At 39.5% G+C, this 144179-nt stretch overlaps 7 protein-coding genes, 1 long non-coding RNA gene and 1 other non-coding gene across 20 annotated transcripts; 6 read left to right on the top strand and 3 right to left on the bottom strand.

Moving 5' to 3' along the window:
* The first annotated feature begins 42738 nt into the window (after positions 1 to 42738).
* Positions 42739 to 43365, top strand: LOC121995172 (calphotin-like). The gene has a single exon (XM_042548984.1). The coding sequence runs from the start codon at positions 42739 to 42741 to the stop codon at positions 43363 to 43365; it is 627 nt and encodes a 208-aa protein (XP_042404918.1).
* A 16066-nt stretch (positions 43366 to 59431) lies between these two features.
* On the bottom strand, positions 59432 to 63979 carry LOC121997529 (U1 small nuclear ribonucleoprotein A-like). 2 transcript variants are annotated; one of them, XM_042551989.1, is made up of 5 exons: positions 63796 to 63979; positions 62524 to 62696; positions 61512 to 61605; positions 60762 to 60856; positions 59432 to 59919 (listed from the first exon to the last, which is right to left on the bottom strand). In XM_042551989.1, exons 1-5 carry the CDS (start codon positions 63899 to 63901, stop codon positions 59629 to 59631), a joined length of 759 nt encoding a protein of 252 aa, XP_042407923.1. In that variant the 5' UTR covers positions 63902 to 63979; the 3' UTR covers positions 59432 to 59628. The 2 variants fall into 2 exon arrangements, with proteins under 2 accessions (XP_042407923.1, XP_042407924.1); XM_042551990.1 differs by having other exon boundaries at positions 59432 to 59910.
* Positions 63980 to 64151: 172 nt separating this feature from the next.
* TRNAI-AAU lies at positions 64152 to 64225 on the top strand. The gene has a single exon. It is a non-coding gene; the product is annotated as a tRNA-Ile (tRNA).
* A 181-nt stretch (positions 64226 to 64406) lies between these two features.
* On the top strand, positions 64407 to 71335 carry LOC121997528 (TVP38/TMEM64 family membrane protein slr0305-like). 3 transcript variants are annotated; one of them, XR_006116303.1, is made up of 9 exons: positions 64407 to 65020; positions 65983 to 66044; positions 67581 to 67635; positions 67899 to 67997; positions 68996 to 69082; positions 69466 to 69582; positions 69822 to 70317; positions 70534 to 70564; positions 71002 to 71090. XR_006116303.1 is itself a non-coding variant. In XM_042551987.1 (9 exons), the coding sequence occupies exons 1-9, from the start codon at positions 64925 to 64927 to the stop codon at positions 71172 to 71174; spliced, it is 813 nt and encodes a 270-aa protein (XP_042407921.1). In that variant the 5' UTR covers positions 64407 to 64924; the 3' UTR covers positions 71175 to 71335. The 3 variants fall into 3 exon arrangements, 2 of the variants coding, with proteins under 2 accessions (XP_042407921.1, XP_042407922.1); XM_042551987.1 differs by having other exon boundaries at positions 69822 to 69914; positions 71002 to 71335; XM_042551988.1 differs by lacking the exon at positions 69466 to 69582 and having other exon boundaries at positions 69822 to 69914; positions 71002 to 71335.
* A 270-nt stretch (positions 71336 to 71605) lies between these two features.
* Positions 71606 to 79797, bottom strand: LOC121997527 (nuclear pore complex protein NUP98A-like). 7 transcript variants are annotated; one of them, XM_042551981.1, is made up of 13 exons: positions 79716 to 79791; positions 79488 to 79625; positions 78717 to 78998; positions 77014 to 77583; positions 76576 to 76803; positions 75489 to 76108; positions 75317 to 75404; positions 75166 to 75226; positions 74132 to 74270; positions 73917 to 74033; positions 73616 to 73790; positions 73143 to 73199; positions 71606 to 72484 (listed from the first exon to the last, which is right to left on the bottom strand). In XM_042551981.1, the coding sequence occupies exons 2-13, from the start codon at positions 79504 to 79506 to the stop codon at positions 71805 to 71807; spliced, it is 3036 nt and encodes a 1011-aa protein (XP_042407915.1). In that variant the 5' UTR covers positions 79507 to 79625; positions 79716 to 79791; the 3' UTR covers positions 71606 to 71804. The 7 variants fall into 7 exon arrangements, with proteins under 7 accessions (XP_042407915.1, XP_042407914.1, XP_042407917.1 ...); XM_042551980.1 differs by having other exon boundaries at positions 79488 to 79797; XM_042551983.1 differs by having other exon boundaries at positions 73155 to 73199; positions 79488 to 79797.
* Positions 79798 to 80188: 391 nt separating this feature from the next.
* On the top strand, positions 80189 to 83646 carry LOC121997526 (pentatricopeptide repeat-containing protein At3g06430, chloroplastic-like). The gene is made up of 2 exons (XM_042551979.1): positions 80189 to 80843; positions 82122 to 83646. The coding sequence occupies exons 1-2, from the start codon at positions 80226 to 80228 to the stop codon at positions 83229 to 83231; spliced, it is 1728 nt and encodes a 575-aa protein (XP_042407913.1). The 5' UTR covers positions 80189 to 80225; the 3' UTR covers positions 83232 to 83646.
* Positions 83647 to 85436: 1790 nt separating this feature from the next.
* On the top strand, positions 85437 to 109693 carry LOC121997524. 3 transcript variants are annotated; one of them, XR_006116302.1, is made up of 5 exons: positions 85437 to 85808; positions 85921 to 87354; positions 106017 to 106156; positions 107523 to 107632; positions 107815 to 109693. It is a non-coding gene; the product is annotated as an uncharacterized LOC121997524 (long non-coding RNA). The 3 variants fall into 3 exon arrangements; XR_006116300.1 differs by having other exon boundaries at positions 109267 to 109687; XR_006116301.1 differs by having other exon boundaries at positions 107523 to 109693.
* A 3093-nt stretch (positions 109694 to 112786) lies between these two features.
* On the top strand, positions 112787 to 116565 carry LOC121994318 (gibberellin 2-beta-dioxygenase 2-like). Its single transcript, XM_042548394.1, has 3 exons — positions 112787 to 113197; positions 115440 to 115833; positions 116362 to 116565. Exons 1-3 carry the CDS (start codon positions 112815 to 112817, stop codon positions 116563 to 116565), a joined length of 981 nt encoding a protein of 326 aa, XP_042404328.1. The 5' UTR covers positions 112787 to 112814.
* A 1264-nt stretch (positions 116566 to 117829) lies between these two features.
* LOC121997523 (neutral/alkaline invertase 1, mitochondrial-like) lies at positions 117830 to 121500 on the bottom strand. Its single transcript, XM_042551978.1, has 6 exons — positions 120690 to 121500; positions 120185 to 120350; positions 119889 to 120100; positions 118951 to 119444; positions 118507 to 118555; positions 117830 to 118416 (listed from the first exon to the last, which is right to left on the bottom strand). Exons 1-6 carry the CDS (start codon positions 121338 to 121340, stop codon positions 118090 to 118092), a joined length of 1899 nt encoding a protein of 632 aa, XP_042407912.1. The 5' UTR covers positions 121341 to 121500; the 3' UTR covers positions 117830 to 118089.
* Positions 121501 to 144179: the final 22679 nt, after the last annotated feature.

Raw genomic sequence — 144179 nt, 5'->3', positions numbered from 1 at the left:
GATACTAAGCATATATGGATCATGTTTTTAACATTAACAAATGGATATGCATCCACATCGCTCAATCGAACGGTGATGTGCCACCTACTTTAGTTTCCAATAGCCAATGTTAAAGTAAAGAGATCTAACCATTAGAACGGGCATGTAAAATGGATCGAGACACCAATTGGCCACATTCCTTAGCAACCTTCTTTCGTCTTGGATATGACTACTTGTTTGAGGGATTTGTGGATTTGGCTTCATTATGACAACTTTTTCAGCGATGGAGATTTGTCGCGTTGACTTCTTTTTCCACAAGTTAGGTTGCAACCAACTCTATGGGCCCGTGATCCACTCGCTCCTACCTCCAAGTTCTACCTTTTTTTTCTCAATCATATTGTGGCTCCATTAGATGTAATACCAGAGAAAAAATAGGTTAAGATGGCATGACATGTTCAAATATGAACAATTTCTATGGCTAGGCAAGTTGAATCAACCAGATATGATTGTGTGAAATGTAGAGTGATCCGGTAGTAAGGAAGGGGGGCCCCCCCCTTTAAGTAGAGTCAACGTCACGTGGAGGTTGAAAGGTAAAGGGTCAACCAGGGGTTTGTCCGAGCGGATAAAAATTGGGGCGACCGGCCGAACGTTCCGAATGGAAGCAAAGACACCCCGGCGGGGAGTCAGGGTTCCGACGCTCATGTTGAACAGGGTTGTATGGTCGAGCGGGTAGCCCGCTTGGCCGAAGGCATAAAGTAGTAATACTGCGAACAGTCTCCACAGAGCACACAATCGGGAATCTCCCGAGCGGACTAGCATATACGACCGGCCGGACGTGAGGGGACTGCCGTCCGACCGGACGCTCGGAATGGGGTAAGAAGAGACAAAAGGACAAGGGAACATCTTCTGACAGCGGGTATGTTCAACGACCAGGCCATACGCAGGATCTTACGACAGAGGGTTCCACTGTCCCATCAGAGATGTGCTCGGACTGTAGCAGTATGGTGTCAGGTAAGCTCTTCTGACAAGCCCATACTGAGGTATGGTTAGAGGACACGTATTCGTCTCGGTATATGTGCGTGAGCCTCTTCATAGCTCTATATAAGGAGCCTCACACTTCGCCGGAGGTACGCATTCTCCCGTATTCGAAGCCACTTTCTCGTCTTCCTCTTGTCTAACTTGAGAGTCGGAGGGTCGTCGCTGGGAACCCCTTCCCGGCCCGACTTCCTTGCAGGTTCGTCGGAGATCCACACGACCGGTCGGAGATCTACGCCAGCAATTCGGAGAGCGCCACATGCCCAGCGTCCATCGACTCAGCGTTCGGACAGGATCAATTTGGCGCCGTCTGTGGGAACGCATCTGCATCCGAGCGGAAGCAATGGACGAAGCTGGACGACCGCACTCGGTGATGCTCTCCACAGAGGAGCTCGACGCTCTGATCAAAACAAGAGCAGCTAAGCTTGTGGAACAACAAAGGCAGAAGTCGCAAGCCGAGCGGATTGAGCAGCAAGCAACATCAGCATCAGGGGGCCGAGCGGAAGCACCGCATGCCACGGTTCCATTTCATCGGGCCATATTCCACACGCCTCCTGAAGCCGCAACAGTTAATCGTGATCGAGGATCTTCATCAGATGAAGTGCCAATACGAGACAACAGAAAAGGCAAGACCCCCCGAGCGGACGCCTCCCCCGAGCGGATCAACCGTCAGTTTTCGGAGGCCATCTTGCGGGACCCTCTGCCAAAGCACTATGTGCCCCCGGCGATCGGTGAATACAATGGAACCACCGACTCACGATCACCTGGGTAAGTTCGACAACACAGCCACCCTTCATCAATACACAAATGAAGTAAAGTGCCGGGTGTTCCTTACCACCCTCTTGGGATCGGCGCAACGGTAGTTTCGGAGGCTGCCGGACGGATCCATTACAAGTTTCAAGGAGTTCCGCACGGCCTTCCTCCACCATTTCGCAAGCAGTCAGCGTTATCAGAAGACAAGTGTCAGTCTGTTCGCCATCAAGCAAGAGCCCAGAGAGCCGCTCAGAGCCTATATCCAACGATTCAACCAGGTGGCCATGGATATTCCAACGGCCACCTCAGAAACGATGATGAATGCGTTTACGCAGGGCCTCGTGGATGGTGACTTCTTCCGTTCACTCATTCGGAAGCCGCCCCAAGACTACGATCATATGTTACACCGGGCCAATGAATACATCAACGTGGAAGAAGCCCATGCGGCCAGAAGAAAAGAAGTCTCAACTGACCGGCTACCCCCTGCCGAGCGGAAGGCTGTCACTCGCCAGGAGCCGCCCAGAGGACCGTGGGCCAAAGTAGTCCGCTCTCACCATGCGAGGTCCCAGGTCGTCCAACAAGTAGCTGTCGAACGGCCCAAACCAAAGAAGAAGGTATGGACCCCCATGTTCTGCTCTTTCCATCGGACCGATACGCATAACACAAGAGATTGCCGAAGTCTTCCCTTGATCGCCCACCCCGTGCCCCGGGGTGGCCACCGTCGATCGCCATCATCCGACAGGCGACAACGCCCTCGTGAAGCCGATCGGATGATATCCGACAGGCGGCAGAGACAGACTCCCGAGCGGCATCATACTCCGAGGCGTGAGGACAATCCCCGGAGGTCTAGGGAGCAGCTTAGGTCGTCCGCTCGGGAAGAAGAAAATAGAAGCAACACTTCCCGAGGCGAAATCAACATCATCGCTGGGGGGCCGACCGGAGGCGACTCCAACAGAGCAAGGAAGGCGAGCGTCAGACAGCTTCAGATCCATGCGGTCGGCTGCAACCAAGAACGGGCGAACGGTCCCGAAATCAGTTTCGGGCCCAGGGACTTGGAGGGAGTCGAAGTGCCACATGACGACGCTCTCCTCATCAAAGCGGTAATAGCTAACTATACTATTCACCACGTTTTCATCGATACAGGAAGCTCGGTCAACATCATATTCAAAAAGGCCTTCGACCAACTGCAAATTGATCAGGCCGAGCTGCTGCCCATGACAACCCCCCTCTACAGGTTTACGGGCAATGAAGTTCTGCCGGTCGAACAGGTCCGACTGGCTATTTCGCTGGGAGAGGAGCCGCTCAGAAGGACGCGGACTGCAAACTTCGTCGTTGTCGACTCTCCCTCAGCATACAACATTATCTTGGGGCGACCGGCGCTCAGCGAGTTCCGAGCGGCCGTCTCCACCTTCCACCAGAAAATCAAGTTCCCGGTGGAAGATAAAGTCGGAGAAGTGCGAGGAGACCAGCTGGCAGCTCGGCGATGCTACGTCGAGATGGTCCGAGCTGAAGCCAATTTCGCTCGGAAGGCGCCACGGATCGAGGTAAACGCCATAACCGAAAAACCACCCTCTTTGGTGTATGAAGAAAAGAGGAAGTGCAGATTCACCCAACCCGATCGGAGGCCACCACATTCATTGCGGCCGATCTGGAGACGAGCTAGAAAGAGGAAGTGATTAAATGTCTCCAGAGAAACTGTGATGTCTTCGTTTGGTCAACACATGAGCTGCCCAGAATTTCGCCAAGTATAGCGCAGCACGAGCTCCACGTTCGATCGGACGCTCGGCCGGTGAAGCAAAGGAAGAGGGACTTCAACGCCGAACAAAATGCCATCATCCGAGCGGAGGTTGAGAAGCTCCTGGAGGCCGGCCACATACGCGAGGTCCAGTTCCCGAGCTGGCTGGCGAACGTAGTACTAGTCTCCAAGCCGAACAACAAGTGGAGAGTTTGCATCGATTTCCGGGATCTCAACAAAGCATGCCCAAAGGATTTTTATCCTCTACCCCGGATCGATCAACTGGTGGACTCCACAACTGGCTGCGAGTTGATATGCATGCTCGACGCCTATCAGGGCTACCATCAAGTGTCGCTCACCCGAGAAGATCAAGAGAAGGTTAGCTTCGTTACAGCTGACGGTACTTACTGCTACAATGTGATGCCGTTCAAACTGAAGAACGCGGGAGCAACTTACCAGCGCTTGATGAACAAAGTGTTCAAGGAGCAGATCGGGTGAAATTTGGAAGTGTACGTAGATGATATTCTCATCATGTCCGTCCGATCGGCCGATCTTTTTAAAGACATGGAGGAGACTTTTCGAACGCTGAGGAAGTATGGAGTTAAGCTGAACCCTCAGAAGTGTCTGTTCAGGGCAAAAGGTGGGCGTTTCTTGGGCTATATAGTGACCGAGCGGGGCATCGAGGCAAATCCCAGGAAGGTGAAAGCACTACAAGATATGCCGCCCCCAAGAAATCTGAGGGAAGTACAGTGCTTGACCGGTCGGATAACAGCATTGTCCAGATTCATCTCGAAGACGGCCGATCGGAGTCTCCCGTTTTTCAAAATCTTGAGCAAGGCTACCAAGTTTCATTGGGATGAAGAATGCGATCGGACGTTCGAAGAGCTTAAGACGTACCTGAACTCTCTGCCTGTGCTAGCCAAGCCAGCTGTGGATGAGCCGCTCTGTATTTACTTATCTTCAACCGAGCAGGCCGTAGGCTCGGCATTAGTAAGGACGAGCGGAGAAGAACAACCTGTGTACTTCTTGAGCCATATATTAAAAGACGCTGAATCTCACTACACTGGGCTTGAGAAACTGGCTTTTGCTTTGGTCCTCGCCGCTCGGAGACTTCGTCCTTATTTCTTGGCACATACAATAATCGTCCGGACGAATAGCCCATTGGGAAGAGTGCTGTTGAATCCAGAAGCGTCCGGACGGCTCATGAAATGGACAACGGAGTTGAGCGAATTTGACATTCAGTATCAACCCCGCTTGACGATAAAGGCGCAGTCCTTGGCAGATTTTATCACCGAAGTGCAAAGGCCAGAGCCCGAAGCTATGTGGAAAATATTTGTGGACGGATCGTCCACTCGGCTCGGGAGCGAGATTGACGTGCTATTACTCTCTCCCCAAGAAGAAAGGATGCACTTATCCGTCCGGCTGGATTACAGAGCTACAAATAACGAAGCGGAGTATGAGGCCCTTATAGCCGGCTTACAGGCTGCTCGGCATGTTGGGGCCGGTCGGGTGACGCTCCATTCAGATTCTCAGCTGGCCGCTCAGCAACTCTCGGGTACTTTTGAGATTAACAACGCTCGGCTCAAACTCTACGCTGAAGCCTTCGAAAAGCTCAAGGCCAACTTCAGAGAAGTCATTATCCAGAAGATACCCCGAGCGGAAAACCAGGCAGCAGACGAGTTAGCCAAGCTTGCAAGTTTAATATCACCGGTCGTCATCCAGCAGCCAATTGAACAAGTATCCTTGGTGGCGCATATTGACCGGATGGAGGGCCTCGCATGTCCGAGCGATTGGAGGACAACCATCATAGAGTTTCTGCGCTCGGGTGCGACACCGTCCGATCGGGAAGCTGCCCAGCTGTTGAGGAGGAGAGCCGGACGATTCACACTCATTGGAGATCAACTCTACAAGAAGGCTTTCTCCCGCTCGCTTTTGAAATGTGTGAGCTCGGAAGACGCGGCGTACATCCTCCAAGAAGTGCATCAAGGATCGTGCGGAGGGCATCCGGGCGGACGATCGCTAGCTAAGAAGATCTTGCTGGCCGGATACTTTTGGCCAACCCTGCAAACAGACGTCGCTCGGACCGTCGCGACGTGCCTCTCCTGCCAGAAGTACCACAACTTCTCCCACCGACCGGCAGAGGAGATGAAAGCGTCTACGGTAGCCTGTCCGTTCGATTAGTGGGGAATGGATATCGTGGGTCCATTCCCTATGGCGACTGGTCAACGGAAGTTTCTACTGGTGGCGGTCGACTATTTCTCCAAATGAGTGGAGGCCGAGCCGCTGGCGAAGATCATAGAGCAGATGGTCAAGAAATTTATCTGACAGCATATAATCTGTCGGTTCGACATTCCTCGTCGGCTCGTATCTGATAATGGGCGGTAGTTCGTCGGGAAGCAGCTCGAAGAATGGTGCAAAAGTTATGACATTGAACAACACTTCACTTCCGTGGCATATCCCCAGAGTAACGGCCAAGCGGAAGTAACCAACAGAGAAATACTCAGAATTCTCCGAGCTCGACTTGACCACATAGGGGGAAGTTGGGTGGACGAACTGCCAGGCGTCCTATGGGCCATCCGCACGACTCCAAAAGAGGGAACGGGCGTCACACCGTTCCATTTAGTGTATGGCGGCGAAGCAGTTATCCCGGTTGAAGTCGGCGTCGAGTCCGTCCGGATCCAGAATTATGATGATGATAACGCCGAACGGAGGAACATGGAATTGGAACTGATTGATGAAGAGTGAGCCAAAGCGTCCGTCCGGCTGATGACGTACCGGCAGAGGATGAAGCAGAATTACAACCAGCGCGTGATCCCTAGAGTATTCCAAGTCGGCGACCTAGTGTGGAAGAAAGTAAAGCCGGTCGGCGACGTTGGCAAGCTAGAGGCTCCTTGGGCGGGTCCCTTCAAAGTCATCGAAAAGCTCCGCTCGGGTGCTTATTATTTGGAGGATGAAGACGGACGGCGGCTAGATCGACAATGGAGCGCGAATCATCTCCAGCCGTACCGAGCTGGGTGAAAGGTGCGCTGATGTAATTTTATGTGTTTTGGTCGCCTATGTCCTTGTAATGCAGGAAGCAAAATGATAAAAGATGGCAAATATCTTCGTCGAACGACAGTATTAAAATTAGCCTTAAAGGACGTCGAACTCCGACGTTAAATATCGAGAGTCGAGCCGGCGACTATAAACACTCCGAGCGGAAGACCGTCGAGCTCCAACGTTAAAAATCGAGAGTCGAGCCGGCGACTATAAACCCTCCGAGCTGAAGACCGTCGAGCTCCGACGTTAAATATCGAGAGTCGAGCCAGCGACTATAAACACTCCGAGCGGAAGACCGTTGAGCTCCGACGTTAAAAATCGAGAGTCGAGCCGGCGACTATAAACCATCCGAGCGGAAGACTGTCGAGCTCCGACGTTAAAAATCGAGAGTCGAGCCGGCGACTATAAACCCTCCGAGCGGAAGACCGTCGAGCTCCGACGTTAAAAATCGAGAGTCGAGCCGGCGACTATAAACCCTCCGAGCGGAAGACCGTCGAGCTCCGATGTTAAAAATCGAGAGTCGAGCCGGCGACTATAAACCCTCCGAGCGGAAGACCGTTGAGCTCCGACGTTAAAAATCAAGAGTCACGCCGGCGACTATAAACCCTCCGAGCAGAAGACCATCGAGCTCCGACGTTAAAAATCGAGAGTCGCGCCGGCGACTATAAACCCTCCGAGCGGAAGACCGCCGGAAGAAGACAATAAAGAGGTAAACTTTTTAAGTCATTTGGCCGATCGGTCAAGTAACCAAAAGTACTTTGTGAATGTCCAGCGGAAATCCCGTTTGCAAAACAGGATATATTCAGCTGAGCGGACAAGCTATGCAAAATACTTCGTAAAAATCCCTTCCAAACACAAGAAAGGTGGGATGAAAGGCGAATGAATAACAAGGAGAAGCGAGGGAACCTAAACGGGGGTTGTTGAGCCGAGCGGATGGCACACATATTGATTAGCAAAAGGACAAAGCAAGCAAAAGGATATCATATCGAGCTCCGACGTTAAAAATCGAGAGTCGAGCCGGCGACTATAAACCCTCCGAGCGAAAGACCGTCGAGCTCCGACGTTAAAAATTGAGAGTCGAGCCGGCGACTATAAACCCTCCGAGCGGAATACCGTCGAGCGGCGACGTTAAACACTAGAGTCGGACCGGCGACTATAAACCCCCCGGTTTGAAGACCGTCGAGCGACGACGTTAAATGCTAGAGTCAGACCGGCGACTATAAACCCTCCGGCCGGACGAAGGCAATAAAGAGGACTTGTGAGCAAGTACCCAAAAGTACTCGCCGTCAACACCCTTCGACCGTCTATACTCTCCGATCGACCAAGTACCCAAAAGTACTTCGTCAACATCCAGCGAACAACCTCTTCTGTCGAAACAAGATATATTCATCTGAGCGGACTAGATACGCAAAATACTTCGTAAAAAATCCTTTTCAAACATGAGAAAGGTGTGATAAGAGGCGAGCGGACAGCATGCGTATTGATTAGCGAAAGGAAAAAGCAAGCAAAAGGATAGCATTAAAGAAATTAAGGCCGAGCGACCTAATTACAAAAAGGGATAGTTTTTTTGGCTGAGCGGCCGAATAACATGCAAACTTCTATTCTAAATAATCATAAAGATCCTTCGGGATGGTGCTAAGGAGCGTCTCCTGGTCTTGAGCTGGGATGGTGGTGGAATCGGAAAGTTGGCCTTTGGACTTCAAATATTCTATCGTGGCATTCATGGCAAGTTCAAAGGCCGTGTACATCCGCTCGCAAACTTTCTCCGAAAATTCGGCCGAACGGATGTAATTTTGTCTCAAGGCAGCGACCCGACTTGGTTCGGCCTCCTGATATTCTTTAAGGGCCGCTCGGGAAGCATCGGCGGCCGCTTGATGTTCTTGTAAAGCAGTCTCAAGCTTCGCCACCTCATCCGATCGGGCAATCTTCTCGTTGGCTAGTTGCTCCATCAACTCCTTTACTTTCTGCTCCAAGCCCCGAGCCTCGACATTCTTTTTCTCCAGATCGGAGATAGCCGTGTTTTTCCGAGTGGTGGCTAGGCTTATTTTTTGGTCGAGCGTCTTGACTTGCCGCTCGAGCTCGGCCAAAGTGTGGGCCTGATCGGCCGTCTTCTTCTGCTCGGCCGCTAACAAGTCTTGGGCCTTCTTAAGCTCTTTCTGCAGCTCAGAGTAAGAAGGGCCTTGGGAGCCAGGCGGACTGCCTGCAGCCTTCAGTCTTCTCAATTCTTCGTCCACCATCGCTAGGCGGTTGGATACAACTATCTCCTCTACCCATCTCTGCAATTAATAAGATCATTAAAAGTCAGTCGGAAGGAGTGCGTAAAAAACTTCGGAAGAAAACACTTACCCCAATGGCCTGCTGCATGTGGCTGTCGGCCAAATTGCGGAGTGGAATCATCGCGACGCGCACCCGAGCGTCGGCCCACATTTCGGCTAGAGGCCCCTTCATTGTGATCATGTGCTCGGGCGCGGTTGGTCAATCGGCCTCGGGCAGCAATTCTTCAGTCGGGAGGTGAAGTGAGACCCTGACGGTGCGTCGCCGACCGGGTGTAGTTTGAGCGGAAGCCGGGGAAGGATCGGAAGCCGACGCAGAGAATTGGGACAAAATTGTCGAACGATCTACTCGGCAGGGAGTGGGCGGAAGGGAGCTGACGGGCATGGCCTCCAAGGGGTCCGCCGACGCGTCCAACTGCGATGGGGTCCGATCGGACGAAATCGCCTCGACCTCTGGAGTTTTACCGCGAGCACTGCGGTGGCCCGTTCGGACGGCTGGACCGCGGACGTGGCCGATCGGAGGGGAGTCTCCAATCGGCGCCTCTTTTGTCGGAGAGGCCGCTCTTCTTCCTGAGCGGAGCCTTCCTCTCGGACGGAAGGCTCTTGGCTAACAATTGCTCCCACCGCCGGCTCCGGTAGAGAAGCCTGAGCGGCCGACTCCTTGTGAGTCCCGCTCTCCCCTTCATGCGAGCCGACCGGCTCAATGCCAAGTGCCTCCATCTCTTTTGTAGCCGCGGCCTCGAGCGCCGCTGCCTTCCTCTTCAAAATTCCAGCCATCACCGACTCCATGACAATGTTCGCTGCAAAGGAAAAAGAAGAAAATCAGTTAGCAATTAAGGCGAAAGTACAAGTAAAATTCTTACCGAAGCCGCTCGGGAGGGGGGTTCTGATCGGGCTCAGGCCGAATATGTACATAACCCCTTCCGGAAGGAACTTGTTGATGTCGAACTTTAGGTCGGCTAACATGTTGGCGGCGTGAAGATAGTCTGGCCGGGTCTTGAATCTCTTCAGCTCGGGGGAGGTTGGTGGTCTGATCTGCCATTGGGTTAGGAAGGAGGCCCGCTCGGGAAGGCGAATATAAAAGTAGAATTCTTTCCAATGCTCGGACTGGAACATGTAAGTGCCCAGCTCGGACTGTTTAGGGTAGTAGAAATACCTCCGGTCGAAGGGGAATATTGTGGATTTTAAACAGGACGACAACGCCGCATAAAAGGCGGAAAGTGTTGGGGACCAGGCTTCCGAGCGGAATGCCGAAAAAATTGCAAACTTCAATGATAAAGGGATGAATTGGAAATCGCAGACTGGCTGTGAACTGGTCGCGGAAGACACAAAAAGCTCCGTGCAGCGGTTTGTTCGACCGAGCGGAAGAAGTGGGTAGGATAATTTCAAGGTCGGAGGGGATGTCAAAACTATCTATTAGAATATCGGCGTCGCGCTGATCGAAGCGCGACTCCATGGTGGTGTACCATGGGCCGAGAGCTTGGTCATGAGGTTGGGAGGAGCTAGCCATTGCCCGAGAGGACGAAACCAAAAGAGACGACAAGTAGAGGATAAAAGAAAGAAGATGGCAAACAAAACAGCGGCCAGAGAATCCGAACTAGACAAAAAACACAAGATTAACGGAGAGGAAAGGAAGGAAGAGCCTTACAGAGAAGAAGGAGGATCGAAGGAAGAACGCCGGAGATCGTCGGAGAACAGAAGAATAGGGTCGCCGGAATGCTGAGAGCAAGAAGCTATGGAGCACGCGAGAGCAGAAATGCGACGAAGGAAGAAAGCGAAGCCTTTATAGGGTGGAGCCCGAGCGGCCTCCACCGTCGGATTCAGGTCGCGAGAACCGGAGCACGCATCACACTGTTCATTTCGAACCGCCTCGATCCCGTCAGAACACCACACCGCCGCCGTATAATGATGGCAGCCTCGACACGTGGCATTCGACCACTGGAACACATTTAATGAGTGTGTGCTCGACCTTAATGATGGAGATTGGTGAAAACTTCGAAAAGATACCGAGGAATGTTGGTGTTGACTGGCGTTTTAGCTGCCCTCGTGTGTCCGAGCGGAAGCAAAGATGCATATGGACGCCGCTCGGCACAACTGATGGTCCAGTCAGTCGGACTAATCGCCTCCTTCGACTAGACTTGAAGGGGAGGCAAGTGATCTGGTAGTAAGGAGGGGGGACCCCCCCTTTAAGCAGAGTCAACGCCACGTGGAGGTTGAAAGGTAAAAGGTCAACCAGGGGTTTGTCCGAGCGGATAAAGATTGGGGCGACTGGCCGAACGTTCTGAACGGAAGCAAAGACACCCCGGCGGGGAGTCGGGGTTCCGACGCTCATGTTGAACAGGGTTGTATGGCCGAGCGGGTAGCCCGCTCGGCCGAAGGCATAAAGTAGTAATACTGCGAACAGTCTCCACAGAGCACACAACCGGGAATCTCCCGAGCGGACTAGCACATACGACCGGCCAGACGTGAGGGGACTGCCGACCGGCCGGATGCTCGGAATGGGGTAAGAAGAGACAAAAGGACAAGGGAACATCTTCTGATAGCGGGTATGTTCAACGACCAGACCATACGCAGGATCTTACGACAGAGGGTTCCGCTGTCCCATCAGAGATGTGCTCGGACTGTAGTAGTATGGTGTCAGGTAAGCTCTTCTGACAAGCCCATACTGAGGTATGGTTAGAGGACACGTATTCGCCTCAGTATGTGTGCGTGAACCTCTTCACAGCTCTATATAAGGAGCCTCACACTTCGCCGGAGGTACGCATTCTCCCGTATTCGAAGCCACTTTCTCGTCTTCCTCTTGCCTGACTTGAGCATCGGAGGGTCGTCACCGGGAACCCCTTCCCGGCCCGACTTCCTTGCAAGTTCGCCGGAGATCCACACGACCGGTCAGAGATCTACGTCAGCAATTCGGAGAGCGCCACGTGCCCAGCGCCCATCGACTCAGCGTTCAGACAGGATCATAGAGTATGACCAAATATAATCTTATTTAACATAATTAAACATAATTAAAAGATCTTGATTTTACTGACAACATTTTCTTACCTGATACTTGCTTGCAGGATAAGCTCCAAGTTGCTGATTTTAAGTAGTTAGGACTTGTTTGGTCGTTGGGTGCTCAAAAACATCTATATAATATGTTGATTCTTTCCCTGTAGGTCATTTTTGCAAAACCTGTTGTCATTACTATTTGTGAGTTTCTTGAGGTTGTAATGAGCGGATCCAGAAGAGCACGTGATGGTCAAGGTCAAGATGACGTGACAGTCAAGGTTAAAGGGATGTGACGGTCGAAGTCACGGGGAGGGAGCATCCTTCGCCTAATTTCGTCACTCCCCCAGCGCTAAAACCTATAAAGTCTAACCTACTAGAAGTGCAAATCATACGGAATAAGGCCGATTGACTCTTAAGCCAGTCGAGTGTAAGGGATTTAGTCCTTTATTCTCGAACTAAAAGGATGGCAGGTCCGGCCAGACAAAGGCCGGTGTTGGACCCCGTGGTAGTTTTGATGTGATCAACCAAGTTGGTTAGGTCCTGCGTTGTATTTGATCCCTGTGTCTGAGTGTGCAGGAGCTTAGGAGCACAGGAAGTCGAGCGGAAGACGCAGCTAGCGAGAAGGACGGCACGGGAAGGGAGCCGACGGGCTCAGTGCGTCCGAAGGACGAGAGAGCTACGGAAGAGTACTCCGGTGGGCGTGAAGAGCGTGCGCGGCGTTCGAGGGACATTAAGCCGGGACGGAATGTTGCTCGAGGAGAAGGCCGGGAATTGGGTTCGGGTGAGCCCTATTCCGGTTGGCCGCAATCACCCAAAAGAACGAAGCTTCGGAAGCCAAAGCGAAGAAGAAAAGGAGTCAAAAGAGGCGGGAAATTACTGTAGCAGGAAGTTACTGTAGCAGAAGTTACTGTAGCTTGAAGGCGCCTTAAACAAGCTTGAAGGCGCCTTGAACATGCTTGAAGGCGTATCCGCTGACCGAGCTGGAGGCGCCTTGAACCTTGTTGGAGGCGCCTTGGACCCTCGGGATAGACTTTCCAGGAGCTATAAAAAGGCCCCTGGAGCTAGGAATTCAAGAACAACTCAAGCAATCAATCTGTAATCAATTCCTAGCAACTAAGTGAGCGTTCTAAGTGTAAAAAGACTTCTCCGCCTACAGTGAAGGAGATTCTGTGCTAGTAGAGCTTTTCATCGCCCTGGATTAACAACCTCCTTGGTTGTAACCAGGTTAAATTCTGTTTCTGTTTCTTTTTCTGTCTCCTTAATTTAGTTGTTATTTTATTGATGATTTAAATTCTGAGTTGAAATCCGAGGAGGGTATAGTTTTTATTTTTGTTTTCAGCAATTCACCCCCCTCTTGCCGGCCTCTGCTGCACCTACAAGTGGTATCAGAGCCTGATCGCCTCAGAAGGACTAACCGCCAACTGAAGCACTACGATCAAGACAATGGCCGGCGCGAACATCCATCCCCCGAAGTTCGATGGAGATTTCGCTACATGGAAGCGAAAAATGGAGGTATTCTTCAAAACCGAGTTTGATATCTTACTAACAATGAAATACGATTTTTCAGCTCCTAAAGACAAAGAAGAGTTCCAATGGACGAAGAAGGAGCAGGCGGATTTCGTGGCAAACGGAAAAGCTGAGTTTCACTTGCTCAGCGTTCTTCCGCCCCAAGAGGTAAGTCGGATCGGAAGCTACGACTCTGCAAAAGACCTCTAGGAGAAATTCCTAGAGCTCCACGAAGGCACCTCGAAAGCAAAACTAGCGAGGCGCGACATTCTTCGAACACAACTAACGAATCTCCGAATGAACACCGGCGAGAAGGTAGCGCAACTCCAAGCACGGATCAAGGAGCTGATAACGCAACTAACGAATCTCGGTGAAACGGTAACGAACCGAGACTCCATCCGATACGCGCTCAACGCCTTCCCGAGGACTCCGGAATGGGCGTCCTTAGTAGATGCTTACTACATCTCTAAGGACCTTGAGGTAAGTACCTTAGAAAGTTTGTTTTCTACCTTTGAACTTCACGAGTCTCGGATTGCAGAGCCTAAAGAAGTAGTGAAGTCAAACCTCGACGTCGCCCTACATGCAAGGAGGGACGATCCCGATTCCGAAGCTTCGATCGACGAATCCGAAGCGACATTACTGGTAAGACGGTTTAATAAATTTGTAAATTCTAACAAATTTAGATTGCAGTCGAAAAAGCTCCAGCGAAAGAAAAGGGTGGTTCATTGCTACAATTACAACGAAGAAGGACATATCAAAGATGACTGTCCAAAACTGAAGAGCAAAAGTAAGGAAAGGAGCAAGAAGCCCACTCGACCCAAACACAATCTAAAGGCCACGTGGGATGATTCGTCTTCCTCCGACTCTGAAGTCGAAGAATTCTCGGGACTAGCACTGATGGCCAACCATCAGCTAGAAGAAACGTCCAGCTCAGAAATGAGCATAGATGAAGGGGGAGGAACATCAGAAGGAGAAAGCAATGATGAAGGGGGAGCATCGCAAGATGAGGTAAGTAAGGTACGTTCCCTAAACTCTAAACAGTCTTTTGAGTTTATTAAAGCTTTGTCTAAAGAATTAGATCAATTAGAAAAAAAAAATGAAAATTTAAAATCTGAAAATAAAAATCTAAAATTAGAAATTAAGAAATAATACATGTTTAAATAGATTTCCAAATTCAAAAATTAAAGTTTATGGAAAATTGAACTGGTACATTAGAAATCATCAGGGTCAACTTAGAAGAATACCCAAAAATTATGTACCCCCTAAGTATCTGAATAACCCTGTAGGTAGGAACCTCTATTGGGTTCCAAAATCTGTGCTTAATTAATTTTTCAAAAATTAAAAGATTACAATGAGAAAATTAAACATTGAAATTCTTTATGGAAGCTTTGTCTAAGGAAGTGGTTGTTGCTCCAATAACCAAGAAGGCCTAGTGCCTCGCTACGACCTGGAAGCTAAAATATTGAAAGAAAATGCTTAATTAACTTTCTGAAAAAGCATTAAACAAAAATTAAATAATGCTTTGAAAGTTTTTCAAATGTTTGTTAAAATAAACAAAAATTCCTTAGAAATTTGTTAAAAAATTCTAAACTTAATTTTTTGGGTTTGAAATTTTCTTCTGGAAAATTCTAAAAAATCATTCACTTGACTTAGAAATTTTTTTTGGAACATTTGAACATTTACTTAGGATTTTTTTTGTAAAAAAAAATTGATTTTAACTTAGCAATTTTTTTTCAAAAATCCATTTTTAACTTGGAAAATTTTCAAAAACTTCAATCTTACTTGAAAGTTCTTAAGACCCCATTTTTGCTGTGATCAAAGGGGGAGAGAAAAGTACAAGTTTAGGGGGAGTTAGAAAAAATTTAAAATTTAAAATTCTTTTTCTTGCAATTTTACTAATTGTAAAAATTATACTTAACTTGTTAGTTTAGTAATTTTTTCTTTAAAATTACTATTTATGTCTATTTTAAACCCTAACTTGAACTTGGGTTGATGCACATCAAAAAGGGGGAGATTGTTGGACCCCGTGGTAGTTTTGATGTGATCAACCAAGTTGGTTAGGTCCTGCGTTGTATTTGATCCCTGTGTCTGAGTGTGCAGGAGCTTAGGAGCACAGGAAGTCGAGCGGAAGACGCAGCTAGCGAGAAGGACGGTACGGGAAGGGAGCCGACGGGCTCAGTGCGTCCGAAGGACGAGAGAGCTGCGGAAGAGTACTCCGGTGGGCGTGAAAAGCGTGCGCGGCGTTCGAGGGACGTTAAGCCGGGACGGAAGGCTGCTCGAGGAGTAGGCCGGGAATTGGGTTCGGGTGAGCCCTATTCCGGTTGGCCGCAATCACCCAAAAGAACGAAGCTTCAGAAGCCAAAGCGAAGAAGAAAAGGAGTCAAAAGAGGCTGGAAATTACTGTAGTAGGAAGTTACTGTAGCTTTAAGGCGCCTTAAACAAGCTTGAAGGCGCCCTTGAAGGCGCCTTCAACAGGTCAGTTTTGACCGTTTGCGTGCGGATAAAGTTTTATCCGCTGACCGAGCTGGAGGCGCCTTGAACCTTGTTGGAGGCGCCTTGGACCCTCGGGATAGACTTTCCAGGAGCTATAAAAAGGCCCATGGAGCTAGGAATTCAAGAACAACTCAAGCAATCAATCTGTAATCAATTCCTAGCAACTAAGTGAGCATTCTAAGTGTAAAAAGGCTTCTCCGCCTACAGTGAAGGAGATTTTGCTAGTAGAGCTTTTCATCGCCCTGGATTAACAACCTCCTTGGTTGTAACCAGGTTAAATTCTGTTTCTGTTTCTTTTTCTGTCTCCTTAATTTAGTTGTTATTTTATTGATGATTTAAATTCTGAGTTGAAATCCGAGGAGGGTATAGTTTTTATTTTTGTTTTCAGCAATTCACCCCTCTTGCCGGCCTCCGCTGCACCTACAGCCGGGACTCAAGGCACCTAGCCTGATAAGCTTCTCTATGCATGCCCGATCAGACAAAGGTCGATTGGGATTAAGACACTTAACCTCATAAAGCTCTCTATGCACGACCAACCATAATGCCGGCCGAGCTTAAAGCACTTAGCCTCATAAAGCTCTCTATACACGACCGACCATAATGCAGGCTGGGATTAAAGCACTTAGCCTTATAAAGCTCTTTATACATGATCGGCCATAAGGCTGGGGTTAAGACACTTAGCCTCATAAAATTCTTCATGCACGATCGGCCATAAGGCCGGCCAGGATTAAGGTATTTAGCCTCATAAAGCTCTCTATGCACAACCGGCCATAATGCCGACCTAGATTAAAGCAGCTAACTTTATAAAGATCTCCATGCATTCCCGACCAGAGGAAAGGCCGGGTGGATTTGGGGCACTCGACTTCATATTTCTTCCTAAATGGATTTCCAACACACGCAGTCTATCATATGATTTCTTGAACGGATTTCCAGTATACTCAGTGCATCATATCACTCTTCAAATGGGTTTCTGATAACACTCGATACTTAGCAAGGCAATTCAATGCAAGGACAAGCATAAATACGGTCGGCCTGATCAACCAGCTAAGATATACTCAGTAGGCAACATCTAACAATATTCTAACAACATGTCAGTATAACAACTATGTATCAGAGAATATTTTACTGGAACCTTCTTCAATGAGTATTGTGTCTCTTTTCAGCAGACCACTTATAACAGCATATTTCTTTAATCGCCTTATCAATGACGTAAGACATAAATGACAAAAGAGGCGCACATGTGGGTGAATGGAAGATTTCTCGAATAATTATTGTACACTCTCCATCATCTAACAAACTCTGACATTCTTTGCCACTTCATGATCATAGATGTTGTGAGAGGTGGCATATAAAGGGGGTCCTCTCCATGGGTAAGGTACACAATATCTACATCTCAAACTTATGCTCGTGCGTATTTGCTACTGTTCTTCATTCATCCAATCGGAATTCACACTAACTTAAGCGTCAGAGGGTCTCTAGGGATCCCCCCTAGTTTCTAGGCACTAACGTCCTGTTGGCTCATCTAAGTGTGCATAGGATCTAAAGGAGGCATCTCTCCGAAGCAAAAGGTCTTCTCCCAGTCAACAATCAAGTCATCGTCACCAACGTGTCATCTCTCCAGCTTTCAAACATGATCATATTTGGTGTCATCTACGAAAAACTTCACCTGAATTTAAAACATAAAGATGGAAGAAGTTGGAAGGCTCACTACCGTCACCCTAATGCCAGAAGAACTGGATATGCTCATCAACGTCCGAACACAAAAATTATTGTTGCGACAACAACAAGTAGCCACCGGTGGTACTTTGCCACCACTTAATCCTGGTGCATCAATGATGGCACCCCAGAAGGAAAGGAGAGCTCAAGAGGAAGGTCCGACCGCTGGCTTAGATCCTTATGTTCTGCCAGCCCATTTCCCCCCTACATCTGAATCACTAATCTGACACCCTCGAGCGCTCTTCCGTACATCGCCTGAGCACTTGGGCCAAGAGGATTGCCCCAAGAATCTTCAGGAGAAGCACCTGTACGAGATAGACTCAAAGAAAAAGCCCTAACGGCTGATAGCTACCCTAAGCAAATCAATACCCCATTCTCATGGGGGGGGTGCTAGGAGATATGTTACCTAAGCACTACCAACGTCTTATGATAGGGGAATATGCAGCATCAACTGACTCTGAGGATCACCTCCTCAAATTCAAAAATGCCACCCTACTGCACCAATATACGGACGGTGTGAAATGTCGAGTGTTCCTCACCGCACTTGGAGATTCAGCATAGCAATGGTTCAAGTGTCTGTCGGCCAACTCCATTCGTCATTTCAAGGATTTCCGCAAAGTTTTTCTTCATCACTTTTCTAGTAGTCGACATTACTACAAGACCCCCTTGAGCATCTTTGCGCTCAAGCAAGAGCCCAAGGAGACACTCAGGGTCTATATCAAAAAACTCAATCAGGTGGCTATGGATGTCCCTACAGCCACCATCGAGATCTTGGCGAGTGCCTTTTCCCAATGACTCACCAATAATGATTTTTCCTACGACTTAGCCAAAGAGCTCCAAGGAACTTTGACCAGCTCCTTGACCGAGTGATCGAATTTATTAATGTTGAAGAAAGTGCAGACCACCCGGAAGAAGGAGGCCACCACATCTGTGCCAGATTCAGCTCTCAAGTGTCGGGCGTTACCCACTCCCCCACCAAAAGGACCCCAAGCGAGTCCTCAGCTTCATCAGCACGAACCATGACCTCGGGTCGCGTTGCATGTGGAGGTTGAACAAAGAAGATATCCCGAACCCCCTCAGGAAGCACCACAGTGATGGTGTACATTTCATCAGTTAAACACTCATTGCACTGGGGATTGCTATACCTTGACAAATCGCCAGAACAACAAGCTTAGATACCATCGCCATTCACCATCCCCCAACCACTGACCGTACCAGTGGTCGAATAGTCCACTTAGGATAGAGTATTGGGGCGTTGAGCAGCAAAAAAGAGAGTCTCAAAGGTCGGTAGATCGAACTCAGGCTCCAGCCCAAGCACAATAAGAGCATCCCCCCAGGAGGCAAGAAGAAAATCATAATAATATCGCTCAGGGAAATATTAACATGACCACTGGAGGGTCAATTGATGGGGATTCCAACCGTGAAAGGAAGTCACATGCTCGCAAGTTGGAAATTCATGCAGTCAGGAAAAAGCATAAGTACCCGAAATTAGTTTTGGGCTCAAGGACCTGGAGGGGGTGGAAGTCCCCCATAATGATGCTTTAATAATTAAGGATATTATAGCCAATTATAATATTTCTTGTACTTTTATTGACACAAGTAGTTTAGTCAACATTATTTTTAAGTCAACATTCGAGCAGCTGCAGATAGAGACGAGCGAGCTGCAGCCTATGGTGACACCCTTGTATGGGTTCACTGGTAATGAAGTCTAGTCACTCGGCTAAATAAAGTTTGTTATATCCTTAATGGAGGAGCCCCTAATGGGGACGCACTGATCGACTTTCATAGTCGTTGACGCACCCTCAGCCTATAACATCTTTTTGGGTCGGCCACCCCTAAATGAATTTCGGGTAGTCGTCTCAACCTTATACCAGAAAATAAAATTCCCTGTGGATGACTAGGTAGGCGAGGTCAGAGGGAATCAGCTGGTAGCACACAAGTGCTACATGAAAATATTCAAGACAGAGGGTAATGTCGTCCGAAAGATTTAAAGAATGGAAGTTAACACCCGCCTTGGTATATGAAGAAAAAAAGAAGTGCAAATTTAGCCTGGTCATCCAAAACCCATCACTAAAATAGAGACCGACCAAGCTCCTGAACTAAGGCTGAGTTGGTTAATTGCTTGACGCGTAACAACGATGTCTTTGCCTGGACTTCCAAAGAAGTGACGGGCATAGCACCAATGGTCATGGAGCAAGGCACTCCATGTTAATCCAGATGCCCGTCCGATCAAGTAAAGAAAATGAGATTTTGGGGTCGACCAGAATAAAATTGTTAAAGAGGAGGTGGACAAATTACTGGAGGTAGACTACATTCGAGGTCCAATTCCCAAGTTGGTTAGCCAATGTGGTCCCAGTTTCCAAGCCCAGAAATAAATGGAGGGTCTGCATTGACTTCAGAGATCTCAATAAAACTTGCCCAAAAGATTACTATCCACTGCCTCGTATCGATTAAGTGGTGGACTCCACCTCGGGATGTGAATTTATCTGTATGCTGGATGTGTATCAAGGATATCACTAAATCCCGCTCAAGAAAGAGGACCAAAAAAAGATTAGTTTTATAACTGTTGAAATCACTTATTGTTACAATATTATGTCATTTAGACTAAAAAATACAGGAGCTACCTATCAACGACTCATGAACAAAGCTTTCAGAAAACAAATCGGGCTGAATATGGAGGTATATGTGAGTGATATCCTCATCAAATCCGTCCGAGTTGTAGATCTGTGTGCTAATATAGAAGAAACCTATAAAACTTTAAGGCAGTGTGGGCTCAAACTCAACCCTTGCAAATGCTTATTCAGAGTTAGGAATGGACGCTTCCTTGGTTATATTGTCACAGAGCGGGGAATTGAAATTTAACCCTGCAAGGTGCAAGCTCTCCAAAACATGGCTCCCCCGCACAATCTAAGAGAAGTGCAAAGGCTGACCAAGTGAATCATTGCCTTGTCATATTTCACTTCAAGATCGACCGATCAGAACCTGTCTTTCTTCAAGATTCTTCGTCGAGAGACCAAATTTCAATGGGATGGTGATTGAGACAAGGTGTTTAAAGAGCTAAAAAGTTATTTATCTGCCCTACCCATACTAGCTAAGCCAATAGTGGGTGAAACTTTGTGGGTTTACTTATCAGCTAGTGAGCATACTATTGGGGCAGTATTAGTGAGGTAAGAGGGGAAGGAACAACAACCTGTATATTTCTTTAGATATTTATTAAAAGGAATTGAGTGTCACTATATCACACTTAAGAAATTGGCCTACGTCTTGGTTTCAGTTGCTCGAAGATTGCATCCTTATTTTTTATCCCATCCGATTATTGTGCTAACCAATAGCACTTTGGGCCGGGTGCTGGTTAATCCTGAAGCTTCCAGGAAGTTAATCAAGTGGACCACGGAGCATAGTGAATACAGTATACAATACCAACCCCGGGCGACCATTAAGGCTCAAGCCTTAGTTGATTTCATAACAGAAGTACAAAACTCAGAGCTGGAAGAAACTTGGAAAGTATATGTGGACGAATCATTCACTCGGCAAGACAGTGGAATATGTATTCTCATGGTATCACCCAAGGAAGACTGGATATAGTTATCCGTTCATCTAACTTATAGGGCTACCAATAATGAAGCAGAATATGAAGTATTGATAGTCGGCTTGCAAGCCGCTAGGTATGTGGGAACCACTCGGGTGTTGATTTATTCAAATTCTCAGTTAGTTGTGTAACAATTATTAGGAAACTTTGAAATTAATAATTAGAGTCTCAAATTTTATGCTGAAGCATTTGAGAAGCTTAGAGCCAAATTCCAAGATGTAATCATACAAAAAGTTCCTCGGGCGGAGAATCAGACAATCAATAAGCAAGCTAAATTAGTGTTTGTCATAGTTCCCTAGACTCTGGATAAACCTATGGAACATATCTTACTGGTTGTGCATATTGAATGACAGGCCAAGACAAAATTGTAGAGTGATTGGAGGACACCAATTATTTTATTTCTGCAGCAAGACATTTTGCCAACAGAATGAGAACAAGAACGCCTGCTCAAGAAAAGAGTAGGTCTGTTCACTATGACCGGATATCATCTTTATAAGTGGGCCTTCTTATGTCCTTTACTCAAATACATCAGACTAAGATGACGTGCAATATATTTTACAAGAAGTGTATCAAGGTTCTTGTGGAAGCTATGTGGGCGGTCGGTCTCTCTCTCGAAAAGTATTAGCTGGATATTTTCGGCCCACTTTGTAGGTTGATGCGACCCACTTGGTGAAAACATGCTTATCCTGTCAAAAGCATCAGAATATCCCTACCACCCATGGAGTTGCTAAAGACATCCATTGTTTCTTGTCTATTCGATTAGTGGGATATGAATATAGTGAGAGATTTTTCCTTAGCACACGCTCAGAATAAATTTCTGCTAGTGGCAGTAGATTATTTCTCGAAATGGGTGGAGGTCGAACCACTGGCCAAGATAACTGAGCAAATGATTATCAAATTCCTATGGAAGCATATTATTTGTAGGTTCAAAATTTCATACAAGATGGTTTTAGATAATGGGAGGCAATTCCAAGGAAGAAAAAAAAAATCCTAGAATGGTATTCAGACTATGGTATCACACAAGGCTTCACATCTGTGGCTTACCCGTAAAGTAATGATCAGGCAGAGGTGATGAATAGAGAAATTATTAGAGGGCTCAAAACCAAGTTAGATCATGTTAGAGGAAGTTGGGGGGATGAATTACCCAGTGCATTGTGGGCATATCGTATGACTCCTCGAGAAGCTACAAGTCCCTTTTCATTTGGTTTATGGTGGTGAAGCAATAGTCCCGTTCGAGGTTGGTGTGGAATCTGATCGAAGGCAGTGGCATGACGAAGATAATGATGGTCGGCGCCTTATAGAGCTTGATCTGATCGAAGAAGTCAGAGATAAGGTAGCAGCTAGGCTGATAGTATGTCGCCAAAAAATGAAACAAAATTACAACAAGAGAGTTATCCCCATATTTTTTAGCCCCTGCATCTCTGGGCGGGTTTGTCCCAAACTCCCGAGCCACAGGCCAGATTATAAGTGAGCATGCTCTCTTACCTATAAATTTTTAGCCCCCGAGTCTTCGGACGGGTTTGTCCCAGACTCCCGAGCCATAGACCGAGTTATAAGTGTTAGAGTGTATACTAAAAGTCTAGCTTTTCGTAAACATTATTTTTGAAATAAAGAATCACATGTTGGATCGAGAAGCGCTAAAGGGGGGGGGGGTGAATAGCGCTCATGGCTATTTCGTTTCAGAATCGAAAAACAATCGAGTAACGCAGCGGAAATAATAAAAACAAGCAACACACAAACACAAGCTGTTTACTAGGCTCGGAGCCTTGTGCGACTCCTACTCCAAGGCCCACGTTCGTTGAAAGTTTACTTTGGGCAACACCTACTATTTTGTAAAATAATTACAAATGAAGTACAATTGAATACAGAAAAATATACCGACAATAATAGAAATCGCAGATTCAGAGCTCCAGGTTGTCGGTGTCAAGTCGTAGCTTCGTCGGAAGGTCTCTTTAGCAGCTCGTAGCAGAAGGGTTGCTTGTAATGTGATATCTCTAGCTGCTGGTCGAGACCCTCTTATATAGGGTGTTCAAGGCACCTCCATTAAGCTCCAAGGCACCTCCAACACGCCGAGTCAGCCGTGTGGATCAACGCTGAAGAATTCACCGCTTATCCACTTGAAGGCGCCTCCAAGCACTGGTCCAAGGCGCCTCCAGCTCCATCCGAGGCACCTCCAACACCTCTTCACAGCCATCTCACAGTTTGCACCCGAGGTGCCTCCAAGCTCCATGGAGGCGCCTCGAACACTGTTCATCCGAGGTGTGATCTACTTCATTGTTCCTGCAAAATGTGTTAGTCCCAAACACATACCTTGTAAAACAAAGTTAGCACATAATAGCTATGAATAAGATACTGACAGTTTTCAAACTGTCTGGGTCTGACTTCGGATTTCCCACCGGAAACCCTAGGTCGACCTAACGTCTACTGTTCCCTCTGCGGGGAACGCGTCCTCACCTACTCCTCTCAGGAGAGTTACCTATTGCCAGTGCGATCCTCCAGATTGACTGGACTTTTGTTCAGCGCTCGATGCTTCCGGACTTTCTGCTGGATGCCCTAAGTTTTAAAAAAATATTAGTTTGAAGCACTAAGTTTTAAAAAAATATTTAGTTTGAAACACTAAGTTTTTAGAAAAAATATTTAGTTTGAAAAGAAACTTAGCTATAGTGAAAAGCTTTATAAAAATACTTAGCTAAATTTGAAAAGCTTTAGACAATAATTGTTGTTTTGAAAAATAAAGTTTTTGATAAAACACTTAGCTTTTGAGTAAAACACTCAGCAAATACTTAGTTTTTTTTAACTTTTGCTTAAACCACGAAAAAAAACTTTGTTTGACTCCACTCACTCCCTTAAGTAATGCCAACATAAAGTCTTAGGGTCCTAGAGTCTAAGCAAGTAGATAAAAAACATAAGTTTAACACTAAGAAGTAATTTATCAAATTTTCCATATCACCCAATCTAGGTTAACACGCACGTTCAGCTTATGAGTGAGCGTGAGATGGAGTTTTCTTTGCATTTGATATTTAAAATAAGTTTTGAATTTCAAATAATTTAAAATGATTTTTGAATAATTTTTCAAATGATTTTTAAATAATTTTTCAAATAATTTTTAAATAATTTTTCAAATAATTTTTAAAATGATTTAAAAATAATTTTTAAAATAATTAAAAAAATGATTTTTCAATAATTTTTCAAATAATTTTTAAATGATTTTAAAATAATTTTTCAAATAATTTTTAAAAGTTTTTTAAATAATTTTTCAAATAATTTTTAAAATGATTTTTAAATAAATTTTCAAATAATTTTTAAAAAGATTTTTAAATAATTTTTAAAAAGATTTTTAAATAATTTTTAAAAAGATTTTTAAATAATTTTTCAAATAATTTTTAAAAGTTTTTCAAATAATTTTTAAAATAATTTTTAATAGTTTTTTAAATAATTTTTAAAAAGATTTTAAAATAATTTTTCAGATGATTTTTAAATAATTTTCAAATGATTTTAAAATAATTTTTCAAATGATTTTTAAAATAATTTTTAAATAATTTGACATTATTGACTTATTGGAATTAATTAAATTAATTAGGTTTAGTTGATTTTGACTAAGTTCAACCTAGATCCATCTTACCCGATTCTAAGTTATAAATCAGGTAATCTTAAGTAATTTTGTGAGATGGTTATCTTTAATTTAGGTTATTTCTAATGATTAATTTACATTTGAGTTAAAATTTTTCCAATTAGTCAATTAAATATGTATTTCAAAGATTGACTCCCAGGTTGTGGCGAGGCACTCGACGTTCTTGGGTATGAGATCATCCACCACTTCCTAAACAGAGCCGCTCAAAGAAAATATATATTTAATTTTCCTTTTGAAACCCCTAGGTTTAACTAACAAAGGTAAATTACGTCTAGGTCCTTAAACTATCCTAGTCTAAACATGCTTATTACAAGGAAAGTAAATAAACAATCATCAATCAATTTATTTATTAATTAAGATATATTTTCTATTGGCTCCCCCTGGATCATAGCCTTGATATGGTCTATCAAGGTAGTAGACTTGATCCTTGGGGACCCAATAGTGTCCAAGTCTGATTTGATTAATCAGGTTTGACTTGGGGACTCATGCTTGGACTACTTTTCTATTTGACCGATTTACTAGAGACAGATAGGATTTGTATTTGTGTTTGGCCTTAAATCCAAGTCTGGATTTATTGTAAACGACTCGCTGTTTTCTAAGAATCAGATCCAGATTCTTGGAACCCAAGGTGAATCGTTCCAACGTGTCCTTAAGTTCTTTAATTTGAGTTTTCAAATTAGAATTTTCTTCCTCAAGTTGTTGGACTTGATTTGAACTTCCAATTTGAACTGGCTCAGTCAAAGAACTCGAGTCAGTCGCTTCCTTAAGGGTTGTTACCTCCTTTTGGAGTGACTTGACCCAGACATTGGATTTAGCCAGTTTCTTTAATAAGTACAGAACTAATTTTTGTAAATCGTCAAACTGAGTCTCGGCGAGTAGGGAACTTACAGAGAGATTTCATCCTTCGGAAACGGATACGGATCCGTGGCTTCGCTCGGACTCGGTCTCAGATTCTCTCTCGGTTTCTGACTCATACTCGGACTCAGTTCCCGCCACAGTTGCGAGTACTGGTAGAGCGAGGAAGCTCGTCGATTCTTCTTCGTCGGACTCGGACTCATTTGATGACTCAAACCATGTTGCTGTCAGTGCTTTCTTCATCTTGCTTATTCCTGCAAATAACGTAACACCTTCCTCGACCGAAGTAGTATCAGTCTGCTCATTTAATTTTAATGAATCGTCTATGAAATTGCATTTACTTATGTTTGTATCGAAAATACCTTCGTGTAGCTAGATCAATTTTTGTCACAATTCTTTTGCACTTGAGAAGAGGTCGACGCGGTTCAGCTCCTCATTGGTTAGGTCGCATTGTAGCATGAAAGTTGCTTTGGCATCGACTTCAACTTGTTTCATTATACTAGCGTCCCAGTTGATGCATGAGACGAGTTCTCTAGTGCTATCACGTGGAAGCTTGAGTCCAGTCTGGATAATGATCCACATCTCAACTTATGTCTTGAGATGGTATTCCAACCGATTCTTCCAATAGCCAAAATCCTTGTCGGAAAAGAGTGACGGGTGGACTGTGCTAAAGCCTTCTTGGAAAGCCATTGAAAATCTTGCATATAAATAAAACAAAAAAAATCTGTTCCAAGACTAGCTCTTGGATTAGTAGTGTGGGAGAAAAAATTAAAAATAGTAATTCAGGAATTTCGAGAAAAAATAATAAAATAATAAAAAAATATTATTAAAATAATATAAAAAATATATTACCATAAAATTTTGAAAATACGATATTTCACTAATACGGACCAGTGGTGAAAAGATGACAGTGAATTTTTCGAAATTAATTTTGGAGGGAAAACGAAAGGCGTACCAATTCAGAGCCTAAACGAACGAAAAAGCGACGAAAAAAATGCTCGAACGGTAGTTGTACCAATTCAGAGCAACTCCGCTCTGATACCAATTGTTGGATCGAGAAGCGCTAGAGGGGGGGGGGGTGAATAACGCTCGTGGCTATTTCATTTCGGAATCGGAAAACAATCGAGTAACGCAGCGGAAATAATGAAAACAAGCAACACACAAACACAAGCTGTTTACTTGGTTCGGAGCCTTGTGCGACTCCTACTCCAAGGCCCACGTTCATTGAACGTTTACTTTGGGCAACACCTACTATTTCGTAAAATGATTACAAATGAAGTACAATAGAATACAGAAAAATATACCGACAATAATAGAAATCGCAGATTCAGAGCTCCAGGTTATCGGTGTCAAGTCGTAGCTTCGTCGGAAGGTCTCTTTAGCAGCTCGTAGCAGAAGGGTTGCTTGTAATGTGATATCTCTAGCTGCTGGTCGAGACCCTCTTATATAGGGTGTTCAAGGCACCTCCATTAAGCTCCAAGGCACCTCCAACACGCCGAGTCAGCCGCGTGGATCAACGCTGAAGAATTCACCGCTTATCCACTTGAAGGTGCCTCCATGCCAGTCCAAGGCACCTCCAAGCACTGGTTCAAGGCGCCTCCAGCACCTCTTCGCAGCCATCTCACAGTTTGCACCCGAGGCGCCTCCAAGCTCCATGGAGGCGCCTCAAATACTGTTCATCCGAGGTGTGATTTGCTTCTTTGTTCCTGCAAAATGTGTTAGTCCCAAACACATACCCTGTAAAACAAAGTTAGCATATAATAGCTATGAATAAGATATTGACAGTTTTCAAACTGTCCGGGTCTGACTTCGAATTTTCCATCGGAAATCCTAGGTCTACCCAACACCTACTGTTCCCTCTGCGGGGAACGCATCCTCACCTACTCCTCTCAGGAAAGTTATCTGTTGCCAGTGCGATCCTCCAGATCGACTGGACTTTTGCTCAACGCTCGATGCTTCCGGACTTTCTACTGGACGCCCGCTCCCCGACCCGTCCAGTCTTCCACTTGGTTCGCAATACCAGGACTTTCCACCTATGGTTACCACCCCCTAGGACTTTTGCCTGAAGCCCTCGACCCACCAAGACTTTCCGCATAGGGTTACCACCCCCTATGACCTAGGGTTACCACCCCCTAGGGTTTTCTACATGCCTAACCGCAGCTAGGACTTTTGTCTAAGTACACTTAGGACTTTTCCTGCAATGCTCATTCAACATATTAGAAAACAAAACACCTTAACTTTGAACCTTTTGACATAATGAAAACATAGGTTCGATCGTTGGATGTTTCCCGCACCAACATCACATTGGTCAAATATTTACATTTATGCTAAGTGTAGCTGTTCAATTAATTTATATTGTAGATAACATGGTGTGTGGTGTCACACATAGAAGATCATGTTATCAGTTCTTTATAAATTATAAATAGTTGTTCACGACTAAGATGGATAAGAACAAATCATTGGTATAGTCGTAGTGTAATTTGGTATTTGTTTATCTTGACTATAAAATTACACTAGTACACTATGAGTGTATTGAGTAGGATCATTTGAGGTAGTTTCTTTTTATACTGACTACATAAAAGAACATGACCTCTGTTATTATGGAAGTGTGTGCTCTTAATCCCAATATAACAACAAGCACGTATACTTAGTATTTATTTCTTTAACTTATCAAAGGGTGAGATTTAGCTCGATAAATCAAGAGGCCCGATAAGTTGGGAAATAATATTATTTATATGGTGTATTGTTGGTTATAGAAGTAAAATGTGTCCTAGGAATCTAGGTTGATGATGTCCCCAAGAGGAGCACATAAGAATTGTCATGTAAATCCTGCAGGTGGACTTAGTTCAGCATGACAATAAGGTTACCTGGTACTACTCTTGGAATTAGATATTAATTAAAGTGAGTTGTCAGTAACTCATTCAAATTAGTGGACATTCAATATCTTAAACACAGGGAGACTAACACACTCATGATAAGAAGGAGCCCAAAATGTAATTTGGGATTGGTGTGGTAATTCAATAATAGCTCTTTAGTGATATGAGTTATTATTGATGAACTTGAGTTGGGTGTTCGGGGCGAACACGGGAAGCTCAAGTTCATCGGGAGACCATAACCAATTCTTCCTCTCGGTCCTTATTGTAGCCTCTTATATATAGCCTTATATCCACCCAAAGTCTAGCCTCTTAAGCCCATGCTAGGGGCTGACCCCTATCCTTGCTTGGAGCCCAAGCAAGGGGTCGGCCAAGCCAAGCTTGGTGCTTGAGCTAGGGCTGGCCAAGTCTTGCTTGGTGCCCAAGCAAGGGGTCGGCCAAGTATGAAATGGGAAGAGGGATTTTATTAAAAATAAAATTTTGATAAAATCTTTCCTTTTATGTTTTCATCCACATGATTTTAAAAGAGAGTTTTAAATTTTAAAATATTTCTTTTTATATATTTTCTACAGAGGATTAAAAGAGAGATTATATATCTTTCCTTATTTGTAGTTATCTATAATGTGAAAGAAAGATTTTAATTTTTTTTGACAAAACTTTTCTTTTTGTAACCATGATATAAAAGGAGTTTTATTTTTATCTTTTATAGATATCCATAAAAGGATTTAAAAGAAAGAGATTTTAATTTATAAAACATTCCTTTTATAGCCAACCACAAAAGGGATTTATAAAAGAGAGATTTTAATTTTTGTTTAACATCTTTTCTTGTTTGGTTTTACAAGAGGTGGCCGGCCAATATAGAGTTATTAAAGGAAGTTTTATTTTTGTTATAAAACTTTCCTTTTTTTGATTCACCAAGGAATATAAAAGAGGGGGAGAGGGTGTCTTCATGAGACACACAACCTATTCTATTGTTCCTCTCCTCCATCCTTGGTGGTCGGCCCTATCTCTTCTCCTTCTCTTCTTCCTTGGTGGAGCACTTGGTGGCCGGTAGCTAGGAGGTGAAGAAGTAGAGGAAGGAGGCATTGTTTTCTAGCATCCTTTGGAGCATTGTGGTGGTGGACGAAACTTGGAAGCAAGGAAGGCTTTGGTGGTTTTCTTCTTGGTAGATCGTCACCCACACGACGTCCAAGAAAAGAGGAGGAATACAATAGAAGATCAAGAGATTGTTGCATACAAAGAAAGGTATAACTAGTAGTTTTATTCCGCGTCATACTAGTTTTCTTTGTATGGATTTTGAAATACCAAACACAAGAGGCTTACGATTCTAGGGTTCCAATTTACGATTTGATTTTGTGTTTCTTTTGTTTTTCGATCTTGTGATTTGATTATTCTTAATGGTTAAACCTAGGGTTACTATAAGGAGATTAAATATTGAATTTCGTTGAAAGGCTTTGTCGAGGCAGTGGTCGATGTTCCCATACCCAAGAAGGCCAAGTGCCTTGCCATGTTTAACCTGGGAGCCGATCTTTGAAATAAATATTTAATTGAATTTGTAACATGGGTGGATTTGAATCAATAATGTTAAGTATCGTTTAAGATCCAAGTCTAAACCTCTAAGAACAGATAAGTTAAATTTGGAATCAATAATGTTAAGTTCTGTTTGTAATTCTGAATTTAATTTCTAAAGAACACAATAGGTTGTTAGGAAAGGTTCAGGACTTGTACAAAATATTTGTACAGGGGAACCGGTATGATATTCCCAGTAGCAACCAACAATAAGTGAGTATGCTCTTGTGCCTATAAATTTTTAGCCTCTGCATCTCGGGTAGGTTTGTCCCAGACTCCCGAGCCATAGGTCAGGTTATAAGCGGGCATGCTCTCACGCCTATGAATTTTAAGCCCCCCATGTCTCCGGGCGAGTTTGTCCTAGACTCTCGAGCCACAGGCCAGGTTATAAGCGAGCATGCTCTCGCGCCTATACATTTTAAGCCCCCAGGCTATAGGCTAGGTTATAAGTAAGTGTGTCCTCACACTTACAAATTCTAAGCACTCAAACCTTTGGCTGGGTTATAAGCAAGTATACGCTCTAGATGAATTTTAATTATAAGGATTTCATTATACCGGCCTGATTATTTCGCTCAATGTTAATAGCTCGCCTAGCCTATTATTCAGCCCAGAAATACATTACTAAGAATTCATTCGGAGGGAAGCTCATAAATATCTTACAAGACTATAATCGGCTGGTCTGATTATGCTGCTCGGCGTTAATATCCTGCTCAGCCTATTATTCAGCCCAGAGGTCTCTTATAAGCTTTGATAAGGAGATACATTTGTCTGGCCTGAGTATTCTGTTTGGCAACATTGTCTCAATTGTTTATTATTCAGTCTGACAGACAATTATGAAAATTATTTTTGAAGTCACATCATAAATATATCAAAGGGTTGTAATTGTCCAACCTGGTTATTCCGCTCGACACCATGGTCTCGATCGGTTTATTATTCAGTTCGGATATCCTTTACAATACAGTTCATTGGCTTGGCCTAGTTATTCTATTTGGTGTTGCTACCTCACCTAGTTTCTTATGCAGATTAATAAATATCTCGCAAATGGCATACACTGAATCTATTTTATGGGAAAAGGAAATACTGGTGGTTCTGAAGATATGCAAGAAAATAGGTACGATTTATTAATATTCAGTGTGATCTTGACATTTAATTCTACTCTCTTTGACAACTATACAATTTGAAAACAAAACATGAAAATATTATCATATACTTAGTCGAAATTGCTCACGAGGTCTTTTGGAAGCTCTTTGAGAAGTCGATGATGATCTATGGATTGCCGAGGAGGTTTTGTTGATAGATAACTGCCCTCCCGTAATTGTTGAACGACTCCTCCGGCTGCATGGCTGAGCATCCTTGAGATGCGTTTGATAAATTTTTCATCGAATTTGGGAGAAGCAAGATAGGCTCTTCACCTAGCTTCAAAATGCTCGTCCTCTATGGCCGTGTAAGTTGTTAGTTCAGCTTTTGCAATGTCCTACTCGATCTGCATCGATCTCAACTGGGCTTCTTGCACATCCAATTTCCTCTGTTGCTCCAATATCACTAAGTCGTTGGAGGATAAGTCCTCGACTTGTTCAGAGGGTCCAGGTATATGAGAAAGACTTAGCTCCTCTAGCAAAGCGGTTTTTTGAGCCAAGTCTAAAATGGCTCTGACCCTCATAGTGTTTTCTGCTTGGAGCTTAGATTCACTGGTCTGTAGTAGGATTTCCAATCTTTGCTTCTCCGTCTAGTGATAATCCACTAATTATCGGGATCTTGCCAAGGTCTGTTCCATACCCAAAAGAAGCTCGGCATGAGCTTTAGTCTCTTCTCGCAAGATAGCTATTTTGACACTTGGAGCGAAGGTGATTGCCTCTAACTCCGCTAAACGTTCCTTTAGGACTTTATTAGCTCGCTCCAAGTCTATGACCAGTTGGCCTAAGTGCAACCCAGAAGTGTAAAACTAAAAAAGAATAATGATAAAGTTATAACTCATAAGGATAATTCATAAGGAAGACTTAGTTAGGGGCTTACCGTAGTAGTGTTTCCCACTACACTTTTTACGCGTTTAGCGCTAGTAGTTCCTCACATAAACATCGGGTTGTTAACACATTAACAAGTATACATCAAATGTATATCACCCAACTTCACCTCTATCCACATTGATCATGTCTTTGGTACAATAAATCAATGCTTCAAGTTTAAAACCAATCCGTTAATCATGAGATAGCATCTCCATAGTTTGAATATATTTAATTTCAAGTTGAGCTTGACTTTGTCCAACAACTCAAACAAGAACTTAAACTTTAGTTCTTACCATATTAACGGAAGCTGTAAGTTTTATTGGATCGTAGAAGTCGCTAGAGGGGGGGGGGGGTGGGTGAATAGCGATCAAAAATTTGTTGGAAAGAAAAGTCGAGTATGTGGTAAAAAAGTAAAATCACAATGCTAACACGAACCAGTTTTACTTGGTTCGTAGCCTACGTCGACTCTTACTACAAGGCCCGCACTCGTCAAGTGCTTTCGTTGGACAATCACTAATAGTTCGCAAACATGATTACAATAGTGAGTACAAGAACTATTAAAAGAAAAATTAAAAGAAAAATACCGACAATAATAAGAAAAACTCAAGCCACAGGTTGTTGAAGAGGCTTCGTAGCGTCGCAGGAGCAGAGCACAAAAGAGCAGTTGTTAGAAGTTGTGTATTGATGCTCCGTGGAGGACTTCTTTTATAGGCATGCTCCGGGCGCTCGGATCCCTTCCGGGCGCCCGGACCACCATTTTCCAACAAACGTCTTTCCTGCAAGAAAATGTTAGTTCGAGGTAAAATACAAGTTATACTACCCTACAAAATAAAGGTTAGCATAATTTATAGTCAAATAGAGTAGTAACTAGATTCCATCTCACCGAGATTAGAATCTAGTCACGATCTCAACTTAGATTTCCAAAATGATTCTAAGTTGGATCGACACCTATTGTTCCCTCAAACGGAGAACACGTCCTCACCAAGTCACTCCCCTCCAGTGACTTACCTTAACTTACCTACAGACATCCGGTCAGCTTGTCGACCCGTCTGGACTTCGTACCAACTATCAGGTCAGCCCGTTGACCTAGCTGGACTTCATGCCAGACATCTGGTCTACCCGTCAACTAGTTTGTGTTGGGACTATTGTGTCCGCTAGAGGGGGGTGAATAACGTCTCGTCGCGCGCTTGTCGATTGTGTCTTGATAATGATATGCAGCGGAAATAAAATATAAGAATCACATAACGCTAACAAGTAGATTTACTTGGTATCCACCTCAAGAAGAGGTGACTAATCCAAGGATCCACACGACACGCTCCTCCACTATGAAAACCCTCCTTCTCGGTCGCAGCCGAAGGAGGAGAAGCCTTGTACAAATTCTCACACACATAAATAACTCACACAAGAAGAAGAAATATAAATACAAGTAAAAACACTCTCTTCTTACTTACTTGTTGCTTGTTATTGCCTCTTGAACCTTGAGAGAACACTCTCAAGAGCCTTCAAGAACCGGCGGTGAAAGTCAGAGAAGCTCGTTGAAGATCGCAGAAAAATCGCAGGAAGAAGAACCCAAATTTCTGGCGAAGAAAATGCTCCACCCAGGCTATATACAGTGCCTCTAATCGATTGAAATCAACCCCAATCAATTGCCACATCAGCACCGCTCCATCTCAGCCGTCCATCACCTGCATCCTGTGCAACGGTCGAATCCCAATCGATCAGCTAATCGATTGGGATAGTCTGAATCGATCCATCGATCGATTCAGATGCTTTCTGTGTTCTCGCGATCGCGCGAGAACTCCCAGCTCCAATCGATCGACCGATCGATTGGGAAGGCCTCTATGCTCACGACTCATGCTCCCAATCGATCGACTAATTGATTGGGCTATTTCTTCCTTCGCAGCACACTCCAATCGATCGGCTGATCGATTGCCCAATCGATCGGCTGATCGATTGCCCAATCGATTGACCATCTTGGACTTGACTCAATCTCAAGTCTAAAGTCTCCAACCCAACTCCTGGTCAACCGTGACCTGTTGGGTCTCCATGCCTAGCATTTGGCCACACCCGACCAACCTCGAACTAGCCTTCTAGCCTCCTCCATCAGCCTCGCATCCCTCGGATATCTCCCCATCCTTCATGCCTTGCCTTCAGGAGCTTCCTTCGGTCTCATCCTAGTTGTCGGGTTCTCTTTGCCAAGTTACACTTGGACTTATCTTGCCAAGACCACATGCTTGGACTTACACCCTTTGCCAATATCACACTTGTACTTTCTAATTATCTGGCTCCTCACCAAGACTTTCTCCTTTGCTAAGATCACACTTGAACTTTCCAACTACATGGCTCCTCACCAAGACTTTCTCCTTTGCCAAGATCACACTTGGACTTTCCAACTACATGACTCCTCACCAAGACTTTCTAATTGCCTGGCTCCTCATCAGGGCTTTCCAATTGCCTGATTCATCACCAGGACTTTTTCCTGCCTAGCACCTCACTAGGACTTTCCCGTTGTCTGGCTCCTCACCAGGACTTTCCCCAGCCTAGCTCTTCACTAGGACTTTTCCGTTGCCTGGCTCCTCACCAGGACTTTCTCCTGCCTAGCTCCTCACTAGGACTTTCCAAATGCCTAACATCCAGTTAGGACTTTCCTAGTCAAGTCTCCTGTCAACCTTGACCTACTTGACTTATTCTCATCAACCTGGTCAACCCTTTGACCATCTCCATAACCAGACGATTGCTCCAGCAATCTCCTTATATTGTCAAACATTAAAACTCAAATCCCGACTCAAGCTTGACTCAACTCAAGCTTAGTCAAACTGGTCAAACTTGATGTAGGAAAATTACCCCAACAGTTTGGACTTTGTGCAAGCTATCCGGTCGGCTCATCGACCTAGCTGAGCTTCGTGCCAGACATCTGGTTAGCCCGTCGACCTGTCTGGGCTTTGTGCCAGCTATCTGGTCGTTGTTGGTGCAACATTCCTCAGGTCAAGGTTGACCTGGTTGACCAAGCTTGAGTCTTGGTTTGGATTTCGATGTTTGACAATGCAAGGTTGATTGAAGAAGAGTCAAGTAGGTCAAGGATGACCGGATACTTGACTGGGAAGTCCTAACTGGGATGTTAGGCAGGAGGAAAATCCTGGTGAGTGAAGCCAGGTGAAAGACCTAGTGAGTGAAGCTAGGCAATTGGGAAGTCCTAGTGAGTGAAGCTAGGCAGGAGAAAAATCCTGGTGAGTGAAGCCAGGTGAAAGACCTAGTGAGTGAAGCTAGGCAATTGGGAAAGTCCTGGTGAGTGAAGTCAGGCAAGAGAAATCCAGATGGGTCAAGGTTGACCAGACATCTGGTGAGAGTCCAAGTAGGTCAAAGGAATTGACCGGATACTTGGCACGAGAAAGAAAAGTCCAAGTAGGTCTTAGGGAGTGACCGGATACTTGGCAAGAAGAGAAAAGTCCAAGTGGGTCAAAGGGATTGACCAGACACTTGGTGAGAGAGTCCTAGCTGGTCAAGGGTGACCGGATGCTAGGTCTTATGTACCAACAAGTCATGGTTGACTAGATGTTGGTTTAGGGGGCTTTGGGCTTGGTTTTGGGCAAAAACCAAGATCTGGATTGATCAGCCGATTGATCCAGCAGGTTTGGATTGATCCGTGGATTGATCCAGCAGGTTTGGATCGATCCGTGGATCGATCCACCGATCGATCCAGTGAGTCCCCGCGAACAGAACCCCTTTGGATCGATCGGTGGATCGATCCAGAGGTCCCAATCGATTAGTGGATCGATTGGGACGCTGCTGCTTCGCGCGATAAGCGCTGGATCGATCCGTGGATCGATCCAGAAGTTTTTCCAGAGCACAGAGGCTCTCTGGATCGATCCGTGGATCGATCCAAAGCCTCCCCGATCGATTGGGAGCATTCCAATCGATCGGGATTCGACCGTTAGCGTCGATTTAAGCCGCAGGCATTCATTTCCTTCGGCAGCACTTCACCGATTCATTCCAGATTCATCACAGCTCCTCCCCAGCACTCTCTAAGCTCCTCACCGCCAGTTCTTAAAGGTTCTTGGAGGTTCATCCAAGTCAAGAGGCGAGTTGCAACGAGAAGAAGAAGAAGCTAGGGTTTTTACTGCATCTCTTGTAAGCTTTTGCTTATTCTTTACTACCCTTTCTTCTACTTGTATTGAGAGTCTTGTAGGGCTTCTCCGCCTTCGGAAGTTACCGAAAAGGAGTGTTTATTAGTGGAGGTGTGTGTGTGCGTGGATCCTTGGACTAGTCACCTCTTGTGAGGTGGATACCAAGTAAAATCCTATTGTTAGCATTGTTGTAGTTTGTTTCTTTGTATTCCGCTGCGCATCACTTTGAAGAAACAAGCAACGAAGCACGACGAGCACACGCGAAGCTATTCACCCCCCCTCTAGCTACTTTTCGGTCCTAACAGTCGCAACCTAGCTAGACTTCTCCTGCACACTTAGTAAAAGTGTTAGATCACAATGAAACTAATTTAAGCTACTTTGTCATTCATCAAAACCTGAGTTAGACCGTTAGTGCTAACTGCACCAACAATCTCTCCCTTTTTGATGCAATGACAATCTGGGTTAAGTTAGTAAAAAATATGCAAAAAGTAAATACTTATAAGCAACGACATGATTTTTTAAGTTAATCTTGTTTTATATTTGGTACTTTGTTGCTAACTAACTTAAACCACCTAACCCTCCCCTTTTGACTTTCATCAAAAGAAAACATAGAAATGATAGGTATAAATGGCTAAGTAAAAATGCAATAGAGAATGCAAACTAAAGTCAGATTAACTTAGGGGAGTGTAAAGTAGAAAACAAGGAAAATCTTGAAAATTTTTCTTTAAACTTTTGATATTAGAAATCATTCTTGAAAAATAGCTAAGTTAGAAAGAAAACTTACTAACTTTGTAAGTTAAAATGAAAGTTTTGCAAAATTAACCCAATTTTCAAAATAAGCTTGCAAAATTAAGGTAAATTTAAAAATAACTTTCAATGTAAGTTTATAAATGACAATAAATTTATAAAAGCCAACTTTCAAAAGTAAGATCATAAAAGCTAAATTTATACAATCTAATTTTCAAAACTAAGTTTATAAAATTCAAATTTTTAGAAATAAGTTTATATAAAAGCTGAATTTAAAAAATAAGATTATAAAAGCTACGTTTATAAAATTCAATTTTCAAAACTAAGTTTATAAAATTCAAATTTATCAGAGATGAGTTTATATAAAAGCCAACTTTAAAAAATAAGATTATAAAAGCTATGCTTATAAAATCCAATTTTCAAAACTAAGTTTATAAAATTCAAATTATCATAAATAAGTTTATAAAAGCCGACTTTCAAAAATAAGTTTATAAAATCTAATTTTTAAAGACGAGTCAATTTTTAAAAATAAGTTTGAAAGATTAAAACACTTTTAAAGTTTTGCAAAATGATTTTACCAAATATTTTCAAAGAAGAGAAAAATTTTACTAAGTATGAAAATAATTTGAGTTAATCCTCCCCTAAATCTGACATAAAAAAAACCTCAACTGTCTAACCATTTAGTTACTTAATAACTATCAGAGGATACTAACTTTCACTTAGTTAGTTAGGGTAAATTAATTGTATTGAGTTAGTGTTTGACTAAACTAAATAACTTAACATGATTGATATTTATTTTGTATTTAATGCCCAGACTTATGTCGATGCACTGAAATAAGCATCTTAAGTCCAGATAATCTGTCTATACATCTCACCCCTTTTTAAGTTCAGCAATTTACAAACAAGGTAGTTCTAGTGTGTTGGTGAGATGCTCAAGTTCTAGACCTATAGGAACATGCTTTCTAAGGAAGTGATCTAATCTAAGGATAAAATTGATTTTTAAAATTCTAAAAATGGGAAATCTTGAAAACATAAAAGTTTTATCCTAGACTTTAAGAAAAATATTTTTGAAAACAATTTTGAAATTTAAGAATTCTAGTCTATTAATCAGAACAAGACAAGTCAATATCTAAGATGAAATATAAATAAGTCAATATATAAATACAATAGTCAAGGTAAAGTACATGTAGACAGTAGCAATCTAATCTATCGGGATGATGAGGAGGGTGGTCCAGACCCCAAGAAGCGTAACATCTCTACTACCTCAGTGTGACGAGTTCGGGCATCCTCTCAAGAGCTGGATAGGTCAAGTCAAAGGTCAGAGATCTCCTGTTGCATATCCCATCGCAAGTCAGAGACCTCCTGCTACATCTCCCGTCGTACGTCGGAGACCTCCTGCCGCATACCTCGGTGAAAATTGGTGACCTCCTGGTGGAGACTCGTCATAGATAGCTCGAGTCCGCAACTTGGTCTCCTAGAGTGCGAGGAGCGGGACGAAGTGCTCGGGTTGGAGGCGGTGCTGGGGCAGGAGCGGCCTCGCCGAATAATACGATCATAAACTCATCCTGCCCTGCCTCCTCCTCCTAGGCATCTGGCTCTACATCTGGGTCGAGCTAGTGTTGTGCCCCCTCCGTCAGGATAGGACACCCTCATCATCGGTATGGATACCTCCTAAAGAGAAGTTCCTAGATCCTACGATATCAAACTCAATCAGAACTCAGACATCAGACCTCTAGTGTCACGCCCATGTACCGGTTGTCGATCTCTTCGCACTGTGCTTTGCGGCGTGCGGGCATCTCTGAGGATTCTGACCCCGATTTCCATCTCCAATCATCTTCTCAGGCGCCGTCCTCAGTGGAGATCTTCAAGGTAGTTGAATCCTGATCATCTAGAGTCGCCGGCGAGCGTTCTTTCTGGCGTGATTTTGTTTTTGACGATACTCTATTTTCATAGATTTGGCGGGCGTTCCCTCAGATCTATGATTCTCCTTCCATCAGTGACATTTGGTGGCGTTCCTCTAGCGTTACTGAGTTCCATCCGATGATCATCCGCAATCCACAGCTTCCATTCAGATTCAGAGATTAATGTTTGCAGAATTCCAGATTTTCGGCCATCTATAGGTTCCGGGTTGTTTCTAGCTTGCCAGAGGCATTCCGCCTGTGTTGCTGAGCAATCTTGGAACTGAATTGTTACTGAGGTTCTTCACTGAGGGCCGGAGTTGGGCATTCTCGTCTCCGACCTCTTGTGTGACTGCAAGAGTGTGATGTTTGGTTAGATTGGTTGTGAGATTGGATCGGTTCTTCATTTTATTTCATGCTATTATTATTTTTGTAGCTAGAATAGATTATTTTGGTTTTTGTTATGTTCTTATCACTGCAATCTAGCATTTCTTTGTCTTGTTGAAGTTTAATCCATGATTAGTAGTTATAATTTCATTGATGCAATTTAGTTTAAGTTTTGTTTGAGCTTGGTTAATTGTTAAGTGGTTAAGTTTTAAATTAGGGTTTAAATTTTGTTTTAGATCAGATTTAATTGTGTCTTGTATTTAAGTATGTTGATGGTTTAATCATAGCGTAGGGTGACAATGCGTTGTTGATTGATTGTTGGCACCAAGGAGATTTCATGTATGCATTAGATTAGTTTCTTAATTGTTGTGCTTTTCATTTGTTAGATTTAGATTCAAAGCTAAACCTCCTATTTCTATATTAAACCCCCAAAAATAGGAATAACATACAATCCTAGATTATCATCCTATCGTCGTTTTTGTTGGAGACGACCTGAGTCATTTCTATGCTACATTAGCTAGAAGGGGTTCGGTACTAAATTCTTTTGATCTTGTAACACGACAAAAACGGGATTATCACTACCCCATTTAAGTGACGAAATATTTTATTTATAAATTCTTTTCCTTTTCTTTTTCTTTCCCCCAAACGCCGATCCCGACCTTTCTTCCCTCTCTGCGCCGAACACCTCTTCTTCTTCCCCGACTCCTCTCTCTCTCACATCACCGTTGATCGTCGCGAGCTCACCGCCGACAGAGGTCTTAGTCTCTAGAGTGCCTCACCAACGTCAAGCTCCCTTGGCTACCGATGGCCGATTCTCTCCTCCCTTCCCCTCTCGCAACTTTGCCCTAGATCGCCGACCGTCGTCCTCTGCGTGCCACGGCTCCGACTAGCAAATCTCTCCCTCTTGCTTCACCGCAACGCCGAGAGCACGAGCCGACGACAGGGGTAGATTTCTTGATGTCCTTTCTCTTAATTTTCTTCGATTTGTGCCCTAGCTCTAAGCCTTTACTGTTGTTGCCGGATCACTACAGCTATCGATCTCCTCCCGTGCTCTATTTCCTCATCAGAACAAACACGTCGCTGGATTGCTGTTGCATCGCCTACCTCCCATCACTACTCGCTATCGTGAACAGACCACATCGATGTCCTAACTCCTATGTTCACTGTTCCCGTGAGCAACCAGATTTAAGGTAGGTTATGTTTAAGGATCAGTGATTATTTGGGTTGTTGATGGGTTTTATTATTGATTTCTGGATCTACTTCTTGATCCAGGCAGTGAGGTGATTTCCAGCGACTTCTTCATCTAACAGCAACATATTTAGCTGAGGATCAAGAGCAGTGACTTGGAGTTAAGGTAAGGAGTAGAGAACTGTATCTTTGTTGTAGATTATGTCTTGATTGGAATATTGTGATGATAGATTTATATTAGGTGAGTTTAGGTTGATTTATGTATAGGTTTAAAACAAATTGAATGGTGGTATGATTAGGGTTAATGAAGTTAACCCTAGTTGACCGATAGATTATGATTAGTTAGGGTTAATGACTATATTGATTGATGCAGGACTCTGATTCGAGACGAGCGTCTCGACGTTGGATTTAGCTTGATTGGATCTTCTATTTGAGGCGGGTACCTTTTGACTTATCTATGATAATGTCTTTATGATATGTGTAGTATGTATAACTAGTGGTAATTGGTAGATTTATCATTTCCCCAGTTTTAGCTTATTTGATACCTGTTACATATTTCTACTGTTAGCTGTTATACATTAGACTTGTATGCTTTTATTTCATGTCATGCGTATCTATGTCCATAGAGATAGATATATATGGTGCTTCTGTATACTGGATTAGTTGCTAGATATGTTTGTTATATGTTCTTGGATTCATGTTGCTTATATCATTGTTATATATGCGTTTACTTTTTGGCACATATATTATGGATGAGGATATGTTAGGATTTACATGTTGTAGTATCATGCACCATCCCGCATGATTGCATGCTGGGCAATTGTCAACTCCATTATTGTTGAGCACGTCGCCAACTACATGGCATGCACATATAATGACCACTGCATGGATAGTGGCACAATACTCAGGGTGTATGTAGTTTGCTCTAGTAGGCTCCGCTGGTCTACTCATGGGCAGTGTGATTGCAGCGTGGTAGCGGGCAGAGATCTCTCCTCGTGACATCATACCGGGAGATGAGAGCATTGCGCTCCCTCACTATGTTTAAGGTAGGAGGATAGGTGTACTCCGACAGCATCCAGTCCACTCGGTCACTCAGGAGCAGTGATGGCAGAGCGCACAGTTGTTATAGCCCTACCCACTCAGTCTCACCATCGCGTGTGAGATGGCTCACTGGCGTTAGGGGTGAACATGTCATATTACATCATATGCACAGATTGCATTTATTGTATCTGATTGTTGCATATTGGATGTTGTATTTTGGTGACTGCATATGATTGACATGCATACAGGATACATTCTTATTTAGTCTAACTATCTTTACCTGTTGTATGTTCACAATCATTTGCTCAGATAAGACTTGCTGGTGAGTACAGTTTATTCAATTATGCATTTCTTATTATTGTTGCAGGGGACTATATTACATTGCTTATTGCTGGTTATTACAGTTTATACAGTTATGCATTCCTCTATATTGTTTAGGAGACTGTACTATAGGTTATTGCTGGTAGTTATATGTTACTGTACATATCTATTGGTTACTAGCAGAGTTCTTTGAACTCACCCTTGCATATTTCTTTTAGGTTGAGGCTGTCGGGAGATTCCGGTCGCTAGCCCCCTTGTCGTGATAGATTTTTAGATTTTCGACTTTATAGTTCCTTGTTGAGATTTGTTATACTATGAATTGTGTGGTTGTAGTTGTGGACTTTATGTTGAGCATTTGGGTTCACTATTCTTGTTTTCCGTTGCGGTATTTTCATTATTTCGTAAATTTCATTTTTCGATGTAGTGGAGTAGCTTTACATATATCTACGATTGTTTCTATATCGTCGTTTCTTTTAGTAATATTTGTTGTCAGCCGGAGGCTGCATTATAAACTACGTGGATTGATTATAAACTGTGTGGATTATTTTCTTATTCTGTTTGGTATATTGTACCAGTCGTGTGGGTCGAGTATGTTGATATATGTATCTTGGGATTCATATTGTCACCGGTACAAGGGACATGCTATCGGATTTTTGTTTAGTAGAGACTCCTCGGGTCGTGACAATATTTTTGGTATTAGAGCAGGTCTACGATACCTATTTTCCGTGTTCTGGATTTTTTCGAGTTAATCTGATACCAATTCTTTTGGTATCAGAGCCTAGTTTTTATGAGTTTTGCAAGTTTATCTGGGTATTTTTGGATCGTATGGATTTTCGTCGATTTTCTGATTCAGAATTCTGAGGTATATTTGACGAGGTTCTATTGGGAGACTAAGCAGCGACAGGACATCTCCAGACGACAAATAGGTAAATTAGGTAATTTTATAGTTCTCATACCTGTAGTGATATCTGGGTAACATATTTTTAACAGATATGACACATACACATGTTCCAGGACGACCACGTAAGAGGGTGATAGATTCTCCGGCGACAGAGTCTCCAGAGAAGTCTGCTGGGGCCGAGCCTGTTAGTCAGGGACAGACTCCTCAGGGTATTGTGGGCACGTCGAGTTATCAGACCCCGACGATTCCGACTTCAGAAGTACCTACCTCGACAGTACCACCAGTGGTACCACCGTCGGTATATCCGGCGCCTCCCCCATCAGCACTATCTGCGGCATACCCAGTACCCCCTCTAGCCGTGTCTGCTACTACGTACTCGGCACCACAGATACCTGTACCGGTTACTACATACTTGGCACCCGTACCAGTAGTACCGGTTGTTTCTTACCCGGTACCGCCCACCGTACCTTCAATCGCCCCTACTTATGTCTACTCTGTAGTTCCACCAGCAATATCTACCCCAGTTTATGCAGCAGCACCAGGGATACCTCTTCTGACCTATCCAGCAGTACCACCCATAGGATTAGCCCCAGTGGTTCTGCCCAATTTTACAGCAATCCCTATTGATATAGTTGCGGCACGAGCATGGATCACCGACCATTTAAGTGGGAGGACAATCAACTCCCACTTAAATGGATATTCTAAACAGGCTTCCTAAAAGCCTAATAAGAGTTGGGACCTTGATCACCGGCTAGAGGGGGGGAGGTGAATAGTGTAGGACCGTGATCGTTCGATAGAGGGGGGGGGTGAATATCGATTCGAAAACTCGAGTGTAAAAGTACGCAGCGGAAAAGTAAATGAACACAATTGATTTTACTTCGTTCGGAGCCTGTGACGACTCCTACTCGAAGGCCCGTGGTCCTTGACCATTTTCGTTGGGCAATCACTAGCAATTCGAATGTGATTACAAAAAGAGTACAAGAAATGCTAATGAAACAAAGCATAAAGCTGTATCGACAGAAAAGAAAACTTAAGGAGCAAGGGCGCGTTGTCGGAGCTTTGTTAGCGTCGCTGGAGCACAGAGCAGCAAAGCAATCTGGGAATGTCCTGGGGCTTCTTTTATATGCTGCTCCGGGCGCCCTGGTGCGACGTGGCAAGTCCAGTCAGGATGCTCCACATGGCGAGGCGACGCAGAGGATAAAACTTGCCTCCGGGCGCCCGGATCCCCTCCGGGCGCCCGGACCACCTTTTTCCAAAGATTCCTTCTCCTGTAAAACAAGGTTAGTCTGAGGCAAAATATACCCTGCAACACAGATTGTTAGCACAATGAATTAACAGAAAAAGTATGACTTAGATTCAGTCTTTCCGAGACCGGAATCTAGTCACGATCTCGACTTAGATATCCGAAATGGATCTAAGCCGGATCGACGCCTAATGTTCCCTTTCCGGGAACGCGTCCTCGCAATCACTCCCCTCTAGTGACTTACCTCACTTACCTGCCAGACGTCCGGTCAGCCTGTCGACCCGTCTGGACTTCGTGCCAGCTATCCGGTCAGCCCGTCGACCTAGCTGAGCTTCGTGCCTAAGCGTCCGGTCAGCCCGTCGACCTAGCTGGGCTTCGTGCCTAAGCGTCCGGTCAACCCGTCGACCCGGTTGGACTTCGTGCCAGCTATCTGGTCAGCCCGTCGACCTAGCTGGGCTTCGTGCCAGACATCCGATCAGCCCGTCGACCTGTTTGGACTTATCCTGCACACTCGATCAGAGTGTTAGATCAACAATAAACCTAACTTAACCTATTTGTCATTTATCAAAACCTGGGTTAAATCGTTAGTGCTAACCGCACCAACAATCTCCCCCTTTTTGATGGAATGACAACCTGGTTAAGTTAGTGAAGACATTTGCAAGAAAAAAAACAGATAACATCATTATGTGGAGGTTTTTTAATGTGGAGGTTTTTTAAGTTAGTTTGTATTTTCAATTTGGTTTGGCTAACTTAACCCACCTAACTCTCCCCCTTTGGCATTCATAAAAAATAAGCATGTTTAAAGTAATAAAAAATATAGACTTCAGACAAAGTAAGGAATCATGTCAAGTTAATCTGGGGGAGTTAAACTTAGTAATTTATCTTTTGTTTTTAACGCCCAGACTTATGTCGATGCACTGAAATAAGCATCTTAAGTCTTAGGCAAGTGGCCTATGCATCTCACCCCATTCTATTGTTCGGCAAACACAAGCAAGGTAAGCCTAGGGTTTTGGTGAGATACTCAAAACTAGTCCATTTAATTTGCTTATATTTCTAAAGTTGGTGTGAGACATTCTTCTATGCCATAACCATGTTTCTTCTTTTTGTGTTAAATAACACTTAATGGAAGAAGTGGTTAAGTTGATGGCATAGATGTTGTCTTTTCTAAAACCTTTTAGGCTTATGGTAGGATTATCTAGATGTTTGATTAAACACTATGTGGATAGAAATTTAACCTTATACCTAGTATCACATAATTGACTTATACTCAAAAGATTATACTTAAAATTTTCAACAAGTAAAACATTTGTAATTATAAAGTCTATTTTTAATTCAATATTACCTATACCAATTACCTTGAGTTTGCCGTTGTTTCCAAAGGCAACTGTTCCTAAGCTTTTGTAAGTGAGTTGAGTGAACTTGGTGTGATCTCCAGTCATATGTTTGGAGCAACCACTGTCCAAAATCCACTTGGTTTCCTACAGTAAGTAGAATTTAAAGTTAGTCTTTTTATGAGCAGGCATTATTTAAGTTAAGTTTAAAATTAAAGTTTTGACATTAATTTTTAAGTTTAAAATTTTGAAATTAATTTTTAAGTTTAAAATTAAAATTTTGAAATTAATTTTTAAGTTTAAAATTAAAATTTTAAAATTAATTTTTAAGTTTTAAAATTAAAATTTTGAAATTAATTTTTAAGTTTAAAATTAAAATTTTGAAATTAATTTTTAAGTTTAAAATTAAAATTTTGAAATTAATTTTTAAGTTTTAAAATCAAAATTTTGAAATTAATTTTTAAGTTTTAAAATAAAAAATTTGAAATTAATTTTTAAGTTTTAAAATTAAAAATTTGAAATTAATCTTTAAGTTTTAAAATTAAAATTTTGAAATTAATTTTTAGGTTTAAAATTAAAATTTTAAAATTAATTTTTATGTTTTAAAATTAAAATTTTGAAATTAATTTTTAAGTTTTAAAATTAAAATTTTGAAATTAATTTTTAAGTTTTAAAATTAAAATTTTGAAATTAATTTTAATTAAATAATTTTAAGCCTTATTCATCTCACCCGATCTATATTATCAATTAGGGAATCCTATGATTTTGTGAGATGAAATTGGATTTTTAATTATGGAGTTTTAGTTTAACTTGTGTTAGATTCAGATTTAGCTTTGATCTCCACAAATAGGCAATCTTCGGATAAACTTCTAAGCTTGGTGAGTCACATGGACGTCATTAGTAGTAACCAACCTATCAAGGTTTTCCGAATAGTCCTATCCACGGAGCTTAGTACTAAATCTTGGTCTAACTGGTTAGGATTCATTTAAGGGTAGCTTCGGTCAGTTCCACTTGGCCAAATGCACCAGATCGAAACCATATCTTTCTAGACATGCGATGCCCAAGCTTCCCTAACGTACTATCATCCAAAAACTTCACCAGTACCATGATTCAAGTTAAACTTGGTCTCTTTTTAACTAATCCTAATTACCCTGCCGGGTTAGTTAATTTTGGAGGTGCCAGCTATTCTGGAGCCTCCCCCTGAATTATTGACCTTTAATTTAAATTTTCGTTTTAGGTTTGTATTTTGGTTTTTTATTTGGTTTAATCGAGTTTATATAATATACTTTTTCTTTAGGTATATAATATTGATTAAGTCCTACTTGCGTGGTCAGACACGCTTTTGGAACCCAAGCTTGATTAGTTGATTTGTATTGAGTTATTAATGACTTAAAAGTTTTATTTGAGTTCGACTTGTATCCGACTCCGGTTTTATTATAACATGCTTTTTGATTGTTCAGGATTAAGTCAAGATTTTTTGATCTTGTTGTAAATTTTTCTAGCATTTCTTTTAAATTGTTAATATCATTTTTTAATGATAAATTCTCCTCCTCAAGTGTTTGATCTTGAGTTGGATTTGAATTTTTGATTTGTTCCTTGAGGTTTTGATTTTCCTCAAGAAGTGATTTGTTTTCATTTTCTATTTTAATTAATTTACTATTTAAACAGGAAATGATTCTAAAAAATTTTTGTTTAAATTAAAATATACCTCATTCGGGCCTTCGGAAACGAGTACGGACTCGTGGCTTGTTTCGGGTTCAGACCCGTCTTCATCTTCCGACTCGTCTTCTGTTTCAGCTTCGTGGGCCATCAGTGCGAGGTGGCTCTGATGTTTCTGCTCTTCTTCCTCCGATTCGTCCGAGGAGTCGTCCCACGTTACTTTGAGGGCCTTCTTTTTGGTTGGCTTCGAACTTCAGTTTTGGGCATTCGTTCTTGTAGTGTCCCTTTTTATTGCAGCCGAAGCAAGTCACGTTCTTTTGTTCTGAGGGAGAACTGATCTTTTGAAGGTCCTTTTTGCTGAAGCTCCTTTTTCTCCTGGTGAACATTTTTCTTACCAAGTTCACCAGGTGTTCTTCGTCTTCGGAGTCTTGGTCGGAATCTTCTTCATATTCAGGCTTGCTCTTCTTTTCTTTGGAGGAACCTGCAAATAATGCTATACCCTTCTCGGCTCCAGCATTAGTTTGTTCATGTAATTCTAATTCACAGAAAAGCTCGTCTAATTTTAACTTAGAAAGATTTTTAGAAATTTTGTAGGCATCTACGATTGATGCCCACAAACTATTACGTGGAAAAACATTTAATGCGTACCTTATTAAGTCTCTATTTTCCATCTGGTGGCCTATCGCATGAAGCCCGTTGAGGATGTCCTTGATCCTCACGTGGAGCTGATTCGCCGTTTCACCTTCCTTATTTTATGTTAAGAATTTTATTTAAAAGCGGTCCCGTTTTGTTACCTTGGCGTCGCTCTCGCGCAGCTCGATCAATTTGTCCCACAGCTCTTTAGCATTTTGTGTGGACCGACTCGATCAGTTCTTCTCTTGTTATTCCGCATGTAGAGTGTTGATCGCTTTATTTTCATTGACGCCTTTTTCTTCAAATCTGCTGTCTCAGGATCCAGTATATTCCCAGAGCTGTCCGCCGGAATTTTATAGGGTCTCGTAACGCTCATCCACTGGTCGAAGTCTGTTTTGAGGTAAACCTCCATGCGCTTCTTCCAGTACGGAAAATCGTCCCCGTTGAAGAGTGGAGGTCGTACTGTGCTGAATCCTTCTGTCTGAGACATTTTAGTCCTGCGCACAGAAGAAAGAAAAGAAAAACAAAAATCCCAAGACTTGGTCTTGGATTAGTAGTGCGGAAGAAGAAAAATAATAGAAGTATCTAAATTGGTGTTGCACCAATTTAGATTTAATTGCAACGAAAAAAATTCAAAGCAGGTAATAATACCAGTTTGAAATTAAACGTAAAACTGAAAACAAAAAAAAATTAATTTTTCACCCCCTGTCTGATTGGTGGTTGCACTAAATCAGAGCGGTACCTGCTCTGATACCACTTGTAGGACCGTGATCGTTCGATAGAGGGGGGGTGAATATCGATTCGAAAACTCGAGTGTAAAAGTACGCAGCGGAAAAGTAAATGAACACAATTGATTTTACTTCGTTCGGAGCCTGTGACGACTCCTACTCGAAGGCCCGTGGTCCTTGACCACTTTCGTTGGGCAATCACTAGCAATTCGAATGTGATTATAAAAAGAGTACAAGAAATGCTAATGAAACAAAGCACAAAGCTGTACCGACAGAAAAGAAAACTTAAGGAGCAAGGGCGCGTTGTCGGAGCTTTGTTAGCGTCGCTGGAGCACAGAGCAGCAAAGCAATCTGGGAATTCTGAGAGATGTGTTTTTGAAGCTCCACCCCTGAGGCTTCTTTTATATGCTGCTCCGGGCGCCCTGGTGCGATGTGGCAAGTCCAGTCAGGATGCTCCACGTGGCGAGGCGACGCAGAGGATAAAACTTGCCTCCGGGTGCCCAGATCCCTTCCGGGCGCCCGGACCTCCGGGAGCCCGGATCCCCTCCGGGAGCCCGGACCCCCTCCGGGTGCCCGGACCACCTTTTTCCAGAGATTCCTTCTCCTGCAAAACAAGGTTAGTCCGAGGCAAAATATACCCTGCAACATAGATTGTTAGCACAATGAATTAACAGAAAAAGTATGACTTAGATTCTGTCTTTCCGAGACCGGAATCTAGTCACGATCTCGACTTAGATATCCGAAATGGATCTAAGCCGGATCGACGCCTAATGTTCCCTTTCCGGGAACGCGTCCTCGCAATCACTCCCCTCCAGTGACTTACCTCACTTACTTGCCAGATATCCGGTCAGCCCGTCGACCCGTCTGGACTTCGTGCCAGCTATCCGGTCAGCCCGTCGACCTAGCTGGGCTTCGTGCCAGACATCCGGTCAGCCCGTCGACCTGTCTGGACTTATCCTGCACACTCGATCAGAGTGTTAGATCAACAATAAACCTAACTTAACCTATTTGTCATTCATCAAAACCTGGGTTAAATCGTTAGTGCTAACCGCACCAACAAATAGATGGTCACCCACTTCGTTAGCTTTTCTACACTTGTTAGCTCAACGGAATACAAAAACAACAAGCAATACGAAAGCTAATCCTAAAGACAAAAAAGGCAAGAAACAAACTCTATCATGTTCGTTTAACATGGTTTGGATATGATGCTCCTACTCCACGACGTGTTTTTAAGGTGGACAATCCCTTAATCCGTTGGTGGATTAGTTCCTAACATACTCCGGCTAATGAGCAACTCTTCGGTGGAGAAACTTCGCCATAAACTCGATCACATACACTTGGATCACGAGATCTTGGAGACTCTAACCACCTCCAATTTCATCACCCAAGCCAATAATCCCAAGCTTCATTATATAGAGCTTGGGAGAAAACATCCAATCTATTTTTCCGCTACCAATCGACTGGTAAAGTCACCAGTCGACTGCTCCATATCGGCTGAGCGAACAGAGTCGTCTATTTGCTCCCACCAGTCAATTGGTAAAGTCACTAGTAGACTAGTAAATCTTAAACCTAGGATTTTACCCCGAATACAATGCACTCATCCTCGTTCATACAACCTCTACCTTGCCTTCTAGCCTCCCCCATCAGCCTTGTGTCCCTCGAATGCTTCCCCATCTTTCACGCCTTGCCTTCAAGAGCTTTCTTCAGCCTCCTCCTTTGTTGTCGGGTCTTCCATTTCCAAGAGGCTCCTCACCTCTGGGACTTCACTTTACCAAGAGCTCCTCGCTCTGGGACTTCATCCTTGCCAAGTCACACTTAGACTTACGTTGCCAAGACTACATACTTAGACTTACACCGTCAAGCCTCCACACTTGAACTTTGCCTGTGTCAAGATCACACTTGAACTTTGCCTTATTATACTTATATCCTACACACTCACAAGCATATATCAAATACAACAATAACATAACTTATACTTTTGCCCAAACATCAAAACATAGGGTTACACCAATTGCTTCAATAATCTCCCCCTTTTTGATGTTTGATAATCCGTTTAAGTTAGGAAGGCATATAATGCAATAAACATGAAACATATATGCAATCAACTCATGCATAAGCAATGAAACCTAATCCTAGGCTCCCCCTTCACCTAAGCTCCCCCTTGAGCTAGGATTTCTTGTAAAGGTATATTTTTGTTTCCTACTTAAACCTAAACTTCTCCCTCTTTGCCATACATTAAAAAGAGCTCCAATAATATCATAATTATTATACTTTTAAACCTTTAATGACCATTAATCAGCATGTATTAATCCCCCATAAGATTATATACATGTATACTACCTTTTTTTTTGGTTATTTCCCATTGCTGAAAAACAGTTTCAAACTGTATCAGTCGAATGTCCTAGACCCCAGTCGACTGTCATCATCAAATCAAACTCACAGAACCATTCTACATTTGATGAATAATATTACTAGTTGACTGAAAACTGATGTAGTCTATTGACACCCTATTTTAGCCTTAAATGCATTTTGAGCCCAATTTCAAAAACATACCAAAAATTCCAAAGATCTCCAAAAATTCTCAAATTTTATGGGGAGGTCTATTTTACTGAGTCTGAGAGAAGTCATGGCTTCGTATCCGTTTCTGGAGGGCCAAACAACATTGTAAGTTTCCTAATGTCTGTTACTCAGATAGATGACTTACAAAATTTAGTTACATATTTATTAAGAAAGCTGGCAAATCCAACGTCCGGGTCAAGTCACTCCAAAAGGAGGTAACAACCCTTAAGGAAGTGACTAACTCGAGCTCTTTGACTGAGCAAGTTCAGGAAGAGAATTCCAATTTAAAAACTCAGGTCAAAGAACTCAAGGACTCATTGGAACGATTTACTTTAAATTCCAAGAACCTTGACATAATTCTTGGAAAATAAAGAGACATATACAATCGATCTGGACTTGGATTTAAGGCTAACCGTAAGTTTAGATCTTATCTATTACTTGTAAATCGAACATATAGAAGAACAGTCCAAGCATGGGTCCCAAAGTCTAACCTGACTAATCAAGTTGGACTTAGTCAATATTGGATCTTCAAGGATCAAATTTATTACCTTGATAGACCTTATTGAGGCTATGATCAAGGGAGAGCCAATAAAAAGACCATTTTTATCATAAAATAGAATGATCTGATGTTTGATTTACTGTTTTTTATTATTCATGCTTAGACTAGGGTAGATAAGGACTTAGGCTTGATCTACACTTGACTAGTTAGACCTAGGATTTTTAGAAAGGAAATTAAATATTTAATTTCTTTAAAAGGCTTTGTCTAGAAGTGGTGGATGATCTCATACCCAAGAATGCCTAGTGTCTCGCCACAGCCTGGAAGCCAATTATTGAAATAGATATTTAATTAACTGATTTTGGAAACATAATCAACTGTCAATAAAATGTATAGAAATCCGAAAGAGATAGAAAATGGACCCATAAAATCAATACCTCATATATAAAAAATCTCACAAAATAACATAGCTTGTTGAGACATTTCATTTCTAGGTCCTATGTTCCCAGTTCATTGACATCTATTACATGATTTATAAAAAATATATGCATCACGAAACGAGGTGGGCTAATATAAATCATATTTTAACACCTTCCTAGAAGTTCGATGGGGTCCAAAATGTCCACCACATGCTAAAGAATGGCAAAAGGTAAGTATATAATGAAACTCGTAATCAGGAATGCATCTCCTAATGATCTGGTCACTATAAAATTTCCACAAATAAGGATCATCCCATACATAAGACTTTGTATCACTCTTTAATTTATTCCTTTGAGCTTTTGTAAATCACGTGGGAAAAACATATGCTACTAAAAAATTAACTAGATCTGCATACCATGGCGACTCACCATGCAGCTGAAGGAGCTGCTATTATGAACCGAAGTGCATGGCTATGTCGTCACTAATATAAAAGATTGTCGAACCCACAAGGACTATTGATTAAGTACTAGTTGACTTCACACAACAAGGTATCTAGACAATTGAAGGTGGTTCACGAATGCTAAAGAGAGAGATTGATGTTGGTGCGGTTAGCACTAACGGTCTAACTAAGGTTTTGATGAATGACAAAGTAGGTTAAGTTAGTTTCATTGTGATCCAACACTTTGACTAAGTGTACAGGAGAAGCCCAGCTAGGTCGACGGGCCGATCGGATAGCTGGTACGAAGTCTAGACTGGTCGACGGACTGACCGGATGTCTGGCACGAAGTCCAGCTAGGTCGACGGGCTGACCTGATAGCTGGCACGAAGTCTAGACTAGTCGACAGGCTGACCGGATGTCTGGCACGAAGTCCAGCTAGGTTAACGGGTCGACCTGATAGCTAGCACGAAGTCCAGCTAGGTCGACGAGCCGAACTGATAGCTGCACGAGGTCCAGACTGGTCGACGGACTGACCAGACATCTGGCGGTAAGTTAAGATAAGTCACTAGAGGGGAGTGACTTAGTGAGGACGCGTTCGCCGTTTGAGGGAACAGTAGGCGTCGATCCAATTTAGAGTCATTTCGGAAATCTAAGTTGAGATCGTGACTAGATTCCGGTTTTGATGAGACGAAATCTAATTACTACTCTTTTATTATATTTGTGCTAACTTTTGTTTTACGTGGTAGTATAACTTTTATTTTGCCTTGGACTAATATTTTCTTGCAGGAAAAGGAATTTATGGAAAATGGTGGTCTGGACGCCCGGAAGGTAAAAAGTTATCTCGTCGCAACGTGGAGCATGCTAGTTGGCCGGACCTACGTCACGGTCTGATCGCCCGAAAGGGATCCGGCCGCCCGGAGCTTCCTATATAAGGAGGTCTCACCCTGGAGTAAAAAACAACTTCTTATAACAACTGCTCTGTTGCGCTCTGCTCCTGTGACGCTGCGAAGCCTCTCTGATAACCTGCGGCTCAAGTTTTTCTTATTGTTGTCAGTATTTTCCTTTTAATAGTTCTTGTACTCACTATTGTAATCCTATTTGTGAACTATCAGTGATTGCCCAACGAAAGCACTCGACGAGTATGGGCCTTGGAGTAGAGGTCGACGAAGGCTCCGAATCAAGTAAAACTGGTTCGTGTTAGCATTGTGATTTTACTTTTACGTTGCATACTCGACTTTTCTTTCCAACGAATTTTCAATCGCTATTCACCCCCTCCCCCCTCTAGCGACTTCTACGATCCAATAATCCAATAAGTGGTATCAGAGCGAGTACCGCTCTGAATTGGTACAACCATCAATCAGGCAAAGGAAGTCTTTCTAAAGAAAAATTAGATATCATTTTTTACTTAAAACCCTCCAAAAATATTTTTGAAAAAATCATTTTCATTTTTTCACCATTGGTTAGTATTAGCAAAATATCACATTTACCAAAATTTAAAATAATATTTTTTATTAATATTTTATTAATATTTTATTATTATTTTCTTATTATTTTTTCGAAATTAGTGAAATACTATATTTTTTCCAGCACTACTAATCTAAGACCAAGTCTTGGCACCTCTTTTTAGTTTTTTATCTTTAGTGCTTAATGGCTCAAGTCGAAGGACGAAGTATTCACGAACCACTTCCATATGAGATGTACAAGAGACATGAATTCAATCTGTGGAGGATGCAGATGGAAACTTTTATTCTAATGAACGTTTTCGATGGTGGCATGACACTAAGAAGATCAACACAAAACTCGGAAGCAAACCAAAAGGTAATAAAATTAGTTTCAAATTTATTACCTAACAAAGTTACTTGCAGGATAGGAAAGGTCAAGGATGCCCACGAGTTTTGAACCTGCCTGACCAAGCTTTACAAGGAGCCGTTGGAGTTAGACGATCAAGTCGAATCAAATCCGGACTCGAGTCAGATCCAACAGAAAAGCCTACTGAATTAGGGGTTACGCTCAAGGTTAGTAATATTTACCAAAATACCTCTACTAGTAGGTGTATAAAAAATATGCATGTTAATTTGGATATTTCTGAAAATATATGCGAAAATAGTGTATTTGACAATACTTGCAAAAATACCCCTAGGATATTATCTGATAGAACAAATCTAATTAATTTAGAAAAATATGAAAATAATTAATAACCTTAAAAATTCAGATGATAACCAAATCAATTTGAATGACTCTACCGCTAAGAAAAATTCAACTAATAATATTAAAAATATTACTTTACATAAAAATTTAAACAAATTAACAAATTTAGAAAAGTTAAATATTAAAAATTCAAATTTAAACTTAAACAAATCTGAAAAATTCAAATGATAATGATGACAAGGTCAATATTGATCTAGATAAAATTAATAAATTATTTAATAATTTAAGTAATATCAATTTAGAAAATCCTATCCAAACTCAAAATAATTTAATTAATAAAAAATTAAATTTTAAAGATAAGACTAACCTAATAAATTTAACTAATCATATCAACTTAAAAGACAAAAAAAATATAAAGATAAAATTAAACACTTTGATAAAATCAAAACTAAATTTAACAAACTTAAAATTAAATATTAGAGATAACATATTAAACAAAGATAATCTAGAAAATTCAAAATTAATAATTAATAAAAGGTTAAATGATAAACCTTTAAAGAAATATAATTCAAATAATTTAATTAATTTAAATTTAAAAATTAATAAAAACTTAAACATTAACAATAATCTATTAAAGAAAGACAATTCAATTAACTTAATAAAATTAAAATTGAAAGAAAATTTAAATATTAAATACACTCTTTTAAATAAGGACAATTTGACCCATCTAATTAATTCAAAATTAAAAACTTAAATTTAAATTAAAAATTAAATATTAAATCTTAACTAAAACTAATCTTAATTATAAAAAAATCTTAAAAGAAAAATCAATAATTTAGGGGGAGGCTCCAAATTTGTTGGCACATCTAAAATAATAACTTATCCGACAGGGTAATTAGGATTAGATCAAAAAGTGACAAAAGTTTAACTTGACCTACGGTACTGGTAAAGTTTTGGATGATAGTAGATTAGGGAAGCTTAGTCTATGCATGTTTAGAAAGATATGACTATGACCTAGTGCATTTGGCTGAATGGAACCAACTGAAGCTATCTCTTACGAATCCAAACTAGTTAGAACAAGGTTTTGTACTAAGTGGATAGAACTATTTGGAAAACCTCGAAGGCATGGTTTGTTGGTCCCCGTGATTATTTTTATGTGATCAACCAAGTTAGGTTAGGTCATGTTTGGTTTTGATCCCTGTGTCTAAGTGTGCAGGAGCTTAGGAGCGAAAGAAGTCAAGCGGAAGACGCAGCTAGTGAGAATGACGGCACGGGAAGGAAGCCGACGGGCTTGGTGCGTCCGAAGGATGAAAGAGCTGCGGAAGAGTACACCGATGGATGAGAAGAACGTGCACGAAGTTCGAGGGATGAGAAGCTGGGACGGAAGCCTACTCGAGGTGAAGGCTAGAAATTGAGTTCAGGTGAGTCCTATTTCGGTTGGCCGCAATCACCCAAGCAATCGAAACTTCAGAAGCTAAAAAGAATATGAAGAAGTGCTGGAAAAGCAGCTGGAGGCGCCCTTAACAACTATTGAGGCGGCTCCGCCCTCACCAGAGTGAGGGCGCCCTCAACAGCATTGAGGACGCCCTCAATGCCTTTGAGGGCGCCTTCAACTGGGTCAATCTGACCGTTTGTGCATGGATAAAGTTTTATCCGCTTATCCCCTTGGAGGCACCCTCAACCCCTTTGGAAGCGCCCTCAAGACTCGAGATAGGATTTCCAAGACTTATATAAAGGCCCCTGGAGCTAGGAAATTATTCATTCAACTCAGTATTCAATTCCTAGCAACTCTTAGAGCTTTCTTATTGTGTAAAAAGCTTCTCCGCCTACAGTGAGGGAGATATTTCTAGTGGAGCATTTCAACTTCCTTGGATTAACAACCACCTAGGTTGTAACCAACTTAAATTTTCTTTTTGCAGGCAATTCATCTCTCCCCTCTTGCCGGCCCCGCTGCACCAACATGGTTACTCTAATGATGTCCAGGTGACTCACCATAGCCCAGAAGTTTATCCAAAGAATGCACGTTTGTTGATCCCAAAGTTAAACCTGAATATAACACAAAGTTAAACTAAACCTTGAAATTGAACTTAATTCATCTAAAAATTTTTTTAGAATTCCCTGATTAAAAATATAGATTGGATGAGATGACTAAGGACTTAAAATTAAATTAAAATCAAATTAAACTAAATTATTAAAACTAAAATTAAATTAAATTAAAATTAAACTAAATAATTAAATTAAAATAAAATAAAATTAAACAAATTATTAAATTAAAATTTAATTAAAATAAAATAAAATTAAACTAAATAATTAAATTAAAATCAAATTAAAATCAAATTACACAAAATTGTTAAAATAAAAATTAAATTAAAATCAAATTAAATTAAATTATTCAATAAAAATAAAAATAAAATAAAAATAAAATAAAATTAAAATTATAAAATTAAAACTAAAATTAAAATCAAATTAAAATTAAATTAAATTAAAATTATTAAATTAAAATCAAATCAAATCAAATTATTAAAAATTAACTTAAAATTAAAATTAACATAAAATCAAATAAACTAAATTATTAAAATTAAATTTAAATTAAATTAAATAAAAATAAAATTAAACTAAACTAAAATATAAAATTAAAATTGAATTAAATTAAAATCAAATCAAACTAAATTAAAATTAAATTAAGTTAAAATTAAACTTAAATTTAAAATTAAAACTATAACCTTAAACTTAAAATTTAAAATTAAACTTAATTTAAAATTTAAAATTAAAACTTAAAATTAAAGCATAAAATTTAAACATAAAATTTAAACTTAAATTTAAAATTAAAATTAAACTTTAAACTTAAAATTTAAACTTAAATTTAAAAATTAAACTTAAACTTTAAACTTAACATTTAAAAACTAAAACTTAAATTTAAAATTGAATTTAAACTTAAACTTTAAAATTAAAATTAAAACTTAAATTTAAAATTATAATTAAAATTAAACTTAAAATTAAAATTAAAATTTAAAATTAAAATTAAACTTTAAAATTAAAATTTAAACTTAAAATTAAACCTTAAAATTTAAAACTTAAAATTAAACTTTAAAAATTAAAATTTAAACTTAAAATTAAACTTTAAACTTAAATTAAAACTAAAATTAAATTAAGTTAAACTTAAATTAAAATTAAAATTAAAATTAATTCTAATATATATTACTTAACTTAAATTTTAACTTATTTTAACATCCTAGAATTAACAACTTATTTAATTTAAATCTACTGAATTCTTAACCTTAATTAAAAAAAATTAAACTAATCGGCTCATTTCACAGATTAATTAATCTATTAATACTCTCAATCAAAATCCTTTTAAATTTTTTTCAAAAAAATCTTTTTAAAAACTATTATAAAATAATTTTAAATATTTTTTAAAAAAAATAAATTTTTAAAAAAAAACTTTTTAAAGTTATTTTAAAAAACCTTTGAAAAATTATTTTGAAAATCCGTTTAAAAATCATTTTAAAAATTATTAAAAACTATTTTTAAAATTATTTTTTAAAAATATGTTAAAAGTTATTATAACAATCCTTTTAAAAATTATTTTGAAAATCCTTTGAAAAAATCATTTAAAAAACTATTATAAAAAATATTAAAAACTATTTTAAAAAATATTTTTAAAAACAATTTTAAAAATTATTTTTAAAAACTATTTTAAAAATTATTTTTAAAATATTTTAAAAAATTAATAAAAACTAATTTAAAATTCTTTTAATTTTTTTTAAAAAAAATTATTTAAAATTTTTAAAAATCATTCTAAAAATTCTTTTAATGTCTCAGTTGATCTATAATTCATTATAACTATTTCAAAAAGTTGATGGAAACAATTGACTCCACGATAGGACTGGCTGGTTTATCACTTGCTTCCATGCAATTGAGTTAACTACATGATCTCCTTTTCAGAGGGATGGTTCGAAATGAGGAGAGATTCATGATGGATTATTTTGTTCTTTTTCGCTTTCTGAAGCATATTTGATCTTCTTAACTAATGAAAATCCAAACGTACCTAATCTGGACAACAATCTTAATATAGTTGAGATCTTGCAGACTTTAGGGGATCAAGTGTCGGTGAAAATTGTGAAGAATAAGCATGCTCCTCCATTTAGGACAGTGCGATTTGGGCTTGAGCATGGCAAGGGGATCTCCCGGGAATTTAAGCTAATAGATCTTGGCTTGAAACACAAGCTCATTACTAAAGGTGGTGGTGCTATGTATAGTTTTAATGAGCAAAGCTTCAGAGGGAAAGACGCTATCAAGCACTATCTTATTAAGAATGACTGGGTAAAAGAAGAGTTAGCAACAAAACTGAGGCAGAAGATATTATACAACAATGACGATGACAATAAATTTGACTCACAGAACGACGACACAAATGAGGAAGTATCTGAAGAGCTAATCATGTCCGATACAACTGATGAGGAACTTATTGCCGCCTTAGGTTGATGTATCATTCTCTGCTTGGGAACCCAAGAATCTTTACAGGAGCTGAAAGGTATTTGGTGAAGCCTTCAAGTTTGTGGGGTGATTTATGTACTTCGTGTGGATACATACCTAGCATTCTATCGCGAAGTATCAATGGGATCAGGGTTTTCAAAGTTTCTCGAACGTTGACCCTGAATGTGTAACAAGTACAATGCCATTGCTCATTGATATGTATTGAATCGTTGTGACACCAATATTCCTTTTGTTTTTTTCCTTGGAAATTGAAATTAGTTTGATTCATCATTTGATTCATGGACTAGCTCATTTGATACATATAACTAGTGTAGCTTTATGAGAAAGTAAAGAGGCCCTCGGAACTATCATGCAACATAAGAGTACTTAGATATCTCCAAGTATTCACAGTTCAATTTCCAAATGACTTACAACTAAAGAAAACTGGATTTCTGGACCATCTGTCATAAGTGTTTTTTAGTGACTGATGAAAAAATTTTGTAAAGCTAAATCAGTTATCCTAGGCTCATGTCACCCAGCCTAATTAATCATGAGAAAGTAAAGAGACACTAAGGGTATGGTGCAGTGGAAGTGTGCTAAATTATCAAGATCATTCACGATATATATATATATAGCAAAAAAAGAAAAAACAAGAGTTTAACAGATTTTGGTAGACAGATTAAACACCCCTACAAGTCAATTGTACATCAGCATTAACCACAATTAAAGTTGATACAAAGTGGAAAACGAAACAAGAGTTAACCTAATCATTATGCTCAAACTGGACAGCAGGCGTCTCAGCTACAGACGCTGGTGAGAACACCTCCAGTTGGTTGAAAAAAGACATGTCTACTTCTTGGCATAGGTGATGAGCATAGGATTCTGTGTGATCTTGAAACCCTGAAGCCCTTGCATTGCCACTGTCGACTGCATCTCGTCTCCATACTCCACAAAGGCGATCCCTGGCTTTGCTTCGACCATCCTAACCTCTTTGAAACCCGGATACTGGCAGAAGAACATCTGCAGCATCATCGGGGTAGTCTCGTGCGGAAGGTTCTGAACGAAGAGAATGTTGTTTGGCAAGGCTGGTGCTTCTGGTAGCATCGACTTGGACCCTCCGCCATAGGGCAACTGCGAAAGCTGAAAAAAGTTTGACAAGAAAAACGACGATCCAGAGGAAACGCAAACATGACTAACTCAACAAATTCAATTATCCGTTTCAATACAGTGATAACCAAGAGAGAATTGAAAACATATGGCGTTACCGATAATAGTGGATTAACCTTGAAGATTACACAATGATTTTCATCAAGGTATATACCTTCCATGAGAAAAATGAATAAGCTTTTCACATCCAATCGCAGATTATCACCATACCATTCTTTTTTCCTTCATAATACTTTTAGTTTCATACAAATATACCTCAATAACCAACTCCCCATCTCATTAAAGGAACAGCATAATTAAATCATATCATCTACTCTATGGAATGGAGTTGGTATCAAAATCTAGCTTCCCTAGACTACACATCTTAAATTGAAGGGAACTCAATCTCACACATGTATTTTGTTTTCTAGCGTCTTTTACAGACATAAAAGCATGTGTCTATGTACTATACTAATGTAAACATTGCATGACATTTTATTGAGCGTGGCTGAAGAATATATGGATACATAAAAACATTTGATCAGACAGGCGAGAAGATGAATGGGATTAGTTTCCTGCTAATGCTCAGTGAAGATATTTTATGGCTGATAATGCAAAGCTATCTCACGAACATGAATGGGAAGGGTTTACCATCACTTGGTAAGAGAAAAAATCGTGCACTATTAGCATAACACCTATGCCTATCATCATAATTCATAAATGCAACTTGATTTGTGATGATGAAGATTGACGAGTCAAGTCAGAGCTAGAGAACATATTTTATGTCTGGCGAAAAAAATAATAACCAATAAAAATAGAAAGTTGAATAAGCTTACAGGTGGTACAGCTCCATAGGCACCAGAATAAGCAGAATTCAATCCTGCCCCAGCTTGCTTAGAATCATGGTGTGGGTCACGCTTCTTTCTTTCAGCTGCATCACCAAATACCAAGACATATCGAATCTCAACCTCAAGCCTCAACATAAAAAACCATTAGAAATCATGAATAATTACATAAATAACACCATGTTTCACATTATTTATTAATTTAGGAACAAATTGCATGTATGATCCTTGACAAATCTATATCTACAGGTCAACTGATTTACTGATTGGAGAAAAAGTAATAACGCTCACCCAGGCGGCCCAGTACCTATAGGTAGGTAAATCACAGGAGACATTTTTTCCCTAACTTTGCATGACATTTTGCATCCATTGGGAATTGACCGCAAGATCTATTGGAGCAACCACCCATTCAAGTAGTGTGCTAACCCACAGTGGTTTAACTAATTCACTCTTGCAAGCACATATGATCACATAAGCATGTATAAATGTATGTACATGCCACAAAATGCAGATGTGTGCATACCATTGTTTGTGAATTTAAGGTGTCCACCTCTATAGAACCATTTTTAACTCAGTGGGAATGACACTTTTTTAATCATCTATGTTTAAACTCTTTTTTAAGCATCTATGTTTAAACTCTTAAAAGCATAAACTCAGAAACTATTTTATGGAGATAAAAACTCCAGAATCAACAAACATGAAAAAATGCTAAATGAAAATAGAATATAAGACCTATCCTACCTCTGTCATCATGTCTCTTCCTTCTTTCACGAGGGACAAATGTTCCATCAGCCTTTGCAATTATGTCGGACTTGGTCTTTGCATACTGAATTCTCTGGATAACCGAAAATGTTGTCATTAATGAGGGACTATGTTGTAATTAATGAGAAAGCCATACCTTTGACATTAATAAGCTAATTCATGCCAAACTAATGAAGTACACAATTAGACTGTGTAAATCTAGTCATGTTCTATTAATTTATCCATTACAAACAAGAAAATCCTAACAAATGGTTGGTCATGGCCTTGAAAGAACTCATGCCACTGAGAACGCATGATGGCTAAAACAAACAGCAAATTCAAGAAATAGCTACCTCCAATACTAATGCCTGGTATATAAAATGCGTTACCAAAATGTACAACTGATGTGTATGTATATATATGGTTGTTGTTCTATCAATTTATCCATTACAACATGAAAATTCTAACAAAAAGTCAGTCATGACCTCAAAATAACTTATGCAACCATTTGAGAATGCATGATGGCTAAAAAATACAGCAAATTCAAGAAATAGCTACCTCCAATACTACTATAGTTGCAAAGAAAATTCAAACTGATGTATCTGATTATTATAACAAGTTGTAGACTTCCAATGCCACCAACAAATGTACAGTTGCAGTCATGAAGAAACACTTGTTTTTAATCTAGAACATCAATAGCCTATCATTCTCTTTTCAGCAATGGTTAATATATTGCAGAAATATCATTGAATGTCTATAATACAAACATGATATCCACCACAAAAAGAGTGTCACTGTGCCTGCATCATAATTTCACAAAATTAATAATATGATGTTTCCAAAACTTGTGATAGAAATTGTAGATGTTGAAGAATTAGATCTAACCATTTGTCAAAGATTCAGGAAATCATATAAAGCTTTCAAAGGCATGAGTAATAAGAAATTCCAAATGTGCACACTCAAGGCTTAAAATAGTTTCCATGTGTGAATAGTAACCATTAAACTGTCTTACCATGGGCTTGTCGTAGAATGGAAATCCTTGCATCCTTTTAAGTGCCTCAGTCGCTGATGATACATCCTCAAAGATTACCCATGCCTGTCCCTTGTGTTTCAATGTCTTAAAAGCAAGGACCTCTAATATCTTGCCAAATTGAGAAAAAACTGCGCGCAAGGACTTCTTGAGTTCTAAAATAGAAACATATGTTAGTTCTGGTGAAGCACTAAAATAAATAACAAAGAAAAAAATAGGAAAGACAAGTTTAATATTATATTCCCATGACATAGGATAAAGCTATTGTGTAACCAAGGCGAAAGAAGCGCGCGGAACAGACAAGTTATACAAGTGGGTATTTCATAATTGAAATCAAAAGGCTGTCGTTGATTATACAACAATTACAGAAATATGATAAGAAAGTATTTTACAAACTATTTCTCCAGGTTATTAAGAAGAATGATTACCATCTTCATTGATAAATAATATCGGAGCAAGGTTGCAAATTCAAGATCCCAAAGTACTTCCCAGAGGTGGTGTGATAGGGGACAACAATACTCTTTGACTCAAATGTGCCCTTTGTGCAAGGGGTGTATATAAGAGGTCTTAGGGTTTAGCGCCCCAAGACCACCCACAGCATGTGAGATGCATGGCATGAAACAATTTTATAAGAGTGATTGCAAAGCTATTACTACTGACAACATGTTGAATCAATGTCCAACACACTGAACTGTGTTATCCGCATCTTCACGCTGTGGTCAATCCGGCGTATGCAAAAATCCCATTTGCAGCTTAAATCATATAAATCAACCAAGTAAAGAATCCTTGCCAACGCAAAAACGCAAGAAAAACTAGAAATACACTGCTAAAATATGGAGGTATCATAAAGCTAATATAAACTCAAGAAAGGGAGAAAAATAGTGAACTTTGCATCAATTTCATTTGCGCTAATCAGCGAAGAAAAAGTAGGAAAGAAAATTGAACGTGCATTTAAAGTTGCAGGCATGAAAATAATCATCCTTTCCAGGCATATATAACAGAAGAATAAAATTAAACAGGTTTTTATGCACAAACATCAAACAACAAATGGAAAAAAAAAAAATCGAACATTAACGTTTATAAGACGAAAACCGAAAAAACCACAAGCCAAAATCTCGATGATATATGATAGAAATTTGGAAAGAAGATAAAAATGAGAGAACTGGATAGCATTAGGCGAAAATTGATCTTGATCTTTCTAGGGTTCATGAGACCAGAAAGTGGAGGTCTAACACATCAGAGCGAGAAGCTCACCGTCTAGTTTAATCTTCTCGTTGAGATTGTTGATGTAGATTGTCATATTGGCTGGGACTGACGGAGCGTCACTGCCGGCACCGGCGGCGCCGCCATCGGTGCTCATCTCTCTCGATCAATCTTCTCGAGCAAGAAATGATGGCCGCGTGAGCTCAATTCAGGTTTTGAACCGGTTAAGAAAGCCCGAACCGGCCTGCCACCTAATAACTCAGCCCGACTCATCACATAATTCAATATTTCTTCTTTCTTTTTTTTTTAAAAAATTAGAAAATTCACCCTAAAAATAAAATCATGAGTCCAATTTTTATTTTTTTTTCTCTCAATTATTTAAATTATTAGTGGTTTCTCAATCAACTGGCCTATTAGCTCAGTTGGTTAGAGCGTCGTGCTAATAACGCGAAGGTCGCAGGTTCGAAACCTGCATGGGCCATGTTTTTATTTTATCATTTTGTTTATTTAAAAAATCAATAATGGGCCTCTTCTGGACTTTATCGGTCCATTTCCCCCAAATATTTAGTACACGATCATTAATGGGCCTTCAAATAAAGTTTAGCCCAATTATTTTGACGCGAGATTGACATTTATAGTGATATTTTTTTGGCGAAGGCGCCGCCTCCTGTAAACATTCTCCGGCTCCGCCGCTGACACGACGGCGCCACCGTAGGCAAACAGTGGAGCCGCCTTCTTCCACGGCACATTGCGGAGGAAGGAGACTGGAAAGGAAATGTCTTTTGTATTCTTCGCATGTGAACTCGGAGACGGAAACCGATGCTTCAAGGTCAGTGGGAGACACGAGAAGACTTTCCCATCATTTTTCGGTCTCGATTGTTCTATTTAAGGAAGGTGGAATCACAATAGACAACGAAAATACAGCGCGATGATCTTTACATATCATTTCGGTAAATATAATAAAAAGAAATCGATGACCGAAGACGAGAGCCAGCGAAAAAGGCGCATCTTTTTCAGTTTCTTGTTAATAATAGGTGCCAGTTTAGAGAGAGAAATGGGGATCGATTGGTTCGGCTTGTGGCCTTCGCTTTGTGTTTTGGTGGCGAAGAAAGGGAAGATTGTGCGACAGAGGAGGAGGAGCGGCGGGATCTGAGGCAAGAGGCGGTCGTTGTCGTCATCAATGGCGGTCTCCTGGTTCTCCGCCGTCAGGATTACCCTCCTCGTGCTCCTTGCTGTTGCTACCGCTGCCGCCTTCTTCACGCTTCCTGTCGAAAAGGTAACCTTTTTACCCGTGCTCTCTAATATTAAAGTCGTGTTATTGATCGATTCTTCGTGTTTAATGGTCTGAATGCTCTGTGATTCGAACATTTGTGTCTCGTCGTTCTCAATTCATTATTTTTTGGCAGACTTTGGATGGCCAAATATATTTTCAAAAACTGTTCCTCTCAAGGTTGCGACGGTATTTAGAAACTAGCTCACTCCATCACAGTATTTAACAGTTCTCCAGCAACAACAATCCAATAAGTATCTTTGGTAGTCAGGAACAGTCCTGAAACTAATTCGGGGAAGAAATTCTTTTGCCTATAGATTGAATTTAGTATCAAGCACGAACAAGGTCTTGAGAACAGTTTTAAGAGTCGGAATAAGATTAGCACTACCATTTCCTTTCATAAGTTTGACATTACCTGTTGATCTCATATTAATTAACCAATACCCTATGAAGGATTCATATCTAAACGCCTTTCAATTTACATGACAATTTTGGTCCAAACTAAACTTCATCATGTTAATCTAAAAAAGACTGAGATTTTCTGAAAGGTCTTTACATGTATTGAACCAAGCAGCTGTGCGGAAGGACTGGAAGATGAGTTTGTTGGCGTTGATAGAACAATTTGATTAGATGATGAAGTTCTTTGATATTTCATTCTTGATCTTGTTTGGATTGCATGCCATGCTGCACAAAATACATCTCCATCACCGATGCTGAAACCTTATTTGTAGATACATATTTTTCCTGTGCTGAAACATCCAAGCAGATCAACCTTATGATACTTGACTAAGAATTTAAAATTATTTGAAGTTGCCAATTCTAAGATGCTTTTTTTACTCAGCAGGCATAATATTACCTCTGCTTTTCTATGCACATCTTGGCATTATGGAAACCACAATGCAATATTTTACTCTAGACCATGTTCATCTCTGCAATCCATTAACGTCTGTAATTAATTATGCCTCCAGATTCTGAGGGAGTTCTTGGTCTGGATAAAGCAGAATCTTGGTCTATGGGGACCTGCTATGTTGTAAGTCCACTAGTATTTAGCATTGACTCCTTGATTTCTTTTTTGTTTCAACCTTTTCGTTCTTTAGCTCACATTTTTAACTAGCACAATCCTCAGTGACTAAAGTCTACAAGTTTTACATAAATATTCTATCTTCCTAAGTATATCTTGTCAAATTACAACAAAGTTTTTCATGTATAGAATGGAGAATGGAGCAGTTGTGTATGCCGCATTTTTTTTTTTTTGCATTCACTTGGCATGGTGGCAGGCTTGAAATATTTTTGAAGATGGTATTCATATGTCTGAATAAATAGTAAAATGGGAGAGACAGATGATTTGGACACATTCTAAAACGTCCAATAGTTTCTATAGTTAGGAGATTTGACTCAATTAGAGTGGAAGGTGTAGGGGGTGGAGGGGTGGAGGGGTGGAGGGAGACTAAGGAAATTATAGTTAAAGTAACAAAAAATAAACAGTTGACTTAATTTGAATATTGTTAGTTATATAGCCACGGATTTCGCTCAACTGAGATAAATAGGTTTTGATGATATGAGGAGGAGGATTCACGTGGAATGTGGTTCAAAAATCCCTCTTTGCATGACATCATTGTTTGAATATTTTGATTGCAGGTTGAGCATATTATTTGTTTTTTTGTTCCCCTTTCATTCTCCTCAGCACACATGAATAAGTGGTGCTCATGCTGTTATTTTGTCAAGTTGAAACAAAGATTAGAAAAGGACCATAAAGAAACGAACATGATTGGAAAGAGAAGAACTAGGGAAAGAGAAAAAAGAAGCAAGAGCCGGGTATGTGATGGAGGTTCACTAACCATATCAATGCCTAGACATATTGCAACTGGACCTTGCATAAGAGGGAATAAGAAAAAGTAGGAAAAGAGAAGAAGAGGCAGGATCCAGGATGTGAGAGAGACTCATTAACTATATAAATTCCTGGGCATATTAGACCAGGTTTGGGAGAGAACAAGAGAGATATGCTCTATAGAAGAGGATCAAGAGATGATGATGTCAGACTTGACAACTCTGTAATTTTGGTCTTTTCAGAATCTAAAAATTAAACAATTTGTTGATAAAACTGACCTTAGATAGAGTTGAGAGAGCATGATTGTGTTTAGCAGAGATGACGATCACCCAGTAGACTTATTGTTTCCCAAGGATTGGCATATGGATAATGATCCTGCTGTCCTCTTTAACCGGGATGGGTTTGAGGAATCTAAGTTGTTCACTAGGTTTTGAAAGCATGGATATGCTCTTCGTTATGGTGCAAGCACATTAATTGTTTGTATTGGAGCATTTGTTTGCATAGGTTGGGACTTGGGAGTGAAGCATTGCAAGACAATTTTGTTATTACAGCATTAATAGGATAATTGCAAGTGCATACCTTGGTTTTTGTGCCTTCCTTTTTTTCTTTAATAATCGCACATATTCTTTCGCTTGACATGCTGTTGATAATTTGATTTTCTTTTGTGAAATTTCTATTTGATGTCATTCTCAACATTCTTTATCCTTAACACTGAACTTTTTAAATTTCTGTAAGCAGGGCCGTTGCTTATATTCCTTTAACTATACTTGCTGTTCCAGCTGCAGTACTTAGTGTAAGCATAGAGTTCTCTTGATGATGTAAAAGTCTAGCTTAGATTTGTTATTTTTTGTTATAGTACATGTTCATTTGTTCATGAGTCTACAAGTATCTGCACCTCTAATGTAGCTAAATAATTTTCTATATGTTCATTATTTACTCTTTTCTTTGGTAGGTACTTAACGAGAAAAACATTTATGGTGACTTTTGTTTTATTTAGCTAGCATTGAATCTTGTTGGTGAGTGATGATAAAAAAATAATCGGTTTCTCATTTGCAGCTTGGTGGTGGATATCTATTTGGGTTGCCGATAGGCTTTCTTGCTGATTCAATTGGAGCAACACTTGGTTCTGTGGCTGCATTTTTGCTTGGTAGAACTGTAAGTTTCCTTAGTTGCTGTTGAGATGTGCAGAAGTAATTTTGCTTTGCATTTAGTGATAATATAATTGGAGGTTCCAATTGAATGGTTTAGAGGTCTCAAGGTCCACCAGGTCATTGATAGTCTCACTATTTTCTAAAGAAAACCCAATTATATATATATCAAACCATTTTTGCATAAGTAGAGTCTGCATGGAATTGAATCTCAGATCTAAACTTTGTTTCGATGGACTAAAAACCATTCAAACTACATGACTTGATCAGTGAAGTTGCTATTTACTAATTACCAGTATTTACTCTGATACTAGGAGCCTTGGCGCAATAGTAAAGTTGTTGTCATGTGACCAAAGGGTCACGGGATTCGAATCTTGGGAACAACCTCTTGCAAAAAAACAGGGTAAGGCTGCGTACAATGGATCCTTCCCCGGGACCCCGCATGGCGAGAGCTTCGTGAACCGGGCTGCCCTTTTTTTTTTTACTCTGATAATGGAGACTTTTCTACCTGCCTTAGAAACATTGGAGGTTTGATAATTTGGAGTTACAACCTAGCTCATAGTAACAATGATGCTATCTTAAGAAATATAACAAAGTGAGGAAAGAAGAGACAAGGTTTAAAGAGAATCCATGTTATTGTTCGTGATGCCTACAGAAGATCCAATTAAAATTTAACATAGTTATCGGTTGCAAGTGGAAGGGGAACCAAAACAGGTTAGATGACAAATTCAGATGGATTAAGCTGCTCTTTTTTAGGATAGTGAGAGTTGAGGGAATTTAATTCGTTGATGCTAATCGTTGTTCTTATCAGCCAGGACTACTTAGTGGTAGGTTTACTGCTCTCATGTACTAACTATGCTTGCAATGATGCGGTCTACATTTCTGAATTCCAATGCCTATTCCTACTTGCGAAGTTTTTAAATCTTAAAGTTAAATGGAAATTTTGATATTCCTTATATTACTATAAAGGACTGTTAAAACATCTCTTTTGATATCATTTCGCAGTTAGGAAGGCCCTACGTCATCGCCAAAATGAATGACTATCCTGATTTCCAAGCTGTTGCAGTAGCAATTGAGAGATCTGGCTTTAAGGTTTTATCCAAACTCTTAAAGAATTTTCCCATATATCTTAATTTATGTCATATATGATAGCTGTTGTTCCTTATATGATTATTATTCACTGATCAAAAACTTGCTAAATTGAGTGAAACATAACATCAGAGAATAAAGAAGAAAAAAAATTGTACTTGTTTTTAATATGTATCGAGAGAGAGAGAGAGAGTAGTTCTATGTTTGCAACGTAGTGCATTCATATAGGCTTTTCGATAGTAATGTATAAGAACCTATTTTTTTCTATGGATGAAACATTGCATATCCTCATTTCAACATATTGCTGATTCATATTGCCTTTATGATAAATGACAATAGTGTGAGTTGCTTAACAAGGATTTTAATCCGTGTCTTTTCTTCTCCAGATTGTGTTGCTACTTAGGCTGGCACCTTTGATTCCATTTTGCTTGTTGAATTACTTCCTATCTGTTACACCGATCGGCCTTGCAGAATATACAATGGCTTCTTGGCTAGGAATGATGGTATAATTATCCTACTAGAGCTTTTTGAACCCTCTGTTTTAATGGTGCAGAAACACCTGAACTAGTGACTTTCTGACAGTGCTGGCTATTTTGAGGCACTCATTCGCGCACATTGGAATTGAATTTTGTCTCGTTTAGACTTTCAAATTACTAGCTTGTTTACCCTTCTTTACTTTTATACATAGTTTTCTCTGAAATATTAAACAGTGTTATGTTTTCCTTTTTTGACTTATTTGTAGCCAATTACTCTTGTCCTGGTGTATGTCGGTACTACTTTGGATGACCTAGCTGATGTTACACATGGATGGAGTGAGGCTTCAACTGCTCACTGGGTATGTTTATCGCTGTCTATCTCATTTGTCGATTATCATGAGTTAATTCCCGTCCTGTTATTGTCACTATGCAATTTGACACGAAGTTGCAACTATGAAATATCACTTCCTTTCTTTTGACAATCATTTTTTTTCATAACTACTCGGCATTTAATGTTAGTGTGGTTACATTATCAAAATCTGGATTGGAAACAAAAAAAATAATCATAAAAATAAACATCCTTTTATATCGCAGATTGACATAATTGTTATTTGAGTTGCTTACATGCTAGTTTGAATCCACGTGTTAGTTTTCTTACAAGTGGTGAATAGATATAAACAAACACATAAAAGGGCAGCCTGGTACACAAAGCTCCCGTCAGTGCGGAGTTCTGGAGAAGGATCGGAACACATTGGGTCAATTGTACGCAGTCTTACCTTATCTTTTTGCTAGAGGTTGTTTCCATGACTCAAACCCGTGACCTCAAGGTTCATGATAGCAAATAATAATTTTACCACTGCGCCAAGGCTCCCCTTCCTATAAACAAACACATAAGCGAGTTATTTATACATGCAGCCTTATTAAGTTATCTGGATTTCTTTCTGTTTTGTGACATCTTTTGGTTTGAAATGGATGCAGGGAACTATGGTAGCTGGATTAGTGATATCTGGTAAGCAACCTTTCTCAGCCATGCCTGTAGTATTATTTCACTGTTCGAGTGTTACGATGTAACTGTATCTATGACTACTGATCGACACTGAGTTCGCCTAGACCTACTGATCCACAGAGCTAGTGAATTTAACAATTCATTTGTCTTGGATACACTAGACTTGATTGGAGATTTTGCGTAGATAGTAATTGTTTCCTTAGGTTGCCCATTTTCACAGACTGCTTCAGATGCTTTGTTTTCGCAAAATGTTTGTTGACGAGATTATCCAGTTATTGTTCAATGCACCCTTACTTGGAGCTTGATCGAGTCATTATTTATAGCGAGACTATTCCCTAATGAGAAGGGTTATCAAGTCGTGGTTTTCTGAAAATTTAACTTTTAATTTGAATTTTCAAGATCAATACTGTCATCTCAGACCAAGTGTTTTCTTTTTCCAGCCATCCTTATGGTCTGCGTGACGAGAGAAGCAAAGGCTGCTCTTCAAAAGGCTTTAGCTGAGAACTTAGAGGCTGAGGACATCCTCATCATGTCGCCATCGCCGTGGCTACCATCCTTGTTGCAACCTTCTTCAGATCTAAGGCAACCTCTTATGATCAAGATCGAGACTTGAGACATCGACAAGAAAATCAATTTCTTATTTCGATCTGTAAATCCCTTGCCACCAATTTTGTTGGTCATAGATTGTGGCTCTAAATTCCGTTGTTTAGGTTCTTTTTTGTATAAATGTCATCTATAAGTCAAGTTGCATCAAGCTTTTTATTCTTCGTTTGATGACAAATTTTAGGAAAGGTTTTTCCTTTCTTTTTTTTTAATATCATTTTCGTGGTGTTGAGAAAGTTGAATGAGAAGAATCTTAATTACATATAATATTTTTAAATAAAACTACATAGAACTCTAGAATTATCAAAAATCATTATTTTTTTTTCATAAATTTTCAAACACAATATTTCATGTCTGGCCATTGCCATTACAAATTTTAAACTTCAAAAGAATTTTTAAAAAAGGTAAACTTTATAGAGCAAAATGGATACTTCAAAGCCATTTCAGTCACAGCTCAAAAGAATCATGTTTTTTTAAAAAAAAAGAACAATAAGAGTTTGGCATAAGAACAGCACCAAACAGTAGTGTCCCTGTACTTCACTACTACCCGAAGTTGAAATCCTATACAAAACACAAAACTTGGAAACTTGAAAGAATTCAAGGCTTCACCATCACAGACCGCTCGAGTTTTTTAGACTTCTCAAACCATCAGATCCATGTCCACAAACCTATACCGGCTAAAGTGCTTCACCTTGAACTTCCACTCCGCCTTGACAGGATCATAGGCAATGAATTCTGCCCCTTGCTCCTTCACCTTCCGCGCCAGCATCTCCTTGTACCTTTCCACCCTTGGGCCCTCTGTTAACTGCTCTCCTGTCTTCTTGTCAATGCATTTGATGTTGAGGAGTGTCACCTCTGCAGGCTTGTTCAGCCCTTGCCCGACTGGAGGCTTCTTGTCGTCATCATTGTAAACGATCACTTCACGGTTGTTGAATTGTACAATCGACTCCAGGTCGAGCACCCGGACATCGGTCTCCCCATAAAACTTGATGCTGCCGTAACCATGCCGGCCGACCACAAAATCCTTGACACGCCTGCAAAAGCCTGGCTCTGCACGCTCTTTTGCAGCCAACTCCTGGATTCGAGGTATAGTATAGTAGTCATCTCGGCGGAGCTTGGGCATCAATGCTTCTATGCTTGGACCGTGCTCATACACAATTGCAGCCTTGCCTGCCCTGTGTCCGGATATTTTCACGTAAGAGTCTGTAGCTTTTTGCATATGATCATCATCAGTTGTGCCGTTCGCTTTATGTATAGTTTTAGAGGGTGATGCAATTGGGCTAGAATGATCCCTTGTCTGTCCATTCTCAGTGACAGGTTCTGCATAATTTTCAATAACCACGGAATAAGAACCCAAAAACGATCTACTTCCAGGAATATTAGAGGAAAGCTCAACTGGACTACAAGAAATGCCAAATAGGAAATAAAAGCAGTTCACTATAAGTTGCCTTCAATTAAACTTTATTCCTCTAAATCTTTTATATCGAGTACATATGCAAAATCAATAGTTATCTTAACCATTAAATTCTCAAACAAAACTTATGTTCTAATGCTATCAATTAAAAGTAGTTCACTATCAGTTGCCTTCAAATAAACTTCATTCCTCTAAATCTTTTATATTGAGTACATATGAAAAATCAATAAATAGCTTAGCCATTAAATTCTCAAACAAAACATATGTTCTAATGCTATCAAACTAGCGGATCTAAGAGTCACATGATAGTAATCTTGCAACTAACATAGTTTTCTATTTGGAATATTTTAGCAGCGATAATTCTAGAAACAATGAAATTATCTGTATTCAATTGAGACACAAGAAAAGTTGCCAAAAAAAAGGTCATTTGGCAGGTCAAAATGCATCATGAATGGCGCAATATCCAGTAATTTATAAGAAACCTGAAAAGGACATTTCTGGTGCTGATTCAGTAATACGATCATGAAAATACTACTTAAAACAAACTCTTAAAAAAAAGTTTACCATCATGATTACCTTCATCAAGTTCCTTATAAGCTGGAGCAGAAGGCATTCCTACAGCTTTACCAGAACAAAAGGCTATCAGGTATACTGATTAAGATAAATTTAATGAATTCTAAGTCAATAAAAATCATACACAAATATTTCCTTTTCTCTCTATATTCAACTTTTTGTGTCTATTAAATAAATAGTGTTTTTGGTCGATCTTTCTGGGGGCATAAAACCAGATTCATTTTCAGAATAGTTTATTTCCAGGGAATGACTCATCAACTTGATCCCTATATATTTTGAACTCAGAACAAGGATATCTCCACGCCTTGTACCTATGACCTCCTACTAAACTCTTCAAAACTTCAATAGCATATCATCGAAATCTATATTTTTACCTAAATACATTTTTGTTTAAGTTTATTTAACCTCATTACAACCAGTTCATAGTTTTCCAACACAATACAATAGAAAAAGAATTATCTTACCATTTTCATCAGCTGACTTTGTTCCATACTTGGAGATACTACCCTTTTCCAGAGTACTTCGAGGAGGCCATTCCTCAACTGGACGTATAACCAGAGCCCTAGGATTCTCTCTGGGAATGAAAAGTGCATCCGCCTTTGGTGTAGAAGGTGTTTCATCATCAGCGAAAAAGGGCAACTGCAGATGGAAAGATATAGCAAATGAGGTGTTACTATGGACGGTAACAGATTTTTTTTGTAAATTATACTTCTCTAACTTGCAACCAAATTACCAAATAGCATGTTTCCCTCATTAATTTCTCACCTTTGGACCATCAGTTTTAGGGGAGTACTTCCTTGGAGGCAGTCTAATCCTTCTCTGAGAGGAAATTCGTGGAACTAGTAATGGTGAAGTCCTTGCAGGAATAGGCTTATCAGAAACCTGTTAACAGCAAAGAAAACCACAAGGGAACATGATAAAGGTATTTCCAATCACAATTCATATCATATATATCTCATTTTGAAGAAAGTAAGACTTACTGGCATGCTTGAAATTCCATACTGAATTGAGGGGGTAGAGCCTACACGACCAATTGACATCTGAGGCATTGCCGGAAGTGTCCCAAAGGGGTTTGCAACAGGAACTGGTTGCATGACCACATTGGCCTGGCCAGCAGCACTGAACCATGGACATATAGGAGAGGCTACCAATTTAATAAATAAAGAAAAGAAAACAAAAAACAGCCATTCTTATGAAGCCTCACATTCTAGCCTTCTATTAAATTTAAACTAAAATTCCAACAAGGGGCTGCCTAAGAGTTAAAGAAATTATGCCAGGCCCAGAACTTAAAGCAAGAGCATGAAAAACTATGATGTTGACAATCCTGTTCCTCGTTGACAAGATAATATCAGATTGACCTCCAAACACGGACTGCAGAAGTGATATGAAAATTATTTAGTCATTGAACAGTGAATACTTTATCATATTTAATACTAAGAAGGAATGCAATAGGTGGTCAATTGTGGTAAAGTAGGCAACCTATTGCATTCCTTCTTAGTATTAAATATGATCATCTTGATTCACAACTAAGTGAGCAAAAATTTATTTCAAGTTGAATCACTTAAAAAACCATCAGACTAAGTTCTAACTCAATTGGTTCATTAACTTGCCAAAACATGATCCTGATCAAGAAGCTTCCTTAGTCGAAAACATTCCTTTCCATGGAGCATGAGATGCTTATTGTTATATCACTGCAGTTAGTATGAATACAACGATTTTTGCCACAATCAGAGGTTATTGTTATTTCTTCAATGCAAATGCATGCCTTGTGATACAAAAAAAAAAACATGAGAAGAACAACATCAAGGATGTGGAATGTGACGAAATAACTAGGATAATTGGTTAGTGCATTTAGTACCTTATTTCTTTAATAAAACAAAGCTCAGTCGTCACATGGCAGGATGTTAAATTCACAGAATATTGCGAGGAACCAATAGCTCAAGCAGTAGCTTAGCAAAAATAGAAATAAAAAAATGCTCGCGGAAAAACACGATGACAAAGAAAAGGAACATACGGCTGTCCAAAGGTACTTTGAGTGAAGATGTTGGGCATACCACCAAAGCCACCAGAAGAGGCTGAATTTTCAATGTGAAGAAACATGAATAAGCAAGTCTGAGAAAATAATTATAAAAGCTAATAAGGGACAGGAAATTCATCAGACAAACCTGGTTGTGCCTGTCCAAAATTTGCAAATGAGAATGTGCTTGATGTCTGGAGTGCTGGAGCTGGTTGGAAGGGTGTCAGTGCTGAAGGCTGGGCAGATGAGCCATAATTATCATAAAAATGCACCTAAATAATAAAAAAGATATATGAATACATTAAGTAGGTGTTACATACAGTCATATTATATCCAACTGGAGTACTTGAAGGAAAGAGTGAAGGAGTTGAACTGCTGAATAAACTCCCACCAAAACCAGTAGAAGGAGTGCTAAATAGATTTGATCCAAAAGCAGAAGTGGTTCCACTAGTTGGCTGTCCAAAAGCAGTTGATGTTTGCCCAAAAGGTGAAGGTGAGGACTGGAACAGCCCAGAAGCTTGATTATTGCCAAATGCCAGGCCAGATCCAAATGCAGAATTTGACCCTGCCAATGAATTGCCAAAGAGTGATGTAGAAGATCCAAAAGCAGGTGCAGCTGACCCACCAAAAAGTGAGGGTGATGAACTTGAACCAAATGTAGAACTGCTGGAAGCACCAAATATGGAAGCTGTAGAAGTTGAACCAAATGGACTTGATGAAGAAGCAGAGAATGGGGAGCTGAAAAGTGATGTAGATGTGGAACCAAAACCAGAAGAACCAAAACTTGGAGATTTAAGAGCAAAGGGATTCGCAGGTGTGGTAGAAGAAAAAGGGTTTGCAGAAGATTGACCAAATGTGCCTGTAGCACCAAAAGGACTGGGTTGAGATGGAGCCAAAAAATTTGTTGCTCCAGAAAGCTGTCCAGATTGATTGGATCCCCCTGATAGAATGATATTTCCATTAGTAGAAGCAGAAAATTTAATGTATGAGAAAAAGAAATAATAGAAAACAAAGCTGCAAGAAAGCTATGACAGGCAAAAATAGCATACACTATCTGAAACATACTTGAGAACATAGATCAACAGTTGAACAGGATAAACAATAAAGAGTACATTATAATAAGACACCAAAGTCAATAATATGATGTTATTCTTTTACTCAGGGACATCAGTAGGAAATATACATCCAACTCAAAGCAATACAGGATAGCTAAGATAAGGAACTCTACTTAATGCAAAAACACTTCTCCTGCCTTTTTCAATAGCACATGCAAATATCACATGTTCAACATAATTTTGGGGTTGTGAAATTCTTTTAAAAACTATTGATAAATTGAAAATGCAAGTTCCAAAGGATAAGATACTTAAGAAGTGACCATGCAAACACCCCTAACTAGTTGACATTTACCTTTATCACCACGTTGATAATCCTCCCACCTCAATTCCTCATGGCTCTTGTCTTTATACACAGGCATGGCACTTATGGATTCCAGCTTGCCAGCAGGCTGACTACTAGTGCCACCATCAGCCTCAGGCGTTGGGCTATATGATGCAACTCTTGTTCCTCCAGGTTGAGCCCCAAAAGCTGATTGTCCAAAACCTGGGCTACCAAAGGATGGTGTTGTTGCCTGAGCTCCTGCAAGATATCAATATATGGACAGGGAAATAAAACCTTAGAAATATTATTAATGAAAAGCTCAACTAGCAGAAAGGCATGCAAAAAGTTCAAGAGCGACTTATAGCCCTCCTAAGAGCACTACAATATATTAATATAGAAATATGAAAATCGATAAACCATATTTTGTCAAGAAAATAGATTCTGGAGAAAAAAGTTAAAATAACTTACCAAATGGGGAGCTCTGACCACCAAAAGGAGATGGTGATGCTCCAAAAGGTGTACTACCAAATGCAGATGTCGACTGACCAAATGCTGGGGTGGAACTAAAATTGAAAGGAGTATTTGATGTGCCAAAAGCAGAAACAGTTGGAGAGCTGAACGTGGGGGCACTAGATGCACCAAATGCTGGCGTACTTGAAGAACCATAAATGGAGGTGGTTGGAGTACCAAACGATGGTGTTGCTGTTGAGCCAAACGCTGGAGAACTTGAAACCCCAAAGGAAGTTCCTGTGGAACCAAAAAGGGACGTTGCTGCTGAACCAAATGCTGGTGTAGTTGTGGCACCAAATGCTGGAGTGCTTGTGGCACCAAATGCTGGGGTTCCTGTAGAGCCAAAAGCTGGAGTGGTAGTAGCACCAAATGCAGGTTGACTTGATTGACCAAATGGGGTTGTGGAACCAAAGAGGCCACTCCCAAATGCTGGTTGTGTTTGCTGAAACGTACTGCCAAATGGACTTGATTGGCTGGGAGATGAACCAAATGATCCAAAGGCTGGCTTCTGCCCAAACAAAGAAGATCCTACAAACAAGAAAATCCTTTCTGCATCAAGGAATTTCTCGAACTAAGAAGACGACAGCAGTATAAAAACACATGGAAGCACCAAAAAAAACTATACAACAACAACAACCAAGCCTTATCCCACTAGATGGGGTCGGCTATATGTATCGTTTTACGTCATTGAGCTCTATCTCCTATATATCATTGTCTATACTTAAATAAATTTTATCTTGTTTTCTTGTTGTTAACCAAATCTTTTTTGGTCTTCCTCTTCCTCATTTGATATGCATGTTTGTCATTGTTTCACATAGCCTAACGAAGATATATCATGTTTGAGAAGTTGTGTTAGTAACAAAGATATAAATTTGATAGTAATTGCAACACAAAACCATCATTATCACAGCATCTCATGAAAAAGGATAATCAGAACCTCAAATAAATGCAACTCTGTTATGCAGTAATAGTCCAAATCAGAAAATCTTCACAGTGAAACAAGATACAATAATTCTAATGAGATATTAAAATGTCATAAGAGTTTCGATTAGAATTTAAATTCCATGCAAAAAAGAATTAAGCACAATAATCATACAACTTGGAGATGCATGGCCTAGTTCTCACTGGAGCTAGAATCCCATTCCATCCTCATCCATAATTGGACAAAACTATGATAAGTTTTGAATCCTAAAAACAAATAAGGCTAATCAAATGAAATATCCTAACCAAGCAACTGCTACAAGTTGAATCATAATATCCTAACCAATTGCAACAAAAGGGTGATTACCCCCGTTCCCAAGTTATGTGAAGGGACGTAAATCACGGATCAGCTTATAGCCGATTGCCAACTGACTAAAAGGTGGGAGGAGCATAATATCCTAACCAAGCAACTACTATTAGTTGTATCATAATACCTTTTAAACAAAATGAATAAATTACTCCTTAATTGTATTGCAGAAATGATTTACATTATCCTTTCAATACTTGAGGGATACTAAAGCAGCATGTGAGAGAATGAGTCAAATTTAAAAAATGATAAGACTACTTCAAATAAAAATAAACACAAAATTAGCAAAAATTAATGGGATATGAAGTCCTTCTCCAGCTAATAACCAAACCATTTACTGCAATCTAACAATTAGCTACGATTAAGAGTGTACCACCGAATGAAGACGAAGCACTGCCAAATGCAGGAGCTGATGATGCCCCAAAGGCAGGCATGGAAGTCCCAAAAGCCGGAGCTGATGAAGCACCAAAGGCAGGTGTTGATTGTTGTCCAAAGACACCAGTAGATGTGCCTCCAAAAATAGAACTCCCAGTCTGGGTGCCAAAAGGACTCGGACTTCCAAAGGGTTTAGGCGCAAATGGATTACTAGCACTAGAGCTTGTTTGACCAAACATTGGCTGGGCACCAAACGGACTAGTTGAAGATTGACCAAAAGCTGCATATCCAATTAGGGAGGAGAATTACAAAAGGAAAAAAAAAAGATGAACACAGAAATTCTGGAATAAGTGAAATAAAGCTCAAAGAAACATGATATCACTCGAGTCAAAAAAAAAAGGCTTAAGGTCCAGCGAAGAGCATCAATCTTCTGCGTAAGTAAAAGCAAGAATCTAATTTCTAGTCAGTATACAAATCGAAGGATAAAAAAAACCACTCATATTGTAAACAAACTAAAATCCTGCCGCCAAATAACACAAAATAAACGTTAGCGGCCAACGACATACAACACTCCAAGGCTCAATGCCACGAAAGAACTAATATAGACATCATATCCCGCCCACTGAAACACCATGCGATAATCCCAAATCCGGGTAAATCAAAGACGTCGATTCTACAATAAAACAAGATCACCATCAGAAACCGTCAAAGCCCAAACAGAATACGCAGAGAAAATCCTATCAACAAGCAACGAGGAGGCGAAGCATACGACTGCTGGAACCGAACATGTCCGCCGAGTGACAAGATCTCCCTGACAACCGGGATAACAATTAGGATTCCTGCAACAGCAACAGCGCGAGCGCAGCTTATAAAAATCGCCAAGAAATTGCTCGAGTCTTCAGTTTAGCTTGGGACCAACGCAGTAAGGATCAAGCGTCAGAGATCAATAATACCAGAGGAAAAAAATAAAAATCAAGGACCAAGACGAGCGAGGAACCGCGATCCGCTCCTCTCGCCCTCGCTCGATCGGATCATGAAACCAATATCTACGGGAAGTTTGCGGGCCAACAGAGACGGGGAGTGGTGGGCTTTTTAGGGCATCCGAGCGTTATATGTCGAAGAGAGAGCGTGACGAGAACGCGAAGCGCAACACGGCCACGTCAGTGTTGGAATCTCGCGGGCCAAGTGGATGTGACACGTAACGATCACATGTGGCGCAGGAGTAACTGACCTGCCAATGGGAACTAATAGGGGCCACTGAATGTGACACGTGGGTGAGCGTATATACCGTAGGAGTGAGTTTGCTATCTGGGAGCGTGTAGCGGATAGAAAATTCGAAATTCCTGGAGAAATTATTCTCCCACGCCACGGTGTTGTCTCCGTGGGCCGAACCGGAGAGAAACGGTCCGGTCCATGCCAATGGCCTTAGGGCCATTGAGTAATTACAAAAGCAACATTTTTTATCTTTGCTCCACTGACGGCGCCAGCGCTGAGCTCGTCGGTGGTCATGGCCTTATCGTCTTCCTTCATCTCTTCCTCTTCTCCTCCTTTGCTCCACTCGGCCTCTCCATTCGACCTCAGAAGGAATCATCGAAGAGCGTCGTGGAGACCGACGACTGGGACATCCTCCGACGCCGATGGCTCCGCAAGGGTTTTGAGGTGCGCGCTAGGTTCACGACCCAGGAGGGCATCGGGAACCCCTCGCCCTTCTTCTTCATCTCCTTCGACTTTGCCACGGTCTTCTTCTGGTTCTCGTTCTCCTCCGAAGCAGCGGCACTGGAAGGAGGGCCCTTCTTCTTCTTCTTCTTCGACTTTGCCACGGTCTTCTGCTCCTGCTCGTTCTCCTCCCAATAACCGGCACTGGAAGGAGGGCCCTTCTTATTCTTCTTCTTCGACTTTGCCACGGTCTTCTGCCCCTGCTAGTTCTCCACCCAAGAAGCGGCACTGGAAGGAGGGGGAGTTCCCGGGGGCGTCGGAGAGCTTTCCGTCGCGGCGGCCGCGGATGCCCATCAAGAACATCAAGAAGAAGATGGATGACCGCGCTGCCGCCAAGGCCTGGGTGTGCACCGTCACCGAGGCGCTCGCGGATCGGATCCAGAAGAGGCAGTGGCAGGAGGCGCTCAAGGTACTACCACTCCTGCTACTCATTCCTGCTTCACCTCCTATTTCAATAGTTGTTTCTTTCACTTCCAAATATCTTAACTTTACTAGAAAACCAACTGAAAGAACCTTGCCGAGTCTAGTTTTTAAGAATTGCTAGCACAACTCAATATGGTCTCAGGAAAACTTCCTGTTACTTAGGAAGAATTTACTAATGGTTTGGGGAACAGAAAGTTTGATAAGTACGAAACTTTTATAGTTACGTGAAACAGACATTGAGTTTGCTTGACTTTTTTAAAGAAAATTCAAATGTCATCTCTAACAAGATTCTACATATTTCAGTAATCTAGCTCCTCGTATGGACCATTTTCTGGTCTAGGTACCTTTGCTGCGGTCGTCTTGGAGCTCATCTGAGCTAAGTTATTATTGTATCAGTTGACTACAATTGTATGTACAATCAATGTTGATTAGAACATGCTAAGTTGGTTGACTTGAACATGTTATAACATTTGTGGATTGCGATGTTTATGCATGTATTATGGTATCATCTATTGTGATGTGTGCATGGTTAGAATAACTATCGACGTTTCAAAGTTTTGATTCCAGTAGATCTGTATGTACAAGCAATTTTAACTAGAACATACTAAGTTGCTAACTTGAACACATCATAACATTTGTTGATCGTGATGTTTGCATTGTTGGATCGTTGGATGCTGGTATGGTAGAGGGTGGATATTACTCTTCGCCTGCAGTGTTAGTTTTCTAGAGATAATATAATAAGCAATGGAAATTAAAGAAATTCAGCCAAGCACTCCATTGGAACACTTTCGATTTACTTGGTTCATGACTCCCAGGATTTCTATGTCTAAGGCCTAAGCACCCGTGGTCCATTACTTTTTTCCTCTTCAGTAAATCACTGACCTCTTACAACCAGCTAAGGAAATACAACAAAAGTAAAGAGTAATGAAAGTTAACCTAATAGACCCTGCACAATTAGTGCACACATCAGATAACCACAAAGTTAACTTAAACCCTTTGCTAATATCATCAAAACCATCGCAACCAGGGTTGAGAATCCTAACGTGTACATGTATTATTATATGATCTACCATGATATGCCCATGGTTAAAAGCATTATTGAAAGTTTTGGTTCAAGTAGATCATTGTTAATTTTGTAGTTTCACAAGTATTCAGCTTTTATCTTTTTGCATCCTCCAAACTAAAATTTGATTATCAGTTTATTGACATCTTCCTTTTTACAGTATTATTTCTAAAAATTGCAACTTACATTATAAGTTTTTAGGTTTTTGATATGTTGAAGGAACAACCATTCTATTCTCCAAAAGAAGGCACCTATATGAAACTCCTTATACTTCTAGGAAAATCTGGTCAAGCTATACGAGCCCATGAACTCTTTGATGATATGACGGAAGAAGGATGCCAACCCAATCCTGAATTATACACTGCATTGTTAGCAGCTTACTGTAGAAGCAACCTCCTCGATGAAGCATTTTCCATCCTAGAGAAAATGAAGACCTTACCTCTTTGTCAACCTGACGTCTATACATACAGCACACTTCTCAAGGCTTGCACCGAAGCATCAAGATTTGATCTAGTTGATTCACTGTATCAAGACATGTCCGAGCGTATGATATCTCCGAATACTGTCACACAAAACATAGTTCTCAGTGGCTATGGAAAGGCTGGCAAATTTGATGAGATGGAGAAAGTTCTCTCGGGAATGCTGGAGAGTTCTACTTGCAAACCTGATGTCTGGACCATGAATATCATCCTAAGCCTATTTGGAAACATGAGTCAAGTTGACGCAATGGAGAAGTGGTATGAAAGGTTCCGTGCCTATGGAATTGAACCAGAAACACGAACCTTTAACATTTTAATTGGTGCCTATGGGAAGAAACGGATGTACGACAAAATGACTGCAGTGATGGAATACATGCGAAAGTTGGAATTCCCATGGACCACCTCCACTTACAACAACATAATTGAAGCCTTTGCAGAGGTCGGGGATGCAAAAAACATGGAGTGTGCTTTCAATCAGATGCGAGCAGAGGGGATGAAATCTGATACCAAGACTTTCTGTTGTCTGCTCAATGGTTATAGTAATGCCGGCCAATTTCACAAGGTAATCAGTACTGTTCAACTTGCAGAAAGACTGGAGGTACGGCGGAACTCATTCTTTTATAATGCCTTGATCTCAGCCTGTGCTAAAGCAGACGATCTGCCGGAGATGGAGAGAGTTTTCAAACATATGAAAGATGGGGAATGCACTCCAGATTCCATTACATTTGGTATCTTGGTTGAAGCATACAGAAAGGAAGGGATGACGGATAAAATTTACGATTTGGAGCAAGAGAATCCAGGAAAGTTTGAAGCTAAGCTTGTGACTCCATGAAAAATGCTTCAGGATGCAGGCAGGCTGTCAGGGAATTAGAAATGCTTTTGTTGGTTGTGACCGAGTGATGACTAACTGATATCGGTCGAGAAGTTACTTCTCGATACAAAGAACAGGTTTTCTTGGTAGAATCTTAATTTGCCATGCGAAAGCAGAAAACCAAAAGGCAAGATGCATAAACTGTCAGAAGGGGTAGCAAATGGAATCAATGCCTGCGGCGGCTAACTAGTACTTTTTTTGAAAGATTATGCTGGTGTGTTGTTTGTTGTTATCTTTAGTTACAAGCTTACAGCGTTTAGTTTTTTGGTAAAAGAAATTTTGAGGTGATTCATTGACCTCTAATGGAAAAGATTGTTGTGTAGTGAGACTGTTTGTATTTAGCAAATTTAAATGGATTTATCACTTCAAATTTAAATTTGCAAATGTCCTTTTTTTAATGTACTTGTATTTTTTCTTATAATAGTAAAAAAAATAATTTTAGTAAACAATAATCTACTTTTAAGCTTGTGTGTTTTTATAATCACACATATATATACTTTTTCAAGTAAATTATAAGGTAAGTCATTAATGATTAGAAACTGTAATAATTGCAAAAGAAAATAAAAACATATCACCATGCTATTTATAATTATGGCCAATGGGTGCAAAAATTAATACCTGCTGATCAATTGACAATTACTAAAAGACCCATCTAAGTTTATTAAATATTTAAAAATGTAGTACTTTAAATTTTATTTTAAAAAATACCTATTTTTAAAATATTTATATACTCAATTATCGAGACAGGATCTCATGGAGTATTTTTTGTGGTCTAAGGATATATCATTCGTATTTATGGTCGGATCGTGACCGCGATTCTGTCGTAAATGATTGTGATCCCTTCCTGGGTTCATCGTCCCCATCATGTTATAATTTTTATTTGGAGCAGGCGGCAGGAGACCGCCCGGAAGCAGGGTCGGCTCAAGGCATAGGCCATTGAGGCCTATGCCTAGGCCCCAATTTTAATGGGGCCAATTGATTAATTAATTAAAGATATTTAAAAAATTAAATTAGCATCATTAATATTAATTAATTATAAATGTCTTGCTAATTCATTAATGACACCTTATCAATTAATTCATTATCGATTCCACTTCCTATTTATACCTTGTACTTATCTTTATTTTCTCATTAATTGTCTACCATAATTTTATATGAGGTTTTATTCTACCTTAAATATAATTCATTTTTAAATTGACATATTTCTTTCTTTTTTTATTATTACTCCGATTCCCATTTTATTTTACAATTAGTAATACTATTCTTATAAAACCTAATGAATTCTTTTCTTCTCAATATTTCTTAAAAATCTTAATAGTTCTATCATCAGTGCATTGTGCCCTTTTCTTTTTTCATCAGCGATTTTGCATGTTTCTCCTTCCTCACCGATGATACTTGCAGAGAATGTTCTTCTCTTCCTTTGCCGATAATATTTCTTTCTCGCTCTTTCTTTTTATTTCTCGATAATAATATGAATTAGAGATTTTTTTTATCATAAAATACAAAGTAAAATACATTAGCAAAAATAAATTTTTTAAAATTAAAATTAATAAAATCTATTTGACATTCTAACTAAAAAGATTAAATAATTTAATAATTTTATTAATAAAAAATAAAAATATTATCAAAATATCCATCAGAAAACTAAATTTTATATAAAAAATTATCTTTTTTTAAAAAATAATATTTAATTCTTTTTAATAACTAATTTTAAAAATATTTTTTTTAATTATTATTTTCGGTCCCAAATCTAAATGAAAAATGTTTAAAAAAATTAAAAATATATTAAAAAATTTTGTTTTTTAATTTTTTTTACCTAGGGCCTTAAGGAATCTTGAGACGGCTCTGCCCGGAAGACACCCTCACTCGCCGCCCAATAACCTGGCCACTTATCCACCACCAGAGGCTTCCGGTCGTCCGCTCCGAAATAAATTATAATTTGATGGGGACGATAAACCCAGAAAAGGATCGCAATAATTTACGACCGAATCGCGACCATAATCCGATCGTAAATACAAGGGGCACGACCAAAAAAAAATGATTTATGAGATCTGTGTTCCCAATTTCTTTATTATCTTAAATATATAGTTATATACGTGCAACATAAGACATTTTTAACTTTCTCAAGGGTATTTCTGTCCAACATGATGTAAAAAAACCAGAGCAGTTTTGAGTTGTTTCACGTTCTCTGGCCGCCACTGCTCCATCTCTCTCCGTCGGCGCGCGTCCACCGCTTCCGACGGGGATCCCTAATTGGATGGCGCGGCGATCCGTACTTATCCACTATGGTACGATTCTTGGCCTCCATTAAACAGCGCCTTTTCGCCGCCACCCATATCCCCACCGGACGCCTCTCCATGTCGCCACCCTCATGCGATCCTGCCCTCTCGATCCCCGCGTTGCTCCGGACTTTTTCCGCTGGATCAAACGACACCCATGTTTCCTTCACACCTTCGATTCCTGTTCTTCCCTGCTTCAAATCGTTGCCAGATTCGGCCTCCACCGCCCCGCCGAGGAGATCGTTGTCTCCGTGATTAGGTCATGCTCCACCGCTGAAATTGACTCGGTTCTTGAAACTTCAAATCCTTGCATCTGACGGGTTTCACGCAGTTTATCCAAAGCTATAATTTAATGCTGATGGCTCTTGCAGGGCTCCAGATGATCGCTAATATGAAGGACTTATACGAACAAATTCAAAAAAGATGATATATTTCCCAATCTTCATATCTACAATACAATGATCAATGCAAATTGCAAGGAAGGGAAAGTTATCGATGAATTAGATCCAGATACTCACACATACAGCTCATTCATCTTGGTCTATTGTGCAGATGATGATTTGGAGCAGGGTCTGGTCCCAAATGTTGTTACTTTACAATGTTTTGATTGATGGCTACTGCAAAATTAGGAAGGTTGATCACACCTTCCATTCCATGTATTGGATTTGAGGAAGTCCAGAGGGTGTAAGCCAAATGTGAGGACTTATACTGAATTAGTTTGTGGGCTTTTCTTCAGATGAGGATGCACAAGGCAATGGCATTATTAACTAAGATGCTTAAGGATGCAGTACTAACCATGTCAATTACACTACATTGGTTCAGGGATACTATATGGAAAGTGACACAAAAAATTGGATTTAGGTTGCTGCATTTGATGGAGAAGCGAGGCTTAGTTCCCATGATAACTGAAATGAAGAGAAATAGAGTTGACAATCCATATATTGATGGATTGATAAATGTGAGTTTTTTTGGTCAAGCTTTGTCTAGTTCTATATTATGATAAAAGATGCATGTGAGCCCAATGATGAAACTTACTTCCTATTGCTGAAATCCTATTGAAAAAGAAATAAGCTGATGTTACCTTCATAGATGATGCTGATATGTGGGGAAAAGTGGGTATCGATATAGTCTCAAAGCTGTTTACAAGATTCTGAACAAGGTTGCAACCCAATAGTAAAATCTTACAGTTTTTTGTTGAAGCTTTTTGCAAGGTGCATCACTTGGTGGAAGCTAAGGCTTTGCTCTTCCACATGCAAGAAGCCTCTAAACTTCCTAATGCAGATACATATACACCTCTAATTATTTGTTGCTGTAGACTAAACAAGTATTTAGAAGCTCTATCATTTTTTGATTCCATGGTTTCATGTGGTCATCTGCCATATCTTGCATCTTATCAGCTACTGCATTGAGCATTCTGGACATTGTGAAGAAGGAAGCTTTGATGAAGTTAAATCAGTTTTCACTAGCTTTCTTTTGAAGGGTTATAGTTGCGATGAAATTGCATGGAAGATTCTCATTGACACTTTACTTGAGAAAGGTCATCTTGATTTGTGCTCTGATTGTTTGACTATGATGGAGGAATGAAGTGTTTTCCTAGTCCTGTGATATATACAGCTTTGGCCAAGAAACATTCATATGTAATTAATGGGCTCCCTAATGATTGACATTGACTTGCAGATATCTATATATCAAAGCTTCATATGTTCACATTGGACCAGTTCAAATGCACAAAGCAATTTGTTCAGTAATGTAATCAGTGTTGTGCATTTGGAACAGATTTTGATCTTTGAAGATCCCATTCAAAGGTTGGTCCTCCTTCACTTCTTCACAAAAATTCTGCAGTCCTCTTCATTTGTATGTGTGGATTGTTCTTAATTCTAAAATTTCATCCAGATGATAAATGTTACTTGCAATTTATTTACTCTTTTTTACATGCATGATACATGTATTTTCTAAGCTAAACTTGACTAATTTTCTGCAGTTACCATAACTTATATCAATCTTGTCAATTGTACTTCTAATAATCATACTTTGTTGGCAATACACTTTTTTATATTAATAGAGAACTTAGTATACTTATGGACTTGAATTCATTTTACTTTCATCTATGTCTACATGTTATTAACTCCACCTATGACGAACCAAGCATGGCTGGTCCCAAGCCCGGATAAAGGAGGAGAGTTGCATTAGGTTGTCAGCCAGCGTTAAAACTTTGACAAATATTAATGAATTGATCCATTAAACTATTGTATTAATGCTAGGTTGTTCCCTTAAAGGAACGCGTTACAAGGTCCGACTGTAACGTCTCGACAAAGATTGCTACATCTCCAGAACTTGGGTGTAGTGCTAAATATGCAAGAGTTCATGTTGCAGGGTTCGACTGTATCGGTAAGGACCGTTGTATCTCCATGAGAACTTGGGTGTAACGTTGAATAGGCAAAAGTTCTCACACCATAGGTTGGATAAGAAGAAACATGATAGGAGAACTAATAATCTAATATTTTGAACATGGAACATAGGAACCCTCACTAGTAAATTAATGGAGGTAGTAGATACAATGCTTAGGAGAAGAATTAGTATTTTATGTGTACAAAGATAAAATGGGTAGGCAAGAAGACAAAGATGATAGAGAACTCTGGTTTTAAGTTATGATACATTGGAAAAAGTAAAGCAAGAAATGGAGTGCGTATTGTTGTAGATAGTTTGTTAAAGGATGAAGTTGTAGGAGTAGTTAGAAATGAGGATAGAATTATAACCCTTAAGATAATAGTTCATTAAAGGATGAAGGTTTAGGTGACCAACTTAACTTAGGCAATTTAAGTAGGTCAAATGAGCATAGAAATTTAAATTTTTATCGTGGAATTTAAACTTCAGAAGTAGAACAAGTTTTAAATGAGATGCACAATAGAAAAGTCGTTGAACCAAATGATATTCCAATAGAAGTATGAAAGTGCCTAGGGAAACAAGGTGTTGAATGACTTATAAAATTATTTAACATGATATTGAAAATAAAAAAATGTCAAATCAATAGAGGATAAGTACTCTAGTTCCCTTATATAAGAACAAGGAAGACGTACAAAATTGTACAAACTATTCGGGTATTAAACTAATGAGTCATACCATGAAAATTTGGAAAAAAATAATACAAAATAGATTAAGGAAGGAGATCTCGGTGTCTGAAAATCAATTTGGGTTTATGTTTGGAAAGTTGACAATAAAAGTTATACATCTTATTAGATAATTAATTGAAAAATATCAGGAGCAAAAATAAAGATCTACATATGATACTCATTGACTTAGAAAAAACTTATGATGGAGTCTTAAAAGAAATTATATTGAGAATTCTAGAAAAAAGATGTGTTAGTATAACATATATTGAATTAATTAAAAATATGTACGAGCAGAGTAACTGAAGCATTTCCAATAATGATAGGGTTGCATCAAGAATCATCTCTAAGTCTCTATTTTTTTACACTAATTATGGACGAACTCACTGCACACATTCAAGACACTACCGTAGTGCATGTTGTTTGTAGATGATATTGTTTTGGTAGATAAGACACGTGAAGGAGTAAATGCTACACTAGAATCTTCGCAGAAAATATTAAAAGGGAAATGTTTTAGGCTTAGTAGAATAAAGACAGAATATATGAAATTTAAGTTTAACAATATTAGACATAATGAGACAATTGTTAAGATAGGAGATGATAAGTTGTCTGGAACCGAGAGTTTTAAATATTTAGGATTATTTTTGAAAAATGATGGAGGTTTTGAGAGAGATGTCTTACATAGAATACAAGTAGAATGGTTGAAATGAAAGAGAGCATCGGGTGTTTTATTTGAAGGTTCCGATATAGTCGGCAAGAGGGGCGTGAATATGCAAGTTAGAATTTACAATCTTTTGCTTTCTTTTCAGCAAAGACAACACACGTTAATTAAACAAAAATAAGTTAACATAAAAGAAAGAAAGAGGCGGAGATTTACTTGGTTACAACCACAGAGGTTGTTAATCTAAGGTATTTGAAAGCACTAACGAAGTTCTCCTTTGATGTATGCAGAGAAACCTGTTACAAAAATGAAAGTATGAACACTTTAAAATAGAATTACGAGTGTGTTGTTCTGAATGAAGAAGATCAGACCTCTATTTACAGCATGTTGGTCGAACTAGCCGTTTTGCTGACGTGACATCTCCGGACGCCTGGACCCGGTCTAGGCACCCCCAGCGGTGCACTTGATTTGCTCGCAACGGCTACGCAACGGTCTAAGGATAAAACTTTATCCTTGCCCTGGCTCCTGGACCGATCTGGTGCCTAGAGTGTTGCTAACGTGGGCATTCGACGTCATCCGTAGCAATGGCCCGCCGAGGCTCCCCTGTAGTGCTCGGGGGTCCAAGCGCCTAGACAAGTCAACACAGTATTGACGTGTCTGCTCTTCGACTTCGGTCGTTTGGGTGATGCTCTAACCATCCAGAGTTGAGCTCACCCTAACTCAACTCCGACCTTCTCTCCTCGAGCAGTCTTCCGCTCAGGCTTTTCGTTTCTCGGAAGCGCCGTGCACGCCCTTCTCGTCCTTCGGTATACTCTTCCGCAGCACCTCGTCCCTCGGATGCACCGAGACCGACGACTCACTTCCTGTGTTATTCTTCTCACTAGTTATGTCTTCCACTCAAGAATCAAGTACAACATAACGTAATTTAACTTGATTGATTACACCAAAACTTACACGGAGTACTTATAGTTCTCTCTTTTTTGATGTGTATCAACTCAAGTTAAAGTTAGGGTAAAAAAAATATAAAATTTATTTAAAAAAATAAATTACATTTTAAAACATGAATATTTTAAGTACTACTAAAATGTTGCAAATTAATTAACTCTCCCTTAACCCCCTAAATTTCTCTCCTCCTTTGATTACATCAAAAATTAGGGGTAAATATCGAAAAAAAATTCTAAGGGTGAATGCACAATGTCCCATTTTGAGAAAAAAATTCAAGAATTATTTTTGAATATTTGAATTTCTAAAAATTAAATACCAAATTTGTCAAGAATAATTTAAAATTTTGTTTTAAAATTTGAAAAATTCCAAAAAGTTTTATCAACGTGAACTAGAAACAGAATGATCAAATTAAAAATATTTACAAAAAATAAATATTTATTTTAACCAATATGAATATTTAATCAGAAATAATATTTTTCGAAGTTAAATGTTTTAAAAATAGAATATGATGGCTAAAAATCATGATAATTTTTTTTCAATATTTAAAATTTAATGTTTATCCACAGAAAAATTAAAATTCTCAAAAAATAATATCTCGATAATTTGTAATTATAAAAATATTATTTCTTAATAAATAATTCAAAATAAATCAGATAACGGTAAAAAATAATTTAAAAAATTTTTATTCGAACAGAATATCTACTGTCTTATTATTATAAAAATTTTGAATAAAAAATTCTAACAGAAAGTTTACACAAAAAATATTTTTCAAACAGAATATTCTAACCTAGCAAAACATTAAATTAGGGACAATTAAATCCAAACATGATTTTAGAACCCAATATAGATTTCTACCTTTTGGATTTCTTGTCACTTTTTTAATTTGACCTTTGTGATATCTAAAATATAGTTAAGCCTTTGAAAATTTTTAGAATTTTGAACATGTGTGCATGAATGATTCTTTTTCAGTTTTTCTATTTGATCCTTTAATTTTTCATTTTCAACTTTTACTTTGTCAAAATTTTCTAATCGACATGATTTTACTAAGGTTACTTTTAATTCTAAATTTCTTTTTTTAATTTTTCATTTTCTGCTTCAAATTTACAAGAACTTTAGAAAATATTTTAATAAATTTATATAGTTTATCGGAAGGTAGAGAACTTACCTCACTTATCGAGTCAGTTTCTTTGTAGACACTCTTCTTTTATCGCTGCTTTCTTCTGAAGTGTCTCCCCCTTCGTCGATGCTCATATCTGATGAAGTCTTGTCATCTTCTTGGTGACTTGTCATAAGTGCAAGTCCGACGTAGGCTTCAATCTTTGATTCAGATGACGACTATTCGTCCCATGTCGCCTTTAGGTTTTTGTTCTTCGTTCGTATTGGTCTTTTGTTCTTCTCCTTCTCTTTCAATTTTGGGCGGTTGTCCTTGATGTGCCATTTTTCATCACAGTTGTAGCATTTAATCCTCTTATTTCTAAGATGCTTCTTGGCTTGTTAAAACTGTTAGACTTAAAAAAATTTCTTACCATGAAAGTTGCTTCATCTTCGAGTGAAGAATCTGACTTTGGTTCGTCCTTTTTGTTGGCTTTTAATGCCAAGTTCTGACTTGGCTCTTTCTCTTTTCTTGTACTGGCATATTTAGATCGTGTAATTTTAATATAGAGAATAAATCTTCTAAAGTACTTACCTCTAGATTCTTCGAAATACAGTAGGCATCTACTATTGAAGTTTATTCTAGAATTCTAGGAAAAATATTAAGTGCATAACGAACTGTCTCGATTTGTTACTGATTTGCCGAAGTTGATAAGCCCGGTGATTAGCTCCTTGATCTTCGCATGTAGTTGAGCCACCGTCTCTCCTTTTTCTATTTGGAGGTTTGTCAACTGACTTCGAAGGATGTCTAGTCTTGCTAGCTTTGCTTCTAATGTGCCTTCATGAAGCTCCAGGAACTTTTACTACAAGTTTTTGGCCAAGGTGTAGCTTCCGATGCGGTTAACTTCCTGAGGCAGTAGGCTACGAAGTCATTTTGCTCCTTGATCCAAAGATATTCTTCTTTTTCTTCTCCTTGTTGATCTTTAGGTACTACAAAATCGTATTTGATTATTAAAAGAATTTCGAAGTTGGTTTTAAAAATTCCTCCATTCGACATTTCTAAAGTATAAACTCTCCCTCGAACTTTGGCGGATAGATGCTTGGTCCAACCATCGTCTCCTTGCTTTAGCAGGCGACTAGTCCTTCTAGAGCGGTCTGCGCTCTGATACCAAATTACCAATTGAAGGTCCCGGTGCGGCCAATAAAGGAGTGAATTGCCTTGCAAGTTAGAATTTACAATCTTTTGCTTTCTTTTCAGCAAAGATAACACACGTTAATTAAACAAAAATAAGTTAACATAAAAGAAAGGAAGAGGCAGAGATTTTACTATTACAACCGAGAATGTTCTTAATTCAAGGCATTAAAAGCATTAACAAAGTTCTCCTTTAATGTAGGTGGAAAAACCTCTTACAAAAATAAACGTACGAACACTTTAAAACAAAATTACAAGAGAAGTACGAGTGTGTGGTGTTTTAAATGAAGAAGACCACAGTTCTATTTATAGCCTGTTGGTCGAACTAGTCGTTTTACTGACGTGACATCTCCGTGCACCTAGACTCGATCCGGGCGCCCCCGCGGTGCACCTGATCTGCTCACAACGGCTACGCAACGGTTTGAGGATAAACTTTTATCCTTGCCTGAGTGCCTGTACCAGTCCGAGCACCTGGAGTGTTGCTGTTGTGGCCATTCGACGTCATCCGCAACAATAGCCCCCGAGGCACCCTTGCGGTGCCAGGGGATCAAGGCGCCTAGAGTTCAAACGCCTGGACAAGTCAACACAGTGTTGACTTGTCCAGTCTTTGGCTCCGGTCACTTGGGTGATGCTCCAGCCATCCAGAGTTGAGCTCATCTTTGTTGGTTGCTACTCGGAAAACCTAACGGTTCCTTTGTACAAAATTTTGTACAAGATCTGAACCTTTCCTAGCTACCATGTGTTCTTTTAAATTAAACTTGGATCGCCTGCGGAACTTAACACGTTTGATCCCAAGTTTAATTTATATGTTCTTATAGGTTTAGATTTAAATTTCTTGCAGAACTTAACACGTTCGATCCAAATCACCTAGGTCACAAAATTGATTAAATATTAATTTCCAAATTTGGCTTCCAGGACTGCATGGCGAGGCACATGGCCTTCTTGGATATGGGAGCAACCACCACCGCCTAGACAAAGCCTTTTAAGGAAAGTCAATATTTAATTTCCTTAAATAACTCTAGGTTAACCAAAAAGAACAATCGAAGCACAAGTTCGAAAAGAAAACAAAAGAACACAACATCGAAAACTAATTCGAAACCTAGAATCACATGCCTCTTGTATTTGGTATTTTTACAAAGAAATAAAACTAGTATGATGCGGAAAACAATTACTAGTTATACCTTTCTTTGTGAACTTTTAATGACCTCTTGATCTTCTACCGTATTCCTCTTCTAACCTCGGACATTGTGTGGGCAATGATCTTCCGAGATAAGAACCACCAAGGCACCTTCTTCTTCTTCCTTCAAGTTTCGGCCAAGCAAAAACTTCCAAAGGATGAAGAACTTTTTCCACCAGCCAAGCTCCAAGGGATGCAAGAAACAAGCCTCCTTTCTCTCCTTTTCTCCAAGCTAGATCCGGCCACTTCTATGTCTCCAAGAGGTGATGAAGTCTCGGCCACAAGAAGGAGAAGAGAGAAGGGGAAGGGGAACCTCTAGGAAGAAAAAGAATAGAGTCGTTCACCATGAAGGCACAACTACCCCCTCTTTTATAATCCTTGGCCTTGGCAAATAAGGAAATTTAAATAAAAATTTTCTTAATTCCTTTGCCATGAAAAAGAAAAATTATTTTAATTAAAACAATTTTCTTTTTTCAATTACAATGGCCGGCCACCTCTTTCCCCAAAACAAGGAGAGTTTTAATTAAAACAAAAATTAAAACTTCCTAATTTGTTTCCAGAAATTTATAAAAATTTCTCCAATAATTTTTATCCCTTCATGATTAGTTAATAAAAAGGAAATTTTATAAATTAAAATCTTTCTTTTAAACATGTGGATAATTTCCAAAAAGGAAAGTTATCTCTAAAATTAAAATTTCCTTTCAATCTACAAATAAGGAAAGATATCAAATCTTTTCTTAATCTTTTGTAGAAATTAATAAAAGAGAATTTTTAATTTTTAAACTTTCTTTTAAATCATGAACATGATTAAAAGGAAAGTTTTTACCAAAATTAAAATCAACCTTTTATTCTACAAATAAGAAAAAATATTTAGCTCTTCTCTTAATCTTTTATAGAACCTTATAAAAGGAAAGATTTAAATTTTTAAGCTCTCTTTTAAATCATGTTATCCACATAAGAAAATTTTAAAATTAAAATTCCTTTTTATTTTAATAGGGCCGACCACCTAAGCTTGAGTTCAAGCTAGGGTCGGCCACGAACATACCCATGGCCGGCCCTAGCTCGGTCTCCAAGCTAGCTTGGCCCTTATAGGATGGGTAGAAGGTGGATATAGGTGGGTATAGTACTTCATAATTAAGAGGCTACGATAGGGAGGGAGGAGGAATTGGTTTTGGTCTCCAGATTAGCATCCCGTGTTCGCCTTAACACACAACTTAATTTCATCAATAATAATTCATTCCACTAAAGAATTATTATCAACTACCGCACCAATCCCAAATTACATTTTGGGCTCCTTCTTATTACGAGTGTTTTAATGTGTTTAAGATGTCGAATGTCCACTAATTAAGTGAGTTCTTGACAACTCATTTAATTAATATCTTAGTCCAAGAGTAGTACCACTCAACCTTATCGCATGTCGGACTAAGTCCACCAGGTTTAACACGACAATCCTATGAGCTCCTCTGGGGACATTATCAACCTGATCACTAGGACACGGTTTATAATCAACAACGCACACTATAAGTGATATCATTTCCCAACTTATCGGGCTTATTGATTTATCAAACTAAATCTCACCCATTGATAAATTAAAGAAATAAATATCAAATATATGTGCTTGTTATTATATTAGGATTAAGGGCACACACTTCCATAATAACTGAGGTCTTTGTTTCTTTATAAAGTCAGTATAAAAAAAACGACTTCTAATGGTCCTACTCAATACACTCTAAGTCTACTAGTGTAATTATATAGTTAAGATAAACTAATACATAATTACACTACGTCCTTTCAATGGTTTGTTCCTTTCCATCTTGGTCGTGAGCTATTGTTTATAATTTATAAGGTACTGATAATATGATCCTTTGTGTGACACCACACACCATGTTATCTACAATATAAATTAATTGAACAACTACATTTATCATAAATGTAGACATTTGACCAATGTGATTCTTATTTCTAGATAAATGTTTATATCAATAGCTAGATTTTTAGTATACATCCTAACAATCTCCCACTTATACTAAAAGACTAAGCTGCTATATCTGCTGCCATACATCTGATTCCCAACCCTTCAACATGCCCATCAAAAGCTCTTGCCTTAAGGGCCTTAGTGAAAAGATCTATAGGTCATCATCTAATGCAATCTAGGCAGCAACAACTTCAACTCGTTTATACGATTTCTCGTTTTGGGCTCCGTCTTATTATGAGTGTGTTAGTCTCCCTGTGTTTAAGATAACAAATGTTCACTAATTAAGTAAGTTACTGACAACTCACTTAATTAATATCTAGCTCCGAGAGTAGTACCACTCAACTTCATCGTCATGTCGGACTAAGTCCACCTGCAGGGTTTAACATGACAATCCTTATGAGCTCCTCTTGGGGACATTCTCAACCTAGATTACTAGGACACAGTTTCCTTCTATAATCAACAACACACACTATAAGTGATATCATTTCCCAACTTATCGGACTTATTGATTTATCGAACTAAATCTCACCCATTGATAAATTAAAGAAATAAATATCAAATATATGTGCTTGTTATTATATTAGGATTAAGAGCACACACTTCCATAATAACCGAGGTCTTTGTCCTTTATAAAGTCGATATAAAAGAACGACTTCTAATGTCCCTACTCAATACACTCTAAGTGTGTAATTATATAGTCAAGATAAACTAATTCCTAATTACACTACGACCTTCCAATGATTTGTTCCTTTCCATTTTGGTCGTGAGCCACTGCTTATAATTTATAAGGAACCGATAACATGATCTTCTGTGACACCACACACCATGTTATCTACAATATAAATTAATTGAGCAACTACATTTATCATAAATGTAGACATTTGACCAACGTGATTCTTATTTCTAGATAAATATTTGCAAAAGCTAGGCTTTTAGTATACATCCTAACAATCTCCCACTTATACTAAAAGACTAAGTCATTATATCTGCTACCATACATCCGATTCCCAACCCTTCAACACGCCCATCAAAAGCTCTTGTCTTTAGGGACCTTAGTGAAAAGATCTATAGTCATCATCCGATGTAATCTAGGCGAGAACAACTTCTCCTTGTTTATACGATTTTTCGTATTGGGTGGTACTTCTCATTGACTTGCTTTTATAGACTTATGGTTTCTTCGAGTTTCACTGGACCAATATTATTACAATAAATTGTAATAATCTGGACAAACCAGAAATCATATCTAAGTCTATCTTGAGGTTATCGAGTCATTCGACTTTTACGGCTACCTTGAGGCTCGCCGTATACTAAGCTTCATGGTGGAGCCTAGAAAACACCTACGCTTATCACTCTTCCATAGTCACGACTTTTCCTCCTAAAGTAAACACAAAACCCGACGTCGACTTATTATCGTCTCTCCGATCGAAGTCAAAATGCAAGAACCAGTGGACCAAATTAACTACTTCAGTAAGCTAGCGATATAATCTATAAGGCTCTAAGGTACTTCATATATACGCGATCCACCGTCTCGTCCTTGTGGTTACTTTGATATCTGCTAACTACGCCTGCAAAACAGATTTCTGATTTCATACATTAGCATCGCATACAAGCATAAAGAACTGCCTTCATTTCTCTATCTCCTTTGATGTCTACGGAGACATTTCTTTAGATAAAGTTACTCCACGCTAAAAGGTAAGAAACCTTTGGAGTTTCGCACGCTTAAAACGAGCAAGGATTTTTTCGATATATGAAGCTTGGGATAAGTAAAATATTCTTTTCTTGCGATCCCTTATTACTGATCCCAAGAATATATACTTCTCCCAAGTCCTTCATATCGAATTGTTTCGACAATCATACCCTTACTTCGACAACATTTTGGTATTGTTTCCAACTATCAAAAATGTTATCTACGTATAAGACAAGAAATACCACCACGCTTCCATCACACTTTTTGTATATACAAACTTATCCGATATTAAATAAATCCATAGGTCCGGATTACTTGATAAACCGGATATTCCAAGACTTCAAGCTTTGCCACTGATTGAGCTTGCACAAGATGCTCTTTGCCTTTCAGAATGAACCCTTCTGGTTGCTTTATATGGATGCTTTCTTCAAGACTTCCATTAAGGAATGCTGTCTTGACATCCACTTGCCAAATAGATAAAAGAATCCAGATAGACTTAAGCATGACTACCGGTGAAAAGGTTTTTTTCAACAAGCTTGCTTTGAAAGTTTCTACCTTCCTGTCTATCCCTCTTTTCCTATTATAAACCTTTTTACACCCAATGACTTTTACACCATCTGGTGGTTCTACAAGCTTCCAGATTTTATTAGAATACATATATTCTAATTCTGTTATTCATTACTCTTTGCCAAGATGCTGCATTTTTATCTTGGAGTGCTTCATCATATGTCCGGGATCAGACTCATGTTCATTTGGGATGAAGTCCAAAAGACTCTCCCAAAACATGAATCTTTTAGGTTGTTTGACAACCCTCCCACTACGATTAGGCACTGTCTATAATTATGTATTAATTATGATACGTGTTGCAGTTTCTTGTGATATTTCATCTTGTACAGTTGGTATTAGATTAGACATGTCCTTTCTTAAGAACAAATTTACTTATGGGCTTGTGGTTCGTTACATAGTCTTTTTCTAAAAATCGGTCATTGATGCTAACAATGTCCTTCTGATTTTTAAGACTATAAACCTTCTTTCGTTTCACTAGGATAATCCACAAACAAATGAATTCCTGTCCAACTTATCATTGTCTCTCTTCAGCATATGTGTTGGACTATCCGAATCCGAATATGCTTCAAAATAGGCTTACGCTTATTCAGCAATTCTATATGAGTAGAGAATTCTGACTTGGAAGGTACTATGTTCACTTTTATTTCCAGAGTATATCCTTAAAACAAATTTGGTAAATAATTCATCATCAATCTACTTATTTCCATAAGAATCTTATACCTTCTTTCTACTACACTATTCTGTTGGGGTGTACTAGGTGCAGTTAGTTGGGATTGAATCCCTACTTTTGATAAGTGACTCCTAAATTCTCCCAAGAGGTACTTATCACTACGATCTCACCGTAGTGTCTTGATACTTTTACTTTGACGTTTCTCCGCATTAGCCTCGTACTCTTTGAACTAATCAAAACACTTAGACTTGTGGCACATCAAGTAAATGTATTCGTATCTCAAATAGTTGTTTATAAAATAGACGAAATATTCGAAACAACCTCTTGCCTGGATAGTCAAAGGTCTTCACAAATCAGAATGAACCTATTCCTATATATTTTTGGCTCCAAACCCCTTAGACTTAAAACCTTCTTGGTTATTTTTCCTTCCAAGTAAGACTCGCAAGTTGGAAATTTTTCCTCTACCAATGAACCCAAGAGTTCATCGATTATTATCCTTTGAATCCTACTCAAGTTAATATAACCTAGCCTTAGATGCCAAAGATATATTTGGTTCATTTTGAAGGTTCTTTCTCTTATTAAAGTTAGAGGATGTGTTATCAATTTCCATTTATTGCATCGTGGGAGTTATTGGATTATAAATTATCAACCAACGTATCAGAATAGATATCTTTTCTATTTTCTTGATAACAACTTTGTTATCAAAAATAGACACAATATTTATTCTTTAATAGTTTAGAAACTGAAAACAAGTTCTTTCTAAACTTAGTACGTAAAGACAATTTCTAAAATCCATATTTTATTCTTATCAAAGGATAAGCATCTCCCACTGCAATAGCTACCACTTTTTGCAGTAGTGCCCATGTAGACGGTGATTTACCTTTCATATAGTTATCGGGTTTCCTGGAACCCCTGCAATGAATTGTAGACATGATCAGTGGTTCATGTATCTACACACCAGGTACCGGTAGATAATACCACTAAACATGTATCAACTAATTAATAAAATACACCTATCTTGTTCTTAATTCTAAGAGGACAGACTACCTTAATATCCAAGTCTTATTTCCAATCATTATAATTGTGACTACTAAGTCTTTTCTATAGTATAACAACTAGGGGATTGACAAACATTTTAAATCCTAAGAATCACAAAAATATTTGGTCAAGACCAACACTTTTAAAATCCCCGTGAATTTTGTATGCTACGATAGTGTGGACGTATACAAATTCAAAAGGAGATTTTGTCCATTAATTTTATTATCTCGTCATCTTAACTTTATGACAAATAAAATTAATAGTTGGTCTATCTTAGATCAAATATTTGAGTCAAAACTTTGAATTTAAAATAACATTTATTCCTCAAACAATATTATTTAAATTCACCAACACCTCAAACACCGTGAATTTTGCATGTCACGATAGTGTGGACGTATACAAATTCAAACATTTGTAAGAGGAGGGTTTTACCCATTAATTACCTTGTCAAAAAAAAATCTTTATGACAAATAAAATTACCTCAAACACCGTAAATTTTGTATGCCACGATAGTGTGGACGTATACAAAATCAGACATTTATAAGAGGGGTTTTAATTTTATTATCTTGTCAACTTATCTTTTTGACAAATTAATAGTTGGTTTTGCTTTGGTCACACAAATAATAGCAGTGACTTCGATGGGGAGGATACTATTAGATGTGCCTAACTGTATACCATTACTTGACACTTAGTCCATCAAATAAGATTGTGCCCCTTCCGATGGGGAAGATTACACGCTCTTAGCTAATTTTCTATAGTCATCCAAAATGGAAGTTTAATCTAGTGATCCGAAAACAAGCTCATCCGATATGGAGAAAGACACTCAGAGCCAACGCGCAAGCTTGTTACATCACTTATAAACCAGTAATGGAGACCGTGAAATTTATTTAAAAATAAATTCCTCTCCCACTTAGTTATTTAAAGTGAGGAATTTTGACTATGCTAGCCTACTTAACATGCATACTAACAAGCACACACAACATAGCATAAAAAGCAATAAATAGAAAAACTAATTTTCAACTATTATGGCTTTTATCAATTGCTATCCTCCGTGTGTCGCCAACCCTAGCTGCTGCCATCTTTGGCCACCGCCACCGGGTCTAGTTGTCGTATCCATCTTGCTCCTTGTTCCGCTGCGCCTCTGGTCCTCAAAAGGTTCCATGCCTTGCAAGATTCGATCCGCGACATAAATAGAATTTTACATTTTTCGATCCTATATTCCTCGAAGGAATGTACATGTAAACTAGATCGAACATAAAATAAAATTTACATCAATCGATCATATATTCCATAAAAGGAATGTACATGTAACTAGATCAAAAAATAAAATCCTAATAAAACTAAATATAGCTCATGCTATATTTTATAATACAATCATGCACACACAATAAAATACCCTTGACATGTCCAAGGGTCCAATCACACACATAATATCTATAAGTCATAATAGTTGGATCCTGCATCCACAAAGTTAGCACATCCTACTATTATCCTGTCTAAATTATGTATGACATGTGCATAATTAAACTAATACCAAATACACAGAGGCAAAACCCTAGCTCTGATATCAATTGTTGGTTGCTACTCGGAAAACCTAACGGTTCCTCTGTATAAAATTTTGTACAAGATCTGAACCTTTCCTAGCTACCATGTGTTTTTTTAAATTAAACTTGGATCGCCTACGGAACTTAACACGTTTGATCCCAAGTTTAATTTATATGTTCTTATAGGTTTAGATTTAGATCTCCTGCGGAACTTAACACGTTCGATCCAAATCACCTAGGTCACAAAGTTGATTAAATATTAATTTCCAAATTTGGCTTCCAGGACTACATGACAAGGCACATGGTCTTCTTGGATATGGGAGCAACCACCACCGCCTAGACAAAGTCTTTTAAGGAAAGTCAATATTTAATTTCCTTAAATAACTCTAGGTTAACCAAAAAGAACAATCGAAGCACAAGTTCGAAAAGAAAACAAAAGAACACAACATCGAAAACTAATTCGAAACCTAGAATCACATGCCTCTTGTATTTGATATTTTTACAAAGAAATAAAACTAGTATGATGCGGAAAACAATTACTAGTTATACCTTTCTTTGTGAACTTTTAATGACCTCTTGATCTTCTACCGTATTCCTCTTCTAACCTCGGACATTGTGTGAGCAATGATCTTCCGAGATGAGAACCACCAAGGCACCTTCTTCTTCTTCCTTCAAGTTTCGGCCAAGCAAAAACTTCCAAAGGATGAAGAACTTTTTCCACCAACCAAGCTCCAAGGGATGCAAAAAACAAACCTCCTTTCTCTCCTTTTCTCCAAGCTAGATCCGACCACTTCTATGTCTCCAAGAGGTGATGAAGTCTCGGCCACAAGAAGGAGAAGAGAGAAGGGGAAGGGGAACCTCTAGGGGCCGGCCACACCTAGGAATAAAAGAGAGGAAGAAAAAGAATAGAGTCGTTCACCATGAAGGCACAACTACCCCCTCTTTTATAATCCTTGGCCTTGGCAAATAAGGAAATTTAAATAAAAATTTTCTTAATTCCTTTGCCATGAAAAAGAAAAATTATTTTAATTAAAACAATTTTCTTTTTTCAATTACAATGGTCGGCCACCTCTTTCCCCAAAACAAGGAGAGTTTTAATTAAAACAAAAATTAAAACTTCCTAATTTGTTTCCAGAAATTTATAAAAATTTCTCCAATAATTTTTATCCCTTCATGATTGGTTAATAAAAAGGAAATTTTATAAATTAAAATCTTTCTTTTAAACATGTGGATAATTTCCAAAAAAGAAAGTTATCTCTAAAATTAAAATCTCCTTTCAATCTACAAATAAGGAAAGATATCAAATCTTTTCTTAATCTTTTGTAGAAACTAATAAAAGAGAATTTTTAATTTTTAAACTTTCTTTTAAATCATGAACATGATTAAAAGGAAAGTTTTTACCAAAATTAAAATCAACCTTTTAATCTACAAATAAGGAAAGAGATTTAGCTCTTCTCTTAATCTTTTGTAGAACCTTATAAAAGAAAGATTTAAATTTTAAATTCTCTTTAAATCATGTTATCCACATAAGAAAATTTTTAAAATTAAAATTCCTTTTTATTTTAATAGGCGACCACCTAAGCTGCTAGGGCCAGCTACAACAATTCACCCATGAACCAAACCATGGTCGGCCCTAGCTGGTCTCCAAGCTAGCTTAGCCGGCCCCTATAGGATGGGTAAGAAGGTGGATATAGGTGGGTATAAGACTTATAATTAAGAGGCTACGATAGGGACCGAGAGGAGGAATTGGTTTTGGTCTCCCACGAATTCATGTTCGCCCTTAACACACAACTTAATTTCATCGATAATAATTCATTCCACTAAAGAATTATTATCAACTACCGCACCAATCCCAAATTACATTTTGGGCTCCTTCTTATTACGAGTGTGTTAGTCTCCTGTGTTTAAGATGTCGAATGTCCACTAATTAAGTGAGTTATCGACAACTCATTTAATTAATATCTTAGTCCAAGAGTAGTACCACTCAACCTTATCGTCGTGTCAGACTCCAACAGGTTTAACACGACAATCCTTATGAGCTCCTCTTGGGACATTATCAACCCAGATCACTAGACACGGTTTCCTTCTATAATCAACAGACACTATAAGTGATATCATTTCCAACTTATCGCTTATTGATTTATCAAACTAAATCTCACCCATTGATAAATTAAAGAAATAAATATCAAATATATGTGCTTGTTATTATATTAGGATTAAGAGCACAAACTTCCATAATAACTGAGGTCTTTGTTTCTTTATAAAGTCAGTATAAAAGAAACGACTTCTAATGGTCCTACTCAATACACTCTAAGTGTACTAGTGTAATTATATAGTTAAGATAAACTAATACCTAATTACACTATGACCTTCCAATGGTTTGTTCCTTTCCATCTTGGTCGTGAGCTATTGTTTATAATTTATAAGGTACTGATAACATGATCCTCTGTGTGTGACACTACACACCATGTTATCTACAATATAAATTAATTGAACAATTACATTTATCATAAATGTAGACATTTGACCAATGTGATTCTTATTTCTAGATAAATATTTATACCAAAAGCTAGACTTTTAGTATACATCCTAACAATCCTAACCCAACTATCTTCTCTCCTCAAGCAATCTTCCACTCCGGCATCTTGTCCCTCGGAAGTATCGCACGTGTCCTCGTCTGCCGGTGTATTCTTCCGCGACACCTCATCCCTCGGATGCACCAAGCCCGTCGGCTTGCTTCCCGTGTCATCATTCTTGCTAGTTGCATCTTTCGCTCGACTTCTTATGTTCCTAAATTCCTATACACTTAGACACAAGGATTATATAAAACAAGACCTAACTTAACATGGTTGATCAGATCAAAACTTACCCGAGATACTTACATTATGTGACCGCAAAACACTTCTAAAGCTTAAAGGAAAGTTCTACAAAATTGCAATTAGACTTACTATGTTATATGCAGCCGAATGTTGGGTTATGATTCAAGCACATGAGCAGAAGATGAGAGTTGCAGAGATGAGGATCTTAAAATGGATGTGTGTGTAGGATCGTAAATATGCTAGAGGGGGTGAATAGCGTTCGTCGAAAATCATGAGTTAAAAACAGTTACGCAGCGGAAAGGGGAAATAAAAAAACAACGCTAACAATGTCAAGTTTTACTTGGTTCAGAGCCTGTGACGACTTCTACTCCAAGGCTCGTGATCGTCGATCGCTTTCGCTGGGCAATCATTATCAATTCGTAAATGGATTACAAAGATTGAGTACAAAAACTGAAAATAAAACTTGTTACCGACAAACAAAAAGGAAAATGAAGTCTCTCGTTCCTCAAACTTCGGAGCAGTCTTTCAGTGTCATCGGAGCCTTTTCGAAGCAGCACTTGAATATGAAAGTTGTAGCAGATGATGTTCTGAAGCTGCTAGTCCAAGGCCCTTGTATAGGCTCATTCCGTGCTCCTGGAACCCCTCCGGGCGCCTGGACCGTTGCTGACATGGCGATCTCTCATCGAAACTTCATCCGCGAAGTTTATCCACTTCCGGGCGCCTGAACTGTTGATGTGGGTTCGATCAGTCGTTGCACTCCAACTCAGCTTCGAGGTAACTTTTCTGGTCCGGGCGTTCAGATCGCCCGGGTGCCGCAGGCCCGGGCAACACTGATCCGGGCTCTCAAACTCCGGGCGCCCAGACTCCCTTTTTCAGCCTTTGAATTCCTGCAAAAAGGAGTTAGTCCAGACAAATAAAAATATATTTATCCTGTAAGCACCACATTAATAAAATATGAGTAGTAATTAGATCTTGTCTCCTCGAGACCAAGATCTAGTCAATGTCTCAATGTAGGTTTCTCAAATGGACCTAAGTTGGATCGGCGCTTATAGTTCCCTCAACCGGGAACACATCCTCACTAGATCTCTCCTCCAGTTGCTTACCTTCACTTATTACTTGTAATCGTTTGACGTGCCTTTGACCCACCAGGTCTTCCAGCCAATTGTCAGGTTTCGTGGATCTAAATAGACTTCGGCCGATTGTTAGGCCCCGCAGACCCAACTGGATTTCCCGCCAAATATCGGGCCCCGTGAACTTATCTGGACTTCCCACCAGCTATCGGGTCTCGTGGACCTAGCTAGATTTTAACCTGGTGTCAAGTCAACCATCAACTTCTGCACACTTGGTAAAGCAATTATATCACAAAACACTCTAATTTTAATCCACTTGTCATTTATCAAAACCTGAGTTAGATCATTAATACAAATTGTACCAATAGTGTGGACATACGAGGATAGACATAATAAAAAATGAGAGCATTAGAGAAAAAGTTAGAGATGCATCTATTGAGCAAAAACTATGAGAGACATGTTTAAGATAATACGGGCATGTACTTAGATGACCAATAAATGCTCCAATTAGCGATGTGAAACTATGACAAATACACATATCAAACGAGGAAGAGAAAGACAAAAAAAACTTAGTCAGCAGCAATAAAACAAGATAACATTTATTTAAGTATAGATGATGATATAGTAGGAGATAGAGCTCAATGACGTAAAAGGATCCATATAGCCGACCACACCTAGTGAGATAAGGTTTGATTGTTGTTGTTGTTGTTGTATGACTACATGTTATTAACATATAAATGGGTGGTATTTAGTGTAGTAGTTATGAAATGTAAAGAACTTTTCTGCTGTGTTACAATACCTTGTGTTTGTTCCCTGCGAATAGGATTTGGAGCCAAATGGTTGGCTAGATGAATTTATAGAGTTCTCACTTGGATTAGGTGTGTCTACCTTTACCCATTTTCATGGTCTGTTGTTCTTTTCAGATCCAAGCAGCTATCTCATTGGAGAGTCAAACCATCATTGGGCAGGGATTAGGGGAAGCCAGCTTGCAGTGATGAAAAAGAGTTGAGCATCGCCTAAGTTCAAACCATCAAGAGTGTTTTTTTAGCTTATTCTTTTATAGGTGAATTTTCGTTTTCCTTTTCCAAGTTTTCCCAAGTTTTACTTTTTATCGCTATTTTGGTTCTGATTTTTTTTTTAAAAATGTCAATTCTTCTCATATTCCGGCTTAGCTGATAGATGGTATTTAACTTCAAGATCCAAACCAAGCCATAATGGTAACTGTAATGTTTTATTAAGAACAGAATGACACTTTTCAAACATTGGAGATAAACTGAAAAAAAAGGCCCATTAGGAACGGTAATATTTTCTTGTTTGGTATAAGGGGGTTTTATGCAATAACAACTATCAATTCTTATTCCACTAGGTGAGGCCGCTGTATAGAGCCTTCTATGTTATTGCGTTTTATCCGTTACTATATTATCATATATATTTAAATAATTTTATTTTATTTTATTGTTGCTAACCTAGTCTTTTTGGTCTTCCTCTTCCTTATTTGATGTGTATTTGTCATAATTTCACATCGCCTAATTACGGTATTTATTCACCATCTAAGTACGTCTCCATATGGTTTTGCATAAAGGGCATTTATTGGCTCTTTATGCAACCAAATGTAAGCATTTGGTCTTCAATTACATTTTTCAAAATCATTATCAGTTGAATGTGGTCATCCAACATAACCACTCCATTGTACAGTTGAACCAAGCAGACATTTAAGATGCAAAACCATATGTACCATATGTTGTGACGTCGCATGCTACTTTGTGTCAAATAGCAAACTTATTCCTTAAATTTATTTTATATCCTCGGAGAATCATTAATTACCATTATTCAGCAGTTTTCATCCTTCCTAATTTCTTGTTTTCTGTAAGTTGGTAAATCTGGGAAGTTGGGAAATAAATGGCTGCATCAGATCACTCTTCTTAATCAAACGATCAACTCTTAGCATTTCCTTATCTTTAATGCACAATGTTCATGCTCAGAAACTTTGCTGCTTGTAACAGCCATTAAAAAGTCTTAGTATTTATCTCACAACTCTTGGTAATCATGGAACTCCAGTTGGTTCTTTTATACTACTCACTACTAAATTAGGTGTTCTATAATATTTTTTTAGTTGAATCTTGAAACTTCAGGCAGAAAACAAGGTCCACTGGAAAACTTGAGATGTGTGATTTGCCATTGTGACTGAAATGCTTTCAAACTACCAACTGTTCATTTTTAATTCTCCCATGGAAGCATTGCTGAGAAAACGTAGCCATTTCAGTGTAGTTATGTGGCATTACTACTAAATGTCTCTCAGCTCTTAGAGACTCAAAAACTCTTCCAAAGCATCTCATGCAATGAGGTTCCTAATTTCTGCAACATGTTCTTGCTTCACATGTATGGTTCAGGCTCAACATAACCACTTCACATGTATCTTTATAATGCAGGAACTCTCCTGTGCCTTTGCTGCTACCGAGGAGCTGACGGTATGGTATTACTGGGCGACATATAATAATTTGCATTCTAGGGAACAAATGACAATTTCAAAATCATAGGGGTAAAGTAATATTTTCCATTTTCTTCTTTTTTGTATTATTGAAAATTTCTTTGTTGCTGTCTTTCTTGGTTCTTAATTTTCTTCTGCTTCAATTACTAACTCCTAGATCTTGATTCTGGATAGTTTATTGTTATAAGAACATCCTGGAATAGTACTAATTTAATGACTTCAAAACTTGACAGATGGATTTGGATTAGTGCAACCTTACGTGTTTGGTATCTCTACAATGAGTCGTGGTAAAGAGTATTCAATACACTCATATGTCCACAATCTCTTGCTCACCTTTAGATTTTGAAACAGTAAATCGAATTGTAGAATATTATTTCCCTGAATGAAGTAAATAACTTTCAACTATAAAAAAATTTATTGTCCCCATGGAGGTGTCTAGTTGGCTAGAGGGTGATATATTTGCTACAATGGGACAGATTAATTCTCAGGGGGAAAATTTCTTCCACCCTCTAGTCACTTGCCAGTTTATTATAAGTTGATCTCGTGATTTACTTCCCTTCACATAATTTGGGGACAAGTTGTGAAGGGCACCTGAAATAAGCATAATCACTTTTTACTGCAGCAACTATAACAAAAATTATTATTTTACCTCATTTGGCATGGACACAATGATTATGTTTTAATGATAAATTGGTGAGTACAAACCAATCACTACCAAAAAAAAAAAAAAGTTAGCAGTTAGGAAGGAAAAAAAAATAGGTTGGAAAGTTGATTTAGTACAAATAAAATAGATAAATATATGATGGAACAAATCATTGATTGATTATGTTCCTAGAAGACCAAGATCAAATCTAGCAACATATGGATGTCTAGATTCATTTGTTTGATTTTGTTCATCTCGTCCACTTTGAAGAAACCCTACTTCAATCATGTACTCAATTTTCAACTGTATGTCCTTTATACAAAAGGATGAGATAGAAAGAAATACTTTTCCTTAATGGATAGTAGATCTGAGAATGTTGGCTTTCAGGATGAGCTTCCATGTGCACTTTCTCGATTTATCCAGGTGTCCGGTGGGAAATTTCGTGGGACTAGACCGATCATTCCAGATTTGACGTTACCTGACCTACTTAATCATTTTTTTAATGAGATAGAATGAAAGAGATATTTGCTTGCATAATGTAAGTATAAAAGTTATATTTATTTAGTCCATTATTGATTATTTATGATGACATAGTCAAAATTAAAAATATTTTCTCAAATTAGTTCACTTCAAACTCACTCCATGACAAATCCAAAAAACCTAAAGTTTATTGAACGTTTATCTTTTTACCAAAATAGGTTTTGCCTCAGGGTTTCATTCAGTTCAATTTATTGTTCCGTATGTTTATAGACTTTTAAAGTTTGATATTTATTTTACAAATAATCTAATAAATTTAAGAACTTTTGCCTTGTCTAATTTATTACAATAATACAAGGTCATGTTGCTAAATTCTAGGTAAACTCTAAAGTGGATTCCATTATCATCCAACTAATTCTTTACAAGATATTCTCACTAACCATGAACATATTTCCTATAAATCAATTTTAGCTTACCTCTACTTTCCAGGCACTACTACAACTTAATATTCCCTTTTTCTTCTTGTTGTTGTTCTCCTTGTTTCCTTCCTCCTTGTCCCCTTTAGGCGCCCTCGAACTAGGAGCATCAACAATACAATCAAAAGCGATTTTGACTATGGCGATATCGACAATAAGGCATGTGGATTTCAGCTACCGATATGTATAAGATGACAAGGAGTTTCTTGCGGACATAGGTTGAGACCACTAGGAGATAACTATAGAAACAAGAACTTTATTGTGGTTTTTTGTTTATTGTGGTTATTTGTTTATTGTGATGGATCGATACCAATTGAAGTCGAAGTGGTCCTCAATGTTTCATTGTTGTAAATTAAGTATTGGAGCCATGATTATTTAAGTAGTTAATCAAGGAGTGGGGATGCTGTAGGATTGTTTAATATAAAGAGGATAAAAAGGTATCGAATGACTTATTTGTGCTATTTGGTCTTTTTTTTAAAAAAAAAAAAATAATAAAATACGGAGGGAATATCTCTAGGTTTCTGTGGATATGGAGGGCATATCTCTAGGTCTTGTGGATATAGATAAAATTATTATGATAAACAATCATCATTAGTGATCGTTAATAATCAACAATTTTTCTATTAATTCTCATGTTATACAATTTTAGTTCTTGAAGCAAATACCTAATTATTATGCCTTTTTTATTTTTTGAGTATAAGTAAGAATTCTTATGGTGAACAATCATTATCATCATCATTAATATTGTGTTTTTAGTTTATGAAGAAAATATGCTAAGTGATTCATGTTTTGTGTGATGTAAAAAGTGATGATCAATGGAACAGTTTTTATTAGAATAAATTAGTTAATTTATTGATAAAGCAAATTGGAATCTTATTTATTAATTTACTAATAGAGTCTTTAGATACCTAATCATGGATGTTTGCATGGCTTGTTAATTGATTAACCTAATTAATTATGAGGTAAGGAGTCACGTTGACAAAAAGAATTTAGATTAGCACTATAATTTAATTAGAAGGTGACAAATGTCATCCACGAGCTGATGCTTAAGTATCCTAATGAGAATCTATAGATTGAGACACTTAAATCAACAAATGGATAAGCTGTAAATCAATTAAATAATTAATTTTCACAATATTTAGGAGGTAAATAATAATTCATATATTTTCTTGATTAAATTTATGTGATTTATGAATTATGTGGCTAACTTATGAAATTTAATTAAGACATGAATCTCATATTTAATATGCATTAGGGTCGTACAACGAGATTATCTTTATTTTTTATTATAATTAAATTTATGTAATTCGTCAATAGAACTTATAAAATCTGTTTAAGAAATTTATCTCATATTTAAGAAATCTGATTATATATGTCAATATAAAATAAGACTATGGTTTAATTTTAGATAAGTTAATAAATAAAATTACTTATAATTTATTTTACTAAAATGATATATTTTTTAAATATTGAACAATCATGAATACAAATCTTAGTTCTCTTTTCAATTTATTTTACTTCTATCAATTCGAAGTACATATTCTGATGAGTAATTAAAATAAATATTGTAAAAAAATAAATAGTCAATTAATTTTGAGGTCGGTGTAAATCATATAAATTATGGTTTAAATTTTTAGTGAACCGATTGGATTGAATGGACTATTAATATTGCTTGTAACGTTGCTTAAGACATTGCCTTAATATATAGTTTTAATTGAGGATTAATTTTGGTATTAAGATTTAATTAATATTGCTTGGTCCCGATTAAGTTTTGAATTAGGGTTTAATCTTCAACTATGGTTTCTCCTCAATTAGCAAAACTTGATACATGAGTTCTTTTCTAATTAAATCTATTGCTTTTGCCGACGATCAAGAGAGAGATTAGAGACCAACGCTTGATTAGATTATTTTTATAATAATAATAATAATAATTATTATTATTATTATTAAACAGAGAGTCAATTTTTTAAGCATTTTAATTAAGTAAATTTTATAAAGAATTAATCATGGGTTTAATCTAATTTGAATTGACTTCTTGTCGGCCTCGTGGATGTGGATAAGCAATGTCACGCATGCATAGTAATAAAAATATTTAATAAATAAATTTTGCATGTAATCCCTACCCATAAAGTTTTATTTGCTTCAACTTTCTCATACAAATATTGTGTTCTAATTGCTCCTCAATTTTTAGGTACAAAAGGTCCAAAAATGAATATAATTCTTCTTAAATTCAGCACTTTACATTAGAATCGAATATATTTTCTATTAAATTGAGTATATTTTTTTCCTGTTTTAATATAATTCCTCTTAAATTCAGCACCATGTAAAAAGAAAATTTAGTATATTTTCTATCCAATTTAAGTATCATTTAAAGAAAATCTAGTATATTTTCTATCCAATTGAGTATTATTTAAATAAAATCTAGTATATTCGAGTATATTTTTTATTAAAATTGTCCTTCATATTTTTTTAGGTATAAATAATCTAAAAATGAATATAATTCCTATTAAATTCAACATTTTAAACTAGAATCGAGTATATTTTCTATTTAATTGAGTACGATTTTTTTCCTATTTAATATAATTCCTCTTAAATTCAGTATCATTTGAAAAAAAATCTAGTATATTTTTTATCCAAGTATCATTTAAAGAAAATCTAGTATATTTTCCATCCAATTAAGTGTCATTTAAAGAAAATCTAGTATATTTTTCATCCAATTGAGAATTTGATAGAAAATATACTAAATTCTAGTTTAATGTACTGAATTTAAGAGGATTTATACTCATTTTTAAACTTTTATACTTAAAATATCAAGGACAATTAGGTAAGTATATTAGACTAGGGAGTGAAAATAAAGAATTTTTTCAATGGGGAGTACATGTAAAGTTGTGTTTGCCAATAAGGGTTGCATGTAAATTTTCTCTTATTATTGTTGTTGTTTATTATTTGTCCATTGAAAAATAGATGAGTAACTCTTTTTTTTCTTTGTCATTTTTGAAAACTTAAAAAAATAAACAATAAATAATAAATAAATATTAGATTTTGTTCGTTAAAAAAAATGAGGAAATGGCTCAACAATTTAATTGGTGATAAACTAACAACAAGAAAGATCAAGATATTTTACTATATTGTAGTAATTAGCTTAAGGCTTGGATAATTAACTGAAATATAATTAATCACTTCAAAATACACGTGGATAGATTTTTTTATCCTTTTATAAAGCTTTTTTGAATTAAATTAAATTAAATTGGGTTTTAGTCTTTTGCATGTTTCTTCAAAAAAAAAAAAATTGTTTCTAAGAATTTAAAAAAAAGGGGAAAATCTTTATCCGCTATTTACAGAAATTCTTAAATCCAATACGGTCAAATTAACATTAATAATAATAATTTAAAAAGTCAAAATAAGTCAAATCTTCTCTAACATTTATATTTTTTTCACATATTATATATATATATACACAATATATTATTTAATCAAATTTGTTTATTTATTTATTTTTTATATTACTATATATAGTAAAATTATTACAAAATAACGCTTATAAATAAGCCCCCAAAAGCCTTCACCTCTCCTCCTCCTCCTCCGCCTCCGCCACCACCACCACATTACTCCTCCCCTTCCCTCCGGCAACAGCGCCATGGTCGTTCCCTCTGCCCGCCTCCCCGCCGCCAACAAGCTCCTGCCCTGCCTCCCCTTCCCGGTCGTCGACCTCTCGTGGCGCCGCACACGTGCTGCGGACCGCCTCACCCGTGCCGCCGAGGACCTCGGCTTCTTCAAGGTGGTCAACCACGGTGTGGTGGCCTCGGCGGCCGCCATGGCAACCGCCGCCGCCAGCTTCTTCGCCCTCCCTCCAGGCGACAAACTTGGCGCAGGGCCGCCGTCGCCACTCGGCTATGGCGTGCGCAACATCGGCTTTAACGGCGACATGGGCGAGCTGGAGTACCTCCTCCTCCACTCCCACCCTGCCCACGTTGCCATGAAAGCGAACTCCATCCCCAACCTCAACGCCTCCCACTTCAGGTCCTCACTTTTCTTTAGCTTAAAATTATTTTCTTTTTCCATTTTTTTTAAAAAAATAGATTTAATATACTTTATTGAATAATAATCAACTAGTTATAACTCAAATTGAGTCGGTCCGGTCGGTTCAATAATGGAGAACAAGAGGTAAACTAGTCAAAACATAACACTTCTAGTTCCTTTTCCTTCTCTAGCACAATTCTAAGCACACTATCAACAAAAACTAACAAGAGGGTCGAAGTTCACTATGTGAAATGAGTATGATTTACATAGGAGTTGATAGAACCCCCCGCGGAAGGCCGGCCGATAAGTTCTACTAAGTAAATACTTGAAATTGCGAAAGTTTTATATATAATTTACTAGAGGAATGGATATATTGATGCCCATTGACATGGACATATGGATGAGAGCAAGAGAAGTCTTATCAAATAAAAGAAAAGAAAATAGGGAGGTGGGTATTTGAACATGAAGAGCATCTATACTTTTTTTTCCTCCAAAAAATAGAATTCCAACAAGAAAAGGTTTGAATAATATTTATGATTATTTTGTTTTAATTTAATTTTAGACAATAAAAAAAAAGGTTATGTGATGCCATCTTCCTTCCTTGGGTTGTTGCTTGGTGAGCCTTCCATGCCTTAGCTTCATAAGTCGAACAACACCTAACTCATCTTCCAATTGAAGTGTAAATAAAACTTACTAAATATATCCCACACAAATAAATGTTGGTGATTCTTAAATTTGTATTTATAATGGTTTATTAAAGAATGATTTTCATTTATTATAAACAAAAATAGTCAGATATATTATGCTCTGTTTTTACAACAAATAAATTTAATGGCATGGACATCAAAAATAAGGGTTAGTCTACAAACTAAGGATAGTCACAAAAGTAGATGTGCCCTACTTTAGGTCCTTCCTCAAACTTATTTAGACTAAGGGAGAGTCGCAAACCAATAGTACCGGTTCGATCGAACCGTTTAGGTTTTAAACATTTTGTTATAAATAACATATTATAATTTAAAAAGAAGAAGATGAAGAAGAAGAAGCAAAAGAGAGAGTGAAAGTGGGTGAGGGAGTCTAAGAAAAGGCATGCAGACACACAATGAGTTGGGGGTAAGTTGTCATATCTTGTCAGAGAGAGGACAGACAAGGAAGGGTTGAGAGGCTCAAATCCACAGCTCACAACCCTTTCTCCATCTTCACTGCCAACCAAATCAAATTGGAAACCCCAACAGAAGCTGCAACTGGTCTAAAGAGCCATGAATCATTCGGATTTGGGGACACTGTGGGCCTCAAAACCTCAATCCCAACCTATTCAGATAATTCACTATCAAATTAAATTAAAGATCAAAAAGAAGAACATAAAAGTTTCAAGGGTTAGTGGAGTTCATGCCTGGCTTGGTTGTGTGCAGATATGACCACCACTGAGTTGAGTTGAGTTGAGATGAAGTCCTTTTGCAATATCTAGCATCCATTTGTGTGTTTGTCAGTTGAGTTGAGTTGAGATGAAGTCCTTTTGCAATATCTAGCATCCATTTGTCTGTTTGTCTGTCTATCTGTCTATCTATTTGATCCAAACGTGATCCACTATGTGATACACAATGCTTTAGTTCATCGCGATGCAATTCAATGTCTCATTGTGTCATGATTTCGCTTCGTTTGCATTGGTCATCAGGGCTATGGGGTTTAGTTTCCTTGTTTCTTGGAGAAGTGCATTGACTGATACTTGCATTGGCGGTCTAGAGTTAGAGGTGATCGAATTCCTAGGGGGTTTAGAGAGGCATTCAAAAGCCGAATTGCCGCGGTCGACCGGCACTTGGATCTCAATGAGAACTGTAACTGACCATCTTTCTTCATCACAATGTTGCTAGTCGAATTGGCATGATGATGACTCGGCAAAAGTGGCAAAAATAAACACAAGAACAGATCAGAGAATTATTCCCTTTTCCGTGAGTGCTGAGCCATCATCAATCATCAATGCCTAAAAAACATTTTTTTAATTATTTTTCTTATTTTTGAAATAATAATAATAATAATAATAATAATAATAATAGCATGATCTATAGCACTGAAATAGTGTAGAGAGAGGGAGCAAACAGGGCACACTGAAAGTACACCACATCTGAATTAAAGTTGTTTGCCATCTGCACTATGGCCACCTTTTGGGTTAAAAAAAAAAATACAATTTCAGTTTTTTTTTTGAAAATTCAATAAGATCTTGACTGTTTTTACGATACAATTGTAGTGAAGTGGTGAATGAATACGTGAAGCAAGTGAGGCAGCTTGCAATTGAGCTACTGGAGATGCTCGCGGAGGGATTGGGGCTACAAGACACCCGAGTATTCAGCCGCATGCTCGAGGACACGGACAATGACTCCTTGATCCGGTTCAACCATTACCCAACTCCCCCTTGCCTGCCCGGGTCAGCGGACGACGATAGGGTCGGTAACGGAACGGGCAGCGTGAGGGTCGGGTTCGGAGAGCACTCCGACCCGCAATTGTTGAGCATCTTGTGGTCGAACGATGTGGACGGCTTGCAGATCCGACTGCCTTCCACGTCGGACGAACATGACGTGGAGTGGGTCCCTGTGCCAGCGGACCCCACCGCATTGTACGTCAACATTGGTGATCTTCTCCAGGTTAGTATATATTTTCTCTACCCTTTTTAACCCCTAAACCCTAAATCCCAAATCCCAAATCCCAAAATGATCTAAACCCCAAAATCTCAATGCGGCCATTCAATAAAGGGACTCGGGCTTCGAAATGACAAAATCTATCTGGCTAGCAATTTGACAGCGAACTCCATCTATGTGGGGTTAAATTTGTGCATGTGTGCATTGATTGGATTTTGGAACCCTAAAAACTTTATTCGACACTAGGGTTTGTGAGTTGGATGCTGAAATGTGATGCACCTTTTGGTGTTCTTGTCAGGATAGCAAAGTAGGGGCATGTGTTGGCAGAGTACTACTGTTCCTTGCTCGGGGGTCTTTTTGTCTGGCCTCGTAGGTTAGGGGTTTAAGGTTGCTGATGTAGGATAATCAACTTTAAGCAAGGTTACGATCCACCTAAAAAGAGATTTTTAAGAATTACAAGACAATATTACTATTCTTGTTTTGGCTTCAAATTTTGTAATTTTAATAGTGATTTGTGTGTGATTTTTTTTAAAGGTTATGACGAATGGAAGGCTAATAAGTGTTCGACATAGAGCATTGGCCAACTCCTCTAGATCGAGAATGTCGACCGTCTTCTTCGCGGCGCCATCCCTATCGACGAGAATTTCACCACTTTATGAGATGATTAATAAATCGCATTGGCCTAGGCGATACAAATCCTTCACTTGGGGTGAGTTCAAGAGAGCCATGTACACCTAGGGGTGTCAATTCGGGTGGGTCGGGTCGGGTTGGGTCGGGTTGAGTTTTTTTTTTTTTTTTTTAACCCAACCCGAACCCGACCCGAACCCGAGTTCAACCCAAAACACCTCAACCCGAACCCGAACCCGACCAACCCGATCAACCCGAACCCGACCCATATAACCCGAAAATCCGATTCAAAACGACTTTTTTGGGCTATTTTCCCTATAATTCTTCACTTTTATCTCAATATTCCATCATTATCATACAAACATGATATTAATATACATAAAAACATCTAAATTTTTAAAATAAAATTTGATTTAACTCTAAAAAAACCCACAAAACCCTATATTTAAGCCAACCCGGGTCAACCCGGGTCAACCCGAACCCAACCCGACCCAACCCGAAATTTTTTTACTCTCCAACCCTCCAACCCGAACCCGACCCGAACCCGAAAATGCCCAACCCGAACCCGATTTTTTTCGGGTCGACTCGGGTTGGGTCGTCGGGTCGGGTTCATTTTTGACACCCCTATGTACACCCAAAGGCTTGGCTATAATAGACTTGACCTCTTCCTTGCAGAAACTGATGACAAAGAAGATATAGATTTCCTTTAACTCTTTGAAATCCTCCCCTAAAAAACAATTTATAGGACTAAATAGAATATTAGAGGAAGAAAATTATAGTATAAGCATAATTACTATTTTGTGATTTGAGAGACTAAACATCGAGTTGCATGCCCTAAGACTTACTTTTAAGATCACCCGAAATTTTGGCAATTAGAAGTAGATGAAGAGTGGTTCTTACCATGTTTTAGTGCAATTTTTTTTTTACCCTTTGTTGTAATATTGAGTGTTGTTTATTGGTGTGTATATTTTTATCTCTTTTGTGGTTTATATGGTTGTATTTTTTTTTTTTTTTGTATTTTAAATGAGCAATTTGATTGCATTTTCTAAAGTGCACTATCATCCAATAAGCTTCACTAATGCATCATTAATTTAAGTGATCAATAAAGCATTAATATATCATGTGGGCTCATTAAATGCCTTTTATTGTTACCAAAGCAATAACTTCATGTGGAATGATTTGATGCAAAAGAGAGCAACATTACTGAAACTATTAAATCAAACACTATTTTAACATGATTTAATAGTCCATGAGAGTAGGCTTGAATCTTCTCTCATTTAGTTAGTCGACAAGATGTGAAATTTATGCTCAAAGAGAAATCATGAAATGATTAGATGTGACATTATGATAGAAAGTTATGATTAACAGGACGAAGTAAAAAAACAAAACAACAATATACAGAGCTTTATTGACATTTAGTAGAATAGCAAATATGAATCACTTTGTTATCAAAATATACATATTAATTTCTTACTACAAGGCCCAAATCTTTTCACCATCATGGTAGCTCAACAAAAAAGGAGCATACCTCAATGGGGAGAATGGTGTGTGGAGGTTGATCCCTCTTACATGTATGGTTTTTTTTCTCCTATATATACTACAAGCATCAAAGAATGGTTGTGTATTTTCGACGAGTTATATGAGGACCTGCGGTTTCAGAGCACGCCGCGAGCATTTGGCACGAGGATGGTTCATCAGACTGCAGGCACAGCCTTCCAGTAACTCCATATCTTCCTCAAATGTGAATATGGAGGCCATTTCTGGATTCTGCAGTAGCAACTTTGATGCCAGAAACCCAGCAATTGTCCATGTTTGGTACAGCCGCGACTGCTTTCCGATGAATCTAGCTGTTGGGGTGTCGTAGTACTCAGGCCATTGATCGTCTGAAAGCCTTTTCTCAGCTACATCGACAGCCTTTTGGGCTAACTCAGGCCTGCCCATTTTGATGCAAGCCAAAGTGAACTGCAACATCACAAAGACAATACAGTTAGAAAAATGATTGGAAGCGAAAGAGAACGAATGATAGAGAAATATCGATGGACACTTCAGTACCTGCCACAGTAAAGTAGGCCATGATCCACCATTATGATACGACCAAGGCCTGCGATTTATCAACCACCGTTATTAGATTAAGAAAATGTAAGCTTGTTGTCTTTGCTAAATCGACCACCATTATTAGATTAAGAAAATGTAAGCTTGTTGTCTTTGCTTTCAGATAACAAGTATATTTGATATCGATAACATAGTCTTGCTGAAGGATGATAGAAATTTGATTTGCAAATTACTGACTGTTATTAGATTAAGATACCAAAGAAAATTTTCGACTTCATGGATGCTTGTTATCTTTCCTTCAAGAATAACTAGTAGTATTCAATATCCACAACATCACCAACATGTCTTGTAGATGAAGGATGATATGAATTTGATTCGAGTTCTAAGCTGTAAATACTGAAACTCTCATTAAATAGAAGGCAATATCGGGCTGTTGTAACTTACGTATTTTTCGGATCACTTCCAGTAATTATGCGCCATTCTTCATTTTCTAATGCAGGATAACATATCTTTAGAGGCATAGTTCCTACGAAATCCTCCCATTTGTTCTCCATCAGGTTTAGAATGTCCTCAGCTTGCCTTGGAGTCGTTAAGGAAGAAATGATAGCCCATAGGTTACCAAGTGAGAAGAACCTAAAATCCATGTGAGCTGGCTGAAGGTTCCCGATCAAGTAGCCGCCTTTTTCAGGAATCCAATCGACTAGCCAGCTAGGAATTTGCTCCGGATAGATGTTAAATTTGTTAGTAGCATCTTGAGAATATTCTTCTGTCTTGTAGCGATAGATCTCATTGATCTTTTTCATGTCCACCCAATAGTACTCTCTGATGTGGAATGATAGAGCAGTGAGCCTCTTGTTAACAGCACTCAGCAAGCTCCTGGATCCGTCATTAACGACGATCATTTCACGTGAACAACGCAAAGCGCAGTAGAACAAAGCCTGTATGATATAAAATTGTCAAATACACATTGTCATGTAAATAAACATCACAGAATCAGCTTAGCCAATACTACAACTGATTAATTACTCTTGTATACTTAAGTTCATCCAGGCTTAGAGAATCTTTGGACTATTTAATTGACCTTAAATCCATGCATCGATTAATAATTCAGCTTGTAAACATAATCTTATTTCAGTACTGATAAGTTTCCTACACTGTTAAAATAAATTGCTTCTAACATACATACATTACTTGTATCTAAACCTCAATGATTAGCCAGTCAATTTAACTTGGAAGTATCAGTTGGAAGAAAGCAAGAAGAGGAAAGTATCTAAGGTAGAAACCATAAGCGAATTCACTTAGAACTTTCAGTTGCAAATTACTAGAATGATAAATGTGTTAAGGATCGACTGAAAAAAGATACAACATTAAAACTCATATACCTGAATCTCGAGAGGATGCCCATGGATGCCCATTCGTCGGTCTATCATGCAAGAGCCGTCGGCAACAAGTAGAGTAGGGAACATATCGAACCCATCAGATAAGCACAAGTTCAAGATCAATTGAATGCCAATCTGCACATCCACTCTCTCTTGTAATGTATAGTCCCCTGTAATCTTTCCATAGGCTCTTAGCAATATGATCCACCACAACCCTGTAAAACAAGGAATCAGTGCCTCAAAGCGATTTGCTAGCATTTATCTCTCTAGAGAGTAAAAGTTCTTATTAATTGACCTACCAGAATCTACCGGAGCGACTCGTCCGATGGCTGATTCACCGAAATCAGGGTCCAGCACCTCCTTGACTTCATCCTTTCTTCCATCTATGGGCACACTTCGAACCTTGAAGCTTGCGGGCATTAACCCTTGTCCAGGGCTGTAACAGTCCACAGTCTTCTCCCAACTCTACTTATCAAGGAAATACACAAAAGTAAACATGGTTTGCATTCAAATCAGAAGGATACCATAAAGATTCGTCCATGTTAATTCATTCAAATTGAAAAAGAAAAGTTTCATGGCTTTCTTAAAATCATTGAAACAAGATAGCTGAAGAAGATGAAAATTTCAAGTTTCACAATTCAAGGCTGTTTCTAGGAGTCTCTTCTTGATTAAGAGTTAAAGTGCCAATAAAGGAGATAGGATTGGTGGAATAGTTGAGGAAATCTTTGAAAAGGAATAAAGTTGTACCAGGAGATCGATAGAGTAATTAATAGATGTAAAAGCAGATTTTTTTATAGGTATTACCTGCAATTGCAAGGTGTGCAAGAGGAAATTTCGAACAATCTCGGTCTCCCCTTTGAGGAGGAAGGCGAGCGCTGAAGGGACGAAGTCCCGGATGAAAACCTGATCGTAATTGAGAGCTTCCGCTGCCGGGTCGTTGGCTGCCACCGTCCCGACTGCGCTTCCGCAGTAGCTCACCACCGCGTCTTTCAGCAACCTCCAAGCCTCCTTCTCATCCGCCGTCTCTTTCCGCTCTTTGGCATCCTTCACTACTACTCTCTCAAGAATCTCCTCCTCCTTTTCCACCATCACCTCCGCCAGAAGCTCCCTTTCCGGCTCCACGAGCTCGATCACCAGCGGCTTCACGGCCGCGAGGCCCTGAACGAAGATCCGCTCGAAGGCCCGATCGCCACCGGGCTGCAAAGGTCCTGTCGCGGTGGATAGCCGGCGCGAGTCCGAGATCCCCGCCTCGTCCTTCGCCGGGGCGACGGCGGCGCGGATCCTGGAGGAGGCGGATCCGACGGTGCGCTTCGAGAAGCGGCGCCCGTGGACTAAGAAAGCGCCGACCGCGGCGGGGGCACGGAACCGGGGACACGAAGGCAAGATCTGGGCGGCGAGGAGACGGCCGAAGGGCCTCACGGCGACGGCGATCTCCATGGAGCTGGTTGCAGTCATCAAAGAGAAGGATCCGAAGTCGAAATATCGAATACTTCAAGGACTCAACTGAATGCCCACAGGGACCAAAATGCAAGAATAAACTTAAACAAATGAACTGATCTGTAAAAACGCAGGATTCAAACGGAGAAGAAAGAGGCGTAACTTGAGTTGGTTACGTCCTCGTTTTATAAGGCGAAACAAAGGAGACAACGTGCGGAGAAAGGAACCACCGACCACGCGCAAACGAAGCACATGCCCCCGAAGACGATCCTACCCGTCCGATTGAGAACGAACGGCAGATGACAAAAGAAAGACTGAAAAATCTGGCAACACTGGCCGCCGACCACGAATTTTATAAAGACCATAAAACCGTTGCTGCCGTCAGATCGAGAACAGACGGCGGCGAGTAAAGACACGTGGAAGCACAGGACGGGTAGAGAGAAATGGATAAGCACGTCGCGACTGACGCGGCGGAGAGATTAGGTAAGAAAAAGCGTCCGCCACGTGGCAGTCGGGAAGGGAGCGGAGTGCAATTTTTTATATTTTTTCCCATTTTCCAGCGTGGCAATGGGGCCCTGTTAAGGAAGGGGACCGATGAGTTGGATTGTATAAGAAGATATTGGAAATGAATAAATTTTGAGAATTTTGCATATTAAAATTTTATATTAGAGGAAGAAAATATGTCTTTTCCCACTTTTTAATTATATTGATAAGAGTATTTATTTTTTAAAATGGTTATGCCATTTTAATTTATTTTCTTCTTATTTTATAATCGTGAGTATACTTTTCCAATTTTATAATAGTCTTTGCGTGTCAAACTTTTTTTCTCAATATTTCTCAATTAAACTAATTAATTTAGCAATATATATGAAAATTAAATTTTATTATTTTTATGCATGTTAATATTTTTTAAATTAGAGATAATAAAAAAGGACTTTGACCAATTAGTTATGATTTTTTTTTAAAAAAAACTAGATGATGAAAATTTAAAAGTTATTAATTCTTTTGAGTTCAATTATATTATTTATTTCCCACTCAACATAAATAATGGGGTTCTGAGTATACTGCTCGAATTTATTCGATCAATAAAAAAATCTATAGAATCAGACTGATCATATGAATGAATGATAAATAAAAATATTTCGACATATGAGCTTTAAAAAAAAAAATCACAAGACTTTTATCCGTATACACAAACGTCAATTATATAACCTGTAATGATTGAATGAAAGTCATAAATTGAGTCTTTACCAACCCATATGTGATATGTCGATAGTAGAAAAAATTACAATTAAATAAAAACTATATTGAATTTTGTTTTATATTTAGACAAATAAATTGCTCATTTTCTATTTTCTCTCCCTTAGTATTAATTAAAAAATAAATATTTAAATGGGATTTCCGTACTCATTTTTTTCATTGCCGTGTGGGATGTGTTGGGTCGCACCAAAGATAGATACATTTCTGGCCTATATATTATTTTAATTTATAGGGAAAGAAAGAATATATTTCTTTTCTTTTGAAATTTACTTTCTATTTATGTGATAGTTTGATACACATGCAACATGTGTTTGAAATTAAATTCATTATAAAATATCTCAAATAACTTAAAATCGAGGGAAAAATTATTATTTTGTTGCAAAAAATGCTTTAAATATTTTTTGTTAAATATTAATATTTAAAAGACATTTCTTTTGCTTTTTTTTCTCATTATCTTTTGGGGGTTTTTTGTGGTCTATCACTTAGTAGAGGAAGGGAAAAGGGGGAAAAAATCTTTATTGTCTTTTTTTTTTTAAATTAGTTTTTGTATTCTATCTGATAGATTCTTGTCATCTTTATGCGGCAGCCATGAATTATTCAAGGCCATGGAGTTTTCTACTAATGAACTCATAAATAATCATATGCTTCCCCATTTTGTGAAAGAGAGAATATCAATGTACTTTTCCATCATGTTTTCCTCGTTTTGCTTTTTAAAGGCAGAGAACGACATCTTGAACGATAAGTTTTTCCTTAAATAAATTTGCTTTATTATTTTGTATTTTTGAAATGATTCGTCCATATCTATCCAGTCATCGATCACTACAAATATGCGAAAGCGCAGATAATCTCATCGGGGCTAGTTCTGCTAAGTGAGGTTGGTTCTACTAAAATTTTTTAGTTTTGATATATTCAAGAAAAAATTTCAAGAAAAATTATTAAGGATAGACACATAAATGATGAGATTCATCATTTTATTTTTTGTGGATCCCATCATTTATGTGTCTATCCTTAAAAATTTTTCTTGAGATTTTTCTTTAAGAATATCATTTCTCAAAATTTTTTATGGACCAAATGACATGCTCGTATATGAATCAAATCCGGACTCTAGAGTTATATCAACTATGTATCTATACATGAAAAATATATTTATACTATCAATCAATGCATAAGATATAATATAAATCAACAATAGTCATAAGACTTCCAATATAGATCTTCGGGTTATGATGTCGTGATAAAATATTTAAGTTATCATCCAAGTATCCTTCATTTGATTCACAGTTATGACATATATATGTATAAGAATTTGTCTTGCATGATCAAAAGATATTGAACTTTTAACTTGATCGCTATGCGTATTTTTCAATTTATTTTAATGACGAAAAACTTTCATAAAATTAAATCGATCATTTCAAATATAATTAATAAAATTGATCATCAAAATAGTCAATAAGATTAATTGGTATGTTAATAGTGAATAAGATTAATTGAATTTAACATACGAAGAATCCAAATAATCCTTGCGTAGATCATAACGAGTCAATGCACGTATTAGCCTTACTTTTACTGCTACATGATTCTTCATATCATTTGATATAAAATAAATATTGGAATTGTTCGTGTTTTGTTGCTTTTTTTCTTGTCTTAGATTAATTTTTTTTTGATAAATTTACTTAATAAATCTAGTTTTTTTGTAAACAAAAACAAAATTACATATCTATCATATTTTTAAACATTTCAGTGGTTAAGCAGGTAGAGCATGCATAGTGGATGAGCACACTGGATGAGTCGATGAGCGAGTAGAGGATAAGTAGGTGAGAGGATGAGCGAGCAGAGTGGACGAGCGAATAGATGAATTAAGGCTGTGATGGATACAGTTTTCTTGAAACAAATTCGTCCCGTCTATAGCTATGCTTTAAGAGTTTCTCGGATTGTCTGTTTTCCAAGATACAACAATTATCCGTGGTGCACACCAAGTACTGATAGTCACGATGAACTGGGCGGTACCTGACTGCTACACAGGTATACTGTCGAGCAAGAGATGCACTATAGAGGAGGAGGGGAAATGTAGGACAAGAGCTTCAACTTTTGTATGTGTAACCTTTTTATCTAATGATCACAACCTCCTTATATAAGAGCTCAGACTAATGGACAACATCAATGATCGATCAATGATCATTACTCGTTGAGTTGTGAGATTGACATGGTAAAATATTGGTTGTTCCATGATCATGTCTGAAAACAGTGAAAAAGACTAGCTGGGGATGTGGCTTTTCGGTTGATCGATTGAAGACTCCCCTCAGATCTGCAACTTAAGAAACAACAGTGTCAGGCTAAGGAAAGGGTCCTTGGCATTGGCCCTCCGACGCTCAAGTCAGTTACCGGAACAGTAGAAAGACGATGAAACAATCTAGTAGCAATGAGAGCACAAGCACAAATAACAGATATCAGATACCTCCACCAGTGCATAGACCCCCCCTTTATATAGTGCTACAATAGGTGACGTGCACACTTCTCAAGATACGAACACATTTTCCCAACCATCCTTGAAAAGACCTGTCAAGAAAGTAACTCTGACACCATACCTTAACAGAACATGCAAATCCAGGATATGACAGTAGAAACTTTCATCGTATGATTTATCTGTTGAACATGCCCTATTGTTAGCAACATCATCTCCCAGAAGGATATTACAAGATATGAGAAGGGTCCCATTGCTTACTCGAGCGGGGGAGCCGCTCGGCTAGGATTCCCCGCTCGGTCTATCTTAGCTACTCTTCTCCATAGGACCTCGATTTGGCAGATTGTTTCTTGCTTGACTGGAGATGCGCTTCGATCGTCTTGGTCAGTTATGAGCATCTGATGTTCTCTCTGTAGTGACCCCGGTCGGACAACGATCTACTCAGATGAGCCTCGTGACTGATTGGACATTGGCATTGACTTTCGCTCGGCTAACTTGGCAGGCCCGTTGGTTCTCTGACATTGATCACCTTGACTTTGACTTCCACGATGACTGTTGGTCCCTCCTTTGACTTATACTTGATAGACACCTTTTACCACCGCATCACAAGTTTTCCCCTCAAGTCTAGTCGAATGATACTATAAGTCCAACTGACTGGACAAGTAGTGTCTCCGGTGACCTTCATGGTTGATCGGATATTCTAGGCTTTAGAGTCATCGCTCAGCTACCACTTGTTGCCATGGGTTTAGAGCCACCGCTCGACTATTAGTTATTGACTTGAGTTTAGAGTCGTCGCTCGGCTATGGTAGACGTTGAAGCTGCATTCTCCCATGGGTTTATAGTCGCCGCTCGACTATCACTTACTGTCACTGACCCAAGTTTCGCTGGTCGGGATGATTATCGATGACATTTAGCGAGTTTTCCACTTCTCACTGCTTCCTGGGACGAGTGCCTTTTAATGGTTGCTGACATTCTCCTAATTTCTGGAAGACCGTGCAAATCTTTGGTCATTATTGCTGAGTACACCGCTCATGCCTTTTAATTAAGTCTCATTAATGCTTCCCTGTTGCCAGCCGCCACGTGTCTCACTCTCTGTCACCGCACGCTTGATGTGATAGGCGGATATCCGCGGTTGATGTGATAAGCATCGTTTTGAATCTCACAGCTAGATCTTGGCCTCATTTTCTATAACCCTCTATCGGGCGGCTTAGAGTGACCGTCCACAGAGTTTATAAGCCTTTATTCGTCGTCATTTTCCTTCCTCATCGCCCTTTCTCTCTTGCGCACGCTTGCTGCCGATTCTCTTGTTCCTCGTCATCGTCGGCGATATTTCTTAGTAAGCGTTTTATTTCTTTCTCTCGTCGAGTTCTTAATCTTCTTCCTTCTCGATTTTCTATGGCCTCGTCTCTTTAACCTCTTGAGTTCATCTCCGGGCTTTGGTACACTTCTACCGGGTCCAAGTTCAATGGTGACGAAATCAATCAGATGAAAATCACTTATCATTTCCCCACTGACTATCAAATTGTCATCCCTCTACTTACGACTGACCTCATTTGCCTCCCACTGGTTTTTATCCTTTTTTAAGGACCAGTTTTACGTCGGCCTCCGCTTTTCCATTTACCCTTTATTCTCCAAAGTGTGTATATATTTTCACATTTCCCTGCACCAACTAGTGTCCAACTCCTTTAGGTTGTTGTACGGGGTGGTAGTGTTATTCCGTCTGCACGACATCCCTTTAGTATCTCGGGTGTTCCATTACTTTTATTATCCCAAAGTATCCCAACCGAGGACCTTTCTCTTTCAAGCCCAAGTGGTGACGTCTTTTTTGATAAAATATCATCCTCCAATAAGCATTGGAAGGAACATTATGTTTTTGTTCATTTTTTTCACTTGACCTGACTTCTCGACCGACAGATGGAAGTGATGAAGGCTCCATCGCTCGGAAGATAGCGAGGCTGATCAGACTACCTCCAAGCAGCCTCCAGTCTGGCCGGCCAGAAGTACCACATACACTGGCTGCTATTGGAGAGTGTCTTATATGTGTTCGGATTGAGCCTAATCCGAATGCGGCTGCCCCTCAACCTAGGTATGCTCTTTATTCTCCCCATCTTTGAATCTAATTGATTTCTCCTCCTTTCTTACAGCTTAAATCATATTGAAGGCACGGTTGAGCAGCAAAAGCAGGTTTGCTGACACGGAGATTAATGGCGAAGGTATTGCCGAGCTAGAAAGTCGGTGCCTATTTCCGGTCAACTAATCTGATGATCTGACCAAGGGCGTTGAGGGCACGACTGAGCGGTAAAAGAAGGCTCACTGTCCGCTCTGCCGTCGGGGACCATATACGTGTAGCCCGTCGTATACATGCCACCCCGGTCGTCCTTTCCACCCCCCAGGTGTCCACTATCCGCTCCTCCCCATGCCTAAGTCACAAGGACAAGTCACTTCTGAGCCATCCGATCCGAGCAGTCGTAGGCACATAACGACCATTATTCACCTACCAATGGATAAGTGGCGCCATCCTGACAATGCCGAGTCATGCTCCCCCGAACATCAGATCAAAATTCAAAGACCGCTAGAATAAGTCTGGGCTGATGCTCAGGCCCGCGCGACGATCATTTCTCCTGGAGAGGTCGCGGACGGATATACTCAGAAGTCCATTGAGTATATATATGATCATTATGTTTCCTTGCTTATTTCCTGACCGACACACTTTAACCTATTTTTATTACAGTTCTGGGTCGAAAGTCTGGCCATGTGCCAGAGGTTGGCCTTCTTGGAGCACGAAGTGCAACAACTGTGTGCTTCGAGCGACCCCTCAGAAACCTCCCGACCTCACCTTGAGTAGTTGACAGTGGAGGTGGCTCAGTTGAAGATCGACCTAGAAAGGTGCTCTAAGTAGTTAATGGGCTTAGAGCAGGCGCTTAATGCAAAGAGGAACAAGAGTACTAAGCAGACCCTACAAATCGACCTGCTCACTAAGCAGGCCAATACTTTTGAATCTAAAATCAACTCCGCCAATGCCAAGAAGCTTCGAGCCATCAAGGACTTAGATATCAAAAACAAAAAGGCTCAAGTCTTAGCCCAAAATCTCAAGGAGGCGGAGGCCTCTTTGGTGACCGAACGGGATAGCCGATCTACCGAACAAGCGGCTACGAAGCTCCATCTCGACGCTAAAGATGTCAAGCAGGCTTTGCTGAAGGCTGAATTAGAAGCTTCTTGAGCCACCTTCAAGACGTACCAAGAGGAGGAGCTTGACCTGTTTGAAATTTTCAAGCACAACTATCTCAGTTCAAACCCCTTCAATGGCAGGCTCACAGATCGGGCTCTTCGCCTCTTTAACTTTAGCATCGATGGGACCCTCCAATAGCTGAAGGATGACATCTATCTCTCTTCAGTGTAGACCAACAAGATTATAAACTGGGAGAAACTTATCGAGTCACTGTCAGACGATGTGCTTGACTACCTCGACTAATCTTCTCTTTAGATTTTAGGTTGCCTCTTGTACTTCTCTCTGATAGTTTGTAAAAATTTCTAAGTATCAATGAATGTGCGCTTGTTTGACGGTTTCCTAGCTTTTGTTGTAAGACATTGTTAAATATTCCAAGTGTCCTTCCATGCATCCTTTCTCAACCCCATAAGACTGCCCGGTTTCTCCGCTTACAGTTTTGTAATACTTGTGAAAATATTCCAAGTGCAAATCCTTGCGCTTTCGTTCGTCCATGTAATTATTTGCTAAGACATTCGGTTGACCATTTCAGCGTAGGTCGGACAACCTGTTTGCTTTTTTAATCGAAGATCTTGATGACACCCTCTAAGTTCTATATTTGCTACTCGGCTGTTGAACCAGGGTTTGTAGTCGTCGCTCGACTCACAATTAACATTCTTATCGAGTTTGTAGTCACCTCTTGACTTTAGTTACGTTGGTATAGACTCTCAGATTTATAGCCTCCGCTCGGTTGTTGACTCGTAGACTCTTGAGTTTATAATCGCTGCTCGACTTTAGTTGGCATAGACTTTTGGGTTTATAGCCACCGCTCGGTTGTTGACTCATGGTCTCTCGAGTTTATAATTATCGCTCGACTTTAGATGGTGTAGACTCTCCGGTTTATAGCCGCCGCTCGGTTGTTAACTCGTCGACTCTTGAGTTTATAGTCGTCGCTTGACTTTAGTTGGTGTAGACGCTCGGATTTATAGTAGCCGCTCGGCTGTTGACTCTTCGAATCTCGAGTTTATAGTTGTCACTCGACTTTAATCTTCACTGCTCAAGGGTTTATAGTCTCCGCTCGACTGTAATTTTCATTGTTCAAGAGTTTATAGTCGTCGCTTGACTGTTGATATTCATTGCTCAAGCGTTTATAGTCGCCGCTCGACTTTTAACTTGGTCAATCGACGCAAGAGTCTGGGACACTTGGGATTTTTATTCATCGTTTCCCTGCAATTATAGAATAGACACCTTTACAATTGTAGTGGGATTCGATTACGCATCTATCACCCGACCCTGTAGGGCTGGAAATGGTTCACACTCTAGGGTCGCTCGAGATCTTTCCATTCTCATCTAGTCATCTTATAAATAATAAGCTCCCGAGCGGAGCTTCTGAGTGACTTTATACGGTCCTGCCAATGGGGCTTCTAGCTTGGTGACGTCGTCGACCGACTTTACTCTCTTCCCTACTAGGTCGCCGACCTGGAATGACCTCGGGATTACCCTCTGATCGTAGATTTGCTTCATACATTATCGGTAAGTCATGAGCAGGATGACGACCTTATCCCGCATTTCATCTGTAACGCCCGAAAAATTCTCGAAACTGCATTATAAATATTCTATGATTTTTCTGGGATTTTTAGATATTTTTCCAAAATTTTCCGGGTAGCGGAAGCAGCAAAAATAATTAGAACCGCAAAATAGCTTAGGCAGGAATCGAACCCGGAACCCCTCGGATCCGATAACTTTTAGTTAGCCTTAGTAACCGGTGAACCCAGCAGGGTCGTGCTGAAAGAAAGAGGAATCAATTATATTTATATTAGAGTTGGGTTCAATTATCCACCTAATATAAATAGAAGAGTTAGGTTGGGTTTGGTTTATTTTAGAATTTGGTTCGGCAAACTCCTCCCCTCCAAACCCTCACGCCGAACACCCTTCTTCTCTCCTTCTCTCGGCGCCAACCACAAGGAAGACCTAGGGTTCTCTCCCTAGGGCCCCAAGGACATCTTCCGGCGATAACTCCGGCACGAGGACGCTCTCCTTCGCGAGGGGAACGCTTAGACGCGAGAAGATCGTCGAGAAGTCGTCTCCACCGGAATTCTAGCGAATAGAATTGTAAGGAAATTAGCGTACGAGGTAAGAAACCCCTCACTTGCAGTATAAGTAGCTCCGTTTGGGTTTTCTACGCATTAGTTTAGCTATATGCAGATTTTATCGACGCATAGCGTGAAATTGACCTCCTCGCAGGTTTAGGGATTTAGTGAGCACTTTTAGATGGGCCGGACACGTAATCCCTCTTCAGTGGGGGGTTTCTAGACGTTGTCGGGTGCCTAGAAGTGGTCTCCCTAATAGAGAGGAGAGTTGGGGCACACTAAGTGTTCGATAAAATAGCTAGTTAAATAAAAATGCAAATTAGGCATTTTAACAGCTCAGTTGAATGCATTAGAAGCATCTAAATCAGTAAATCAGTTTATTCTAGCTTATATGGGACTACGGTCCAATGGGTGGGCTCCCACAGTCGCCTCTGGGTTCAGACAACCTAGCTCTAGGTTCAGATAACCTAAAGACAATTTAAGAAAATTTAGCTATACTCAGTATTTTACTTTGCACTGTACCGGATTAGATATCGGTTGGACTCCCACAGTCGTCCCTAGGTTCAGATAACCTAGTAAACCCTACTAAATTCGGGGCTTACAAACCCGGGTTTAGTTAGGGATGCACGCACAGTAAGTACAGTTGCCGGGCCCAACAACACATGATTATTATTTTGATCTACTATGCTATTAGTTTTCAAAACTCATAAAATCAGTTATGATAGTTGAGTTTTATTTCACTTTATTTAGCTTCAGGTTAGCTTAGTTCTCTATTATTGTTCTATGTGATTAGCTTGCTATGCCATGTTTCAGCTTACATGTTCAGTTATTTCAGTTTATGCTTGCAACCATAGTATGCCATGCCAGTACATGTTTTCAAATAGCATTCTTTAAAAGCATGTTTGCATCGTTGCATGTTTTAGTGAGGTAGTTGGTTTCTTACTAAGCTTTAATCTTACAGATTCTATTTTCCTTATACTGCAGATAAAGGTAAAGGGAAAATGGACTAGCAGAGGAAGCTGGAGTTCAATGCAAAGATGGTGTGTGTGGCAGGAACTGGAATAAAAGATCCTCAGGGGTTTTAGCAAGCTTAAATAGTTGAATTCTTAGTATTTCTTCTTTCATGCATTTTTAGACCTTAGAATGTTTAAACCATGGGAGATTTATTTAGTTTGTTAGTAATTATGTTAGAATGCTGGTTAATAGTTGCTAGAATATATTCCAATTGATTTTAGAATTGTTGTGTGAGGTTTTGGCACGCCAGAGTGCTGAAATCAGAGTTTTAGGGTGAAATCAGAACCCAGATCGGTCTGCAGACGATCAGAGTTGAGTTGTGCCATTGGATCGGTCAGCCGACCGATCGGGACTTGGCGTAGGTTATGGATCGGTCGGCCGACCGATCTTAACGATGGGTATCGAAGATTACCGATCGGTCGGTGGCCGATCGGTGAGCCATGGATCGATGCTGACCGTCGGTGTACTCTGGATCGGTCGGTAGGCCGATCCAGCCGCGTGTGGCTGGATCGGTCGACCGGCCGATCCAGGCATCCGAAAGCCTTGGATCGATCACATGCGAGGGAAGATAATCGATCCATGGATCGATTGAAATACCCGATTACAGCTAGCAGGTCATCCGAGAGGCTTAGATTATCTTCCCTAGCATGTGTACAACTCCTAGGTACACCTAGAATGTTAAGTTCAGATTGTACAGTAATCAGCTTAGCAAAATTTTAATAGATCCAGATTTCCGCAATAGTAGTTTAGCACAGCATTATGTAACGATCGGCCTCGCAGCCTAGTCAATAGGAGGCGGGTCATTACAGAGTGGTATCAGAGTAGTGTTCCATACTTCCTACACACACATCAGCATTGAACCTGCAGCTTCCAAGTAAGAATACCTCTACTTTATTTATGTTTCTTGCTTTCTTGTTATAGCTCATGTTTATAGATAACTGATGCATGTTAGTATGTGATAGTAGATAACATGATAGCAATAGTTATACAATTATAATTGTATTAGTTATATATGTCCTGTCCTCTATGTCTTTAAAAATAGCACGAGGACGCCCAGCTAGAAGGACACCAGCTACTGAGCCCCAGCATGAGGCAGGCAGTTCAGTGCCTCCCCCAGACCTTACAGCGTTAGTGGCTCAATTATAGCAGCAGCTAGCTGAACAACAACAGGAGATAGCCACCCTCAGGGCTAATCAGCAGAATACCCCCACAGTCACCCCGGAACCAAATCTGACGACTCCAGTGGTTTTAGAGGTTTCACCAGTCCAGCTTGCAACATCAGCACTAGCAGCCCCAGCAGCAGAGGCAAGGAGAGAGACTTATCTGATCCAGTGGCAGAGAGTCAAGCCAGAGAACTTCTCAGGCACTAGTGAACCATGAGATGCACAAGCCTGGTTCATTGGAAATACGATGAAGCACGGGTGGCGAACACGAGAAGGTGAAGTCGCCTCCTTACTGACGGGGATGCGCATGTGGTGGGAGAGAATCGAGCAGCGCCCGGTGAACCAGATGTTATGGGCCGCTTGAGAAGGAGTTCTTTGAGGAATTCTTTCACATGCGGGTCACGAACCGCCACTGACGAGTTCACGAGTTTCGTCGGGCAACCTTCGGTGGAGGCCGTGAAGAAATTCAACAGTTGGCTCGTCATGCCCGAACTAGTCGGCCGAGAAAAGAACGAGTCGGTTGATGCTCAAGATCTTGGTAGGAAATAACAATGAGCGTGGTGGCGGCATCCACGAGCCGCAAATCACCGAAGAACTAGTCGGCAGCCTTGACCCGAGCACTACGAGAATAGTATCAGCGTGACAAATCCTCGTAACCTAAGGGTCGAGGAGGCTCGGTACCCGAGCGGCGGGGCCACAACTCTCATGGCTCTAACTGGAAAGGGAACTCCAGTAACAAGCGCAAACCCGGGAGTTACCCAAAAGGAGGACCAGCCAGCAAGCAGCCCAGTTATCCAAAGTGTGCTACTTGTGGAAAATTCCATCCTGGAGTTTGTCGTAAGGGCGCACGTGGATGCTTTGAATGCGGACAGGAAGGGCATATGGCCAAGCAGTGTCCAAACAAGACCAGTCTTCCTCAGCCACAGCCGATTCAGTACGGAGGTCAGCCAGCACAGTTGCATCAGATGCAGGCCGCTCTAGATGGTCCACACATCAGCCAGGGCAGATTAGAAGCCCCTCCAGCTATGACCAATGCGAGGATCTACTCACTCACCAGAGAGGACGTAGCAAATGCCTCGACAGTTGTTACAGGTCAGATTAGTATTTTTCAGCAAATAGCAACTGTCTTATTCGATACTGGGGCAACCCATTCATATATATCCAGGGCATTTGCCGAGAAGTTAGCAATACCTCCAGAGGTACTCAGTAGTCAGTTTCTGACGACACTGCCTTCAGGAGAAATTATGGCATCCACGCACTGGCTCAGAGCAGTGCCAGTCATTATAGCAGACAGAGAACTCTTTTGTGATCTGATAGTGCTAAATATGACTGACTATGATGTCATCTTTGGAATGGACTTCCTGATCAGATACGGCGCTTCTATAGAGTGTCGTAAACAGAAAGTCGTATTCCAACCTGAAGCAGAAGCACAGTTCGAGTTCGTCGGAGAACCAAAGAGAAAGGCCAAGAGGTTTCTCTCAGCTATGAAGGCACAGAGATTAATGGATTTAGGGTGTACGGGATTTTTAGCACACGTAGTCAGTACCAGTCAGGATAAGGACCCACAGTTAGCAGAGGTCCGAGTCGTATGTGACTACCCAGCAGTCTTCCCTGGAGAGTTACCAGGACTAGCACCAGACAGGGAGATTGAATTTGAGATAGAGCTCATTCCCAGTACCAACCCTATTTCCAAAGCACCCTACCGCATGGCTCCAGCAGAACTGAAGGAGCTTCATGAGCAATTACAGGAGCTGCTTGACAAAGGCTTCATACGCCCTAGTCACTCACCATGGGGAGCGCCTGTATTGTTCGTGAAGAAGAAGGACAGGAGCATGCACCTGTGTATAGACTACCGAGCACTGAATCAAGTCACCATCAAGAACAGGTATCCTCTTCCCAGAATAGATGACATGTTTGATCAGCTAAAGGGAGCAGCAGTGTTTTCTAAGATAGACCTCAGATCAGGTTATCATCAGGTGAAGGTTAAAGAAGGGGATATACCCAAGACAGCATTCAGGACCAGATATGGACACTATGAGTTCGTAGTCATGCCCTTCAGCGTGACAAATGCTCCAGCTACTTTCATGGACCTCATGAATAGGGTATTCAGGGAATATTTAGATAAGTTTGTTATCGTGTTCATCGACGACATCCTTATCTATTCCAGAACTCAGGAAGAACACGCAGAGCACCTGAGGATAGTATTGTAGACCCTTCGGCAGAATCAGCTGTACGCCAAGTTCACGAAATGTGAATTTTGGCTAGATCAGGTGTCCTTCCTGGGTCACATCATCTCAAAGGATGGTATCATGGTAGACCCCAGTAAGATAGAAGCTGTGAGCAATTGGAAGAGACCCAAGAACGCCAGTGAGATCAGAAGCTTTCTGGGATTAGCAGGTTACTATAGGAAATTCGTAGAGGACTTCTCCAGGATAGCCTCCCCACTGACAGCTCTTACCAGAAAGAACAGAAAATTTCAGTGGACAGAGGACTGCGAGAACAGTTTCAGCGAGCTGAAAAGGAGATTGACTAGTGCTCCTATTCTAGCTTTACCAGAAAATACAGACAGTTTCGACATTTACAGTGATGCCTCCAAATTGGGATTAGGAGCAGTACTGATGCAAGATGGCAAGGTGATAGCCTATGCCTCCAGACAACTCAAGGACTATGAGAAGAATTACCCTACTCATGACCTTGAGCTTGCAGCAGTAGTGTTCGCTCTCAAGATTTGGAGACATTACTTGTATGGAGCTCAGTGCAGAGTGTATACAGATCATCAGAGTCTGAAGTACTTCTTCACTCAGAAGGATCTGAATATGCGACAGCGCAGATGGCTAGAGCTGGTCAAAGATTACTACATAGACATCCTCTATCACCCAGGAAAAGCAAATAGGGTAGCAGATGCCCTCAGCAGAAAGTCCAGCGCTACCCTATTATCTTTAGCAGCCATGTCACCGCCCCTACAGAAGGAGATCTCAGATTTCGGTCTCGAACTCATAGTCGGACAGCTCTCTACTATGACATTAGAGTCTACCTTGCTTGGTGACATCCAGACAGCTCAGGAGCAGGATCCTGAAATTCAGAGAATCAAGCAAGGTTTAGCAGAATCAGAAGGTGGAGAGTTCAAAATATCAGATAGCGAGGTGTTGTACTTCGGTGACAGGCTATGTGTTCCAGATCAGGAGGAACTACAGAGGAAAATCCTAGATGAGGCTCACAAGACTCCCTATGCGATGCATCCTGGCTCCACCAAAATGTACCAGGACTTGAAGAAACGTTTTTGGTGGCCCGGGATGAAGAGAGACATCGCTCGATATGTCAGCACCTGCCTAACCTGTCAGAGGGTCAAGGCGGAACATCAGAGACCAGGAGGAGTTTTGCAGCCCATTCAGATTCCAGAATGGAAGTGGGAAGACATTTCTATGGATTTCATAGTGGGATTACCCAGAACCACGAATGGTTTTGATACCATCTGGGTAATAGTCGATAGGTTGACCAAATCAGCCCACTTCTTAGCTATCAGGATATCCTACTCCATGGAACAATTAGCTCAGTTGTATCTCAAGGAGATCGTCAGGCTGCATGGAGTCCCACGAACCATTATATCAGACAGAGACAGTAGGTTCACATCACACTTCTGGGAGTGTGTACAGTCAGCTTTGGGCACGAAGCTAAAGTTCAGCACAGCCTTCCATCCTCAGACAGATGGACAGACGGAGTGAGTAAATCAGGTACTCAAAGATATGCTCCGAGCATGTGCCCTAGATTTCAAAGGAAGTTGGTGCAAATATCTGAGTCTAGTAGAATTTGCATACAACAACAGCTATCAGGCCACTATCGGTATGGCACCTTATGAGGCTCTCTACGGGCGGAGGTGTAGATCTCCAATCTGCTGGTATGAGAGTGGTGAACAGAAAGAACTAGAGCTTCGGACAGATCTAGTAGCAGATACCACGGTATCTGACGAGATCCGTGAGAGGATAGAGACAGCTCAGAGCCGCCAGAAAAGCTATGCTGATACACGACGCAGACCCTTAGAGTTTTAAGTCGGGGATACAGTGTTCCTCAGAGTAGCTCCCATGAAGGGAGTAATGCGTTTTGGGAAGAAGGGCAAGCTAAGTCCCAGATATGTGGGACCATACCTTATCAGTAGAAGAGTGGGCAAGGTAGCATATGAGTTAGAGCTACCCCAGGATGTCACTATCCATAATGTATTTCATGTCTCTATCTTTGAAGAAGCATATCCGAGATGCCACCTGGGTGATTGAGCCCGGTCGGTACAAGTCCGCGAAGACCTCAGCTATGACAATCGGCCTATTCGGATAATAGACCGAGCGGTTAAGAAATTACGGAACAAAGAGGTACCATTAGTAAAAGTCATTTGGCAAAATCACCGAGCAGCAGATGAGACAACTTGGGAGATAGAAGTACCCAGAGTTATTCTAAGTTCGAGGACGAACTTTTTATAAGGTATGGGGGATTATAACGCCCGAAAAATTCTCGAAACTGCATTATAAATATTCTATGATTTTTCTGGGATTTTTAGATATTTTTCCGGAATTTTCCGGGTAGCGGAAGCAGCAAAAATAATTAGAACCGCAAAATAGCTTAGGCGGGAATCGAACCCGGAACCCTCGGATCCGATAACTTTTAGTTAGCCTTAGTAACCGATGAACCCAGCAGGGCCGTGTTGAAAGAAAGAGGAATCAATTATATTTATATTAGAGTTGGGTTCAATTATCCACCTAATATAAATAGAAGAGTTAGGTTGGGTTTGGTTTATTTTAGAATTTGGTTCGGCAAACTCCTCCCCTCCAAACCCTCACGCCGAACACCCTTCTTCTCTCCTTCTCTCGGCGCCAACCACAAGGAAGACCTAGGGTTCTCTCCCTAGGGCCCCAAGGACATCTTCCGGCGATAACTCCGGCATGAGGACGCTCTCCTTCGCGAGGGGAACGCTTAGACGCGAGAAGATCGTCGAGAAGTCGTCTCCACCGGAATTCTAGCGAATAGAATTGTAAGGAAATTAGCGTACGAGGTAAGAAACCCCTCACCTGCAGTATAAGTAGCTCCGTTTGGGTTTTCTACGCATTAGTTTAGCTATATGCAGATTTTATCGACGCATAGCGTGAAATTGACCTCCTCGCAGGTTTAGGGATTTAGTGAGCACTTCTAGATGGGCCGGACACGTAATCCCTCTTCAGTGGGGGGGTTTCTAGACGTTGTCGGGTGCCTAGAAGTGGTCTCCCTAATAGAGAGGAAAGTTGGGGCACACTAAGTGTTCGATAAAATAGCTAGTTAAGTAAAAATGCAAATTAGGCATTTTAACAGCTCAGTTGAATGCATTAGAAGCATCTAAATCAATAAATCAGTTTATTCTAGCTTATATGGGACTACAGTCCAATGGGTGGGCTCCCACAGTCGCCTCTGGGTTCAGACAACCTAGCTCTAGGTTCAGATAACCTAGAAACAGCAATTTAGAACAGTTTAGCTATACTCAGTATTTTACTTTTCAGTTGGCACTGTACCGGATTAGATATCCATTGGGTTGGACTCCCACAGTCGTCCCTAAGTTCAGATAACCTAGTAAACCCTACTAAATTCGGGACTTGCAAACCCGGGTTTAGTTAGGGATGCGCGCACAATAAGTACAGTTGCCGGGCCCAACAGTACATGATTATTATTTTGATCTACTATGCTATTAGTTTTCAAAACTCATAAAATCAATTATGATAGTTGAGTTTTATTTCAGCTTCAGGTTAGCTTCAGTTAGCTTAGTTCTCTATTATTGTTCTATGTGATTAGCTTGCTATGCCATGTTTCAGCTTACATGTTCAGTTATTTCAGTTTATGCTTGCAACCATAGTATGCCATGCCAGTACATGTTTTCAAATAGCATTCTTTAAAAGCATGTTTGCATCGTTGCATGTTTTAGTGAGGTAGTTGGTTTCTTACTAAGCTTTAATCTTACAGATTCTATTTTTCTTATATTGCAGATAAAGGTAAAGGGAAAATGGACTAGCAGAGGAAGCTGGAGTTCAATGCAAAGATGGTGTGTGTGGCAGGAACTGGAATAAAAGATCCTCAGGGGTTTTAGCAAGCTTAAATAGTTGAATTCTTAGTATTTCTTCTTTCATGCATTTTTAGACCTTAGAATGTTTAAACCATGGGAGATTTATTTAGTTTGTTAGTAATTATGTTAGAATGCTGGTTAATAGTTGCTAGAATATATTCCAATTGATTTTAGAATTGTGGTGTGAGGTTTTGTACGTGATCTTTGAAATCGAGTTTGGTGAAATCGAACCCGGATCGGTCTCTGAGCCGATCGGAGTTCGAGTTGTGTTGGATCGGTCGTGGCCGATCGATCGTAACGAGACTTGGCGTAGGTTATGGATCGGTCGGTAGGCCGATCCGGATCTAACGATGGTATCGAAGATTGCGATCGTCGGCGGCCGATCGGTGAGCCATGGATCGATGCGCGACCGTCGATGTACTCTGGATCGGTCGGTGGACCGATCCGGTACGTCTCTGACGTGGCTGGATCGGTCGACCGGCCGATCCAGGCATCCGAAATCCTGGATCGATCACTGGATCGATCCGACAGGCCAATCGATCCATGGATCGATTGAAATGCCCGATTACAGCTAGCAGGTCATCCGAGAGGCTTAGATTATCTTCCCTAGCATGTGTACAACTCCTAGGTACACCTAGAATGTTAAGTTCAGATTGTACAGTAATCAGCTTAGCAAAATTTTAATAGATCCAGATTTCCGCAATAGTAGTTTAGCACAACATTATGTAACGATCGGCCTCGCAGCCTAGTCAGTAGGAGGCGGGTCGTTACATCATCCACCAGGTCGAGCTCCATGAGCCTCTGATTGGCGTTTCCCTCGTCGTAGAGCTGCACCCGGTTGAACTCTACTCCAACTTCCACCGGAATCATGGCTTCACCCTCGTATGTTGGAGCAATCTAGTGTGACCCTAGGTCTTGATGTTTGGGTAAAGGTTTAAGTTAGGTTTATTGTTATATTTGATATATATTGTGAGTGTGTAGGATACAGGTACAACAAGGAAAGCCCAAGTGTAACTTGGTAATGAATGAAGTCTGGGAGGCGCTATCTCTTGGCAAAAGAAGACCCGACAATAATGACAAGGCCGATGGAAGCTTCAGAAGGTAAGACGTGAAGGATGGAGAAGCATTCGAGAGACGTGAGGCTGATAGAGGAGGCTAGAAGGCTAGATCTAGGTTGTGCGGGTAAGGACAAGTGCATGAGAGATTGTACTCAAGATAAAATCCTAGGTTTAGGGGTTAATGTAGCAGTCACTGTACTAGTTATTGTAGCAATCGACTGATGTTTTCATTAGTTGACTGATAGCGAACAAAATATCTCTGTTCGCTTGACCCATGTGGAGCAATTGACTAGTATTTTCACCAATCAACTAGTATCAAGTTGTTGGCTTGTAATGGTCGAATTTTACTTAGGACCAGTCGACTGGTGTTTTTACTAGTCGGCTAGTATTTTTACCAGTCGGCTAGTATTTTTACTAGTCGACTGGTGGTGAGAAAATAGCTTGATGTTTTCCTATTGAGCTCTATTTAATAGAACTCAGGGTGCTTGGGCATGATTGATAAAATAAAGGTGATTAACCCCTATTAGTAGTCTTCCAAGCTCTTGTGTGTGATCCGTGTGTACGTGATCAAGATTGTAGCGATATTTCTCCATCCACAAGGAGATTGAGCTAGCCGGAGGTTTTCTGGGGAGTCATCTACCAACGAATCGAGATCGTCCACCTTATGAACAGCCATGGAGTAGGAGCCCTAATCTTCAAACCACGTAAACGTCCCGTGTTACGATTTATTTTGGATTATTGTCTTTCCTTATTGTTTATAAGGTTTAGCTTTCTTCTTGTCAATTTGTATTTTATTTTCCACTGCGTACTAACAAATGTATGAAGTGACGATTTGGGTGAGACGTTATTCACCCCCCTCTAGCCGACATTAAGGTCCCAACATCGTACACAAGATGGAACGAGATTATGTCGGTCACCTCTCTTGGTGTCCACAGGAAGTCGAGTAAAAGATGCAGCTAGCAAGAAAGATAGCACGGGAGACAGTTGATGGGCTCGGTGCGTCCGAGGGATGAGGTGCTACGAAAGAGTACACTGGTAGATGAGAAGGAGGCACGCGACATTTTTGAGGGACGAGAAGTCAAAGCGGTAGGTTGCCCGAGAATGACAGAAAATAGGTTTCGGTGAGTCATATTCCAGATGGCCAAAATCATCCAAGAGAGCGAAATTGGAGCAGAAGACCTGGACAGAAAGTCAATTAGAAGTTAACTCTGCTCCGGGCGTTCGGAGCTATTCCGAGTGCCCAGATCACCCAGGGCAGCCAAGGCACCTCGGGTGTGCACCCTGGTCGAGGATTGGTTTAGCCCGGTCTAGGCACCTGGATCTAGTTCAGGCGTTCAGACCAGAAAACTTATCTTTTGCCAAGCTGTCATGATCCGTTGCGTTGTGGATAAAATTTTATTCACCCACAAGCGCCCGGATCAACGCTATAAATACAGCCATGATTTCAGCAGTTGAAATATAACACCTGTAAATGATGTCTTTGTCTGTTCTACTATTGTGTAAGCTGTCAACGTTGTTAGAGGCTTCTCCACCTAAAGGAGATTTTAATAGTGAGCTTTAATTACCTTGGATTAGCAATTATCTAATTGCAAACCAAGTAATTTCTTCTATGCCTCTGTCTTTAGTTAATTTACTTCTTATTTCTTTTTCTTACAAGTGTTTGTTTTAATAAAGCTATAAGTTTCGAGGAAGGTAATTTGTTTATTTTTATTGTGCAGGATAATTCATCCCCCTTTTGTCGACCGCAAGGGACCAACAATTGGTACTAGAGCGAGGTCACTTTAGAAGGACTAACAGCCAACCGAAGCACAAAAGATGGCCAGACCGAGCAGCTACCTGCCGAAGTTCCCGATGGAAATTTGCGATTGAAAAAGAAAGATGGAGGTATTCTTCAAAATGGACTTTAATTTATTACTAATTTTGAAATACAATTTTGTAGCACCGAAGGATAAAAAAGAGAACCTCAATGGACCAAGAAGGAGCAAGCAGACATCGTAGCAAATGGACGAGCCAAATTTTATCTAATGAGTGTGCTACCTCCGCAAGAAGTCAACATAATCGGTGTCTACGAAACAACAAAGGAGCTTTGAGAGAAGTTCCTGAATCTACACGAAGGTACATCCGAGGCTAAACTCGCGAGATGGGACCTGCTTCGGAACCAGATCTGCAACCTTTAGAAGAAGGAGAAACCGTCGCACACCTCTACTCAAGAATCAAAAAACTCATCACCAGACTCACGAATCTCGGAGAAAAGGTAACCAACCGAGATTCACTAAGGTACGCACTTAACGCATTTCCTAGGACTCCTGAATGGTCAACTCTAGTATATGCTTACTTCATCTCTAGGAACTTAGAGGTAAGTAATTTAGATATTTTTTTCAACTTTTGAAATTCACAAATCTAAAAATGCAGATCTAAAGAAGAAATCAAAGCACAATATTGCCTTAAAGGAAAAATGGATGAACCAGATTCCGAGACATCTCTTGACGATAACGAAATGGCGTTCGTGGTAAGGAAATTTAAAAAGTTATTTAAAGCTAATAAATTTAATCAAGTGCAGGGTAAAATGAGGGGAAAAAGTAAGATACTACCACTGCAATGAAAAAGGACATGTGAAAGACAACTGTCCAAGATTGAAGAACAAGGATAAAGACAAGAGCAAGGACAAAAGGCCAACCCAAAAAAGGCACAAGAATCTAAAAGCGACATGGGACGAAACTTCATTAGAATCAAAAATCGAAGCTTACGTCGAATTTGCGTTGATGGCAAGTCACTAAGAAGAAGAAGATGAAACAAGCTTCAGATCAACGTCAGAAGAAAATAGCATTACAGGGTGAGCTTCAGATCAAGGGATCGACAAGGTAAGTCAACTACAGTCTTTGCCTCATAATAAGTTGTACAAGTTTATAAAAATCCTGTCTAAAACTTCCTATAAATTAGAAATTGATAATACAAAATTATTAAAAGAAAATAATGATTTAAAAGGAACCCTAACAGCATCTTATCGATTGGAAGATTTTGGCAAACTAAAAATAGAAAATAAAAATTTAAAATAACAAATGTAAAATTTTAAAAATTCTACATTTTCAACATTTATTCCTTCAAATTATAGAAATAATTCAGAACTTAATTGGTATTTTAGATATCATAAGGACAAAGTTAGAAAGTTTTCACCAAAATATATCCCTAGACAATTTTTAATTAATCCTGAGGAAAAAACCTATTTTGGGTTCCAAAATCATGCTTAGATTGAATTTTTATGCATGTTTTACATTTAATTGATTTAATATTTTTTTCTTACTTAGAATTGACAAAATAAATTTTTTTGACTTTTGTATTATTTTTCTATGAATTTTTTAACAAAATTCATATTTTTTTAATTTAAATTTATTTCGCAGAGTTATCTTTGCTAACTTTATTTTTTTGTGAAACTATATCATTTTCTCTATCTATGAATTTTTTTTGAAATGTTTTGATCGTTGGTGAATTTTCATTGAATTATTTATCTAAATATAAATTTTTAATATTAAAAATTTATAAAAATTTAATTCTTGAATTTTTTTATGTAAAAATGCATGCTCTATTACATTTTCAAAAAAATTATCACGATTTTTTTACATGGAAAGTATTTTTGAATATTTTTTTCAAAAATTTAACTTTTTTAGAAAATAAATTTTTTTGCTGCTTATATGAAATTCATAACTTCGTGAAAATTTTTCACAGCTTTGGATATTTCTGCTTCACTTTTGTAAAAATTTTCAAATAATTAAACATAATTCTAATATTATTTTTTCCAAAAATTGTTTATACATTACAAAAATCTAGATTTTTAAAATTTAAACTTGATGATTTTTTTGGATGATAGTCACTATATTTGTTTCCCTTAGACTTGATTTTAAATTTATTTCCAAGTCATTTTACACTTATCCCTATTTTTAATGTGATCAATGAGGGAGAATTAAAAGTTAAGTTTAAGGGGAGGAGGTTGATTTTGCATATTTTTTTTCTTAAATGTAAAATGTGTACTTGCAAGTTCTCTATTTATTTGTTTATGATTTATCTTAAGTTAACTTGGGATTACTTACATCAAAAAAGGGGAGATAGTACGTACCTCGTGGTGGTTTTGATGTGATCAACTAAGTCAAGTTAGATCATGTTGTCTTTTGATGTCTTGTGTCTAATTGTTTAGGAACTTAGGAGCACAGGAGTCGAGCAAAAGATGTAGCTAGCAAGAAAGATGGCATGGGAGAGAGTTGACAGGCTCGTTGCGCCGAGGGACGAGGTACATCAGAAGTGTATGTTGGCGGACGAGAAGAAGGAGGCATGCGACGTTTCAGAGGGACGAGAAGCCGGAGTGGAAGGTTGCTCGAGAAGGTCGGAAAATGAGTTCCGGTGAGCCCTATTCATGATGACTGAAATCACCCAAGTGAGCGGAACTAGAGCGGAAGACCCGGACAGAAAGTCAACTAAAAGTTGACTGTGCTCCGAGCGTCGGGATCACCTGGGGCAGCCAGGGCGCCCCGGGTGCGCGCC

This window comes from Zingiber officinale, chromosome 6A (assembly GCF_018446385.1).
Source record: "Zingiber officinale cultivar Zhangliang chromosome 6A, Zo_v1.1, whole genome shotgun sequence".
NCBI lineage: Eukaryota > Viridiplantae > Streptophyta > Magnoliopsida > Zingiberales > Zingiberaceae > Zingiber > Zingiber officinale.
This window is presented reverse-complemented; position numbering and strand designations above follow the sequence as displayed.

Bases quoted from the DNA above. Each gene is read 5' to 3' on its own strand.
- LOC121997528 (XM_042551987.1), top strand. From the start codon at position 64,925: ATGGCGGTCTCCTGGTTCTCCGCCGTCAGGATTACCCTCCTCGTGCTC. The intron at 67,636-67,898 runs GTAAGCATAGAG...TCTCATTTGCAG, and splicing joins TTCCAGCTGCAGTACTTAGT to CTTGGTGGTGGATATCTATT. The intron at 67,998-68,995 runs GTAAGTTTCCTT...ATCATTTCGCAG, and splicing joins CATTTTTGCTTGGTAGAACT to TTAGGAAGGCCCTACGTCAT.
- LOC121997527 (XM_042551980.1), bottom strand. The intron at 76,109-76,575 runs GTAAATGTCAAC...TCATTCTATCAG, and splicing joins TTATCAACGTGGTGATAAAG to GGGGATCCAATCAATCTGGA. The intron at 73,200-73,615 runs GTAAGATAATTC...GTTCTGGTAAAG, and splicing joins AAAGTCAGCTGATGAAAATG to CTGTAGGAATGCCTTCTGCT.
- LOC121995172 (XM_042548984.1), top strand. From the start codon at position 42,739: ATGACACATACACATGTTCCAGGACGACCACGTAAGAGGGTGATAGAT.
- LOC121997523 (XM_042551978.1), bottom strand. From the start codon at position 121,340: ATGACTGCAACCAGCTCCATGGAGATCGCCGTCGCCGTGAGGCCCTTC. The intron at 120,101-120,184 runs GTAGGTCAATTA...CTTGTTTTACAG, and splicing joins AGTCGCTCCGGTAGATTCTG to GGTTGTGGTGGATCATATTG. The intron at 118,417-118,506 runs GTACTGAAGTGT...GTGATGTTGCAG, and splicing joins GGCCTACTTTACTGTGGCAG to TTCACTTTGGCTTGCATCAA.
- LOC121994318 (XM_042548394.1), top strand. From the start codon at position 112,815: ATGGTCGTTCCCTCTGCCCGCCTCCCCGCCGCCAACAAGCTCCTGCCC. The intron at 113,198-115,439 runs GTCCTCACTTTT...ATACAATTGTAG, and splicing joins CTCAACGCCTCCCACTTCAG to TGAAGTGGTGAATGAATACG. The intron at 115,834-116,361 runs GTTAGTATATAT...TTTTTTTTAAAG, and splicing joins ACATTGGTGATCTTCTCCAG to GTTATGACGAATGGAAGGCT.
- LOC121997526 (XM_042551979.1), top strand. From the start codon at position 80,226: ATGGCCTTATCGTCTTCCTTCATCTCTTCCTCTTCTCCTCCTTTGCTC. The intron at 80,844-82,121 runs GTACTACCACTC...ATAAGTTTTTAG, and splicing joins AGTGGCAGGAGGCGCTCAAG to GTTTTTGATATGTTGAAGGA.
- LOC121997529 (XM_042551989.1), bottom strand. From the start codon at position 63,901: ATGAGCACCGATGGCGGCGCCGCCGGTGCCGGCAGTGACGCTCCGTCA. The intron at 61,606-62,523 runs GTAAGACAGTTT...TCGGTTATCCAG, and splicing joins CATTCTACGACAAGCCCATG to AGAATTCAGTATGCAAAGAC. The intron at 60,857-61,511 runs GTAGGATAGGTC...TTGGTGATGCAG, and splicing joins GAAGAGACATGATGACAGAG to CTGAAAGAAAGAAGCGTGAC.